The sequence below is a fragment of the Leptopilina boulardi genome, unplaced genomic scaffold, assembly GCF_019393585.1.
Source record: "Leptopilina boulardi isolate dan_hultmark-lab unplaced genomic scaffold, ZJU_Lbou_2.1 LbouV2_347, whole genome shotgun sequence".
NCBI classification, from domain to species: Eukaryota; Metazoa; Arthropoda; class Insecta; order Hymenoptera; family Figitidae; genus Leptopilina; species Leptopilina boulardi.
The window spans coordinates 533,688-677,866 of NW_026137915.1; the positions used below are offsets into that span (position 1 = coordinate 533,688).

General features: G+C 30.2%; 5 protein-coding genes across 6 annotated transcripts; 2 read left to right on the forward strand and 3 right to left on the reverse strand.

Moving 5' to 3' along the window:
* Positions 1-14,849: 14,849 nt before the first annotated feature.
* Positions 14,850-15,781, reverse strand: LOC127286098 (uncharacterized). Its single transcript, XM_051312393.1, has 4 exons — positions 15,679-15,781; positions 15,432-15,575; positions 15,227-15,340; positions 14,850-14,958 (listed from the first exon to the last, which is right to left on the reverse strand). Exons 1-4 carry the CDS (start codon positions 15,701-15,703, stop codon positions 14,921-14,923), a joined length of 321 nt encoding a protein of 106 aa, XP_051168350.1. The 5' UTR covers positions 15,704-15,781; the 3' UTR covers positions 14,850-14,920.
* A 9,680-nt stretch (positions 15,782-25,461) lies between these two features.
* On the forward strand, positions 25,462-104,306 carry LOC127286077 (uncharacterized). Of its 2 annotated transcripts, XM_051312368.1 has the most exons (7): positions 25,462-25,595; positions 28,249-28,397; positions 28,519-28,608; positions 28,712-28,810; positions 28,936-29,010; positions 29,095-29,207; positions 104,217-104,306. In XM_051312368.1, exons 2-6 carry the CDS (start codon positions 28,250-28,252, stop codon positions 29,205-29,207), a joined length of 525 nt encoding a protein of 174 aa, XP_051168325.1. In that variant the 5' UTR covers positions 25,462-25,595; position 28,249; the 3' UTR covers positions 104,217-104,306. The 2 variants fall into 2 exon arrangements, with proteins under 2 accessions (XP_051168325.1, XP_051168326.1); XM_051312369.1 differs by lacking the exon at positions 104,217-104,306 and having other exon boundaries at positions 29,095-29,712.
* LOC127286076 (uncharacterized) lies at positions 63,301-64,277 on the forward strand. Its single transcript, XM_051312367.1, has 2 exons — positions 63,301-64,055; positions 64,176-64,277. The coding sequence occupies exon 1, from the start codon at positions 63,347-63,349 to the stop codon at positions 63,965-63,967; it is 621 nt and encodes a 206-aa protein (XP_051168324.1). The 5' UTR covers positions 63,301-63,346; the 3' UTR covers positions 63,968-64,055; positions 64,176-64,277.
* LOC127286086 (uncharacterized) lies at positions 70,831-71,463 on the reverse strand. The gene is made up of 2 exons (XM_051312381.1): positions 71,391-71,463; positions 70,831-71,318 (listed from the first exon to the last, which is right to left on the reverse strand). Exons 1-2 carry the CDS (start codon positions 71,461-71,463, stop codon positions 70,831-70,833), a joined length of 561 nt encoding a protein of 186 aa, XP_051168338.1.
* Positions 93,187-98,472, reverse strand: LOC127286087 (uncharacterized). The gene is made up of 6 exons (XM_051312382.1): positions 98,200-98,472; positions 97,898-98,058; positions 95,900-96,018; positions 94,621-94,918; positions 93,900-94,541; positions 93,187-93,231 (listed from the first exon to the last, which is right to left on the reverse strand). The coding sequence occupies exons 1-6, from the start codon at positions 98,444-98,446 to the stop codon at positions 93,187-93,189; spliced, it is 1,512 nt and encodes a 503-aa protein (XP_051168339.1). The 5' UTR covers positions 98,447-98,472.
* Positions 104,307-144,179: the final 39,873 nt, after the last annotated feature.

Consider the following 144,179-nt stretch of genomic DNA (forward strand, 5'->3'; position numbering starts at 1 on the left):
AATCTATACTTTATATATATCAATCGATTCATCTTGACATAAAGAAGACGATTATATTATATATTACCTTAAATTTTTCGATTTAAAAATTTTTTCCATTAAAAAAAAAATTTTTGGAAAAAAGACGATAAAATTTTTTTTTGGGGTATTTTTAAAAATCCTCTCGTCATTTTTGAGAGATTAATGTGTTAAATAAACCTACCAAATTTTATCCAAATCTATTAAAACCTGTTAAAGATATCGTGTTCACAAAAACGATCCACACACACACACACACATACACACACACATACATACATCCGGACAATTGATCAGGATCTCATATAACATGTTTTTATATAGAGGAAAATTTGTTTTCACCATTTTTAAAAAGTTTATAAACGAAAGGACTACATAGCTTCCTCCACGAGGAAGCAAAAATAATTAAATGTAGTCGAAACTGAGTACAAAAATGTAAATCGAACAATTCACCTTGTCATAAAATGGTAAAACACAAAATGAAAATGCAAGAATGAAAACGAATAACAAAAAAAATCAGTTAATGAAATAATTTAATTTATCAGGAAACGAATAAAACAAAAGAAACGAAACATCAATTAATATTATTGAATCTGAGTACAATACTATGAAATAAATGATCCTCCTTATCAGGAAGCGACAAAGTCAAGAAAAAAACGGGTAATCTTTAATTTTTAAGTAATAAATCTCACCAACTCAAGAGTACAAGTAATTATCTTAAATAAATCACATCTAAAACTATACACTTTCATTTGACACACTGAGGGATCAATAAAAACATTTGAACATCATGAAAAAAATGACAATCGCTAAAACATATGGGCATATCTTTGAAACCTTTAACTTTTCAATAAGAAAAAATTTTTTTTTTTTTTTGAGCACAGTATTGAAACTCTGTCTACATAAACTTCAAGAACTAAGCTTTCCAATTATACAAGTGGACAGATAAAACAAGTTGTCTTCAAAAAGTTATAAATATTTAAAATTGAGAATTATTTTTAACCTGTAACAAAAAAATATTTAACAGGTGTTTGCTTTTTAGGATAAAAAACAGTTGAAGGGAATTTTCTAAGGGGTTATAATTTTAAAAAGCAATAAAATTCGTTTAATATTTTCAATATTTATATGAATAATAAAATACTGAAATAATGCACTAGGTAGAAAAGCATGTGTCAAAAATTAACTAGATATATAAATTTTTTATTTGAATATTTACATTACATTTTAAAATAGATTTTTATTATAGTGAATTGTTTTAAAAATGTAAAATTGTAATTTTTAAAATTTACCATACGATTTTCATAGACTTTTTTCTATTTAAATTTAATATTCGTAAACTTTCCAATTTCTTTTCTCTCGCATCTTATCTTTTTTCAGAATGGATTTTTTTGGATCCATTTTTGTGTCTCGAAATAAACATTAAAACTTAACCTACAGGTTTTAATAATTAATGACAGTTTCTATAAAAAAAATTATAATCGGCAACTTCGTACATAACAATTTCTTTCTAAAAAATTTCGGTCGATTACGGTCGATTGTAATTGATGAATATTTTTACATTATCTTTGTAATAAAGTATTTTTTCTCGAAGCACATTCACGGGATGTTAAATGGCACATGTGAAAATATATACAAGTACTTTTCGAATTCTTTTATATGATTTTCATGAAGTATCACTCGTATTACGGTTGTTTTCAAATTTTGTCCACGCGTGTTTTCGTTTATTTAACTTATAATAGTTTTTTGAAGACATGAAGCACATCAATTTATTATGTCTCAAAATAATTATAGTAACTTGATCTTTGATTTCCCAAAAGTTATTTTAACGTGCCGCTTGTCTTATAAAAGAAAAATCATAAATACGATGATTACGGTAGAAAAGGTTAAAAGTGAGGGACAACTTTAAAAAGCTTATAAATTTTTTCACAATTAATAAAATATTAATTTCCCTGCGAAAATGTGTTCACCGATTAATTAACATTGAAAAAACATATTTCAGAATTAGTAATTTTTATTAAATCTAAAACTATATCGTTTAAAGCATCAGAAAGTATGGTTAACGACAAGTAGACATTGTTAAAAATCGCGTATTAAAATTGAAATAATTATTTATGTATTTAATAAATTAAAGTGGAATCTTTTGCAAATGATTGATTGTATCAAGCATTAATATTTCCAACAAAAACCAACGAAAAATTTATTAAAATTACCAAAATATATGCGAGGGACATTAAAGTTAAAGATTCTAGAGATATGCCCATATGAAGATCACTAAAACATAAAACCACCGTTAGAACCTTTTGGAAGCCAATTCTATATAACTATTTTTACAGTTGATACACTGAAGGATTAATAAAAACAGTTGAACATCGTGAAAAAAATGACAATCGCTAAAACATATCTTACGAAGTCTGAATCAGCTCTTTTATATTTTACATATCGTCCATGTTTTTACGATGCTCAAATGTTGTTACTACTTACATGAACATTCATGAAAATAAATTATTATTACAGCCGCATTTAAGAAGATACTAAAACTCAGTTAATCAGTTAATAATGAAATGTACTGAATCAGCCACATTTTTGATTATTCCTTTTCTTCCTTTCGATTTATACAGTTTCTTTTTACTCGCAACAAGGTGATTAATTTTATCTACAAATATTGTACCTAATTTCCTTCTAAATCATAGCAGAGAGTAAAGAAAAATTAAGGAAAAGTTGTGTTTGAAAAAGACCTCAGGCATCTCAGAACGCTAGGAGTTCAGATTCATAATCAGCGACCTCCAAAACCCCCGAGTAAAAAGTTTCAAGCAAATTCAATGAATTTTTAAAAATTCGTCCGCCATATTGGATCCACCATTTTGAATTTTGAAAAAATGACTTCAGATTCGTAATCAGCGACCCCAAAAACATTAAAATATGTGGTGACCTAAAATTTTTGCATAATTTTCTAAAAGAAATTAATAAATATATTTACTTATTTCTGAAGTTAGCCGCTTCCACTTGACGTAGTAAGGACGCCATTTTGAATTTTCAATTCTGCCACTTTGCCATTGAAAGGGAATGAGTTTACGAGTATTTTCATCTATTACATGTTTATTTTTATTGCATAGAATTTTGGACATAGCTTTGGGCCGGTTGACGTGAAACGTCCCATATATATATATATATATATATATATTTGAATAAACGCAACAATTTTAATTTATTAATCTGGAAAATTTTGAGAAAAGAAAATAAAATACTAAATTAAAGAAATCAATACATAAAAGGGAAAAGAGAGTAAACAAGTGAAAATTGATGCGTAAGTTAAGTCGTTAAATAAAGGTTATCTAAGTAAAAAATGAAGTAAAACTAATTTTAGATCATAAATTTAAAAAAAAAGCAATTTTAAATGCGTATTTTGTGCAGGTGTTCCACTTAAAAAAATTATGACAGTTACGAACGGTTGTAACGGTCTTCTAAAAACCAGACCAATCAATTAGCGAGGGCGGGATTGAACAACTTAAAAATAGGAATATGATTGGGAAAATTTCTGATAGAAAAGGAAAAGGAACCAAGATTGAGAGTGGAAAACTGACTATATAAATATAATTTTATAAGGAAGGACCGCAGATTTTGGCGAGCAAATTAACGCGAGTTTTGCAAAAGAATAAACTCGTAAAGTTCAATTTAAAACTTAATTTATAATTAATATTTGTCGAAAAGGATTATAAATTAAGAATATTTAAACTAAGTACAAATAAAGCGTATTTAAACAAGACTCAATTGAGCTGCCGGATCAAAGAAGGGCACATAACTAATGTAATTCAAATGGATTATGTGCCCTTCTTTGATCCGACCGCTCAATTCAATTCAATTGAATAAAATTTTTGATTTTCTATATCAAAATCAGTGTCTTATTTATTTAATAAAATAAACCTACCTAACTAGAGCAAGTAGATCCTTTTAAGGATCTAAATAATGAAAGAAACTTACGGTTGATAATTTTGAAGGAACAAAATTCAAATTTTATAAAGTTAACAATTTTTGGACAAACATTGTACATTTTGAACTTCGCTTTACTTTCTGTTTGACAATTACAATTGTCGTAAAAAGAAGAAAATTTAAAATACGAACATATGAAGTTGTGCATTTGGGAGAAGGAAGAAAAATCATCCTTAGAAAAGTAAGAATAAATCAATAATCTAAAAGAGACAGAACAAGAAGGCAGCAGATAACGACGGAGTTCAGAGCGGGAATTTCCAAGTTTGATGGTCACAATATGTAAGTAAATAAGTTTATAAAAAATTGTCGATTTGCTGAAGACTCGGTTAATCCCAGTGATCGTTATCATTTATTTCAAATGATTAGATCAAGAATAGTGGGAGATGCCGAATCCTCTTTAGAAAATTAAAAAATAAATAACTTAGAGGATCTCTTAAAATATTTAAAATTAACCTTTGGTGAATATAAACAAATAGGATAATTAAATTCAATGCTAGCCAGAGTAGCACAAAAAATTGAGGAAACAGTTCATGATTATGGAAGTAAAGTGGGAGAAATTTTAAATCAAATAATTGATCTAATTAAAGAAAAAAATGACACTGAAGTGGCCGTCGGCATGGTAAAGTCAGCTCGAGATGCTGCTACGAAAATTTTATGATGGGGTTAAGAAAAGAGTTAGCGTTACGCGTAAGACTAGAAAAACCGAAAAATCTGATAGAAGCAATTAATATAGCTGAAAAGGCCGAGTGGGAGGAAAATTTTGAAGAAACCTTATCAAGAGAGGTAAAAGATAAAATAAATGAATCAAAGCCTGAAATTTTCAAGTCATATTTAAATCAAAAATATCGATCCTATCGCGAAAACCCAAGAATTCGAATTATGTCAAAAAGAAAATTTAATCGGGAAAGAGAATTTCAAAAAGAAAACGAGGAATTAAAAAGTGTTAAATAGAATTTTTTCATAAATTATGAAAATAAACAACACATTACTGATATAAATAAAGAAGGGATAGATACAATTGGGGAACTTCAAATAGATTCAGATGGAGATATCCAGTCTTATCAGATTGTATTAGATGATTTCCCAATTCAACAAGACGAAATTTTGGAAATGACATTCCTTAAAAATTCAACTATAAATTTAAAGGAAAAGGTATTAATTCATAAATTGGGAAGATTTCCGCTTGTTTTGGAAAATAAGGGAAAAATTTTTTAAATAAAAGCACGAACAAAGAAATTGGTGGAATTGTCAGTTATTAATAATAAAAATTTGGGAACTGGACATTTACCATTGATACCAACAGGAGCTGGGGTTTATTTAGGAGAAGCATTGGTTGAAATTGAAAATGATATGATAAAAACCTTTTGTATTAATACAACTTGTAATGATGTGGAATTATTAGTCCCACCAACTGAAATTTTTGACTATGAAGAATTAAAAACAAAAACAAAGAGTAAAAATCAACAAAGATGCTGTAAAGTTGCAATAGAAGAAAATAAACAATGAATTAAAAATTTGAAAGAAATTTTAAAACTTGATCATTTAAATGAAATAGAAAGACAAGAATTGTCACCTTCATTAGAAAAATATCATTCTCAATTTCATCTCCCTAACGATAATTTAGGTTTTACAAACGTAGTCAAACATACCATTGAAACAACAGACAATAGCCCTGTAAACAGTAAATTTCCCAGATATCCAGAGATACATAAAGAAGAATTCAAAAAACAAACAGTTGATCTTCTAAAAAATAAGTCAATAATCCCTTCAAAATCATCTTATAATTCACCCGTATGGATAGTCCTCAAAAAGGAATCTTCTGACGGCACAAAAAAATGGCGAATGGTTATAGATTATAGAAAATTGAATGAAAAAACAATTAGTGATGTTTACCCACTCCCCCATATCTCTGAAATTCTTGACCAAATTGGCCAAGCAAAATACTTTTCCATATTAGATTTAGCCCAAGGGTTTTACCAGGTAGAGGTTGAGCCAAAAGATCGCCATAAAACCGCGTTTTCTACACCCTACGGACAAAATGAGTTTACCCGAATGCATTTTGGATTAAAGAACAGCCCTTCGATCTTCCAGAGAATGGTGGATAGAGTTTTATCAGGTGTTACGTCCGACAACGCATCATAGTTCATAAATTTTAATTTATTTTTGAGTCTAGACGCATTGTCCACAACTCGGGAAACTTTCAAATTGGTTCGTTTTATTTGAAGGAGAATTTAAAAGGATTGAAAAGATAATGATGCACTGAATACACCAAAATCTTTTCGGAAGGTGTTTAATAAAAAAATAACGATCAAATCTTTTAAGGAATGAAGGGACTAAAATGCGCAACTTAATCGCACCACGTCCTTCGGAATTAGAAGTATGACAAAAAAAATAGATATGAGGAGAAAAGTAATTTATTATGCAATAAAAGTACTTACTTTTTTTTGTTTTATTTATAATTGCTGAAGCTCGATGAAAATTCGTTTAAATTTGAATTTTGAGTCTTGGCCTCGTGATTAAGAATTAAGAATTGAATTAATTGAACTTAGAACTTTGACTTGTTGCACTGAGAATTGAGATATTTGACTTGTTGCACTGAGAATTAAGAAATTGAACTTGAGAAATTTGACTTTAGAATTTTGACTGCCTTTTTAATTCAAATCTTCAGTTTCTATATTTTATAGAGTGGGAAGTTAAAAAGATCAGTGATTGGATTTTTTTATGAAAAACTTATCTAAAAGAAAGATGTCATTGGATCTTTCAGGCCCAGCCTTGCAAGGGATGACTTTGCGTGGGCGTATCTTTAAGATTAGGGTGTTTCGAAAAAGTGGGGAATTATAGTTTACACTATTTTTAAAAGATGGAGCCAAAATTCACTTTTTAAACGAATTTTCAAAAGTACAAAAATTGGGTCGGTATCATATTGACACAAAATTTTTTGTGAAAATTGTTATATTGTACAAATGAAGATTATGTTATTTTGTACAACTTGTAAAACGAAAAATGTTATTTTGTATAACATTGAATCACAAATTTGTTATATTGTATAAACTTAACTTTTTTTTGGTAATTGTTATATTGTACAACAAAAATTATGATCTTAAAAAAAACGAGAAATAGTTTTTTCTTCGCATAATGTTTGAAAATTTTACATGTTTTCACAACACACAAAATACAAGTTAGTGTTTTAAAAATTTTAATTATAGCTTGAAGTTTGTTACTTCGGACGCAAATTGAAGTTAATGATTACTATTCTTTCAACACATTTCTAAAATTTTAAATGGCACATTATTGGAACTTTTATTTAAAAAGTAAACTCAGTTGATAAAATTGTGAAATTATAATTATTGTAAACTAATTAAAATTTTTGTTTAATTTAAAAGTTTTAAATTTATAAAACTATAAGTACAAAAAATAAATTTTTAAAGTAATTGGTATAACTAAGAATTTATTAACTATTTCTAACGTGATATGTAAAAGTTATAATTTTTAGGCTTGTATACAAATATATACATGTTACAGTTCATGATGCAAAATTAACACGTACAAGCACTAAATTCGCCGTTGATTAATAGATTCTACAATACCTTTAATACATTGGGATAGGAGAAAGAAGGAAATAAAAAAATGAAAAGATGAAATCCGTGAAAACGGAATGGGAAATCCTCACGAGAAAAAAGGATTAATTAATGATTAATAAGATTAATTAATTATTAATCCGTTCATTCTCGAGACTAAAAACCCAAATTCATTTATTAATTAAATACAAATACAGTGCCGCTCAGCAGATTTTGCCCACCTTTGAGAATTTTACGCTTGGCGAAAAGTTTTATATTTCGGTTGCTAATAAAGATATAATAATGAGTGAGGACTTTTTTGAAAGCTTATATCTTCTACTTTTATGATATCTAAAACAGACATTAAAAAAATTTTTTTTATTGTTTAATTGCTCAAAATAAAAATCCAAAATTTCCGGTTTTTTTTGTAATTTTAAAATCGCTGTAGTTTTTAAACCAGTCATCACATTTTAATCGTTGATAAGCCATTTGAAAGCTAATTTTATCACCTTTAAAATGATTCCTTGTAAACTTTAATACGATAATTTGTAACAAAGATATGGACAATTGTTTAAAAAAACTGCACTTTTTTTCAACTAGTCATAACTCAAGAACGATTGATTTTTGAAAAAAATTGTTGGGAAGAAAAATGTGCCTTTTTATGTATAGAATTAGAAAAAAATATTTAGACATAAAAAAAAAATTTTTTTTTTTTTACATATTTTGATTTTTTTGAAAATCAGCACTTTTTGTAATTAGTAATAAGTCGAAAACGGTTAGCTTTAGAAAAAAATTTTCAAGATTACAAATTTTTTATTCGTAATATTTTCTTCTCAATTCTAAACATAAAAATACACATTTTTTATATTAAGAATTTTTTTCAAAAGCTAACCGTTCTCGACTTATTAGTAATTTAAAAAATTTTGTTTTTCAAAAAAACTTAAAATATGTAAAAAAAAATTTTTTTTTTTTAATTCGAAATATTTTTTTTCTACTTCTATACATAAAAATAGGCATTTTTTATCTTGAAAATCTTTTTCTAAAGCTAACCGTTCTCGACTTATTACTAATTACAAAAAGTGCTGATTTTCAAAAAAATCAAAATATGTAAAAAAAAAAAATTTTTTTTTTTATGTCTAAATATTTTTTTTCTAATTCTATACATAAAAAGGCACATTTTTCTTCCCAACAATTTTTTTCAAAAATCAATCGTTCTTGAGTTATGACTAGTTGAAAAAAAGTGCAGTTTTTTTAAACAATTGTCCATATCTTTGTTACAAATTATCGTATTAAAGTTTACAAGGAATCATTTTAAAGGTGATAAAATTAGCTTTCAAATGGCTTATCAACGATTAAAATGTGATGACTGGTTTAAAAACTACAGCGATTTTAAAATTACAAAAAAAACCGGAAATTTTGGATTTTTATTTTGAGCAATTAAACAATAAAAAAAAATTTTTTTAATGTCTGTTTTAGATATCATAAAAGTAGAAGATATAAGCTTTCAAAAAAGTCCTCACTCATTATTATATCTTTATTAGCAACCGAAATATAAAACTTTTCGCCAAGCGTAAAATTCTCAAAGGTGGGCAAAATCTGCTGAGCGGCACTGTACATAACTGCAATTAAAAAAGCAGTGCTTATTACTTGTCACACAATATAATACAGTTAAAGATATATAAATTTTATAATGTTGAGACGAGAAAATTAATTATAATACTAAGATAAGTTACAAAATAAATATTGATTTACATGCATTTGACTACCATAAAAAGCATTTTCATCAATAGAAAAAATATAGAAAAACATGTGAAACTATGCGACGAAAATGATTTTACAAAAAAAATATATTCAACAAGGATAACCTGTAAATGAAAAAACCCTAAAACATTTATAATAATTAAACGAAAGCGCCAAAAAAAATTTACCAAGTTTTTAAAATAATTAAGTCGTTAATTAAAAATCTCGTCAAACTGAAAACTCAACCCTCTTTGTAAGACAATACATTTTTCATCTTACTAGTGATAAAGCGGACCCGAAAAATTATATATTATTCGACCTTTATGCTAAAATGCTGAAAACCAGAAAAAAGTTTACATACTCATTAATAAGTTTTTCACTCTTATAGTGTGACATGGTGTATCCAAAATAATACATAACATTAAGGTATTAGTCGCGCGCCGGTTCTAACCAAAAGTTTGTCTTGAGTCTGACTCAGTCTGTGCTTAGCAAGAGGTATAGTTCTGAGTCAAACTTTTTAAAGGGTACAGGTAAGTTTCACTCAGAGCGCCGCGTTCTCGCACGTGTAGAACTAAAGTTTTGATCGCGGCAACGTCGCAATCTGAATGTACCAGTGCTACTGAATGTTGGAGTCACAAAAAGTGTTTAGCTTCTTTAAAAGCTATTTTTGAATTATTTTTGATTAATAATTATGTATATAAATGCTTAAACTTTTTAAAAGTATGAAAACTAATTTTTAATTATTTATAATTAATATTTACATCAATAATGTATTATAAATTGGTTTATAAAGTAAAAAATAAATATTTTATCAAAAAATGTTTTTATTTCTTAACTGTTGAAATATAACCAACCAATTTAACGTTTCTCATTCTTATTTTTCTTAAAATATATGATTTAATTTAAAAAATTGAGAATTATTTAATACTAATCTATGTTGTGAAATTTTAAATATATTATTTTTTTATTTTACTCTATGAGATATTCCTACTTTCTAACTGTGTACTTTGCATGATTTTGAATTTTGTATGCATTCGCGCGCTACAGCGTTGCCAAGTGTACTGCATTCCAGCAGTGGAACTTCATATAATTTAAAATTTTGTTAACTTTCTCCTAATATATTTATAGTTTGGTACGGTCAAAAAATTTCAGTTTTTTTGTATGCATTCGTTTCTAATGAAAGTATTATGTGGTAGTTTTATTTTAAAATATGACGACTGGTTTTTATTTAAATAATTATAAAGCAAATTCCTTACATGCATTAGGTGCTCCGTCCATGTAAAAATTATCAACTTTAAAATGATATTTTAAAGCTTAGGAACGGTCAAAATCGATGGGAATGGTCTTATTTTGTAGATAATTATGTCAGAAACACTCATGCAAAATTTAAAAAATATCTGACGAAAATGATTTTACGCGACTAATACCTTAAATCTTTACAATTTGTAAAAGCTGAAAACCCGAATAATATAAAAATAATAATATGTTTTTCATTTATGTAGTATTAGACATAACAAAAAATGTAGTAATTTTAATTTCTTTGATGATCCAGTGCCAATATTAGGTGTCCATTTTGATTACGTAAACAACTGAAAATATATATATTTCTTAAAAAATATATATTTCGTCGGGTTAGTAAAAAAACATACCATTTCAGGAAATCGTTTTAAAACATACCAACTCGTGAAATCGTATGAAACATACCATTTCGGATGACATTTATAAAACGTAACATTTTAAAAAAGTTATTTTTCTGCTTCGATTTTAAGTTCGTAATACTAACTGGAAATAAGTAAACTGCCTTTTTTAAAAGAGATATTTATATAATCTAATGCAATAATATTAATATATCCTTTAAAAATGCATTTTATTTATTTCCAGCTAGTATTACCAACTTCAAATAGAAGCAAAACAAACTTTTATGAAATAATAAGTTTTATAAATGTCATTCGAAATAATACGTTTTATATGGCTTTCACGAGTTGGTATGTTTTAAAAAGATTTTCCAAAATGGTATGTTTTTCCACTAACCCGACGATTTGACCTTTATAACTTAAGGATGAATCAGATAATAATTGGAATTATTATTTGCGTGAACAATTCAAACGGAAGCTCCTTACAAAAAGAGAAAATACAACTATCGATTACTATAGAAAGCATTCTCCTGAACCGAAAGAATAGAAAGAATAAATTGCAACTGTGAGATGAAAAATGGCATCTACAATAATTCGACTGCTATCTTACCATTTTGAATTGCATAAACAATTGGAAGTGGAAAGCTTCTCACGAAGAGAGAAAATACAGCTGTCGATTACTACAGAAAGCATTCTTCTGATTCTAGAAAAACAAAAAGAATAAATTGAAACTCTAAGATAAAAATGATATCTGCAATAATTCGACTGCTAGCTTTCCATTTTCAATTGCATGAACAATTGAAAGTGGAAAGCTTCTCACGAAGAGAGAAAATACAGCAGTCGATTACTATAGAAAGCATTCTTCTGATTCTACAAATATAAAAAGAATAAATTGCAACTGTAAGATAAAGAATGATATATGCAATAATTCGACTGCTAGCTTTCCATTTTCAATTGTATGAACAATGGAAAGTTGAATGCTTCTCACGAAGAGAGAAAATACAGCAGTCGATTACTATAGAAAGCATTCTCCTGAACCGAAAAAATAGAAAGAATAAATTGCAACTGAAAGATAAAGAATGATATCTGCAATAATTCGACTGCTAGCTTTCCATTTTCAGTTGCATGAACAATTGAAAGTGGAAAGCTTCACACGAAGAGAGAAAATACAGCAGTCGATTACTATAGAAAGCATTCTCCTGAACCGAAAGAATAGAAAGAATTAAATGCATCTGTAAGATAAAGAATGATATCTGCAATAATTCGACTGCTAGCTTTTCATTTTCAGTTGCATGAACAATTGAAAGTGGAAAGCTTCTCACGAAGAGAGAAAATACAGCAGTCGATTACTATAGAAAGCATTCTCCTTAACCGAAAGAATAGAAACAATAAATTGCAACTGTAAGATAAAAAATGATATCTACAATAATTCGACTGCTAGCTTTCCATTTTTAATTGCATGAACAATGGAAAGTTGAAAGCTTCTCACGAAGAGAGAAAATACAGCAGTCGATTACTATAGAAAGCATTCTCCTGAACCGAAAGAATAGAAAGAATAAAATGCATCTGTAAGATAAAAAATGATATCTACAATAATTCGACAGCTAGCTTACCATTTTCAATTGCATAAACAATTGGAAGTGGAAAGTTCTCACGAAGAGAGAAAATACAGCTGTCGATTACTACAGAAAGCATTCTTCTGATTCTACAAAAATAAAAAGAATAAATTGCAACTGTAAGATAAAGAATGATATCTGCAATAATTCGACTGCTAGCTTTCCATTTTCAATTGCATGAACAATTGAAAGTGGAAAGCTTCTCACGAAGAGAGAAAATACAGCAGTCGATTACTATAAAAAGCATTCTCCTGAACCGAAAAAATAGAAAGAATAAAATGCATCTGTGAGATAAATAATGATATCTACAATAATTCGATTGCTGGCTTACCATTTTGCATTGCATAAACAATTGTGAGTGGGAAGCTTCTCATGAAGAGAGAGAGGGAGAAAGAGAGAGAGAGAGTACATATTCGATTATTATCATAATAAGCATTTTGCTTCAATCCAGAAAATACTAAAAAATAATATTTGAATAGTAAAATAAAATAAATCGAGTGTATGATGACGATTTTCAATTATTTAGAACATGGAAAATTTATATCTTGTAATCAAGAGATAAATTGCAGCGCTACGTTTCTTTTAATAACGTAAGTAATAATATTATAATGTAAACAATTGCTATACGTTTTTAGAATTATATTATATGCTTTGCGTATATAATGTCTTCCTAAAAAAGAACAGCATATGTGAGCCCCGACCAACGCTCACATTAGTGAGACCCAACTACCAGAAATTGGTCTCTCTTTTTTAATCACAATTTTAAAAAATTATATTATTTCAATTTTGTCAATTTATTTGAAGAATATAAAATATATAACTTTTTTACTTATTTTAATTTAGTCGGTTTTTTTTATATTTTATAGTACGCTCCGTTGGCTTCCTTTTTCTTTTTTGATGTTGTTCTGAAAACATAATAATCATTTATGTTTAACGATTCTTTTAATTGTTTAACATGAAGAAGAAAGTAATTGTATGGAGAATATATTAATAAATAACACTGTAAAAACATTTTTAGTGTGATACCATTTAGTCTAGTACTTTTTTTCAAAGGAAATTTTTTGGCAAAGATATTTTAGTAACAAAATAAAAACATGAAAATGAGATATCTTACCGAGGGTTTCTTCATTGCTTTTTGTGGATTTTATATTTTCGGATTTGTTTTCCGCCTGAGATGGAATATTTCCTTCTGTAATAAAAAATTTGTTTTTGAATTGTCTAAAAATTGTAAAAAATAAAACAATTTTCTAGGAAATCGTTTTTATCAATAAAAATAAATATCTTACGACTGCTTTCGGCTTCGTTTGGCGAGTCAACTTTTCGAAGTGTCATTACTTCTTGGGTCGTACGTTGAAACGTGTAACTTTCCAAAAATGATTTAAAAGCTGAAACAAAAATTAGAATTTCACTTTTATTTAGTGTAGTTAGAAACTAAACAGTAGAAGATATTTTCTGAAATATGCAGAAAACTTACCATTGTGTAACAGTCTTTGAAATTCAGGATTATCTGTAATTATAACCATTTAATAAATTGTTAGTAAATTTTTAAGTTTAGACATTTTAGTAGAAACTTAACACAATTTTCTAAAAACAAAATTATTTTGTTTACTTATCTCTGTTTTCTGAAATAGCACAATAAATATTATAATATAAAAATTTTACCAAAAAGTTCATTAACATCAATTTTTAATATGTTTTCTGTTGATGTTGCCTTTTCTTTATAAGTTACATAGTCTTTAATGGTTTGTGTGATGCCTGCGATAAAAATTTATTATTTCATTAAAAAATATTAACCCAATTAATAGAAAACATATTACCGTAAAATGGGGTAATGTCAGCGATTTTTGATGTTTTTGCTTAAAAAACTATGAGAAAAACATAAAATTCAACTTTAATACTGTTAATATATAAAGTTTCGTTTTTTGTGTTTTACTGTGGCCGAATTTTCCTCCAAATTTAATTTAACTGATGCCAGAGATGTTTGAAGTACTTTTTTAATCGGATTTGTCAAAAAAAAATTTAAGAGAGCTCTAGAATCATGTTTTCAAAAATATTTAGTGAAAATGTAAAATGAACATTCGTATAAAAACACATATTTGACTAAAATTATTCACTCAATATATATAAAACAAATGTCAAAATAATGTTTGACGTCTATACAAACAAAAGTAATCGTAATTAAAGGATTTTTTCTTAGAAAGGTTACCAAGAAATTTTTAAAACTAATTTGTAATAATCGCCGACTTTACCCCATTTTACGGTATATAATTTTACTGTTCATAAACAAAAGGTATTTACATTCATCATCTGCTACTTTAATTAATTTGTTGTTATCAGATAAAATTTTTATTGATGTAATAATAGGTTTTTATTTTGTTTCGTCTATTTCATTTATAGTTGATTTATCTGCAATAAAATATATAGTTTACTATTGATATACGAAATATGTTAAGAAAGGACTCCAATATGAGAAAATAATAATGTATTGTTTAGTTTTTATAAAATTATTGAACCTTTTTAGAAACCTTCTCATATAAGAGCCATATCTTATATTCTCTACAAAATCTTTAAAAAGTTATATAGGAAAGATAGCATTTTAAATTAAAATTACGCATATTATTATATCTTAATTTAAAGTAAAACTTTAGTAAAAATTTAATGTTTATAAAATTACCAGTGTCGTTTCTTTTTTGTTCCATTTTAATCTCATCTTCAGGATTTGTTCTATTTATAATTTTTTTCGCTTCTTCTAAACCAGCATTTTTTTTACCATCATCATCACTGTTCACTGAAATCATGTTACAAAAAAATTTGATTAAAAAATAGAAATATCATTTATAAATTTGAAACTTTATAGAATGGGATGTTTATAAAATTACCAATATCATTTCCGTTTTCGTCCATTTTTATCTCATCAGTTTCTTTTATTTCCAATGAATTGCTAATTGGCTGATATATTTTCTTTGGAAATTTAACTGCTTCCATATATGCATTTTGTTTTTTAATTGTATTGTTTCTTTGATCTGAAATTTTTAAAATTAAAATTACGCATATTATATATTCAAAAATTATATTTTCTTAATTTAAAGTAAAACTTTAGTAAAAATGAAATGTTTATGAAATTACCAATATCGTATCTTTTTTGGTCCATTTTGATCTCATCTTCAGGATTTGTTTTATGTATAATTTTTTTAGCTTCTTCTAAACCAGCCTTTTTTTTACCATCATCATCACTGTTGACTGAAATCATGTTACAAAAAATTCGATTAGAAAATAGAAATATATTGAAATTTATGGTAATTATTAATAACCTATTAAATACTTACGTAAATTCAGTATATTTGTCATTTTATTCAGGTATGCTAAAATAAAATAAAATAACTTTAATTAAATTGTTATTATATAGACAATGAATAATTTATGATTTTTTGTTCAAAAGTCTGCATATATGAAGATTTTAATAATCCAGTTTAAAGTAACTTCAATGGAATTCCGGTTATTATGAATGTTTGGGGCAGGTCATCAATAATACGAAAAACTCAGCTTGCCGGTAATGCGTGTGACAAAACTATTAACAACCCCTTCCCGGTTCATTTCTTTTCAAAACCTACAGTTCTCAATAAAGCAATTTTCCGATAATCGGTGTTCCAGTGTATAATTATAATAAATAACATATTACCATAATCAATATTGTCAGAAATTTTAAATTTCTGAACCTCTTTTTTATTCCCTGATTGGTTGGCTTTTGTTTTTTTATCCCAAGAATCACCATCTGATGATGTATCATCGATTTCAATTCTCTTGAATCCTATCGAGTAAAATAATATTAGAAAAAAAATATTGTAATAAATTCTTAAATATATGGTTTAGTTTCAATTTTTTTAGAAAAAAATTATTTAACCTATTTTTAATTCATTAAATGAAATTATTCAGGCAACACACCTCTATTATGTTTTTTGAGCTTTATATCTGATGCAGAATTGTCATCGGATATAACAACGGTTTCTGTTGTTATTGGACCAGCTATGGGATTCCGTTTAGCAACGGCGCTAAGTAGTGCTACGCTACGCTACGCTTCGCTTAGCTACTCTACGGATTCTTCTAATTAAAAAACAACTTAAAAACAGGGTAGTACAACACAACACAACACAGTACAGTACAGTACAGTACAGTACAGTACTTATATTACAATTTAAAAAAAAACGAACAATCATCTCCATGCTTAACATAAACATTTATTTTAAACCACCTCCATAACAACGGTTGCTATGGTAACTGTTTCCATAGCAACCGTTGCTAGGGTAATCAACAACACTAGTAGATCCCAACAGGTGGTTGTTGGGTGTCGACGAGTCTCATGTCTCAATTTAGAGAAGTCTCAAGCCTCAATTGCGACAAGTCTCATGTCTCAATTAAGACGAGTTTTAAGTCTCAATTGTGACTTAAAACTCGTCAATTGAGACAAATCTCAAGTCTCATTTGAGAAATAATAATTTGCCTTTTCAACAGGCAAGGGGTTAACCACTTTATTTTAACCCTTTTATAACCCTTGGATACATTGTAAACAATTTTTACCGACATCTTAAATAATTATGGTAACGAAAACTAAAAAAAATTTGATTTTTTGAAAAAAACTCAGTGTATTCTCCTCTTAAGTGAATTTGAATTTGTGTTATAGCTAGTGACTTTGCGCTACGCTCCGAAGCGATTACACCGTAGCGATTTGGAACAAAATCTTGACCAATTCGCTAACTCGTAGCGCCGATAGACTTTGTTTTTTATCTTACACGCCACTAATTAATTTTTTTGACAAAATTCAAACGGGAGTTGATCTTGATTATCATATACAATAAGTCTGTAAAAAAAAATTAATTTTTTAGTGCTAATTAATGCAATGCGCTACTTAGCGCCGTTGCTAAAAGGAATCCCATAGCAGGTTCCTTCTCCGATTTTAAGATTTTTCTACCTGCAGCTTAAAATTTAAATAATTTACTAATGTAATTTATAAGGAATTATAAATATTACAGTTATTAATAAATAATTTATTATTAAATACCCTTTAATAGATACTTACAATATATTTTACTTTTAATATGAACATTTTCAGTTTTTTTTGGCCTTTGTGTTTTTTGTTGCTGTTGTTTTAAGTCAGTTGCAAGTGAAGTTTCTTCTAAAGCATAAATAAATAATAAATTATCAGTATCATGTAAATAAATAAATTAAAAGTTTAAAATGTTAATATATTAATGCATATAAAAGAAACATACGTGTTTTTATTTCGTCTGTACACATGTTTTTTAAAACATTAATGTTCAAACAATGGCGCTTGTATGTCATGATCGCAGGTGCTGAAAGAAATTTTTTTTTAAAGTAATGTTTACAATAGAAATTGTAATATTATCAGCTTATGAACATTAAAAATATAAACATTGAAACTTACGTTTTAAGTTTTTCAAGAAATGTTCACATTCTTTCATGAAAATTGTCATGGCTTCCTTAGTTTCTAATCTGTAATTTATTATTTCTAGAATTGTTATGTGAACTGTTGACTACATAAAATTGATTTTCATGCTATAAAATTTACTTACTTTTTTGGGCTATATTGGAATTTATGCCAGACGTCTTGAATTTCTTTTGTGATTTCAGACCTTACATTTTTTTTAAAAACTTCCAAGGAATGTAGGTTTCGTAAAAGCTCTGCAATAACAACGTTCATAATAAAAATATATGTAAAACTTACTCTATAAGTTTTATCATATTTGATGATTAAAAATTCATGTATTAATATTTTATCATAACTTATGAATTTTACCAATTATTTCGCCGGGAAGTCTTACTTTAAAAATCTTCATCATTTGAAGGTGACAAATATCCATGGTGGAATTTGTTCTTAATTCTTCGGCTTCATTTAATGTAATTTGTTGTGATAAATCAACAATTATAGCTGACATTTCTTGTAAAAATGCATTATGCTTTTTAGTTAAATTTTTGCATTCGGAAAGACTTCATTTATTGCCGTCATTACCTCCGAGTCATATGGACCAAAGATTTTTTCAGTGTCAACAAAGGCTTCCACTTGATCAATTGCATTCATTGTTTTTTCTTTTGTGTCGTAGTTAAAATTTGCAGAAAAAATAGTGAAAGCAACATACGCCTTGAAAAAAAATTGTTATTATTAAAACATTTTAAGCTAATCATCAATATTTATACACGGAAAAACTATAAATAACTTTCAATACTAACCAAGTAAATCTTGAACTGTCGCATTTGTGGCAATTTTTTCAATCGTTTGGAATAATGTAAAATTTACTTTTGACGTAATAAAATTTGCCAAAAATACCAAACACTGTAGATTTTACTTTGTCAATAGCAAAAATTACTTGATAGTTTTTTCTGTTTAAAAACCAGCAAATTGACAAATAATTCGTTTTCTAAACTTTTAAAATTTTTATTAGATACTATTACTTACTTTTTTTTTCCAATACAATTATATTAATAACTGTTACACTAAACTTTTCGAACGTCATCTGCAAAGTAAAATATATTATTTGGTTATATAAAACTTACTTTAATATATGTATTAAAAGTTGAATTAGAAAATATATTATTAAAACCTGTATAGATGAGTCGTAGTAGAAATATTTAATAACTCCTTTTATTTTTCCTACTTTTAAAATTATTGTGCCTTTATCCACTTCTTTCCAAAAGGTTTCCAATTTTTGGAGTTCGCGAAAGAAACCGACACCTGTCTTAATATTAATAATCGCATTCATCTTTGCTACTCTCATTCGTGGTCTCAATCCCTGATACGAGAGATTAACTTTGTATCTGAAAAGAATAGATATTAATAATTATCAGGCATTGTGCTTAAAAAAACATTAAATGCTTCTATCAAACAATAAATTGCTATCTGTCTCTGACTATTTTCCACGATTATTGACTTTATAAGCAAGCTATTTACAAATTCCAATATAAAACCACAAATTAAGTACCGTTGAATAACTTCTTTGAAAATTGCATTTTGATTGGCATTATAATTTTCTCGACACAAGCTCAAAATTTCGTCTGTGGCTTTTTTCTCATTTTCTAAATTTCGCGTTTTATTCAAAGTGTGATTTTCATGACTACCAAACATTTCCCATTTTCCGTCTTTGGATTTCTTAATATTTGCCTTACATTTAACGCGCCAATACGCGCAATGCGCGACATTGTCACTTTTGTGGTACTTATAAAATTTTATACCTTCAAAAACAATATATTCAGAATTTTTGAATTTTCCCGGAATTACGCTCATTTTTAATTACTGAAAGAAATTAATTATAATTATTTTATCAAGTGATAAATTTATTACTCAACAAAAATTTAAATCGTTAAAATATTTAAATTAAAAACAATATATAAAAGTCATCACTCAGTCAAATTTTAAATTAGACAGTTGAATAAGAAGATACTATCATAAGAGGACATTTCCATTTCTTGACATTTTAATTTTCAAATTCATATTGTGGAGACTAAATGTATCTCATAAATATCATTGTATGTTTGATTTGATAAATGTTAATAAAAATGGTTTTAAAATGAGAAATCTGAAAGAAAAGTTAATTAAAATAAGGTGCATTATATTTTATGAACCGTAGTTATTAAAATGAAAATTCTGTTTCTACAAAAACAAATAATATGATAACTTACAAATTAAAGTTAATACTGTATAATTTAGACTTGAACACATGTTTCCAAAAAAATTTTTAAGTGCCTGAAAAATTAATATGAATATTTTTAGTATATAGGTAAGCAATTAGGTGTGAAAATTTTAAGTTTTTGAATTATCGAAATTGTGTATACAAAGTACCGTAAAATGGGGTAAAGTCGGCGTTTGCGGGTAAAGTCGGCCGGCGCTTTAAACACTTAAATATTGTATTTCATTTATTAATTTACATTAATTCTAACTACATTTTTAATAAAACTCGGATTTCTTCTGGAAAAAAGTAATAGTTAAACTTTAAAATGATTTAAAGCGCCGGCCGACTTTACCCTCAAACGCCGACTTTACCCCCTTTTACGGTATTGCCAACATTTAACCACTTAACAGTCAGCGATACATACGTTGTGTCGTGAAAAAATAGGGGCTCAAACTGTCAGCGACATATACGTTGTGTCATCACCATCTTAACACAAAATAAATAAAAAATTTCTATTTAAATTGTAAAATAATTTCTTTAATATCATTATTCGTACACTACGGGTATCAATGATGTTTGGTTAATAATAATTAAATAATTATTTATTATTTTGAACTCATAAACAATTAAAAAACAATAAAAATCACGAAAATTTTTTTTTTAATTCAGAGACCCCAAAAACTCACAAAATAGTAAGTTTCATAATAATTTGTCGACTAGAATTTGTTGAACTGTTAAAGACGGATGTTGATTAACAAAAAAATAAAATAAAGTAAAATAAATTTTGAAGAAAAATAATAAGATTAGAAACAACACTAATTTTTATTATTAACAACCCGCTTATTCGGTAAGCGTAATTGCTCTTCGCTACACAAGATAGAAAAAGGGTAGTGGACTGTTGCTTAGAGTGTTATCTATTCAACACCCCCGGGTAGACGGTATTTCGTTGAAAATGTTCACAAAGAAAGAAATGAGATAACACAAATAAAGGTGATTAAATAAATTGAGAATTGAATTGACATAAAATAAGGTAACATTTATTAATACAACCCCCAATAGAAAATACATTCAAAACCCCAATTGATCTTTAATATAAAAAAAGATTACAATGGAAAATACTGCTACGTTAAGCTACTTGAATTGATAATAATTCAAGTCTCACAAAAATCATATATTATGAACACAAACAAGAGATCAATAATGAGTGTAGGATTTTAATAACAACAGCAAAAAATTAATTCGTGTAATTGAAACAAGTGTAATAGTGTTGGTTTTATGAGATTCTGTAATTTTCAAAATATGAATATAAATTCAAGACAACTCACCCAAATAATAATAATTAAAATGATACCGAAAAGTATCAAATTACTTTCTCACTCTCAGAAGTAAAATTGTTATCTGTCATATGATTCTGCAGTATGCGGAAGTTATCTTTCTACCTTCGTTTATTTTATATATTTTCTTTTATCAAACTTGTTTTTGTTAATTGTCTTCGGACAATTATTTCAATATTTCAATTTCTGTTTATTCAAAATTCAGAGTATTGGGTCACAAAATCTGAATTTTCTGAACAGTAAACTTGAAATATAAACAATTGCGAATATATAATAAATACTTTTAGACAAGAAATGGATTCTTCACTTTAACAATTAGAACACTTTATACTTTTCAGATAATCTTCTTGATTTTAATGAACTTTTATGTACTCGTCGACTTCACAGATTGTGGAATAAACACTTATATTTTTAATAAATAAAACTCGATGAACTTCAACCCTTACTATGGGGAATAAATGATCCTCTCTACCACTCTTAGTGGGAGTTAAACTTTAATATTCATCCGCTCCTTGGCGGGAAACACATCCGCTCTGCGGGAAAAACAAATTAAGACTCCTCGAATAATAATTTGGTGGCAACGATCACACCCATTTGGTATATAATTTTAGGTGGTGGGAGGGTTGATTTTGCAATCAACACCTCGTTGTTTCCATGCAAGTTTTAGCAAAACTTGCATTTTAATCGTGGCGTGATCGGTTCAACCACCTTTATTATCGGTATACTTTATATGTTTCCTCATTTTCCCAGAATAATGTGGCAACTTTTTGCAGTGTAAGTCCCACAACTTGCGAAATCGACTGTTAATTTAGTTTGAATTATTTCGCAATATGAAGTTCAATGATCTGAATTCATTTGCGAAATAACTTTGATTTGGAAATTAAATAAAACAATAAAAAAAATGAAATTATAAATATTAATTGAATTATTTAGGAGTATTATTTAAATATTCTAGTTCCCGAAAATTAATAGGTGAATGTGTTTGTGTTGTTCATGTTGTAGGTGTATAAGTATTATAATATAATAACAATATAATATAAAAATATAAACATAAATATTATTTCTAATGAATAATATTTAGCAAAAAAAAAATTAAAAAATTACGGAAATCCGTCCGTAACAAATACCCCCCTTTGTTCTGGCTGACGTCCCTTGGCAGCCTGTGTAGGTGTGATGTCATCTATTTATAATTTTTTTTACAAAGAGTCCTTTAGTGGTTTTACATTTTTTAAATGTTTACAAATTGTCCAAGAATGCAAAATGTTGTATGTTGTAGAATAGCTGAAAAAAGGAATCTAACGAGAACTGATTTTCCTTTTATAAATATAAATAGTCGTTTCCTCTTTTTTTTTGTTTTAGGAAGATTTTTAGGGAAAGGTCAAATAAGTTCTCGTCCTTAAAGGAAAAAAAAATGTTGTTTGTACGAGAAAAAAAAATGATAGAAAAAAAAACTGATATTTTTTTTTTTTTTTTTTATAAAAAAAAATGAAATATAAAGAATAAAATCAAAACCAGTAAATTATTAAATTTCATTATTTTAATTATAATATAAATTGGTATTTATGAAAAAAAATATTAGAAAAAATTTTTTTTTGTTAAGTTTGGTTAATTTAAAATTATTATATAATTATCAATTTTAATAGTTTACTAATTTTGCTCAAGTTAAAAAAAATAACACATAAATTCAAGTGTATGGAATGTATTTTAAAATAATTAAAAAGAAAAAATGAAATATTGACTCTTGATTTCTTTTACAAAAAAAAAATGTGTCATATATTTCAATATGTATCCATACATTTTGTTGATGAATGCCCCAAAAAAAATGAAAACAATTGATAGTTGTTTTGTTTCGGAATATCAAAAAAAACTAAAATAACAAAACAATTTCTTATTAATAGCCATATGCAAGTGTATAAACAAAAAAAAAAAATAATAACACAAAAACATGTTGGAGATAAAGTATTTAAAAAAAAATGTTCTCCAACCCATAAGCCTCTCTCTTTTCTTGCTGTCGTCCCTTGACAGCCTTTTTTTTGTGTCCTTCAAAACTATTTTCCTTTTATGAATGAAGGTAAGAAAAAGGTTAGTAGAAATGAATTTGATTTACGTTATATATTATTGATCCTAATAATGTGTCGCATTTTTGTATCATATTTTATGTAAAAATTGCTGAACCTCTTTTATTTTTGTTAGTTTGCAGAAAGTGTTTCCTTTAAGTGTTCGTTTATATTACGTGATCAGTCTTTCTATAGTCTTTCTCGAGTTCTAAGCTTTATTACAAAATTTTGTTTCATCTGTTATTTTGTTCGAAGTTTCTTTGTGTAATTATTTAACATCTTATGTCTTCCAAATCTCTTTCTTTTGACTCTTATATGATGGCCCTTGAGTTGGCTAGGAGTGGCGTGACGGATGCGGCGAGTTTTTTAGTGTGGAAAAGATTTGAGTTGGAAAAAATGCAGTCAGATAAGGTGTTGAGTGGCTGTCGTGGGTATGTATTCTGTTTAATTACTTTCTTTCCTTTTTTTTATAATAACTATAAAATGTTTTACGTTTATTTAATTGTGTTTTACTTAGAACAAAAATTTTGTTTTAGGGTTCAAATTTTGATACCTGAGTGGGTAGATGCTTTAGTTAGAATCCCTTCTTTCTCTAATTGGCCTTTGGATTTGGTGGATATGAGGAAAGCAGTTAAAAGCGATGTGGGGGAGGTTATTTGGCACCAGGAGTACCGTTGGAGTTGGGTTGAAAAGAAATACCAATACCGTGGTTACTGGGCGCCTGCATCCTTTCAACACCCCACCTTGTGTACAGTTCCTGATACCTTAGAAATTGAGGAGATTCAGGGCTGTTTGGGCGTTAATATCTCCAATTAGTGAGTATTTTAAATTTATGCATTTGAAATTTTGCGTGAGTTAATATACCTAAAAAAATAAAATTTTAATTCTTAACGTAAATATCTTCCCCCTTTTTTTTACAGTCCCTATTCCCATTTACCCGCTTTTCCGAGGACTTATGGGCCACGTCTTACTAATCTGGCCTTAGAATTAATCTTTTGACAGAGATACAGAGAAGAGTGGGAAGACCTTGTTTTAGTGGGCAGTAAGTGGGAGACGGTAAGTTCTTTTTTTTTTTGTTTTATAAAATTTTGTTTAAATAAAAAAAAAATGTTTTTCTCTTTTTTTTCAGAGATGGGCTCTACGCATGCCGGTTATTTGGCATGAGTGCTAGTTGTTGTTATTTGTTTTATTGTTATTGTGTTATTTATATTTTCTAAAAGAAATGTTTACAAACCAAATATTCTTCCACATTTTTGGGATTGGATACAGAATGAATTAATAAAAAAAATTGAGATGTGCTGATTTGTGTTTATATATATAAAAAAAGATAAAATAAAAAAAAATAATGAAAAATAAAAAAAATAATAAAATAATAAGATAATAAAAATGTTGATCTCTTTTATTTTTTTTTTGCCTTTCCAAGAAAAAAAAATGTCCTTCAATATTAGTTCCCAAAAAAAAATCTAAAACCAAAAATAGTTTTTTTTTTTTTTTTATTTTATAAAAAAAAAATGCAAAAAAAATAAACTCTTCATTTAATGACTGTGGTATCCTTGTTGCCCTCTTTTATTTCCCGTGCTACCTGTAGTGCCTGCTTGCTCATGGTAAGCCACTGGGCTTTATTTCGTTTAATAGTTAATTCTCGCGATGGCAGCATCTTGCGGCCCGTCGCGATTTCCTTCCCCCGTCGTCTCTCTTTCCTCTTGATCCCCATTTCTTTATCCCATTGTTTCGCTTTCGCGCGGTTATAGCGGCACGTATCGTATGTATTTTACTCCGCCTTTTGTTTTTTGTTCTTTTTTTTGTGACTTGTTTTTCTGTGACTGGTGTTTGTGTGACTGGTGTTTGTTCTCCCCCTTTTGTTTTTTTTGTTTTTAACCTGTTTATTGTTTAAGTGTAGTTTTCAGAGTGTTTGTTAGGAATAATTGTTTGTGGTGTCTTTCGTTGGATTAGTTCCAGTTTTTCAATCAACGGTAAGTTTTATTGAGTCATTCTTATCATTTATTAATTTAAATTTTATATTTAAAGTATAAGGTATTTCTTCTTTGTCTTTCTTGTTTGTTTCTTAATATATATATCTTTTTTTTGATTTTATTATAGCTTGTTCTTGTAGTTTACTGCTGAGTATCGTTCTTTTTGATAAGTCGTCTCTCGCGTGTCAAATTTCCCGCGGTATTTGCGAGGTTGCCGTGTTCAACCTTTTTGTAATTTAAATTTTGTCTTTACCACATAAAAAAATTCTTTTGTTTTGGTATATTTAATAAAATATTAATAACATTGTTACTTAGAACATTGGTAAATTAGCATCGATATTAACTTTATTAATATATCGACATTGATTGATCATTAGGGTGGATCGAAAAATAAAGAATTCAAAAAATTCAATTTGGGTAGTAAAAAAGTTATATATTGACATTGAAAACTTTAGAATATTTTTGGGGGATGACAGAGATTACGATCTTCAGCTCCGGCAATGTAAATGAAGTTTTAAATTTTGTAGAAAATTTGTTTTCAAGATTGATATCAAAAAAGTTTCATTTCAATTGAAGTTCGGGTTGTTTCTAAAATGTTATTTTATTCATCTTGTTGTGAAATTTTTTTTAACGGATATTAAAAGTCGATTTCTTCAGCTCCGGCAAAAGCTCGGAAGTTGCAGAAATTGTTTATCATCTTATTTAATATACATAAAGTAAATTAATTACAGTTGAATTCTACAAATTTGACTCTTCTGATATGTTGCTCTTCCCCTATTCTAGTTGCCTCTCCTTATATAAAAATTATGAAGTGAAGAAATCTCATACTTGCATTGCGCATGCGTCACACACACACATATACGTACATCCAATATGATCCTAATTATTTTCGCGCATCGGCTTCTCCTTAAGGCGCATTCAGACCTTCGACTGCCTGCACAGGCAGCCTCCCACCACCCTGAAAACGTACAAGAGTAAGAGAGACAGAGAATCAGTAGATTCAAATTTGAATTTTCTGTCTCTCTTACTCTTGTACGTTTTCAGCGTGGTGGGAGGCTGCCTGTGCAGGCAGTCGAAGGTCTGAATGCGCCTTAAGGAGAAGCCGATGCGCGAATAAAATTAGGATCATATTGGATGTACGTATATGTGTGTGTGTGACGCATGCGCAATGCAAGTATGAGATTTCTTCACTTTATAATTTTTATATAAGGAGAGGCAACTAGAATAGGGGAAGAGCAACATATCAGAAGAGTCAAATTTGTAGAATTCAACTGTAATTAATTTACTTTATGTATATTAAATAAGATGATAAACAATTTCTGCAACTTCCGAGCTTTTGCCGGAGCTGAAGAAATCGACTTTTAATATCCGTTAAAAAAAATTTTACAACAAGATGAATAAAATAACATTTTAGAAACTACCCGAACTTCAATTGAAATGAAACTTTTTTGATATCAATCTTGAAAACAAATTTTCTACAAAATTTAAAACTTCATTTACATTGCCGGAGCTGAAGATCGTAATCTCTGTCATCCCCCAAAAATTTTCTAAAGTTTTCAATGTCAATATATAACTTTTTTACTACCCAAATTGAATTTTTTGAATTCTTTATTTTTCGATCCACCCTATTGATCATGACTAAAAAAAAATTTTAATTTACACAATTTCAAAAAAAAAAATAACAAAAATTCTTCAAATACAATTGTTTACAAGAATTTCCCACGGTGTATTTGTTCCAGAATAAAAAAAAATCTCTCTTTCTTTTTTTGTTTTTTTTTTATTATTCATTATTTTTTTAAATTAAAATGATTATTCCATTGAAAATAATTAAATTTATTATTATTGTAACGCAGTTTTTAATCAAGGAATATTTTAAGCAATATTCCATAATAAAAAAAAATTTTAAATACCTAAAAATGTGTTTATCCTTTGAAATTAATTATTTATACAATATTATAATACTTTAAATATATAACTACGTTCTACTATCCTAGGGAAATTATCTTGTTAATTTTTTTCTACTTTATAACCGTAAAAAAAATTTTTATTACTATTGTTGATAATAAACTTGATAAACTTGATAATATTCATAACTCTTTTAAATATTTTATGAATTGGGTTCCCAAAAAAAATAAAACATATATCCCCTAAAATAAAGAAAAATTAATAATGATATTTCATATAAGGCATTGTTTCTATACTGCTGGAGAGGGTCCTCGCTGAACGCGTTGAGTGTAAGCTCCCCGCGCGTCCCTTGACATTGTGCGAGAGAGAAAGAACTACGCACTGCAATTCCCCGTTCTCTCTCTCTCTCTCTCTGATACACTTTACTCGCGACCTTGTATGTTCTCTGTTTTCTCATTTGACTTTCTCAGTTACTCTTATGCCTGTTGTATGTATGACTTTGTGTTATTTCTTTTACATTTCTTAACATCGTTTAAGAGTGATTATAGTACATTTCCTTTTTGTTAACTTTAATAGAGTTTTGAATGTCATTTATTAACTAATACATCTAAATAATTAATTAATCCCTCTATATAAAAAAAATGAATTACCCCTATGGAAAATTATTTAATAATTAAAAGAATACCCATTTTATGTTAAACTTATAAATTCCTATTTCCCAAAAAAAAAATTTTTTTTTTATTTTTAGTATGATGAGTTCCCCTACTACGTGCTCTAGCGATTTAGAGTTCGTTTCCCTCACCCGTCGTGAGGACATTGTTTGGCCCGAAGTGGCCCTTAATTCTTCTGACAGCGAAGTCAGTGATGCCTCTACTTTGCCACTAAACGATATCACCCGTAAGTGCTTTAAACTACCCTTAATACTATAAAAAAAATGTTTTGCATACCCCTTTTTTTTATTATATTTTATTTATTTTATTTCATTTTTTTTAATAATAAAAAAAAATTTTCTTTCTAGTCGCCCAAAGTGACATACCGGACACTCCTGCTTGCCCTGATCCTGTGTTTGAGGCGTATTTTGACGCCCATGCTCGACCTTACAGCCCAGGTTAGTAGCCTCCCCCAAAAAAAATACATTTTGATAAACCTATATTTTACCCCGTCCTTAATTTCTATTGTCTAAAAAAAAATTTTTTCTTTTATTTCCCTAGCCCCCCACTCTACTGGTGTTGGATCCGTTGAATCTTGCTCGAAACGAGACAGCTCCGCCCAGACTAACTCTTATTTTCCGGAGGGTTTTCCTTTAGAAGGTATTAGGTTATTTTTTTTTTTTTATTATTCCTATTGATTTTACCCCATTTGAACCAATCATTTATTAGTGTAAGTATGTACAAGTTGTAATTTCTTTACTTTCCCTTCTCTCTTTTTTTTATAGGCAACTTTTATAATATACCAGCCCATAGTTCTGCCACTCATTTGCTGAACAGCGATCTCCCCCTTCGTCCCTATGGTCAGTATATAATTAAAGTATATTTATAATAAAGCAGTTTTTTTTTTTTTTTTTATGAAGTATTAATTTTTTTTTTTTTTTTAGTACCTCCGGCGGCTGACGAACAAGTGGTCCTGCAGCTGATCGCTCGGCGTAGACTTTTAGCAGACGGTTCCATCCGAATGGAATATCGGTGGGCTGGTCCCAATTTTTATTAAGTAAGTTTACCCTTATCTATTTCTAATTCTCCCTGTTTTTTTTTTTTTTTTTTTTATTTTAAAGTAAGTATATATTACAACCGTAATGTTTTCTTATGAATGTAATTCTAATAATGTGCTGATTTTATTATTGTATATATGCTAAAATTGCTACTGTGGTGACCGTGCCCCAAATTCCTATCATTGTTGGGGAATATGTCTCATTGAGTTTTTGGTTCGACACACGTTGGCTTTGTTCTTCGAATTCTTTCTCTAATAATTTCAGTTTTTCGTCCGAATCCGACTTTTTCCATGAGAAGAATTTGTTGTCGTTTTCTACTACTACGACCTTTCGACCTACATCTTTCAGTATCAACGATACATTTTCTAACTTTAATTCGAGTTTGGGTTTATAAAGATATCTATACGGATTCTCTTTAATTTGAAGACTCGGCAATTCTATAGTATCTAACTTAAGAATACATTCTCTCGCCACATGTACAATCCCTATACCTGCCAAAGTGTAAGCTTCGGCTTCTCTCTGTGGGCAATTTAAATACACTATTTCCGAATGGATAAGAGAGTATAACCAACTACCTGTTGTAATCAGTGGTTCCCAAAGTGGTTGTTGATTTTTAGTGAATCTGATGTCACAAATTTTTAGGGTTTCGTTGTTTGGATTTCTTCTAAGTTCTGCCTCACAACCAGGTACCGACAGAATATCGTAAACTCCGTGCATGTGATAACATATGTATTTATTTTCTATCTGCTTGCAGTTTTTAAGTTGTTCCTCATTTAGATAAAAATAATACCTTTCATCCCCTGTAATTGCTAGATATTTTGCGTATGCTGATATATAAGCCCTGGTTCCATTTTCTCCTGATTCTTGTAAAACCGGCACTTCATGCATCTTATATAATGTGTAAATTCTTTCCTCCACTAGCGGAATATCTAGAGTTATAATTAAATTTTTCTCGTTAGTATGTATGTTGGTTTGTGAGATCTTATCCACATTTGAAAATGTTATGTCATCTATCGGTACCGGGAAGTCTACCCCCTTTAAACATTTCTTTGCTTCTGTTGCTATGACTACTAGTTGTTCGTCGGTTAACAATTTGGGTGACAATTTCCCTTCTTTAGCCTTATACAATATATCGAGTGTTTCACTAAGACCGTGTTCATAAATCCCTATTTCGCGGTTCCAATTCTCCATGGTGTTTCTAATATTGTTCAAATACATTTCGTGATTCAATTCATTTTTAAACTGTAATATCTCATCCTCAAACGCCTTTAAAATTTCTTTGACTTCTTGAGATTGATTGCGTTGTTTTTCAGCTATGTCATACATTTTGTGTAGTTCCGCCCTGACTACATGCGTCTGCTCACCCATTAAGTGAGAGAGATTCCTTTGAGCTTCATTAAGTTCTAACATAACCGCTTTATAGTTTTCTCCTTCTTCGTTGGTTAAGACTCCAATCGTGGGTCCTATTAGTTTTCCTAGTATCCCCATTAATGGTGCACGTCTTTTGTTAATTCTGTTACTTAGAAATTCTTGTTTTGTTGACTCCGACTGTTTTAGGGCTTTGATAACCCTTTGTACTTCTTTCCAGTGCAATTTAGCTATCTCCAACCTATTTTTCAAGCCTTCCGTGTCCGCGAAGTGATGACAATTACTGCCCAATATTTTCCTACATGGCTCGTTAGATCCTATTACGTGTTTTTCGAAAATTGGTAGTTGGTTTAAAAAGTCTTCCATGTCTAAAACAATGGCTGTTCTCCAAAACCCGGTGGTTCTTAGTACTGTGGATATTCTTTCATAGTAAATGCCTGAACTTTTGTTCATTGATATTATAGTGATGCCTGAATTTTGTCCTCTGACTGCTAATAAGATCCCTGTTAGAAATAGCGCTATCCCCTTCATTTTCGGCTGTGATTCTGCAACCAAAATTTTAAACTAACTTTAAGTTAAATTTGCTAATCTATTGGGTTTGGGCAACAACCGTCTTTCTATTCTATAGCTAGTTTAGCTAAACTATCGGCTTCTTCGTTGCCTTTAATTCCACTATGCCCTGGTTCATAAATTAGTTCTACTTTAATCCCGGTTATATTGTCGCTTAGTTTGCTAAATATTTCTTTACTAACTACAGTTTTCCTTCTATTAGTTTTCCACCCATTTTTCTGCCATTTTGGTAACCAACTCAGGTAACCATCTATCACAAATTTAGAGTCGGTGTGTATCCTGACTTTGCGTAACCCTTTTTTCTTTAATATGCTAATTGTTTTCACGATAGCTTCTATTTCTGCTCCATTATTGGTCTGTTTTATCTTCGCTTTTTCACTGACATTAAGAGGATGTTGTTTATTGAACCATATTCCTATACCCGCTCTTGCTGATTCTTTGCCGTTAGCTTTACAAGCCCCGTCGGTAAAAACATGTATGAAACCTTCCCTATCTTCTAGAAATCCTGCTTCGTTTTCTAGTCATAAGTACGCCTTTTTGACTTGGTCTTTGTGTTTTCTAAACCTTTTTCCTTCAGCATCGCATAGAATTAAATTGCTATTCTCAGTGATGGAAATAACTTCGTAGGGTCCATGATAATAAGGTTCAAATTTTCCTGCTCTGACCTCTTCTTTTACATCTACTACATCACCTACTTTTATATCCAACGGTCTAGCTTGTTGGTCATAAACCTCCTTTGATTTGATTTTAGCGTCTATTATATTTTTTGCCGCTATCCTCCTGATTTCAATAAGCCGCGTAACCAATTCTTGCAAATAGGATTCGTACGTTGCTAACTTCTCTTCTGTGGGAAAAGATGTGGGAATCCTTGCCTTTTTCCCAAATACTACCTCATAAGCTGTGAATTTAGTCGCATTATGTACTGAGGTATTGTATGCTAACATTGCAAAGGGTAATAAGCGATCCCAATCGTCGTTTGAATTAGCGTAATGCCTAATGTATTCTGCTAATACGGCATGGCTTCTCTCTAGGGCACCATTCGTTTGTGGATGATAAGCAGTAGTGGTTATTTGTGACACTTTAAAAAGTTTGGCTAATCTTCTCATTAAATTGCTAGTGAACATTCTACCCCTATCTGTTAGGATGGTTTTAGGTGCTCCATAAATTGAAAATAAATGCGTTGCTAGAGCGTGAGCTATTGTCGTCGCACTTATGTCTGGGACGGGTACAAATATGCAATATTTGCTTAACTGGTCTTGCATAGTCAATACGTGACAGTTTCCATCCGCCGTAGTGGGTAATTTTCCTACCGTATCTAGGCACACTTTGTCGAACGCTTCTAGGGGTGTATCAGTTATGAGCATTGGTTCTCTATTTTTTGTTCGTATTATCTTTCTTTGCGCGCAACTTCTACATTTTCGGATATATTCAGTAATATCTTGTTTTAATCCTGGCCATGTAAATTTTTCTCTGATTCGCTGGTAAGTTTTATTTACCCCTTTATGACCTGCTATTAAACTGTCATGGTATTCTGATATTATTTTCTCGCGATATTCCTTTGTGGGAACGTTTATTTTTCCGTAACATAACTTGATTTCGATTTCACTGCTGAGAAATGTTGTTACTAACTTTTCTATACCTTTTTCACCCCATTCATCCAATAAGTCACCATAGCGCGACACCCTGAATCGTTTTATTCCCTCTTTGATTAAAATGCCTTTAAGATTGTGCAAAGCGAAATCTAAATCCTCTTCGTTTATTTTTTGATCGCATTTTTCTGTTATAATTACGGTGAAAGTCCTATATTTCCCTTTTGGCGTAATTACAACCTGTCCTATTCTCGGTTTGTTACTTTTTATTTCCTGCAAATCTATTCTTCCTGTCGCTATCAATAACTTAATCGTTGGTGTAGATGGCTCTGCATCTGCTGACATAAAATGAACATAATTGTCCCTATTATTCGTTAATGGTCCTCTATCATAGGTTAGAACATTCAGCCTATCTAGTTTAATTTCCTTTTCATCTTGTTTCGTATTTTGAAAAGGAGGTTTACGAACGTCAATGTAGGGCATCGCTAAGTTTATCCCAGGTTTGCACCTTATCTCATTTTTATCAGGCACCCTTTTTTCTTCGTTCGTTATTATTTTACGTGGAACTACCCCTTTTTGCCTAGGCTCTATTTCTAAATCGTCTAACTCTAATTCTTCCCGAATCGGGTTAGGTACATAGGGGGTTGATTGAGCATTAGGTCTCGCCCTTGGGATGGGGGTGTCGAAAGTGACTGTTTTCTTACTACTTATAGCGTCTTTTACCGAATCTCTAGTTTCTTTTTCTGAATTTCTATTCTCCGTTATGCTTTTGTCTGGTTGATTTATTTGTTCTGAGATTTCCTGTAAGTCCGCTATAATCTCATCTATTGATCTAATTTCGTCCTGATCTATTTCTTCTTCATTTTCTATTTCTTCTTCATTTTCTATTTCTTTCGCCTGTTCCTCCACGAATTCATCATCCCAAAAATATGATTGATGACCGGCCATTGATAAATCGAAACGCTTGATTGATTCTCTAATACTATCTGCTATTTCTTGGTTGGGCCTTGGTGTATTATTCACTGTTTCGCACATCGTTATATCCTCTTCATTTTCTTCTTCTGATGTATCTACGGGTGGACTTAAATATACCTCGATTTCGTCGCTCCTGATAGGTTGTATAACTCTATTAGTGTTATCGCTATCGCTTGATTCGTCATCAGTATCCTCTGCATTCGTGTCATTTAAAGACGGTAACATACTATGGCTTTTCGCAAAATCGGTACGTCTTCTGCCTCTACTCTAGTTTCTGATTCCGTATATGATTCACTACTTTCTGAGACGAGTGTGTCATAAATAGTTTTTGAGTTTTTTTTCGTAACGACTACCGGCTCGGTTTTAGTTCTCGGCCTTAATCTTGACGCGATGGGTGTAAAATTCACAGGCTGCAATGCTTCTTTAGTTTTGGTTTTTCCCGGTGGTCTACCCCTTTTAGGTTTATTCTCTGTTACTGTGCCTTGCTCCATATCTACATTTGTGTCAGATTTAGCCCTATTTCTAAAATAATTTGGTGCTCCTTTTTCTGTCTGTCCTTTACCCGTTTTTCCCGTCGAAGGACCCGCTTTATTTTTCTCTAGCAAATTGTTTAAAACTTCACTAGCTTGCTTTTTATTACAATTAGCTGCACTACTAACACCGTCCGACAAAATTCAAATTTTTTTTTCACACACAAAAAAATCAATAATTTTCAGAAACTAGGACCAAAAAAAAGATACCCGTGTCTGGCCGTTTTGCTAGATCAGGTCATTTTTTGCTTTTAGGGGTAAAAACAACCCTTAAATGAAAGGTGATAGGAAATCTTGTACAAAAAAATAATTTTTTATGAAACCTGGTATCTCGGGGTTTTCCGGGTCGCTGATTACGAATCTGATGTCAGATTTTCAAAATTCAAAATGGCGGATTCAATATAGCGGTCGAAATTTATAAAAGTTCATCGAATTCACTTGAAACTTGTTACTTGAAGGTTTTTGGGGTCGCTGATAACGAATATGATGTCAGATTTTAATAATTCAAAACGTCGGATCCAATATGGCGGTCGAAATTTATAAATGTTATTATGTTATTATTATTATCTTATTATCAGCGACCCCAAAAACCCCTAGACATCAAGTTTTATAAAAAATAATTAATATTTATAAATTTCGACCGCCATATTGGATGCGCCATTTTGAATTATTAAAATCTGACATCATATTCGATATCAGCGACCCCAAAAACCTTCAAGTAACAAGTTTCAAGTGAATTCGATGAACTTTTATAAATTTTGACCGCTATATTGAATCCACCATTTTGAATTTTGAAAATCTGACATCAAATTCGTAATCAGCTACCCCAAAAACCCATAAGTAACAACTTTCAAATGAATTGGTGGATTTTTATAAATTTCGACCGCCATATTGGATCCGCCATTTTGAATTTTGAAAATCTGACATCAGATTCGTAATCAGCGACCCGGAAAACCCTGAGATACCAGGTTTCATAAAAAATTTTTTTTTTGTACAAGATTTCCTATCACCTTTCATTTAAGGGTTGTTTTTACCCCTTAAAGCAAAAAATGACCTGATCTAGCAAAACGGCCAGACACGGGTATCTTTTTTTTGGTCCTAGTTTCTGAAAATCATTGATTTTTTTGTGTGTGAAAATCGTGTCGGACGGTGTAATAGGTAACACATGAATAGTTTCCGAATTTTCTTCTATTTCGTCACTTGAATTATCGCTAGACACCACGCTATCGCTAATTTCCTGAACGCTGGTCGTAGATTCTTCTTCTTGTGAATCTGACTTTTCTTCTTTTGGATTCTCCGATAATCCTCTTAACCAACGGTTTATTTTTCCCGGTTTACATTCGAAATCATAATGGTAATCCTGCAATCGCAATAACCATTTTGTCATGCGCGATGTCGGTTTCCTAGCCTCGTTTATGATTTTTAACGGCTCGTGATCACACGCTAGTATGAATTTCCTTCCATATAAATAGGGCCTAAAATTTTCCAACGCGTAAATTACAGCTAAACATTCTTTTTCCGTTGGATCATAATTTTTTTCCGCCCCCAATAAAGTCCTAGAAAAAAATGCAATTGGCAAATCCATGCCATCTTTTTCCTGTGTGATTACTGCACTAATAGCATGTTCACATGCGTCCGTAGTAACTTTAAAAATTTTTGAGAAGTCCGGGTGTTGCAAAATTGGATTTCTACACAACTCCTTTTTTAACGCACGTAGACTTTTCCTTTCTTCTGAGTCCCATTTAAAAATTTTGTCCTTTTTCAATAATTCATACAGAGGTTTCGCGATTTTAGCGTAGTTAGCTATAAATTTCCGATAGTAACCGGTGATACCTAAAAACTCACGTATCATTTTTTGAGTTTTTGGTGCTGGAAAATCCTTTATGGCTTCTATTTTCTTTGGGTCAGCTTTTATTCCGTCCTCCCCTACTAAATGTCCTAAGTAAGCTACTTCTTTGCGCAGAAACTCGCATTTCTCCGGTTGTAGGGCTAATTTAGCATTTCTTAATCTCTCTAATAAACGTATAATGGTTTTATCATGCTTCTCTAACGTGGCCGAGAATACTATGATGTCATCCAAGTAAACAAACAATTCTGGTCCTTGTAAACCCGTCAAGACGTTATCCATTAGTCTTTCAAAAGTGGGAGCCGCATTTTTGATACCCATGGGCATTCTTTTGTATTGGTAGTGTACCCTGCCCGATGAAAACGCTGTCTTGTGTTGATCTTCTTCTGCCGTACCTATTTGATGATACCCCATAGCTAAGTCGAAAACGGAGAAGTATTTAGCGCCCCCTAGCCTCTCTAAGATTGTACAAATCAGGGGCATTGGATAGCTGTCTCCCTCCATTTTATCGTTTAGCGCGCGAAAATCGATAACTAATCTATATTTTTTATTTCCCTCTTTGTCTGCCCTTTTTGGTACTATTAAGACGGGTGAATTGTAACTTGAATTTGAGTTTACGATCAAATCATCTCCGTACATTTTTGCTAGAAGTTTGGCTCCGGCCTCCTCATATTCAGGGGGTTGTCTATACTGCCTACATTTTATTGGTTTATCGTCTGACAGTGGAATGTAATGTTTCACTAAAGGCGTGACTGGCAATTTGTCGCCAGGTACTAGAAACCTATCTTGTCCTAAATCTATCCATTTTTTTACATAACTCAATTCTTCTTCATTCAAACCCTCCAAATTCATTTTGTCAAGAATTGCCTTAACCCTTTGTTCCTTAACTTCTTGTTGGTCATCTTGTTGATTGCTAAAAATTTCTTCTTCATCTACATAATCAAACGGATAAAGCTGTTGAGGGAGTATAGCTACTTCGATTTATTTTTCCGTAGTATTAATTGCCATAATTTTGCATTTTCCTTTTTTTTGTTTTACCAAAGCTTCGCCTAACATTAACCCGGCTGGGGCTTCTATTCTCGGTAAATATCCCTCTTTAAGATCTTGATTGGTTACTGGAATGTCTATTATTTGCCTAGTTCTAGCCTTGATTCTAAACAGACGCGGTACTGGTTTAACCTCTTTCCTCAAACTATGTCTAGCTTCATGTGATTCCTGATCTATGAATGGAATGGGTTGTACCGGTCTCGATGCAGTTATTAGTGAATTATAAAAAAAGTTAATATTGGCCCTTTCTTCTCTTAAATATGGCCTTCCTATAATGCCGTCTGTTCTGACCCCAAAATTTGGTTTTACTACATGAAAAGTGTATTGTTTGTCAAATATGGTAATATCAACCGTACCTAAAGTATAAACCCTTGTTTTTGACACTCCTGTCATGTATGACGCTTCGGAGGTTTTGACCGGTGCATCCGGGCTTAAAGCATCTGATTTTATAATATTTATGTCCGCCCCCGAGTCTACAAAGAAACTAGCTTTTCCTCCTACCAAATAATTTCCCGGTAATTTTACTGCGGGCGATTCTGTTACCGTTTCGCTTATTTTGAAAATGACGGGTTTTCCTGGAAACGTACCGCTGTTGGACGCATTGCGTTGTTCGAGCTCGTCGTTGCGTCTTCCCGACGAGCTAGCTCCCAGTTTAAAGGACGGTTAGTGTTATCCCTTTCTACTGAAATTGCTCTACTATTTTGATACATGTTTCTTTCTCCATTTCTATAATCGGTTGGGTATCTATTTTCCCAGCTTTCCCTAGTTCTGATGTTGCTATAACGATTGTCTTGTGAATATCTGCTAGGACTTTGGTGCCTATTTCCCCAATTATTGCTATTCGCGTTAGGGTTATAAAGTCTAGGGTCGTCATAGTCATTGCTGCGTCCCGTATTGTCTACATGGGATTCTCCATAAATATTTTTCCCATAGTTCCTATCGTAACTTCTATCGTTTCTTGTCTCGATTATCTCTCGCACCATTTTGCCTTCCCCTAGGCTGGGGCCCTCCCCCCTGATTTTCGTTGTTATAATTAGTGATGTATGACACATAACCCCCGTTAATAGGTTTCATTTTTCTATCCTGCGCAGACTTCGCACATCTATAAGCTTCTTCTAAATTCCTAGGGGCGCGTGCGTCAACCGCATTGATGATTTCATCAGGCAAGGCCCCAACAAATGTTTTTAACGCCGTTTGCTTTACTACATTCATGGTTGCTGTCTCTATATTAGCGTCGAAACTAGCGCGTAAGGCTGCACTTGCCCCGCTAAGTAGTCTCAACAACCTGTCATAAAGGTCGGCTAGGTTCTCGTTCCTATACATTTTTAAATTCATGATTTCCCCATAATATACTTCAAACGGTTGCCCGGGCGCGAATCTTTCTTTCAATAAATCTATTATATCCGTAAGTCTGGCAAATTGTTTATTGTCGGTGCAGTCCCTTGCTGCTCCTGACAATTTTCCTAGCACCGAGGCGATTAAAGTTCCTTCATATTCAGGAGGGAAAGTTAAAGCTGCCATTACTATATCCTGTATAAAATCTTTAACCGACATGTTCCTTCCATCGAAAACCCTTATCTGTTGTAGGGCAGTTTGTATATTTAAAGTATCCGCAATAGATCGGGCAGCGGCAAAGCCAGCATCTTCTTCGCCGTTTGCGATAAATGGTCGCTGAAGAGGTAACCCAGAATGGAAACCTAAATCTGTCCTATCTCTATACAGTTCTGCTACACTTGATGCATTTAAATATTCACGTCTATTGTCCGCGAAAGGGTTATCAGCGTGTCCATGGTTGTCGCCACCATTACCGGATTGACGGCGTTCCCCGTTTCGTTCCTGGTCCGTCATGGTTTTTTTTCTTGTTTAGGACGCAGGGATCAAAAACAAATAAAATAAATTCGTTATTTTTTTTTTTTTTAAATTATTCAGTCGATATTCCGAAGCTTTGGTAATAGGCACTAATTAACGGGTGAGACAACCAACCTACACTGCCCGCTTGTTTCCAACCTATCACTGCTACTTCAATGTTCTCTGTAGTAGGGTAGATTGGCTCAATGACCTCGAAGTATGTTTCGTAACCTTCTACCTCTACGATAATTCCACCTAACACTCTAAATTGTTCCTCAAATAAATTTACAACAGTAACGTCCGAAGGCCAATATTGAGTGGATAAAAGTTCCGCGGAAATAAAATTTTCTTTTGTCTCTGAAGTAATAATAATTTCTGCTGATCCACTAACTATGTCTTCACTGTGTAATACTCTGCTATACGATTCATGCACGTAAGACGGTACCAATTCATTGAACAATAAGAACGCCATTAAAAAAAAACTTTACTGGTTGAATTTATTAAAAAAAAAGAATAAAAACAAAACTCCTCATAGTTACACAAAAAAAAATGTAATATATATTTTTATTTTCTCTAAATACTCATATGACTATATAACACGACACGGTTTCTTCTTTCATATTCTTTATACTCTTTACCGCAATTGAAAGGGAAAGTCGCCTTCACACGTCTACTGCTGTTCGATTAATACAGCAATTATATGTCATCTCTTCTAATTCTCAAATCTAATCGCTCAATAAAATTTAATAATTCGCTTCTATTAACGCAAATAAAATTCTTTTATAGACTCATTGTAACTTGTATCTTTTTCCTTTATTATTATCTTAATTCTTTCACCTATATATTCTGCCGATTCAGCACTCTGGCCGCGACTCGGTTCTCTTAGTGTTTCGTAATATGACGAACACACTAACCCCGTAAACCACCTAGCTACTGTAGGTCATTGAATTCGCAACAAATAAATAACTCGATTTAATTACTCCGACACGTTCAACTTTCGCAACGATTGCGCTAATGAACTATAACTATTTTCTGAACGCGTATCTTTGATTTTTTCTTTTTCCACGAATAATTGTCTTTTTACCGCATCGAATTTTTTTGGACTAATATTTCTTCTCGATAAGATTTGTTCTTGAATTTTACTCTGTTTTTCGGATTTACTCTCGTGCTCGTATTTCGAAAAATTAAACATTTAGATTTTTTTTTTAATTCAACAACAAAAATTTAAATTCGCGTTTTGTACTTTTCGTACTTTAATCCTCTCACTTGCCCTAGTGGCTACACACTTCCGGCAAGGTTAAGTCGAGGAATTTTTCCCGAATTTTTGGAGAAACCAGAGCTTGCCGAATGCAAGGGTAGTTACTGTGTCTCGGTTCGACGTTAGCGAACCAAACAAAAATAAACAAAAATTCTACTCGCGCACTTGACAAAAATCCAAAAAAAAAATATTTCTCTCTGAAAATTAAAACATCAAAACATAGACACAATAAATAAATTTTTCATTTCAATAATTGTTCATAGTGTATAAATTCAATTTCATCATTTTTTTATCATTTAAATTCTCAGTGTTTAATGTGTATTTGTAATTGTGTTTTTAAAACATCTACATTTTTAGAAGGAAAATTTATTTTTTCACTCTTTACTGATTTCTCAATTTTTTCTCTTTTTCAAACCATTTTCTCAAAAATATGAGCGACAAATCCCACCGCTGCCACCATTTTGTTAAAGACGGATGTTGATTAACAAAAAAATAAAATAAAGTAAAATAAATTTTGAAGAAAAATAATAAGATTAGAAACAACACTAACTTTTATTATTAACAACCCGCTTATTCGGTAAGCGTAATTGCTCTTCGCTACACAAGATAGAAAAAGGGTAGTGGACTGTTGCTTAGAGTGTTATCTATTCAACACCCCCGGGTAGACGGTATTTCGTTGAAAATGTTCACAAAGAAAGAAATGAGATAACACAAATAAAGGTGATTAAATAAATTGAGAATTGAATTGACATAAAATAAGGTAACATTTATTCATACAACCCCCAATAGAAAATACATTCAAAACCCCAATTGATCTTTAATATAAAAAAAGATTACAATGGAAAATACTGCTACGTTAAGCTACTTGAATTGATAATAATTCAAGTCTCACAAAAATCATATATTATGAACACAAACAAGAGATCAATAATGAGTGTAGGATTTTAATAACAACAGCAAAAAATTAATTCGTGTAATTGAAACAAGTGTAATAGTGTTGGTTTTATGAGATTCTGTAATTTTCAAAATATGAATATAAATTCAAGACAACTCACCCAAATAATAATAATTAAAATGATACCGAAAAGTATCAAATTACTTTCTCACTCTCAGAAGTTAAATTGTTATCTGTCATATGATTCTGCAGTATGCGGAAGTTATCTTTCTACCTTCGTTTATTTTATATATTTTCTTTTATCAAACTTGTTTTTGTTAATTGTCTTCGGACAATTATTTCAATATTTCAATTTCTGTTTATTCAAAATTCAGAGTATTGGGTCACAAAATCTGAATTTTCTGAACAGTAAACTTGAAATATAAACAATTGCGAATATATAATAAATACTTTTAGACAAGAAATGGATTCTTCACTTTAACAATTAGAACACTTTATACTTTTCAGATAATCTTCTTGATTTTAATGAACTTTTATGTACTCGTCGACTTCACAGATTGTGGAATAAACACTTATATTTTTAATAAATAAAACTCGATGAACTTCAACCCTTACTATGGGGAATAAATGATCCTCTCTACCACTCTTAGTGGGAGTTAAACTTTAATATTCATCCGCTCCTTGGCGGGAAACACATCCGCTCTGCGGGAAAAACAAATTAAGACTCCTCGAATAATAATTTGGTGGCAACGATCACACCCATTTGGTATATAATTTTAGGTGGTGGGAGGGTTGATTTTGCAATCAACACCTCGTTGTTTCCATGCAAGTTTTAGCAAAACTTGCATTTTAATCGTGGCGTGATCGGTTCAACCACCTTTATTATCGGTATACTTTATATGTTTCCTCATTTTCCCAGAATAATGTGGCAACTTTTTGCAGTGTAAGTCCCACAACTTGCGAAATCGACTGTTAATTTAGTTTGAATTATTTCGCAATATGAAGTTCAATGATCTGAATTCATTTGCGAAATAACTTTGATTTGGAAATTAAATAAAACAATAAAAAAAATGAAATTATAAATATTAATTGAATTATTTAGGAGTATTATTTAAATATTCTAGTTCCCGAAAATTAATAGGTGAATGTGTTTGTGTTGTTCATGTTGTAGGTGTATAAGTATTATAATATAATAACAATATAATATAAAAATATAAACATAAATATTATTTCTAATGAATAATATTTAGCAAAAAAAAAATTAAAAAATTACGGAAATCCGTCCGTAACAAATACCCCCCTTTGTTCTGGCTGACGTCCCTTGGCAGCCTGTGTAGGTGTGATGTCATCTATTTATAATTTTTTTTACAAAGAGTCCTTTAGTGGTTTTACATTTTTTAAATGTTTACAAATTGTCCAAGAATGCAAAATGTTGTATGTTGTAGAATAGCTGAAAAAAGGAATCTAACGAGAACTGATTTTCCTTTTATAAATATAAATAGTCGTTTCCTCTTTTTTTTGTTTTAGGAAGATTTTTAGGGAAAGGTCAAATAAGTTCTCGTCCTTAAAGGAAAAAAAATGTTGTTTGTACGAGAAAAAAAAATGATAGAAAAAAAAACTGATATTTTTTTTTTTTTTTTTTATAAAAAAAAATGAAATATAAAAAATAAAATCAAAACCAATAAATTATTAAATTTCATTATTTTAATTATAATATAAATTGGTATTTATGAAAAAAAATATTAGAAAAAATTTTTTTTTGTTAAGTTTGGTTAATTTAAAATTATTATATAATTATCAATTTTAATAGTTTACTAATTTTGCTCAAGTTAAAAAAAATAACACATAAATTCAAGTGTATGGAATGTATTTTAAAATAATTAAAAAGAAAAAATGAAATATTGACTCTTGATTTCTTTTACAAAAAAAAATGTGTCATATATTTCAATATGTATCCATACATTTTGTTGATGAATGCCCCAAAAAAAATGAAAACAATTGATAGTTGTTTTGTTTCGGAATATCTAAAAAAACTAAAATAACAAAAAAATTTCTTATTAATAGCCATATGCAAGTGTATAAACAAAAAAAAAATAATAACACAAAAACATGTTGGAGATAAAGTATTTAAAACAAAAATGTTCTCCAACCCATAAGCCTCTCTCTTTTCTTGCTGTCGTCCCTTGACAGCCTTTTTTTTGTGTCCTTCAAAACTATTTTCCTTTTATGAATGAAGGTAAGAAAAAGGTTAGTAGAAATGAATTTGATTTACGTTATATATTATTCATCCTAATAATGTGTCGCATTTTTGTATCATATTTTATGTAAAAATTGCTGAACCTCTTTTATTTTTGTTAGTTTGCAGAAAGTGTTTCCTTTAAGTGTTCGTTTATATTACGTGATCAGTCTTTCTATAGTCTTTCTCGAGTTCTAAGCTTTATTACAAAATTTTGTTTCATCTGTTATTTTGTTCGAAGTTTCTTTGTGTAATTATTTAACATCTTATGTCTTCCAAATCTCTTTCTTTTGACTCTTATATGATGGCCCTTGAGTTGGCTAGGAGTGGCGTGACGGATGCGGCGAGTTTTTTAGTGTGGAAAAGATTTGAGTTGGAAAAAATGCAGTCAGATAAGGTGTTGAGTGGCTGTCGTGGGTATGTATTCTGTTTAATTACTTTCTTTCCTTTTTTTTATAATAACTATAAAATGTTTTACGTTTATTTAATTGTGTTTTACTTAGAACAAAAATTTTGTTTTAGGGTTCAAATTTTGATACCTGAGTGGGTAGATGCTTTAGTTAGAATCCCTTCTTTCTCTAATTGGCCTTTGGATTTGGTGGATATGAGGAAAGCAGTTAAAAGCGATGTGGGGGAGGTTATTTGGCACCAGGAGTACCGTTGGAGTTGGGTTGAAAAGAAATACCAATACCGTGGTTACTGGGCGCCTGCATCCTTTCAACACCCCACCTTGTGTACAGTTCCTGATACCTTAGAAATTGAGGAGATTCAGGGCTGTTTGGGCGTTAATATCTCCAATAAGTGAGTATTTTAAATTTATGCATTTGAAATTTTGCGTGAGTTAATATACCTAAAAAAATAAAATTTTAATTCTTAACGTAAATATCTTCCCCCTTTTTTTTACAGTCCCTATTCCCATTTACCCGCTTTTCCGAGGACTTATGGGCCACGTCATACTAATCTGGCCTTAGAATTAATCTTTTGACAGAGATACAGAGAAGAGTGGGAAGACCTTGTTTTAGTGGGCAGTAAGTGGGAGACGGTAAGTTCTTTTTTTTTGTTTTATAAAATTTTGTTTAAATAAAAAAAAATGTTTTTCTCTTTTTTTTCAGAGATGGGCTCTACGCATGCCGGTTATTTGGCATGAGTGCTAGTTGTTGTTATTTGTTTTATTGTTATTGTGTTATTTATATTTTCTAAAAGAAATGTTTACAAACCAAATATTCTTCCACATTTTTGGGATTGGATACAGAATGAATTAATAAAAAAAATTGAGATGTGCTGATTTGTGTTTATATATATAAAAAAAGATAAAATAAAAAAAAATAATAAAATAATAAGATAATAAAAATGTTGATCTCTTTTATTTTTTTTGCCTTTCCAAGAAAAAAAAATGTCCTTCAATATTAGTTCCCAAAAAAAAATCTAAAACCAAAAATAGTTTTTTTTTTTTTTATTTTATAAAAAAAAATGCAAAAAAAATAAACTCTTCATTTAATGACTGTGGTATCCTTGTTGCCCTCTTTTATTTCCCGTGCTACCTGTAGTGCCTGCTTGCTCATGGTAAGCCACTGGGCTTTATTTCGTTTAATAGTTAATTCTCGCGATGGCAGCATCTTGCGGCCCGTCGCGATTTCCTTCCCCCGTCGTCTCTCTTTCCTCTTGATCCCCATTTCTTTATCCCATTGTTTCGCTTTCGCGCGGTTATAGCGGCACGTATCGTATGTATTTTACTCCGCCTTTTGTTTTTTGTTCTTTTTTTTTGTGACTTGTTTTTCTTTTTTTTTGTGACTGGTGTTTGTTCTCCCCCTTTTGTTTTTTTTGTTTTTAACCTGTTTATTGTTTAAGTGTAGTTTTCAGAGTGTTTGTTAGGAATAATTGTTTGTGGTGTCTTTCGTTGGATTAGTTCCAGTTTTTCAATCAACGGTAAGTTTTATTGAGTCACTCTTATCATTTATTAATTTAAATTTTATATTTAAAGTATAAGGTATTTCTTCTTTGTCTTTCTTGTTTGTTTCTTAATATATATATCTTTTTTTTGATTTTATTATAGCTTGTTCTTGTAGTTTACTGCTGAGTATCGTTCTTTTTGATAAGTCGTCTCTCGCGTGTCAAATTTCCCGCGGTATTTGCGATGTTGCCGTGTTCAACCTTTTTGTAATTTAAATTTTATCTTTACCACATAAAAAAAATTCTTTTGTTTTGGTATATTTAATAAAATATTAATAACATTGTTACTTAGAACATTGATAAATTAGCATCGATATTAACTTTATTAATATATCGACATTGATTGATCATTAGGGTGGATCGAAAAATAAAGAATTCAAAAAATTCAATTTGGGTAGTAAAAAAGTTATATATTGACATTGAAAACTTTAGAATATTTTTGGGGGATGACAGAGATTACGATCTTCAGCTCCGGCAATGTAAATGAAGTTTTAAATTTTGTAGAAAATTTGTTTTCAAGATTGATATCAAAAAAGTTTCATTTCAATTGAAGTTCGGGTAGTTTCTAAAATGTTATTTTATTCATCTTGTTGTGAAATTTTTTTTAACGGATATTAAAAGTCGATTTCTTCAGCTCCGGCAAAAACTCGGAAGTTGCAGAAATTGTTTATCATCTTATTTAATATACATAAAGTAAATTAATTACAGTTCAATTCTACAAATTTGACTCTTCTGATATGTTGCTCTTCCCCTATTCTAGTTGCCTCTCCTTATATAAAAATTATGAAGTGAAGAAATCTCATACTTGCATTGCGCATGCGTCACACACACACATATACGTACATCCAATATGATCCTAATTTTTTTCGCGCATCGGCTTCTCCTTAAGGCGCATTCAGACCTTCGACTGCCTGCACAGGCAGCCTCCCACCACCCTGAAAACGTACAAGAGTAAGAGAGACAGAGAATCAGTAGATTCAAATTTGAATTTTTAGTTATAGAAACTGGTAATGCTATTTTATTTTGGACACCATTTAGAACAAATTTTACTAAAAATATGTAAGTTTTTACCTCTAAATAGTGAAAAGCGCTACATAGCAACTAGCGCTATTCGTAATCCCACTGCAGCAGTCAACAGCTGGAAGGATGCACTTTAGAGTTTCTAAAAGATTTAATAGCTATATTCTTATCTATATTGAATTTTCCAAATTTCAAAGTGCATCCCACGAGTGTAGACAAAACATTAAAAGGAAAAAGATATAAAATAATGCAGGACGTTACACAGGTTTACAAAGAATAGAATTATTTGTTTATATAGATGACATAGTAATTTTTGCAAATTCATTAAAAGATCATAAAGAAAAACTCGAAAAACTCTTAGCTGAATTAAAATCAGCCGGATTAGTTTTGCAACCTGACAAATATAAATTTTTGAGCAAAGAAATTGTTTATCTAGGACATGTAATAACTGAAAACGGAGTAAAACCAGATCCAAAGAAGGTCGAAGCTGTTTAAAACTTTCCACAACCCAAAAACTGTAAAAATATTAAACAATTCTTGGGGTTAGTAGGTTATTATCGGCGGTTCGTCCCTGATTTTGCTAAAATAGCAAAACCAATGACACAATTATTAAAAAAGAATGTAAAATTTAATTGGAGTTTGGAGGTAGAATCAGCTTTTAATAAATTAAAAGAAAAACTGTGTACGCAACCCTTATTACAGTATCCTAATTTTCATAAACCTTTTATTGTGACGACCGATGCCTCTGATTTTGCAATAGGTGCAATATTAAGTCAAGGGGAAATCGGGAAAGATTTGCCAATTGCTTATGCTTCTAAAACTTTAGCTAGAGCAGAGTTAAATTATAGTACAACAGAGAAAGAATTGTGGGCAATAGTTTATGCAATAAAACAATTTCGGCCTTATTTATTTGGTAATAAATTCACAATCGTGACTGATCACAAGGCATTAGTTGGGCTAAATCAATTAAAAGATCCAACAATAAATTTTAGATTGCCTAGGTGAAAGATCAAATTACAAGATTATGATTACGAAATTGTGCACAGACCAGGGAGGGTAAATGCCAACGCCGATGCTCTTTCTCGAAATCATATATCTAATGGGAAAATATTAAGGTTAAAGGAACATTTAATTGAAAATTTAGAAAAACAAGAATTTGAGCTCAATAGAAAATTAAATGAAAATTTCATTGAAAGGGTTTTTGTTAAATATGTAAGTAGGGAAATGGAAGAAAATAAAATTGAAAGAATGAAAAGGGAAGAAATGAGCATGAGAACTGAAATTGAAAAAGATAAAATAAAAGAGGGTGAATGTAAGAAAATAGACGAAAAGAAAGAAAATCTCGATACGATTACAATTTACAAAAGGACAGAGATTTCAAAGGGATATAATGTTATTTATAAGAATCAAATTAATCAAAGTATTTCTATTGATAGCGGAGAGGACATAGATCCATCCTCGCCGAGTTCTTGGAATACTAGAAATAAAATTAATTCAAAATCAAAACAAAATCTTCACATCAAAACTTCAAAATCTAATGTCAAAAATTTAAAGAAAAAATACCTCTTTGAAAAGGCAGACACAATCAAAAGAAAATGGAATTTCGGTTGTGTAAGTGAAAAGGAAGGTCAAGGTTACTTTAAAAGGTGAAGTGTTAAATGTAAATCATCACCGGTTCTGATTGGGCGGTTAAATCGCTTAGATATGGGTGAAAAGGATAGGATGTCTCCTTGTTGCTAACGGTAATAAAATCGGTAACACTTAGAAAGTCAGGTGCTGGTTCGGTTCAGCCTGGGGCGTCTTCCCGGCCTATAGAGAGAGATGAGAATTTCCCTTTTCAGAAGCCGGAGTTTGATAAGATTGTGTTAGGGGAGGATGCCAAGGAAAATGAATATGGCATGTCCTCCGGAACACCAGAAATGACAAATATACATGGCCATAGACAGGACATGACAAATAAGACAGAAGAAAGAATGAAAAAATGGAGTAAATGTGGTTCAAATGATTCTGATGATAGTTTAGAAAATAGGGATGAAATTGAAGGAATATTTAAATTTTCAAAAGGAATTAAAGAGAAAGATGTACAAATATTGTCAATTCCCGATGAATTATTTCAAATGTCAAAAGAAAAATTATGGATAAGAAACGATAACTTAATAAACTTTATGTCTTGTGATTATGTTATTTCCACACCACAAAATATTGAATTGCAAGAAGCAGGATTATTGGATTTACAAAAAATATTGGTAAAAGTTAGTGATATTCTCAGTTCAGGTAAAAAGGATAATAGAGTTTTTAATTTGTTTATAAAAGAAACATTTGACAGTAAATTTTATTTGCAAAATCTAGAGGCCGCAGTCGAAACATTGAAGGAAGCATTAAAAAGTGAAGGAGAACGAAAGACATTTAGCTTGTCAAGAGAAGGTAATGGATTTGATAAAATTCCATGGAGTTTAATAGAAAGAATTTTTAGAACAGCTTTTGAGGGAGAAAATTTAAAAATTACAATCTGTACTGGAGAAGTTGAAATACAGCGAGAAGAAATTATACGAACAATAATTGAAGAATGCCATGATAGCGTAATTGGAGGACATAAAGGAGAAATGAAGACGTTAGAAAGAATAAAAGAAAGATATTTTTGGGTAAATATGAGAAGGGACGTTCAAAATTATATTAGGACGTGTGAGTCCTGTCAAAGAAAAAAATTAGTTAGAGTAAAAACAAGACAACCTATGAAGATTACTGATACACCAAAAAGAGTTTTCGAGAAAATTCAAATGGACATTGTAGGACCTTTGCCAGAAACTACAGAGGGAAATAAATATATTCTTACATGGCAGGATTGCCTTAGTAAATATTCAGGGGCAATTCCGTTATCAACAATTAACGCTAATACAATAGCAGTAGCATTTGTTGATGGTTTTATTTGTCTGTTTGGCTGCCCCGAAGCAATTCACCCAGACCAAGGATCACAATTTATGAGTGAAAATATGAGATCCATAGCTAAACTTTTTAAAATTAAGTAATTTAAATCAACCGCCTACCACTCACAATCTTTAGGAGCTTTAGAAAGAAGTCACTATACTTTTATTGAATATTTACGACATTATTGCGAAAAATCCGATTGGGATTGCTGGTTACAATCAGCAATATTCTCTTTTAATACATCTGTTCATGAATCAACAAAAGTAACCCCACATGAAATGATATATGGAAAAAGAGCACGAATCCCATCAGAATTTGCTGAAAAACAAATACCATTGACTTACAATTTTTATGTGAACGAATTATTAAATAAAATAACCGAAACAGAATCAATGGTAGTAACTAAATTGTTAGCTGCCAAACAAAGATGTAAAAAATATTATGATGCTAAATTAAATGAAAAAGATTTTAAGAAAGGGGAATATGTTTATTTAACGAATGAAAATAGAACTAGTAAATTCGATGATCACTATACCGGCCCATTTAAAATAATTAAAGTTTTAGATAAATATAATTTGGAAATACAAACTAAACCGGGTGAAAGCAAAATTGTACATTTAAATCGCGCAAAATCCGCATTTCTAAGATTGTAGAAAAGAAAAGACACAAAAAAAGGGAGAGAAAGAGTGAGGAGGCGGAAATAAAAAAAAACCTCAAATGTTTAGACGGTCCCTTTTGAGACGGTCGATTTTTGAGACGCTCTTTGTAAGAGGGTCTTTTATAAAAATCCTTGATAGATGGTGATCCCTCGGAGGTTGAAATTTAGAAAATCCTTAATTTTCAAATTTTCAGTAAAATAGATCCTAGCAGCATGTTCTTGAGATTCCGTAGATTTTTCCCTCTGAAAATAAAAGAAAAATGATATTTTAATAATTGTTAAAATTAAATATTAATTAAACTAAAATACAAATTAATTAATTTTGTTTTTGATACTTCAACCATTTTCTAGTGAATCCCTTGAACTCTTGATTGGTTGCAAAAAAAGGGGAAGATAGAGGAATATATAAATGCATTTGAATTCGTACTCCTTCACATACCTAAAAAAAATAAAAAATATGTATATTTTTTTTAATAAAAAAAAAGAAGGAAGGAAACTTTTTATTATTTGTATTATTCGTTTATTATAAAGGATATTAAAAAATATAATATATATATTATTATTATAATAAAATGATTAATATAAATAAAGGAAATAAATTTAAATATTCTTTTTTAAATAAAAAAGGAAAAATTTTTGAATTTAAATCAGGGGTGCGAAAATTTTAAAAAGGGGAAATGACTGCGCGATCGGCCAATTTGAATCCGATTTTGACGCGTAGATCTCAATAATGGGGTGAATTTAAAAATAGAACATATCGATAATCAGACATTTTTCCAAATGAAAAAAAACAGAGAAAGGCAAAATTCGCTAATTAAATAAAATTTGTGTCATTTTTAAGTGAAGATGGAGAATAGGATTAGGACGATCAGTCTAATACAGGTAAAAAAAGATAAGAGATAAATATATATATATGGGACGTTCTTTGTCAACCGGACCACCCCATCTCTCCATAATTGGTTAAATTTAAAAAAAATTTAGCATATTGGAAAAATTAGCTTGGAATGTCTACTTTTTATTCCCGTTGGGCGCTTTTGAAATTCAAAATGGCGACTTAAATATGATGCCTAAACGACATAAAAAACACAAAAAATCAACTAATATGATCTATATTATTGTTTAAAGCTTCACATATGACGATAAAAATAACGACAACATATTTGACTTACAAACTGATAACGTATCTGCTTTCAAAATTCAAAAATTCAAAATGGCGGATTAAATATGGCGGATAAAATTAAAAATTGAGCTAGGCTCTTGAAAATTACAACTCGGGGGTTTTCGAGGTTGCTGGTTACAAATTTGATGTCAGTTTTTAAAAATTATAAATGGCGGATTCAAAATGGAGGACAAAAAATTTAAAAAATTGAGCTAATTTCGTAAAAATGTCTACATAGGGGTTTTTTTGGTCGCTGATTACAAATCCGATGTCAGTTTTAAAAAAAATTTAAATGGTTGATGACAAATCTCTATTTAAAATTCAAAATGGCGGATAGAATTAAAAAATTAAGCTAGTCTTTTGATTATTAATTAAATAATCCTCACGTAATTTCCATAAAAAGTTATCTGGCGTTGTATTTGATAAGTTATAATGGCACTTTTTTACGTTCAATATAAAAAAGTTAGATCAATTTTTTATATTTTGGTCCACCATTTTGATTTTTTAAAAAGTAACGATGAATTCGTAAAGATTGTCCTGAAAAACCCTTAGGTAGACATTTTAACGAGTTTAGCTCAATTTTTTGGATTTTTGGTCAGCCATTTAGAATATTTAAAAAGTAACCGCAGACTCGTAATCAGTGACCCCGAAAACCCCGGAGTAAACAATTTCACGTATTTAACTGAATTATTTAAATTTTGGGCTACTAATTTGAGTCCTCCATTTTAAATTTTCAAAAAATAATAACGGACTTGTAATCAGCGACCCCAAAAACGCCCGAGTAACAAGCTTCAGGCGAATCTAAACGATTTTTCAATTTTTGTCCACCATATTGGATCCGCCATTTTGAATTTTTGAAAACTAACACCGGACTTGTAATCAGCGACCCCAGAAACCCCCGAGTAACAAGTTTCAGTCGAATCTAAACGTATTTCAATTTTTGTCAGCCATATTGGATTCGCCATTTTGGATTTTTGAAAACTAACACCGGATTCGTAATCAGCGACCCCAAAATCACTCGAGTAGCCACTTTTGTAAATTTACATTAACTTTTTCAATTTTTCTCATTTTAAATTTACCCGCCTTTTACTTTGTAGTTTTCTTTTTCTCCGCTAGGTGGTGACATCTAAGTTCACTCACTAGCGAGACGCATAGGGAAATATATAAGTGTAGGATAGATTTAGGTTAAAATATTACGAATTTTTCGTAGACTTTCGCAGGTGAGTAGTGCTTTTGTGTTCTATACGATTAAATTATTTCTTTTCAGAGCTATTCTGTTTCTTTCTTTCTTTTTAGGGTTTCGTGGCTCATGGCCGAAAGCCTTATAGTTTCACTTTGGCGTCCGTCTGTCAGTAGTATATTTTGAGGCACCACAGCTCTCAAAATCAAATTTTAGTTCACAGATCCCAAATTAAAATTTTGGGCACCACAGATCCCAAATTCGAATTTTGGGGGCCCACAGATCCCAAATTCAAATTTTGGGGCCCCACAGATCCCAAATTAAACTTTTGGGGCACCACAGATCCCAAATTCGAATTTTGGGGGCACCAGAGATCCCAAATTCGAATTTTGTGGCACCATAGCTCCCAAATTCGAATTTTTGGGCCCCACAGATCCCAAATTCGAATTTTGGGCAAACATAGCTTCCAAATTCGAATTTTGGGGCACCACAGATCCTAAATTCAAATTTTGGGGCACCATAGCTCCCAAATTACATGACATTACATGAATGGACATTACATGTCCCATTAGTTAACATGCCCCTATAATTGACATGTCCCAGTAGTTGACCTGTCTCAGTAATTGACATGTCCCAATAGTTGACATGTCCCAATAGTAGACATGTCCATATAGTTGACATGTCCCTATAGTTGACATGTCCCAGTAGTTGACATGTCCCAATAGTTGACATGTCTCTATAGTTGACATGTCCAAGAGTTGACATGTCTTAATAGTGGACATTATCGAATGGACATTTTACCTAATGTTTTTGTTTGTGAATCAAAAAAGATAAATGATAGAAGAAAGACCTCCACTCCACAGCCACTCTTTCTTTTTTCTTTCATTTACCTTTTTGAATTTTGATTTTGCCAATTTTTGATTTTCTTCGAATGCCATTTTTTAAAAATTTTTTTGTAATTAAAATTTAAAGCGCCACGAAACCCTAGATGTAGGCGCAATTGCGCCTAGTTCTTTTCCTATTTTTTTTTCTCTTTTTAGGGTTCCGTACTCGGTTCGGAACCCTATTAATATCGGTTTTTTTGAAATCGTGTACCCCCCCCCTAGCGGCCACACAAATTTATCTGGAGGGCTGAAAATTAGTACACATATGTATTTTCGCGTGTAGATTACAGGAAAAATATAGCGAACTTGATTCAGATCAATTCACATAGCGTTGTCAAGGAAAAATCAAAAATTTCGAAAAAAAATGATTTATTCTCCCTAGCGCACACAATATTCTACCCAGACAGTTCATATTTAGTATACAAATGTATTTTTACGGGAAAAATACAGGGAAAAAAAGCGGTCACGATTAGAGTTGATGATTCACTTTTTATCAAGTTTTTCAAGAAAAAATGACAATTTTAGGAAAAAAATGTATTTTTCCACCAAAAACGAACAAAATTTTATTTAAAGGAAATTAAATTTACATATTTTAACGTATTTTTACGTGTAGATTACAAAAAAAATATAGCGAGCATGATTGGAGTTGATCAATTTTTATTAAATTTTTGAAGAAAAATGATAAATTTAATAAAAAAATGTATTTTTCCGCAAAAAACGAAAAAAATCGGACAAGTGCGAGTTACACTCGCACTGAAATCGAGGGTTCCGTACTCGAAGCGAACTTATTTGGTATAAAAACAAATGTTTAAAAAATATGTGTTGTGTATTAAATAATATATGTGATACAAAAATGAACAATTTAAAAAAAAAAATTTAAGAAAATTGTTCCTCCTTTGGTATAAAAACAAAAAAAAATTTAAATTTGTTTTGTATTTCAAATAATATAAGTGATACAAAAAGGAACAATTTTGTAAAATTTAAGAAAATTGTTCCTCTTCGTATCACTTATATTATTTGAAATACAAAACAAATTAAAATTTTTTTTTTGTTTTTATACCAAAGGAGGAACAATTTTCTTAAATTTTTTTTTTTAAATTGTTCATTTTTGTATCACATATATTATTTAATACACAACACATATTTTTTAAACATTTGTTTTTATACCAAATAAGTTCGCTTCGAGTACGGAACCCTCGATTTCAGTGCGAGTGTAACTCGCTCCGATTTTTTATTTTCTTTCTTTTTTTCTTGTTTTTTAAATCTTAAATTTTTTTTTGCTTTTTTCTTTTCTGTTTTTTTTCTTTTTTGAGATTTTTTCAAAGACATTTTTGGGAAAAAATAATTTTTGTCGAAAGATTACACAGGACCACAAAGGGAAATTGAGGTGGACATGTTCCAAGCGTAGGTGACCTTTATGTTTTTGGGGTCGCTGATTACGATGCCGGTGTCCGTATGACCCCATCACGTAAGCATCAAGGTCAACTGAAGGTCAAACACCCTAATTTCGAATATTTAATTTTTTTGACCCCGGAATCAGAAAGAGCGGAAAATTTTACGTCCAGATAAGTTTTGAACTTTTTTTTAAACTAACATTTCAAGGTCATTTAGAGGTCATATTCTTCTTTTAAGGGGTTATGCCACTCTAGAGACCGAAAAAATAGGTGTTTTATGTGAATTTTTTTTAGAAAAACCATAAAGTCAATTAAAAATATAATATAAGAAGTTTATTATACATCTTTTTAGGTGTAAAAAAATAATTTCTTATAAATATGTCTTGAAGAATGGTGGCGCTGTAGCGGTCGTCCTTCGACTCCTCTATGGTTCAAGGGGTACGTGGCCGAACTAACTGCTCCTGTAAATTTTGAAATATCTTGAGTATCTAAATTTTTTTTTATTATATATTACAATAGCTAAAGTAACACGTAGAATTTTTTCGATATATTGATTCATGATCAAATGGCGCACTTCTAAAGTTAAACTTTCTAATTTCGACTAAAAAACCATCAGTTAATAGTTAATAACAAATGAACTATATAGAATAAAAAAAAATCCTACGTGATACCTTAAAAAATGTATTTTTAAAGATGTGTGTCAAATTTGAACCTAATCGGTTGGAAATTGTACGAGTTGTTGGTTCGGCCAACTCGAAAAATGTAGTTTGGAGATAAACGCGTTTAAAGTTTTAAGTTGTAAAAAACTTAAATAATTTCACAATACCTTTAATCTGCAATGCCTGCACCATATAATTGACCACTATAGTCTAGCATGTAACTAGCGCCTTTGAAAACATCTGCCGTATACCTGCTGTAGATCCTTCAAAGATCACCCCCCGTAGAACTGACAAAATGAGCTCGCCGCGTACCGTGCAGCCTTGCAAGGAACTTCAAAAATAAATTATTTAGAGATTTTTCCGAGCCATAATCCTGCAATATGTTATTTCTGAGACCCTAAGGAACTATTTAAAGCAAAAAAAAAAAAAGCGATTTTTTGAAAATCCTAGAGTGGCATAACCCCTTTCTCTCGGCCGGAATTTTAGCATGGATTTGGTCCTAGAACAGTTGCATTTTATGTTTTTAGGGTCGCTGATTACGATGCCGGTGTCCGTGTGATGTCATCAGGTTAGCATGGAGGTCAAACACCTTAATTTCAAATATTTAATTGGATTGTTAGGTGTGTCGTGTTCTTTTGTTTGCAAAAGATCTTTTGAGAGATTTTCTTTTGTGTACATTTGATGTATCTCTTTTTAAAGACCAGCAATAGTCTGACAACATGTTGACATCCCAAACACCTTGATATCTTCTTTCGAATTCTTTCAAATCTTGGTGAAATCTCTCAACCTGCTCTTCGCTAAAGTCGCCTAGATTTTCAGGGAAGTAATCAACGCGGGAATGAAGAAAATGAAGCTTTAAATTCATTAAACATCCCATCTTTTGGTAGTTGTTCAACAGTCTTTCAACAACATTTTTGTAGTCGGGGTCTTTGTTATTTCCCAGAAATTTCTTTTGAATTTCTTTAAAACTACTCCAAGCGGCTTTCTCATCACTGGTCATTCTCATTTCAAATTCTTCATCTTTCATGAGTTTCTTTAATTGAGGGCCATCGACAACTCCTTCATTTATTTTTGCTTCAGAAATTTTGGGAAATTTCTCAAATAAATACATAAATGCATCGCTCTCCGACACTCTCATTGCTTTGATAAGCTGTTTACCTAAACCAAGTTTGATGTGTAAGGATGGAAGGATAACTTTCTTTGTAGGAATGAGACTCTCGAGAACAATGTTTTTACATCCTGGAGTTAATTTTTGTCTGAGTGGCCAGTCCTTTTTAATATAATGTTGATCTCGAGCACGACTATCCCACTCACAAATAAAACATGGAAACTTTGTGTTTCCTTTTTGTTGACCTAATAGAATGGTTGTTATTTTCAAATCTCCAACTAATTGTCACTTGTGAGTTTCATACTTTAATTTTTCGAGTAGAAAATCTAGGTTAAAGTATTCCTCTTTCAAGATGACTGAATGGCCAACAGGTTTCGAAGCATATACATTTCCATTGTGAAGTAAGACAGCTTTTAAACTCCTTACTGATGAGTCAATAAATAGGCGCCAGTCACTAGCAACATATTTAACACTTTTATACTCATTTATTAGACCTTCGACATCGTTGCAATAAACCAACCCTTTTGCTTTAGAAAAGAATTTCCGAAAAGGTCGATCTCGATCACGATAGAAAGCCACTCGAGTACCTGAAGCTAAACAATTCTTTTCTTGCAACCTAGACGCTATGAGTTCAGAAATTTCTTTTGAAAGTCCTGCATCTCGAACCAAGTCACTTAACTCGTCTTGAGTAAAACCATTGGAATTTCCGAGTTGATCATTTTCTGATTCTTGTGATTCATTCAGCTCGTTATATTGCTGATCTTCAAATTCTTCACATGACATACTTTCATTAACATCAGTAGTTTCTTCTTCAAAAGATTTGTTTAAAGTGGAAGCCCAATGTTCACTTTCAACCTGCTCAATGCTGATTAAAGTAGCATTAGTTACAGATTGAACTGATGCATACGCTATTGTCGAGATATTTTTTTTATTGTATCCGGACGTATTCGTCAAGCAGAAATAGCAATCAGTGTCATGATCTTTCGGCTCTCGCCAGATCATGGGAGAAGCAAATATCTGCTTCTTTTTTCCCGAGATTCGCAAAGAGCATGTAACGCATATTACTTTTGGAATCCAAGATTTGTCCATTCCACTGATTTCTACATTAAAACATTTTTCGTAATGTTCCGTAAAATGGGGTAAAGTCGGCGTTTGAGGGTAAAGTCGGCCGGCGCTTTAAATCATTTTAAAGTTTAACTATTACTTTTTTCCAGAAGAAATCCGAGTTTTATTAAAAATGTAGTTAGAATTAATGTAAATTAATAAATGAAATACAATATTTAAGTGTTTAAAGCGCCGGCCGACTTTACCCGCAAACGCCGACTTTACCCCATTTTACGGTTCTTTAAACTTATCAGTAAATTCCCTGCCTTGATTTATTAGGACATATTTCCCACAAACAACGCAAAAGTTGTTTAACAGCTTAGAACATGGGGTTGCTCTAAAACTTGAAGCATTAGACTCTAAAAAGGCCAAGTTCGTAATCAGCGACCCCAAAAACATAAAAAGCAACTGTTTTAGGACCAAATCCAGGCTAAAATTGCGGCCGAAAGATTAAAAGAAGAATTTGACCTCTAGATGACCTTGAAATGTTAGTTTAAAAAAAGGTCAAAACGTATTTGGACGTAAAATATTCCGCTCTTTCTGAATCCGGGGTCAAAAAAATTAAATATTCGAAATTAAGGTGTTTGACCTTAAGTTGACCTAGAAATGACCTTGAAATGTTAGTTTAAAAAAAGTTCAAAACTTATCTGGACGTAAAATTTTCCGCTCTTTCTGATTCCGGGGTCAAAAAAATTAAATATTCGAAATTAGGGTGTTTGACCTTCAGTTGACCTTGATGCTGACGTGATGGGGTCATACGGACAACGGCATCGTAATCAGCGACCCTAAAATCATAAAAAGCAACTATTCTAGGACCAAATCCATGCTAAAATTCTGGCCGAGAGATTAAAAGAAGAATTTGACCTCTAAATGACCTTGAAATGACCTTGAAATGACCTTGAAATGTTAGTTTAAAAAAATGGTCAAAACGTATCTGGACGTAAAATTTTCCGCTCTTTCTGATTCCGGGGTCAAAAAAATTAAATATTCGAAATTAAGGTGTTTGACCTTGAGTTGACCTTGATGCTTACGTGATGGGGTCATACGGACACCGGCATCGTAATCAGCGACCCCAAAAACATAAAGGTCACCTACGCTTGGAACATGTCCACCTCAATTTCCCTTTGTGGTCCTGTGTTATCTTTTCCGTGAACATTATTCTGATATATACTGTTTATTGCTTCCTTACTTTTTAAGTATTTAAATACTTAAAAACTATTTTTGTTGTTCATTGTAGAATTTAGATATTCTTTTAGTTTTTGATATTTCAATATGTCAAAAACTAGGGAGCATTTAGAAAGGTGTTTCAATCCATTAGAAATACCAAATCATCGTGGAAAAGGTTTACGTCCAATTTCAAAAAAAATTCGTGAAAGGTTTCCTGATGCTCATGTCAATTCGAAGATATGTGCTAATTGTAGGCTTCAACTTGGAAAGCAAAATAATGCCTTTCATTCGAAACAATTTGATCCTAACAATAGCAACTCACATAAAACCGTTGATACTGATATAATCAATGACAGTATCAGTGATTCAGAAACAGATGATATTCCATTTGTTAAATCTTTTAGACTTGAAGAGTTAGAAGATTTATTTTGTGGTTTGAAGGACAAATTCTTAAGCTTGCCTGCAAATGATCCTATAAGATTCACGATTCTTACCGTAGCTCCATTATCATGGAGCATTCGCAAAATAGCTACAGAATTTGGAACCTCACGACGAATAGCTAAAAAAGCCAGAACTTTAAGATAAAATAGTAAAGTTTTAGCTTCAACCACTTCTAAGGCTGGAAAGAGGTTACCTGAAGATACTGTGAATAAAGTAAGTTTTAGTGCATTTTCTAAGCTTCGGACAAAACATTGCGTTTTCGCTGGAGGTTCCGGTACACATTCTGTATGTGTATGCGTAATTCACGAAAATTGTAAATTAATGCTTGATGCGCTAAACATTAAGGAGATTACAAAAACAATGAATCAACCAATTGAAAATTATAAAGATTGTCTGCGACTCATTACATGTAAGGATCCAACTGCATTATGTCTTTTAGCTAACTACAAAGACTGCCCTAGCATTGAAGACTTCTCAAAAATGATGATAAATATTTTAAACGAAGCATGCATCGAGAGTGTTTTATGCAGTTTATGGACATCAACTGACAGATCAAATTTAATAACGAGCAAATTATCGAACATTGAATTTGTTGATGAACTTTGCCAAAAACTAATTAAACTGAAACCACATTCATTCATATCTAAGAAGCAATCAATGTACCTTGAAGATAGGAAGCAAAATTTGAAAGAAGCAGAAGTATTAGTACTGTATGATTTTTCCGAGAACTATGCCTACATTGAGAGAAGAAAAGCACAGAATCCGTAATGTGACGAACGCCGGCTGTGTAAAATGGGTGTCAGTATCGGTTCTTTAGTTTTGTTCAGTTGGTGTCGTTCAGAATTCAGATAATAAGCTCTAGCAACGCGGCAGCGGTGTGAACTAAGTTATACGGAATCTGTCTCATAGCGACCGACAGATACTGTACTTCTGAACAGTTCATATCTGTGTACAGTATCTATACTCAAGCCAATTACAACATTCATTTTACATTTTAGTATGGCATCTATCACACAGTGACGCAGCTGCTGCTCTCAACTTGGTGTACAGATGCTGAACTTCTCCTTTTCAGATTCCGTGCTTTTCTTCTCTCAGTGTACGTAATACAAAATGCTTCTCAAGCATTTCATTATAATAATGATCAATGCACTTTAATGCCAGTTGTTTATTACTATAATGATGGTAAAGAAATAAAACATAAAAGTCTTGTGTTTTTGTCTGACTGTTTAAAACATGATACAACAGTTGTTTATGTTGTTCAAGGACAATTGTTAAAAGAAATAAAAAAGAATACGAAAGTGAGTCGTGTTATTTATTACTGAGATGGTGCAAAACAGCATATTAAAATTCGGTACCAAGTGTCTAATTTATTAAAGTATGAAGATGATTTTGGAATTCCAGCAGACTGGTATTTTCATGCAACGGCACATGGCAAAAATTCTTACGGTGGCATAGGGGCCATTTGAAAACGCGAAGCTACCGGAGCAAGCTTACAAGCATCTGGTACTCAGTCAATTACAAATTCGACAAGTCTTTTTAATTGGGCAAAACAACATTTCTCTCAACTTGAGGTTATATATTTTAGTAAGGAAATGCATAGAAAAGCAGAAATGCACCTCAAAAAACGCTTTTCTGATGCCAAAGCAGTTCCAAGCATTTCGACGCAACATGCTTTTATCGCACTTCTATCGAAAAAATTACTATTAAAAACACACTCTTTTGCTGAAGATGGTATAATTTTTTCATAAACTTAAAATATGAAACAAGTAATTTTATTTCAATTTTTAGCTTTTTAAAGTCATCCTTTAAAACTAATAATTAAAATTTATAAGCTAAAAATTTAGGCCAAATTAGATCTGCCATTATAAATTTTAAAAAACTGATATTAAATTCGTAACCAGCGACTTCGAAAACCACCGAGTAGTCATTATTACAAGACTAGCTTAATTTTTTAATTCTATCCGCCATTTTGAATTTTAAATAGAGATTTGTCATCAACCATTTAAAAATTTTTTAAAACTGACATCGGATTTGTAATCAGCGACCAAAAAAACCCCTATGTAGACATTTTTACGAAATTAGCTCAATTTTTAAAAGTTTTTGTCCTCCATTTTGAATCCGCCATTTATAATTTTTAAAAACTGACATAAAATTTGTAAGCAGCAACCTCGAAAACCCCCGAGTTGTAATTTTCACGAGCCTAGCTCAATTTTTAATTTTATCCGCCATATTTTATTCGACATTTTGAATTTTTGAATTTTGAAAGGAGATACGTTATCAGTTTGTAAGTAAACTATGTTGTCGTTATTTTTATCGTCATATGTGAAGCTTTAAATAATAATATAGATCACATTAGTGGATTTTTTGTGTTTTTTATGTCGTTTAGGCGCCATATTTAAGTCGACATTTTGAATTTCAAAAAGCGCCCAACGGGATTAAAAAGTAGACATTCCAAGCTAATTTTTCCAATATGCTAAATTTTTTTTAAATTAAACCAATTATGGAGAGATGGGGTGGTACGGTTGACAAAGAACGTCCCTAATATATTTATAATAAGTTCCAAGTTTACGTATTTAAGAAAGAATTCGACATTTTCATTCTAATTTTATATTTCTATATACGTAGTATAATAAAATTCTTTTTAGTGTATTTACAATGTTTATAGTGTGTTCAATCAAATGATTAAAAATTGTTTCTGAAATAAATATTAATTTAGTTATAAAATAATAACAGCAATTTGTATGGATAATTTAATAATTTTATAATTGTGTTATATGAACCCGTCTTTCGATTCTTATCATTATTTTTATAAATTCAAATTTAATACATCTATTTTTATTGAAACTGAACCATAAAAGGAGTAACTAGGGTGTCTAGACACACCATAAATATTCAAATTTCGACAAATTTTTCTTTTTTTGTTTTCGTTTTTTCAACTTTTTAGCAATTTTTTTTTAATTCGTCGAAAAATCAATAAAAATATTGTTTTACATACTAAACAAGTAGTAAATTCAGATGTTCATTACATGAACATTTTGCTTCCTCTTTACGATCAGCAAAAAAATTTACTTCCTCGTGGAGAAAGCAAAATTTTATTGACAAAATGTGAATTTTTGATTTTTTAACTTTCATTAATTCTTTAAATTTACCTCAAATGTATACTTTATATATAGCGATCGATTCGTCTTGACGTAAGGAATACAGTTTTATTATATATAACATTAAATTTTTCTATTTAAAAATTTTTTCGATTAAAAGAAAATTTTTGGAAAAAGAAAATAAAATTTTTTTGTGGGGTATTTTTCAAAGTCCTTTGGTCAGATTTTTTTGAGATATTAATATGATAAATGAGCCTGCCAAATTTTATCTAAATCCATTAAAACCTGTTAAAGTTATCTTCTAAACAAAAAAGGGATCCACACACACATACACACACATACATACATCCGGACAATTGATCAGGATCTCATATAACATGTTTCTATAAAGAAAAAAATTTGTTTTCGCCACTTTGAAAAGTTTTATAAAAGAAAGGACTACAAAGCTTCCACCGCGAGGAAGCAAAAACAAATAAAAATCACTATATATAATTAATTTTCTGTCAAATCTACACCTTTATACACAAGTTTCAAGTTGGGGTGTAAGATCTTTATTGATTAGTGTATGAAATATAAAATATTTTACAAACAATTAATATTATTTTAATTCAAAAGTTAGACGACATACTTCGATAAAAATGTTGGTTTCCATTATGGTGATGATTGAACGTTCCTGAAATAATTAATAAAGATAATCTTTTGATTGTTATTATTATTTATATAAATTCAAAACTTAACACATACATTTTACTAAAAACTAAATGAAATGTTTGTCTTTTTTTAAAAAATGAATTAGTCTATTTTTTATCTCATAAAATATAGCTATGTTTAATAACACAGCCCCACAAAAAAAAAAAGTGTCGTGCGCGGCAGAACAGACTAGTCATTTCCCATGTATTTTGACGCGCTGAACACGAATCCGAAGTCCGTTTTGCTCCATCACGTCAGGATTTTTTTCTAACCTCCAAAAACCTGTCGGATTTTGAGAGGTAGGCTATTTTTTTTAAAAATTGATGGATTTACTTCAAAATTGGTATCTAGGGGTCTTTTGGGTCGCTGATGACGAATTTGAAGTTAGATTTTCAAAATTCAAAATGTCGGCTCCAATATGGCGGACGAATTTTGTAAAAATTGATGGATTTACTTCAAACTTGGTATCTAGGGGTTTTTTGGGTCGCTGATTACGAATCTAAAGTTAGATTTTCAAAATTTAAAATGGCGGCTCCAATATGGCGGACGATATCGACCCTTCAAAGGTGATAATTCCGCCCTTACACACGAAACTAGGAGCAATTAAACAGTTTGTCAAAGCCTTAGATAAAAAAGGAAACTGTTTCAAATACCTGGAACAAAAGTTTCCAGAAATCTCTGATGCGAAACTAAAAGAAGGGGTTTTCGATGGACCACGTATTCGCAAATTGTTAAAAGATGAGCAATTTATCACCAAGATGAATAAAAAGGAGAAAGCCGCATGGCTTAGTTTTAAAGCAGTTGTCGAAAATTTTCTGGGTAATCACAAGAGTGAAAATTGGGAGCAAATAGTTAGTGATATGATTAAAACCTTTGGTAAGTTAGGATGCTTAATGAGCATAAAGTTGCATTACTTAGACTCGCATCGGGATCAATTCCCTGAAAATTTGGGAGATTACAGTGAAGAACAAGGAGAACGATTCCATCAAGATCTGAAAGAATTTGAGCGTCGTTATCAAGGAAGATGGGATGTAAATATGATGGCCGACTACTCTTGGATGCTGAAAAGGGATATTGTACCTGGAGGCACCAATTTGAAAAGAAAACCATTACACAAATCCTTTGAGGACAAAAGAGTGCGCTACCATAAAAAGACGTGAATACCTTACTTATGTATATAAGAATTTTCATTTCTAGTTTTGAAAATCTAACTTCAGATTCGTAATCAGCGACCCAAAAAACCCCTAGGTACCAAGTTTGAAGTAAATCCATCAATTTTTACAAAATTCGTCCGCCATATTGGAGCCGCCATTTTAAATTTTGAAAATCTAACTTTAGATTCGTAATCAGCGACCCAAAAACCCCTAGATACCAAGTTTGAAGTAAATCCATCAATTTTTACAAAATTCGTCCGCCATATTGGAGCCGCCATTTTGAATTTTGAAAATCTAACTTCAAATTCGTCATCAGCGACCCAAAAAACCCCTAGATACCAATTTTGAAGTAAATCCATCAATTTAAAAAAAAAATAGCCTACCTCTCAAAATCCGACAGGTTTTTGGAGGTTAGAAAAAAATCCTGACGTGATGGAGCAAAACGGACTTCGGATTCGTGTTCAGCGCGTCAAAATACATGGGAAATGACTAGTCTGGTCTGCCGCGCACGACACTTTTTTTTTGTGGGGCTGTGTAATTGTATGAGGCAAATCAAAGACAAATTTTTTTTCTAAGAAAAAAACTTAATATGGTGCAAAATAAAAATTATTAAACAAACAATTACTGTTATTTTAATTCAAAACTTAGAGGACATACTTAAATTATATAATGCAACAGTCTTTTAAGTATAAATGACGTCATTTTTTATCAGATATGATTTATACTAAAATATTATTTATTACTTTTGAAAAATATAAATAAATTTTCGATTATTTTGAAAACAATTTATGGCAATATTCGAAGGAATAGAAAAAATTTAATGAATTATAATTATTTATTGTTATTAATATTTTCATTCTTATTAAAGACTTTTATTTTAAACAGATTCGATGTTTACATTAAATTTAGAAAATGTAATATAAAAGTTATTTTTATGAAAAAGTTTCTATTTTCAAAATCAAAAAAAGATGTCGTTAATTGAAGACCAAAAGACGTCTGCAAAAAGACATCATTAGGGCGTCTTTGGAATCGATGTGCCCACTGGGCATGCAGAAAAATTTAAATATTTACCTTGACTTGATGCACCAGCTTCACTGCGATAAGTTGTGTTATTATAATCTCGTGAATTATGTCTTGAATAATTTTTGCTTCGTGATTCTTTTTGCACATCTAAATATTACAATTCAAAATAAACATATATATTGTACATAAATTTTAATATCATTGCCTTGATTTTTCTAAAAAATAAATTTGATTTTTTCGAAGTAAAAGTCCATTTTTTGAAATCTAAAGATGTGGTTTTTTTCTACCAAAGTATAAAGTTAAAAATAAAAAAAGGGTTATCAATTATTTTATGTTTAAATTTAAATTTTCGATCTTTTATCTTTTATTTATTTTTTAAATTAAACTAAAAAAATACTTTATTCATGACAATTGATTCGATTCAATACAATGAATTTAATTATTTTATGTTCAAACTTGTATTTAAACAAACACAAAATTTTTTAACTAACCTATCAATTTTTAGTTATGTACTCTGCTCAACTTTCATTTGAAAGTATTTTTTCGATTAAAAAAAATTCGTAATTTCCTTTTTTTACATATGTAACGCGATCTGAAGAAAAGGACCTTAGAAGCAAAAAATTATAGGTTACGTTTAGAAATTTTAAAGTGAAAATACACAAAGACGTTCAACTCGTAATGCAAACTAATGATATTTAGGTCTTCATTGCATTCAAAATATTCAATAAAAACTGATTTTAGTTTTACAAAAACAAAAATAAACTTTTAGTTCAAGTAAAACTATTGTAAACATAACCAATAATTCATTTGCTTCTAAGGTCCCTTTCTTCAGATCGCGTCACATATGCGAATAAAAAATTTTTTAAAAATTATTATTAAAGATTTTATATAGTACTTAAAATGATTTATTATTAATAAAATTAGATTAAAAAAGTTAACATTGATTATTTAAAAAAATTTAATAATGATAAAATTAATTTTTTACCTGTATTAGTTGCAACATTTGTAAAAGCATTTTCTTCTTTTTAAAATGACTTCTCTCATCTAATTAAAACATTAATTATAATTAATATTGAACATAAAAAATGTTTTAAATATTTATGAAATATTTAACACAACTACAATTTTAATTGATTCATATTAGCTAAATTAGATTACCTTTAAATTATGATGAATAATTAAGATTACCTTTATTAGGTTGCTCAATTCTCTTAACAATTCCATTTAAAGCATTGACAGTTACGTTGTTAGAATGTTCTCCTAATTTAAAAAAAATACCTTTAAAATTGTCATATAATATATTTTCATAAAATTATTAACCCTTAGAAAAATTTCATTTTTAATTAAGATAATAACTCCCATGCTTAGACAAGTGAAAATATCTTCCCATTTAATGCATAAAAGGGGGCCGTAGAACAAATACTGACTTTTGACTTCAAAATTTAAAAAAGTTAATTGGTTTAAAAAAATTGTTATAAACAAATTTCAAAAATTCCAAAAAGAAGATGGTTACTGTAAAAACTAAAATTTAAATTACTGTAAACATAATTTATTTGATTCAAGTAATCGTTTACTTGAATATTACCAAATAAATTTTTCAAATAAATTAATTGATGTAAAATTACAATAAATCAAAAAAAAATTAATTTAATGCAAATAAAAAAAATTTTCCAATTACATTTCCTATCATTACATAATATAAATAATTTAAATGTTACTTAAATAATAAAATTATTAACCCTCTAACAAACAAATGTGCTACTTTTAGACTTTTATTTCAATTTCGTTAAATTAGAAAAACAACATAAATATAGGAAACCAGAAAAACATACATATAACAAGTTTTATTTGCTAATTTAATTTTTAAATTAAATTAATAATAACATTTACTTACCGATTTTACAATTTGTGTGTCACATAATTAATTTATATCCAATATTAAAAAACTTAATAAAATTAAACTGAACTATTTCAAACTAAATTGTTCACTTCACTATATATGTTAACACTGAAATAGGAGAACACAGTCAACTGATGTTTTTGATATTTTGTATTTATACCTTTTTAGTTTCCTTATATTATAAGCCTAATTAATATACAAAATACCGTAATCAATAAAAAAATATTTACCCTATTTTTAATTTTTTTTCGATTTTACAAAAAAGAAAATTCTTTATTATTTTTGTTTAAAATAAATTCAATTATTGAAATAAATTATATATGAATGTGTATAAATTTATATTATTGTATGGAATAAAAAAACAATAATTAAAAATTTAAATTATAATAATAATAATAAATATTAAACATTAATTTTATTATGGACAATACAATTAAAACTTACTTGAAATGAATAAATAAAATTAACTTAATAGCTAAAAATCTTCTCTTTTTCAATACTAGAATGAAATACTTGTCCCTTCTCTGAAAAACAACAGATGATAATCATACAACTCTATTGGAAATAGTATATGTTTTGATAATTTTTAATAAGTTTTTTTGAATATAAAAAAAATTAATCAAACCGTTACACACAATCATATGATTTACAATAGAGGGAAAGATATCATTATTCTGACTCATGCATTGTTTTCAAATATTGTTGACATACAAATAATTTATACTGCTCTCTATTTATCTAAAAACATTATATTCAAATTAAGATTTTTAAAGGAGAATAAAAAATTAAATAACTCATAACTAGTAAATTTATAAAGTTTAAAATTTTTATTAATAATTATCATGAATTTAAATAAATTATTATTTACATTATTATTAATTTTAATATTATTATTATTTAAACTGTAGTAATATACAGCACTTAAAATTTTCAGGTTAACATTATATTATTAATCAATAATAACACAGGCACACAAAAAAAAGTTGTCTGTTTCTTGAACTAGACATATATTTCCTGTAGTATTTTGGCCCGCTAAAACCGAATCTGAGCTCAGAATTGCTTCATCACCCTCAGTTTTTTTTAAAATCGACCAAAACCACCCTTAACCCCTTCACTGTTACTGACCTCTATAGAGGCAAAAATAAGTCGTGCCACCAGTGTGCATGACCGCTATAGCAGCATCTTAAAAATAAAATAGTTTTACTTAATATAATATTAATGTTAATAAAAACATACAATATGATAATATAAGATTTAAAAAAAAAAATTTTTTTTTGCACACTGGTGGCACGGAAACACGATTTTTGCTTCACAGCGAAGGGGTTAAACGGACAAATTTACACTTCGGAGATAAAAATTAAATCAACTTATTTTTTTAAAAAACTGAATTTTACATCTACAAAACTTTGCTCCACTAACTCAAAAACAAAGCCAGAAATGCTCCCTCACCCTCTAAATTTTTTTTAAATCGAAAAATCCACCCTAAAATAGAAAAATTTAAATTTAATGAGTAAAAAATATTATATTACCGGTTTTTTTAAAAACAGAACCTTAAATGTATGTAGTTTTTCTCTTCTAACTCAATAAAATAAAGCCAGCATTGATCCATCACCCTCTGAATTTTTTTAAATCGAAAAAACTACCCCTAATCTGAAGAATCAAATTCAGGAGGTAAAACAATAAAATAACTGATTAAAAAATTTTATAACCATGTATTTTTACTCCAGCAAGGCAGAAACAAAGCCAGAAATGCTCCCTCACCCTCTAAATTTTTTTTAAATCGAAAAAACCACCCTTAAATAGAAAAATTCAAGTTTAATAAGTAAAAAATATTACATTACCGGTTTTTCTAAAAACAGAACCTTACATGTATGTAGTTTTGCTCTTCTAACTCAAAAAAATAAAGCCAGCATTGTTCCATCACCCTCTGAATTTTTTTAATCGAAAAAACTACCCTTAATCTGAAGAATCAATATTAGGAGGTAATACAATATAATTATATTGTCTTACCTCCTAAGTTTGATTCTTTGGTGGTTTTTTCGATTTAAAAAAATTTTCGAGAATGAGGGAGCATTTCTGGCTTTGCTTCCGCATTGCTGGAGTAAAAATACATGGTTATAAACTTTTTTAATCAGTTATTTTATTGTTTTACCTCCTAAGTTTGATTCTTCAGATTAAGGGTAGTTCTTTTGATTAAAAAAATTCAGAGGGTGATAAATCAATGCTGGCTTTATTTTATTGAGTTAGAAGATCAAAACTACATACATGTAAGGTTCTGTTTTAAAAAAAACCGGTAATATAATATTTTTTACTCATTAAATTTGAATTTTTCTATTTTAGGGTGGATTTTTCGATTTAAAAAAAATTTAGAGGGTGCTGGATCAATGCTGGCTTTGTTTTTGAGTTAGTGGAGCAAAGTTTCATAGATGTAAAATTCAGTTTTTTAAAAAATAAGTTGATTTAATTTTTATCTCCGAAGTGTGAATTTGTCCGTTTAAGGGTGGTTTTGGTCGATTTAAAAGAAATCTGAGGTTGATGGATCAATTCTGAGCTCAGATTCGGTTTCAGCGGGCCAAAATACTATAGGAAATATATGTCTAGTTCAAGAAACAGACAACTTTTTTTTTGTGTGCCTGTGTAATTTTATGAATTGCTGCATAACAATTAAATTAGATAAAAAATACATCAAAACTACTATAAAAAGTTTTAAGATTCAAGTAATGGTCTCTCAAGTAAAAATTTTTTGGTCAAAGAAAATGTATATTTTTATAATAATATTCAAGTAACCTATTATTTGTGTCAATTAAATTTTTTCAATATATTAACAGATATAAATATACTATGTCCAAAAGAAATGTTATTCAAAGCAACAAAAAAATATTTTTATGCAAAGAATATTTTATGTATGTATTACTATATATTTTTTTAAAATGAAAATGTTTTTCGTACTTTGAAATATTTGTAGTATAACGAAATTATTAAATTAATTAAATGTTGTTAATTAATAACCCCTTTTTAAAGTTAGAAAAAGATACCCAACGTGAAAATTGTTAGACGCCAGCCAATTTTTGAATGGAATTGGCAAACCAGAAAAATCACAAATTTCACGAAATAACCCCAAAACGACACAACAAAATTGGACTTACCCACGACGACAAAATCAGCACACAGCTTCCTCTCGGCAGGTCCTCGTGGTCGGAGAAAACAAACCGCAGTCGGGAAAATGGGCTTATTAAAAAAAAAGGCACACTTTCACACTTTTCCTTTTCTTTATTTCAAATGAGTCGAACTCTGTTCGACTCCTTCTCTACACACGCTACTCTCTACACACTGTGTCACAAGACACTTTTCTTAAACAAAAACAAAACTACTAAATCTCTCGACACACGCTCTAAGACTCTACACGCTCTCTCTGTATTCTCGCATTGATTTTTTACTTCGATCGCCTTCGTCTCTGTCTCGTTCCATAAGTGGCCGCCGCGATGGCGCCACCTCCCGGACTCCTGCGTTATCTCTGCTCCAAATTCCAAACGCGCGAAACTCAACCCGAGTTTCCCTTGTCGACTACATGGAGGACCAATTTTTGTCCAAGGTCCTTGAAGCCTTTGTCGTTGATCTCGTTCCCTTTGTCTCATATTACCCTTGTAGAAATTCCTCCTCGAATCTTAAATTATATTATCATTAGTAAAATTTACTGAGTTCGTAGGGGGAGATATCGTTTAAGGTCTGAGACATGGATTTTAGGAACACGACAACTCTCGTTATCGCGTAAGACAAAAACTGTAGGTGATAATTTCTCTACGATCTCGAAGGGGCCTTCATATTTCGGTGCGAGTTTTGTCGCGAAATTCCGTGTACCACTCGACAATTTGTGTGATTTACGGAGTACTAGATCACCCACATTAAACAACCCCTCACGTCGATTACGGTTATAGTACTCGGTCTGTCAATCACGTTCTTTGTCGATAAATTTCGCTACCAAGTCTCGCAACGCATCCAACCTCTTTACCCTGTCTACCCAATCTACTGGCGCAATTCTCTTAACCTGATCTCGTTGTTCTACCTCCCGTCGCAAACTTTTAACCGGTCCAGGATGTCTTCCGTAATTTAAAAATGCGGGAGACGTTTTAGTCGCCACCTGTGTCGCAGTGTTCATAGCATGGCGAAACTCGTGAACATGAAGATCGCAGTCGCGATGATCATTCCCTATGAAAGTCGCAATCATGGTCTTCAATGTGCGCTTACTCCTCTCCACAGGATTAGCTTGCAAGTGGTAGGGTGGTGTGGTGATGTGTTTGACACCATATTCCTGAAGCGTTTCCTTCAGGAACTTGTTGTCGAACTCCTTCCCATTGTCTGTTAATGAAATGTCAGGGGTTTCCCAGCGAAAGAGGACCAATTCTTCAAATGCTGTGGCAACCGACTTTCCATCAGCTGATCGCAACGGTTTCACCTTAACTCACCTCGAGAAAAGATCTTGGAACACGACAAGATATTTACACCTACTCTTGCTTGGTGGAAACTCCATCATGTCCGCTGCCACTACAGCCCAAGGTCGCTCAACTATCCTCTGTCCCATTAGTCCTGCCGGTCCTGCTTGTGATGCCTTGTGAAGCTGGCACTGGGGACATCGAGTGACATACTGGTGGACATCATTCCAGATTCCTTGCCAGTAATATTCTCTCGCCACTCAATTGTACGTTTTCTCCACCCCCAAATGACCTGCCGACGCCAATCCATGGCCGTCGTAGAGAACTCTCTCTCTGTACTCCTCAGGTACCACCAGTTTCCAACCATCCTCGTCGCCAACAATCGGAAGGAGTAACGGGTCACTCCTATGTCGATAAAGATGATCGGTCTCGATTTTCCATCCAGGAAAACGCTCCGGGAATTGTCGAACTAAATCTCGTCGCTTAAGGTACCATTGGTCCATAATGGTATCAAAGGCATCGATCATCTCTTCGTCATCCTCACTCATTCTGGACAATGCATCTGGGACTTGGTTCAATGCACCTCTCCTGTGAATGATTTCAAAATCCCACACCTGCATTACCAGGGCCCATCTCGCTAGTCGACCACTCGGGTCTTTCAAGTTTCTAAGCCACCTTAGGGCACTATGATCTGTGATCACCTTAAACTTGTATCCCTCGATATACGGTCGCAACTTCCTAATCGCCCACAGCAACGCTAAACACTCCTTCTCCGTGACGCTATAATTCCGTTCTGCCCCTGTCAGAACACGGCTGATATACATCACCGGATGTTCACCGTCGTCAAACTCCTGAGTCAACACAGCTCCAATAGCAAAACTACTCGCATCACATTGGATAAATCTCGAATATCACCCACCATGCCCAAAAATCTCCGGAGTTGTTTGACGTTCTTTGGCGCCGGATAGTTTCTCACTGGCTCGGTTTTTTCGGGGTCTGGTCGCAATCCTTCATTGTCGAGAAGATACCCCAAGTAAGTAACCCTAGAGCAACCAAACTCACATTTCTCTGGGTTAACCACAAATCCCGCGTCTGCCAACTTTTTCAAAACTATCTCCAGCCATTTCACGTGTTCGTCGAAAGTATCTGTCACAATTATTATTGCCACAGTCCTGAGCCGGGGATGGCAAAGACCGTGTACTTTCTGCTCTCTTCTGCCATTGGAATTTGGTGATATGACAATTTCAAATCAATCTTTGACAAGTATCGCGCCTTCCTCAACTTGTCAAGTATGGAGTCTATCGTCGGAATTAAATAGGCGTCCTTGACGGTAACCTTGTTGACATCCCTATAGTCCATACACATTCGAAAATCTCCATTCCCTTTTCTGGCAATCACCGGCGCACTCCTCCAGTCGCTACTTGATGGTTCGATCACGCCTTGCCCATGTAGTTGAATCATATGTCCTTGAGCCCACTTGATCATAATAGGTGACATGCGTCTCTGGCGTTGCTGTACTGGTGTCTCGTCTGTAACCCTTATATAATGTTCTGTCAGATTTGTCACCCACAGTACGTCAGATTCTGGAAGAACCAATCTGTTCACCATTTCTTAAATGATCTCTCATTGTTTGTCCGTCAACGCAGAGATTCCAGCGCATTCAGCGTAGATCGACTCATCACTCTTAATCCCATCCTTGACGCCAAAAACATGCCAGTCGCCATTGAGAACTCTCCATAACCCCAGTCCCAATTGTACCTCCATATTCCAGGCTTTACAGAAGTCCACACCCAAAATTATGTCTTGTACTACCGAACTAAGGACCTTGACGCTAAACGGTTGAGAATGGCCATCCACCTCGATGTTCAAATTCAACAATCCAGATGTCTCAATTACTCCTCCAATGGCGCTTCTTATCGATGTATTGCAATGCTGGATGCAGTTCTTATAAGGCTCAGCCACTCTGTCGCTAATCACCGAGATCATCGCTCCAGGGTCGAAAAGTGCCTCATAAGATTTGTCGCCAATGGTCATTCGAAAGAAATACGATTTTCCATACGACTGCCGTCTACATTCTTGTCGAATAAGGGTTCTGGGTCAGCTGTGCCCGTCACAGCCTTTCCCCTCCCCTGGACTATTGGTACTGACTCCATTTCAGTATCTTTAGTCCCATCTGTCACTAACACGTTTTTGAGTGAATGCTCTCCACTCATTTGGCTTTTTGGTACCTGTGTCACAAATTTAAATGAATTCTATTCATTTAATTCGTCACTACCAACTCTCTCATCACTGCGTTTGAGTGGTCCCTTCCCACTCTGTTGCCCACTACAGGATGCAACCTCATTGATGGGGAAAAATTTTAACCCTCTTAGTTTACTCTTCTTTTCCCCTGATCCTTTTCCAACCCTGGTCGCTACCCCGTCGTTAAGAATCGGTTTTAATGATTCTTCAGTGGGTTGGAGGGGGGTACAGACCCGCTCTGTGCCCCCCATTGTCCGTTTCCCAAAGGGGCCCTCACTTGGGCGCAATTCGGACAATTAAGGAAATTCACGTCTGGTGATCGACAAACAAGGCATGATTCAACCTGGACTCTAGCTGGGCACTATGCCGCGAAATGACCACGCTGTTGACAAACAAAGCATGTCCTCATGGGGCATTCCGAAACTTTGTGTCCGACCATCTGACCTGTGAAACATGCCCCCACAAATGGCTTCGACCCGCCCGTCGCAATTTGTGTTGTATGTCCAGTGTTTCCAGCTCCTTGTTTTGGTGGAAATTGGCGCTTGTCTTTCCCAGCGGCCACTGTCGCAAAAGTAGGAGTAGGGTTAGAAGCCCGTATCGGAGTCGCGGATGGCTGAGGACTTGATTGCTTAATTGCATTCACCTCTATAATCCCCTTCTCAGAATCAGTCTTCTTTGTCATCTTCGACTTTTTCCCCTTACTCTTCTTTTCGACCACCTACTCTACCTCGCTACCCGTCGCTGACTCGTCTTCTAATGCCGCTATCTTCTTGGTCTCTTTTGAGGAAGATGGCCTTTTCTCATCCTTCTTCGTACCCTTATAAGCCGCGGCGGGAAAACGCATTTTCTCTTCAGGGGGAGGGGGAACGTATCTGTCGTCGAGATCTTGAACCTTTTCGAACTGTCGCAAATTTCTCTCTAATTTCGAGAGTGATTCTAACCCCGATGAATCAACTTGTTTCCGATAAGTGGGGGTGAGTCCCTTATACGCGATTTTAACCTGTTCCCTGGTCGACAATGGTTTCCTAAGATGCCCCATTATAAGTCGCAAACTGGTTATGTAGGAGGATATTTTCTCCCCTTTCGCTTGAGTCCTACTCCTCATCTCGTCTATCACTTCGTCGTCATCAATGGTCGTTAAATACTCTCGTCGAAAAGCTTTTTTAAATGACCTCCACTAACTAATTTCTTTACGAATTGTGCGGAACCACCTACTCGCATTACCCTTAAAAATGCTGGGAAGTGTTTGGAGGAGATCTTCGTCGCTTATCATGGCGCAATCTCGGCAGTCTTCAATTCTCTCCAAGAATTCTTCGGGATCTTCTCGCTCTTCACCCGAGAACTTAATATCCCAATCTTTTAGAGTCCTATTGACTTTATTTCGTCGAGAAGCTTTACGAAAATCTCTTCGTATCTAAGTTCGGTCACTTACGTCCGTTTCGTTATTTGTGGGGATCGACGCTGTGGACATCACCGGTGGTGATTGTGGAAAGGGCGGTGGAGGGGACGGAAAGTCATCGGTGGTCGGACTTGGTCTGCTGTGCGATGATTTATCTCCCAACCTTTTTCTTATGGCCCCTTTATTTTGTTGATCTCCCAAAAATCTCAAGTCACGAATCGACCGTGAATTTTTCTCTTCGTCGCTGCTCGAATAAAACTCGCTTCCTCTTTAAAAGATTTACTTTAGGCAATAAATTTTCTTCTGTGAATGCCTCAAACTGAAAAACTTTGACTGAGTTCCCTTTATCGTACTCGTCGCAAAAGGGTACGTCAATTTGTGAGGGAAGAGCGAGTTTCAGTTCTGCCCGAAACAGTCGTTCTCGCAAAACTTGTAACGAGCCACTAATACATAATTGATTAGTCAACAGGCTCGTTACCACTTGTCCTACAGGCATTCCTAAAATCATTTGCCACAATTCCTTCGCCTGTGGGATTGTGATCAAGTGACGCATCCTTTCTTTATAGAAATGCATTCGTTCAATAGCCTCTGCCATCTTGAACGCTCAAAAAATTTAATTGTCGAAAAACACACAAAAAAAAAATTTTTAAGGGGTGCTCGTTCCCTACTAGACACGGCACTGGTCAATAAAAAAAGAAATTCCGTAAAATAATCGAGTCGCCACAAAGAAAATTTTTTTCTCTTAAAAATTTTCACGCAAAATTGTAAATTAATTTTTTGAAGGGCCCGTCGATCAATAATTGACACGGCCCTGGTCAATAATTTTTATACACTTGCTTGACTAGTCGCAAAGGAAAATTTTACTCCCTAAAATTTTTCACTTATTTTGGAATTCTAGAAATAGAGGGTGCCAATTTTATAGGTACGGCCCTGACAATTAAATTCAAATTAACACCACTTGACTTTTCGCAAAAATAAATTAACGCAAAAATTAACCTGTCACAAAAATTAAATTTGGTAAAAATTATAATTTTTAGGGCCCGCTCACTATTAGTTACGGCACTGGTCACTCGTAAAAACTCAATTTTATAACCGGGTCGTCATTAACAGAATTTTTCCCATTAAAAATTCTCAGGTAAAATGTCAATTAATTTTTAATAGGGCCCGTCGGTCCGTTGACACGGCCCTGGTAAACAAAAAGAAAATTCAACAATTACTTGACTTGTCGTTAAGGAAATGTTACCCACTAAAATTTCCAATTATAATTAAAGAAATTTTTAAAGATGACCGTCGCGATAATAATACGGTCCTGGATTAATTTTTGTTTATTTAACAAATTTTTTTTTTAAAAGTCACACTAATCGACTCTCAATTCTATTCCACACGTTTCATTTAAAATTTTCAATTTCTCGACTCATTGAAAATTTTACAAGTCGCAAGATTCCCTACTGCACAAGTCATAAGTGTTTAAAATTTCTATCTTCTTCCAAGTCGAGAAGCATGGGTCTCAAATTCAAACACCGAGATATCACGTAACACGCATGCGCGACGAATCACATGGTATGGTATAATTAATACGCCGGCCACGTGGGAAGCAATTATTATTAATAAATAATTTTTTCAAAATATAATCACGCACAAAAATCCAGAAAAATTCACTGATTCCGAGAAAAATCGATTCGTCAAAATCGGTCGAGAAATGTCTCTGAAATTAATTCTTGAAAATTTCTACACGTGACTATAGCGGACGCTATGCATATTAAATTTACCAGGGAACACTCGCGAAATTGTCTCACTTTATTCGCCCGAACACAACTCCTCAACCATGCCGCAAATTATAAATTTCAGGACAGGAACAATAAACTTCATTACATGAGAAATTACAATTAGCAACAAAATATTTTCTGTCGAAAATATCAGGTCGAGAAAGTTACAAAAATTTTGTCGTGTCTCAAAGATTCTCAACGAGGCCCCACGTTGGGCGCCAATTTTTATAACGAAATTATTAAATTAATTAAATGTTGTTAATTAATAACCCCTTTTTAAAGTTACAAAAAGATACCCAACGTGAAAATTGTTAGACGCCAGCCAATTTTTGAATGGAATTGGCAAACCAGAAAAATCACAAATTTCACGAAATAACCCCAAAACTCAAATTAATCAAATTAAATCTCAGAGGAGATTCTGTTGAAAACGAAAGTCGCAAAAAGGGACACGACCCTTGAGACACGACACAACAAAATTGGACTTACCCACGACGACAAAATCAGCATACAGCTTCCTCTCGGCAGGTCCTCGTGGTCGGAGAAAACACGCCGGAGTCGGGAAAATGGGCTGATTAAAAAAAAGGCACACTTTTCCTTTTCTTTATTTCAAATGAGTCGAACTCTGTTCGACTCCTTCTCTACACACGCTACTCTCTACACACTGTGTCCCACGACACTTTTCTTAAACAAAAACAAAACTACTAAATCTCTCGACACACGCTCTAAGACTCTACACGCTCTCTCTGTATTCTCGCATTGATTTTTTACTTCGATCGCCTTCGTCTCTGTCTCGTTCCATAAGTGGCCGCCGCGATGGCGCCACCTCCTGGACACCTGCGTTTTCTCTGCTCCAAATTCCAAACGCGCGAAACTCAACCCGAGTCGAAAATTGCCTAGTGACGAATTACTTCGTCACAGTATAAATAAATTTTAAGTTATGTACACATTTGTAAAAATTAAAAACTTAAATAGAAATTTGTAAAAATTAAAAAATTAAATAGAAATTTAACAAAAAAAGATGTAAAAATTTATTTTTCTTTTATTAATAAATGCTATAACAAAGCTGAGCTGAGCCTGAAACTCAACAGAGGCGATTTCTCACGCACAGCGGCCTTTTTGTTTACACTGATATTTAAAAAAAAAAAACTAATTGAGAAATCGCTCTCCAATGTTGCATTAAACAACAACAATTTGTATATAAGTAAACAAACGTCTCAATGGAAGTTCATTTAATTATAAACTTCCGCGCAGACTTTTTATCGGTAAAGACAAGAAAACGTGGTAATGGACATGTTTCTATTTATATTTAAAAATTATTGAAGAATAAATTATTTAAAAAATTTTCATTATATTATCGCCTTCTATGGACCTAAATGCATGTATATACAAAATTCCAAAACAATTCCTTCATTATTGTCGAAGATACGACAATTGAGCACCTGGAAATAAGAACTCGTCAAGCGCTGGGCTGCACGTTACATAGCTACAAAGCAAGCTACAAACTATGAATCAAATCAACTATGATTCTATTCACTTGCCTACTCGTTGGCGCGCCACACGCGCAATCTTAAAAATTCAATATTTTTTAAACTATTGAATTAATCTACTTGAAACTTTACAGAAAACTTCATTATATCCTAATACACAAATGTCTCACTGGAAGTTCTTTCAACTATGAAATTCCCCGCAGAATTTTTGTCGGCGAAGATAACTGAGTATGATTACCGACAGGTATTTGTTTATAATTAAAAATTGGTCAACAATTGAAAAAATTTCAACATTTTTTTAGACTGTCGTCATCTATGGACCCAAACGCGGAATTATGCGAAATCTCATTGGAATTGATTAATATTTGTCGAAGATACGATGATTTATGTTTAAAAATTGAATGAAATTTGGAAATAAAAATTTATTAGTTTTTTACATTTATTAATTAAACTATTCATTTGACGAGAAAAATCCAGAGGAAAAAAAGATGCGCCTTTTCATTTCCTACAAGATAGCATTTTTCAAAAATCAAAAATTTCGAATTTTATTTTTCATCATTTTTGTATGTTTGACTGGCTTTGTAGCGTGCAGCCGAGCGCTTGGCGAGTTCTAATTTCCAGGTGCTCACTTTATGTTTTAAAATTCAATGAAATTGGAAAATATAAATTTGGCATTATTTGCTTTCATTACTTAAAGTATTAGTTTTATAAAAACATTGTAATAGGAAAAAATGCGCCTTTTTATTTCTTATCGAGTATTAAAAAATATAAAATATAATACATTATATAATTATAAAACTTAAATAAATAAAAAACTAATTTTATGAATGAATTTAAAATTAATAAATATTAAATACATTTTTAATACAGTTTTTAATATTAGATATTAACTTTTGCCAAAAACTATAAATATTATGATTTTGCAATAAAAAATGATTAAATTGTTGCAAAAATATCCATTTTTTAAAGAATAGTTATATTTTTCCCTGTTACCGTCACATATACAAACTTTTAAATACATTAATAAATTTTTCATCAAAATAAAAGTCCACTGTCTCAACTATTATCAAGAAATATTTATATAATGAAGTTGTTCGTCATTAATTCTTAATTAAAATTTTCACACTGTCAGTTATATAAAAGATTTGGAAGAGAAAGCAGCAATTAAAATGAGTGAAAAAAGAAAAATCGAAATTAGTTTCACTGAAAGTGAACAAAAAAAATTTTAAAAAAACGAAACTGCATTAAATGAAAATAAAATAAATAATGACGAATTAAAAATTATAAGTTTTCAAGACATGGAAAATATTGTCAAAACGTATGCAATATTTTCAATTTTTCATTTACTATCACGAATATCACATTATTCTTTATATTTATTTTTTTTAAACATTATATTATGAAATATTAAATTAACTCGTAAGAAATAAATATCTAATATTTATTAGATTTATTTTACTATTTGCTTTAAACAAATACTTCAATTAAGTTATTAATTATAATTATAAGTAATTATATTTATTACTACCATAAATTACTATTAATTTTAATTTTATTTCATGTTTCATAAGATTATATTTTTTAGAGTATTTATTTCATCAATGAATTAATTTTGGATATATTTTAATTTTATAAGTTGATTTACTATATATTTATTTTGTTTTTGTATCGCATTGAAAAATAAATTATTCATATTAATACATTCAGTTTATTCATAATGAAGCGATTCACTTCATATTGTTACTGGATATTTACTTTTCTTACTGGAAAATTTAATAATAAAAAATAGGAGATTCACGACTTTGTTTTATAAACTTAATTTTCTTACTTTTAAAAGGCATTATTATTTTAAAAGAGTTTTTAATATTAGATATTAACTTTTGCCAAAAACTATAAATATTATGATTTTGCAATAAAAAATGATTAAATTGTTGCAAAAATATCCATTTTTTAAAGAATAGTTATATTTGACATTTTTTAAACAAATTTTCTAATTCTTAGAAAATAAATTTATTTTCGGTGCTCCAAAAAATTTAAGTTTATAAAGATATTTAAATAGTAATATGAATTAATATTATTAAACATTTAAGAAGGTATTTTGCTCATTTTCAAAAAATAAGTTTTTTAAAATAACTACTTCAAAGGTTAAAGCACTGACCCTTATTTATTAATTTGTTTTTATATACACTTAGAAGCAAACTCCTTTATATAAAAAGATTGAAGCTCGATTGAATTACAATTCATGAGTATTTAATCAGTTCTTAACTAAAATTAAGTAAAATTAGTTCTTAACTTAATTAAAATTATTGATATTTCATTAAATAAGAAATAATCAACTTTAATAATATTACAAAAACTTAATCTTATTAATGAACGTAAGAAATAATAATTTTTTTATTTCATAAGATATTTAAAATAATATTTTTGAAAATTATTATTTTTGAATCATAATTATCTATAAATTTAGATTAGGTTATAATTTTATATTACCTGAGAAATCTTGAAGATATCAAAACTTATGAAGTACAAAAAAAATTTTTTAATTTATTTAAATAATTTATTTTAAAAATAATTAATTATTATTTTATTTTATTTTGGAAAAAAAACTTTATTTGCTATATAAATGAAAAAAAATTTAAAAAGAGATTGTTTTAAATTAAAATCACTGGATATCCCTAGATATTGAAAAAACATCACGTGAATATGCAAGAGATGTCCAACAGATATTCAACGGATAATATTTGGATAACCTATAGACAGGCGTTTTGGATATCTTGGTGACATCTTAAGGATATATAAGGATATCCATAAGGTATCCTCTGGAGATTCAAAAAATATTCTAGGTATATTTCTAGAATATCTTAGAGATATCTCCAGAATATCGTTGCATTCATTTTCAAATATTCTTAGGATATGATCATAATATACATAAACTGACTGTAAAAATTAAAATGCTATTATAAATTGAATAAGTTAATAAAACATCTCTAGATAATTTATAATATGATTAAAATATAAATAAAAAAATATTATTATGTTTGAGTCAGATTTTCTTTGAAATGTCTCTATTACTTTAGGATGTCATTTTTTTGACTTTATACGTATATTCTCAGGACATTTTAGAGTCCTCTGTATATTCCGAGGAAATCATAGAGATATCGTCAAGATATCCCAGAGATAACATTAGGATAACCCAGAGTTATCCTGAGGATATTCTACGGACGTCCGACGGATATTCTAAAAATATCCTACGAAGCGGCGGTTTAGATATCCTGTGAACAACCTCTGGATATCCTAGGATAACCTGTTGACTTGTTTTGGATAACATACACCTGTTTAGTATATCTTGAGGATATCCTTTTGTTATGATAGTTAATGTTTTAAATAATATTTATTAATTGTCAATGAATAATGTGTACATTAATTTTTTTAAAATAAATATTTACTAATTAAAATTTTGAAATATTTAATTCATTTAAAAAATTTACAGTTTATTATAAACTTAAATGATAAACTATTCACATGTTGGCAATGTAATTACATAAAAATTTGAAATTGGCTTCATACTTTGATAAATTATTGTCCAATGTGAAAGTAAATAAATCTCATAATATAAAGTTAATTTTTGAAGATTATTAAAAAGGAATTTTTCAGTTCTTAACCCGACTTAACCACGTAAATAAAGTATTAGATTATTTTAATTTTTTAATTTTCTTGACATGTCGATAGTTGGAATTTTAAAGCCATGGTCACAAATAAAACTGAAATAAAACATTATGCCAATGGCAAATTATTTAGTATGGATTTACTTGGTGTTTCTGGGGAAATAAAGTGTACAGTTTTTAATAACTGTGTTGATAAATTTTTCGAAGCAGTAAAGGTATAATTTATATTTAAAAAAATATTCTTTATATTTATAAAACATTCTCTGAAAAAAGCGGTCTAATAAAAAAAATTTGAAATTGGCTTCATACTTTGATAAATTATTGTCCTATGTGAAAGTAACTAAATCTCATAATATAAAGTTAATTTTTAAAGATTATTAAAAAGGAATTTTTCAGTTCTTAGATAACACTATTATATTCAAATCCATATAACTACTACAAAAAATTATTATTTTTAATTTGTGAATAGGTTTTTATTAAATTATACGTGTTTTTTTTAATGTAACTGTTGTGTACGGAAGTTCAATTTTTAATGAGATATAATCTTTGATACACGACGAGACATTTGTCGTATCCCTGCATAAAGTATCCGTAAAATTTGCAATTTTATACGGTGACAAAATTAACCTATATTAATTTATCGATATTTTTATGACGAAAAGAAAGCTAAATGATTACGAAATAAACAACTTGTTTATACTTATATATGTGACCGGGTCTGAGAAAACGGTGTTATCAACCAAAAAATCATTATTTTATGATGGTTTTTAATAGTTTAAGGTCCTAAAAATACAATGCAACTAGTCTCGAAGGTTAAAAAATTTATTTAATTAAAATTAGTAAGTCAAATAAGTAATTATAAGATAAAAATCACTATTAATATTTTTGTTTAAAATGAAAAACAAAAATATATAAATTTTTCAAAATTAACAAAAAATTCGAGCTAAATCCCCGAAGATGATATTCAGGTATACCTGTTATCGCCGACCTGGTTGTCTAAGTGTTAAGGATATTTTGTCAAACCTCAAATATGAATGCCAAAACCATTAAAAAAATTGAGCTAAATTCTCGGCGATAATCCTAAAGTATACCCATCATCGTCAGCCTGGTTCTGTAGGTAAAAAATAACCATAGATTATTGTGCGGTTGTCAGTTCTGAATGTGCATTAAAAATGTCAGTTTAAATTAAAATTTAAAATTTCATATTTTGACTTTTGCCAAACAAATTGTTAATAACAATAACACTGATGTTCAAAAAATTATTTAACCATAAAAATCATGTTCAGCATAAAAAATGAACACTTATCTAGTCCTTTGAAATATAAAATGTTTCAAGAAATCTATTTTAATTAGTAGCAAAACTTTAAACGCGTTATTCTCGAAAAGTTGATTTTGGTCGATAGGACCGTTTTCTCAGACACGGTCACATATAGTTTTTCTTTAAAAAATCTCAACATTTAAAAAAAAGAAAGTAAAAAACCATTAACTTATGATATAAAATTAAAAATAAAAATAAATGTTAATTTTGATTCAAATAAAGTTACAATTAAAAAATTAATTTTTTCATTAATAAAAAGTATGCGAAAAGCAAACTTAAAAACCTTTTTCACAAAGTTTAAATAAAATCTTTGAATTTATTTTAGGATTGACTTATTTTCAGTGAATGACATTTTTATGACACTTAAATAATTTTTTTTTATTCTTATTATAAAGATAGGAAAGCAATATATATTTTCGAATGTTTCGTTTGCCACATCAAATAAAAAATATTCAAATTTTTCGAATAATTTCGAAATTCAGTTAAATGAAAATTCAACAATTAAAGAAGACAAAATAACGCTACCATTTAATAAATTCAATTTTGTGGGAATTAAAAACATTGATTTATGCGCTCCTAATAATATAATAGGTAAAATTAAAATTTAAAAATTACCCTTATTAAGTATTATTAAAATCAATAATTTCAAATATGATTAAAATATTCAATATTCAATAAATTTTTCTAGATACATTTGGATTAATTAAAAGAATTGCAGAAATTGAAACAATAAACACAAAATATGATAAAGAATTAAAAAAAAAGAAATGTCACAATATGTGACGCAGAAGAAAATAGTGTAAGTTAATGTAAAATATAAATTTCCTTACAAATGGGTGATCACCCATATACATCCTTATTCTTCACCTTTCAATATATTATTGATGTTGACAATTTTGATTTGTTAATTTTCATCTTGCAATAATCTTCAAAAATAGTTTTAAGATTTTTAATAATTTTTATAGCTGTTTATTGTTTACATTATTAAAAACGAACTTCTACTTAAAATATCAATTCAATATTATTAATTATTTTTTAAATTATCAGATTGATTTAGTATTATGGGGAAATAATGCTGAATCTTTCAAAGAAGAAATAAATTTAATAATAATTATAAAAGGAGGAAAAATAAATGAATATAATAAAATTATATCTGTATCTATAATTCAAAATTCAACGATAATAATTAATAATTTCGAAATAGAAGAAATAAAAAAGTAAGTTAACATTGTTAACCCTTTAAGAACGAGATGTACAAATTTTTGTATATTTTACCTATAAAACCCCCGAGTAACAATTTTCAAGCGAATCCAGTCTTTCTTCAATTTTCATGTTTGCCATATAAAATCCGACATTTAGAATTTGTGTAACTTAAGGCGTTTTAAAATCTAATTTTGTTAATAGACCTATCTTACAGCCTAAACATATTTAACGTGTTATATATAACATTTATAAGTATTATGAAGCATTTAGTTATGAAAAATTTTTTAAAAATGAAAAAAAATTTCAAAAAACATTATTTTTAAGAAGAAAAAGAAAAAGAAAGCCACTTGCTGAGGAACTTAACTTTCAAAACCAATTTGAATTTCGAAAAAAAATTTTACTACCGAATTTACATATTAAAAAGTAAAAAAGGGTCTTTTTTACCTCACTCTACCCTATAAATTAATTTTTTAGAACACGCCATTTGATAAAGCAATTTTTCATACATAAGTGATTTGTAATGACGAATTTTTTACATGACGTTTAAATGATAATAAATGACCTTAAACTTTATGCAAAAATTTTGTACATTTCGTCCTTAAATGATTAAAACATTAGTAAATAGTAAAGTGACTATATTTTATTTTATACTTTTATTATAATTTAATATTATTTTTAAATAAACATTAATATAAATAATCATTTTTAAAAATATTTTTATGTACATAATTGTTTTTAGGTTTCAAGAAATATTAAATAAAAAAAAAGGAGAAGAAAAATAAAATAATAAAAATGGTCATCATAACCGAATTAATTATTACCTAGGATGGAAAGTCGTTTTTGTGTATGTTAGTTGTTCATAATTTATGTTATGTTAATTGTTTATAATTTAAGTTTATTGTTTGATTTATGTTATTTGTATGAATTGTGTGATTAATTTATTGTGTTTCATTTATTTATTAAAAATGTACGGACAAGTTCCATTTCTACAAAATTAGGGCAGACAATTCTGTAATAAAAGTTTTGAAGCAAATTTTTCTCGTATTTTTAATAATATACCTATAAAATTACTCTTCTTTGGAAAAGTTACTCAAAAACAATTTTTTTAAAAAATTTTTTAATATTTTTTTATCAATTTTTTAAGGATTTTTTTTTATTTCTTATTGTATTGAAAATTTTTGGTAAGAAACATATAAAATTGTATCTAATATTAAACGTTATTGAAATCAACTGTTTTTCATTTTAATATTTTATTATTTTTTAGACTTTTCATAGAATTGAAATTCTTCTCAAAACATAAATAGACACCTGCATCCTGTTTCACATAGCACAATTATCGCTTTTACATTGACTACAATCATCTGTCATATTGTAATTGTGCCAAAAAAATAAAAATCTAAAAATTCTTTTAAATATTGTTGCAAATTATGTAGAAATTTTTTTAGAAAACTGTTGGGGAGTATTTAGTTTAATTTTGTAGGTGTAGATGACGTCTTCCAAAAGGAACCTTTTTTCGTGCACTTAATTCCGAACAACTAGTAATATATGTAAAATCAAACAAGAATCTCTTTATGAAGGTTTACTATGGATAATAAAAATAAAAACCGATATTTTAAAAAGTATTTCGATTTATTACGAACATTTTTCTCAAAAATTTGCAAAATCTACATGTGTTTGTTGGACAATTTACAGCAATATAATATAATATAATATAATTTAAGATAAAAAAATATATTATAATATAATATAATTAATATTGTTGTCATAATTATAATAAAAAAAACATCTAATATTTAACAATTGTCATTTCATCTTTCAATGAAACTGATCAAAATTAAGATAAATTTTATACAATATTAATAAGATATTAATTTAAAACATAAATTATATATATGTATATAATATACATAAACTACAATAAGTAAACAACAATACGTACAATTATTATAACCGAGCGAGCGTTAGCGAGCGAGGAATACATCGCTAGTTTAAATAAAAATGAAAAATATTTGACTTTTCTGACAGAAAGAATTTATGTGACATACTTAACGATCAACTTAATCTTTACATAGTATTAGATTATTAATTATAATAAATTAGTTATTTATAAATAATATTTTGAATTAATATAATTTAAGCGTAAGGGTAGTTATGAATTATTATTATTTTATAATGTATGAAAAAAGAAACTTCACAGCAGGGTCAGAAATAACTGACATTTTTAATGGATAAACTGCAGATCAAAGTAAAATGTTTTAAAAATATAAAAGCTATGATTTATTTATTGACCATTTCGCTCTACATATAATTGTATTTTTTATAAACTTCTGGAATCACTCTTTGGTCTTAAATTAAAATGTTTTTAAAATTAAATGACAAACGTTAGTTAATAAAATTTAATAATAATTAAAACGATTTAAATTATTCTTTAATATTCCCCAGCGACGGATTTTAATTTTAATTTATGCCAATCGAAATTTTATTTAATCGAGCGCGTAACAATGCTAAATTTTCTCAGTTAAAATAAGGTTATTCAGATAAGCGATGAGGAAATAACAGCGCGACATACAATAGTTTGCAAAAACAAAAAGTAATAATTTTTGTACACAAGGTTCCTCACTCGCGTTCTATATCAAAATACAAAAACTTCGGCGATTCCTTTTTTAACAGCGCTCTAACGATAATAATACTTTTTAAAAACTTCCTTAATCACATTTTGCTATTCTTAAACTGTAGCTTGAGCGTTGGATTTTAATTTTAATTTATGCTGTAAATCGCGCAAGAATTTTGAAATTTTATTTGATTTGGCGTTCGTCAATCCTAAAATTTCGTAGTCCAAATATTGTAGGGTGTTCAGATACGCAGTGGGGAATTGGCAGTACCACACGTAATACGCCGCAAAAAGACAAAGCAATGATTTTTGCGCTTTGGGTTCCGGGATCTTTACTCGCCCATCACTACACACGACAAAAGCTTCGGCGATCCTCTTTTCTGCAGTGTAGATAACTAATCTTGGAGACGAACCGTCAGCTGTCAACAAAGCTGACGTACTTTTCCCTGCTTCTTCAACTGTGATCAACGGTTCACCGATTTTTCGAAATTTCGCCAAAGTCAAATTTTCGTGCAACATGGTCAAAATGTTCATTTTTTGTTCCTCGTCTTGGCAATCGACATCAAAGTAGGTTACACATTTTTCAATCATCTTGTCAACCAATTCGAAAAATTGCTCGACAGTTTTTTCGCGCATAATTGAAAATTCCAGGATAATCTTAACCCATTTCGTCCGAGAAGTCCGTTTTTTTTCCTCCTCATTTGCTCTCGCCATTCTCAAAATTCCTGAACTAAAAAAAATTGGCAATAGGTATTTCTTATGTATTTTTTAGTCCTCTTTCGGAATCTGCAAGAAAATTTAACTTTTGACTTAAGGATAAAAAGTTATGATTATTTAAACAAAAAAAAGACGGATTTCTTGGGTTTTTTTTCATTAAAACTATATTTTTGATTTGAAATCGCGTCAGAAAAAATTTGGAATGACAAAATATCGCGTCCAAAATGTCTGCACTTTCATTTGGTGATTATAAGAAATTTTTATTTTCTCAAAATTCAAAATGGCGCCTCCAAAATGGCCGCCAAAATGTATGAAATTAAATCTTTCAGTCCCACTATTAAAAAACTAAACAAATATCTACGAAACTTGTTACTCGGGGGTTTTCGGGGTTGCTGATACCGAATTTGAGGTCAGATTATCAAAATTCAAAATGGCGGATCCAATATGGCGGAAGACATTTTGAAAATCGAACGCAATCGGCTTGACACTTGTTACTCGGGGGTTGCTGATTCCGAATTTGAAGTCAGATTTTCAAAATTCAAAATGGCGGATCCAATATGGCGGAAGACATTTTGAAAATCGAACGCAATCGGCTTGACACTTGTTACTCGGGGGTCGCTGATTCCGAATTTGAAGTCAGATTTTCAAAATTCAAAATGGCGGATCCAATATGGCGGACGACATTTTGAAAATCGAACGCAATCGGCTTGACAGTTGTTACTCGGGGGTTTTCGGGGTCGCTGATTCCGAATTTGAAGTCAGATTTTCAAAATTCAAAATGGCGGATCCAATATGGCGGACGACATTTTGAAAATCGAACGCAATCGGCTTGACACTTGTTACTCGGGGGTTTTTGGGGTCGCTGATTCTGAATTTAAAGTCAGATTTTTCGAATCCTCAAAATTCAAAGTGGCGGATCCAATATTGCGGTCGAAAAAATAATACGGCCGTCAAAATGACTGAAATTTAAAAAAGATTTTAAAAGAAATTGTTGGCTGTCTGATAAATTTATTTTTAATGTGTTTAAAACGTTTATTAGCCGCCGAAGATGTCGCCGTTGCCCGATTCTTACCACTAGGAGGTTAACGTTTGTCAAGAATCTTATTTTTTTTAATTTTTATTTTTTTTTTTAATTTTTATATTTTTTTTGAATTTTTATATTTATTAATTTTTCTACTTTTATTAACCTTTTAGCTGCGGGAAAATTTTAGTACAAATTGACCTGTCATAAAATCCAAAATTTATACATAAATTAACTGGATATATCAGGTAGAGTCCCCGACCTGATTGCTGGTCGATATATCGACCACCCCCGCAATCAAAAAAATGTGCAATAAAAAAAACCGAATCCGGCTAAAAATTGGTACTCGGGGGTTTTCGGGGTCGCTGATTACGAATCTGATGTTAGTTTTTCAAAATTCAAAATTGAATTTTGTCTAGAAACATTAAATATGTTGTGTTTCTTGAGTGGTCGATATATCGACCAATCCCGCAGCTTAAAGGTTAAAACTAAGTGTTGAACACGAATTAAATCCTGGAAGACAGCGAATACTATTTTTTCTTTGCTGCTTATTTATGCAAGTTTAGAAAGCATTCTTTGCAGAAGTATTTTTTGCAATCATTGCAAAATTTATTTGTGCGAGTAGCACAGATTTGATTTTCACAGCTCCTTTTTAAAGCTTGGACTGACGATTTGTGGAATACTTTCGAAGTTGTTTTAATTTCTTGTAAATATACCTTGCTTACAGCTAAAGCCATGTCTTTTGCGCTTACCCTCTTTCCACTTTCTGCAAATGCAACATTCCGTAGCACAGTGGCATTTGCGAGCGATGTTTGGATAAATCGCTTAAATATTGTCCACGTCCATCTTTTTGCTTTAATAGGAGGCATCAGTTGGCTACAATAGGCATCATGTAGGTCAACTCCCCCCATGAATTTGTTATAATACAAAAAACATCGAGGAAAGTCAATTTCTGCTTTTTTCTTTCTGTTTTTAAATACCGTTCAACTTTGCCAATAGGCGTTACTCCAGACATAGTAGATAATATGGACACCGGTTTGGAATCCATAACTGTTACAAAATTTAATCCACTATTCTTGTCATGTTTGGCGACAAAAGTACCTCTTTGACTCTTATTACTGATGTCGTTTTTAGTACCAACACGATTATTTCTTACGGTACCAGTTGCTCGTAAGCCAAGGTTTTTTAAGTGTACCAACAGATCGGGACTGGTAAAATAATTATCAAAATATAAATGATATTGATTCAATTTCCTTGGTGTAGTGAACAAGAGTAATTTGTTTACTATCTGTAATACGACGCGACTTCCCAAAGCACATTTACTTATTATTGCTAAATTGCCGCAATAAATATCACAATCAAATAAAAAACCTTCTACACTACAAATACCTCACATTTTTATTCCAAAACGTACAGGCCTTCCTTTTATAAATTGCTTCAATACCGTTCTACCGAAAAACTTAACCATCATTTCGTCGACAGACAAGGCAGTTAAAAAAAATCCAAATTGTAGCAGGTTTTTTCTGAAGATTTCTAATGCAGCACGTACGCGCCAAGCTTTGTCGTGCGAATTTTTATCACAAGACTTGGACAAATTTATTTTGTTCTTTATGCTTTCAAATCTGTCACGCGTCATAGCCTTGGATATAGGTTCGCAATTAAGCATTTTATCAGTAGACCAATAATCTCTATATGCAGTCCTTTGGTTAAATATCGTCAGAATCATAATTCCTAAACATGTGTTTAATTCTTGAAGTGTCATAATCAAACCGTTTTCCTGAGCAGCTTCAATTATGAACATCTTCAACTCATGAGAAAAAAAATATTCAAATAGTTCCGTCTCGGAATTCTTACTAAATTTTTCTTTTTGACTTTCAATGAGTAAGCAATCATTTTTAGCGTCAAAATCGTATTTCCTTTCATTATTCACCAAGGTATATTTATGTTGAGACTCCAATTTTGTTTGACTTGCAACATAGCTTTTTGATACTTTAGAAAAAGATGTCGGAAAGTCACAATCATCATCGTCAGTTGATGATGATGATGATGATAATAATAATTTTCCGATAGTATCATCATCATCATCAGTAAAGCTATCTGACTCATTGGAATCAAATTTATCTAAATTAACTAAAACGTCAGCATAATTGTCACTCTGCAGAATTTCATGCTCAGAGTAGGACGATTTTTTTGATCTTTTTTTTCTCCACATCTGAAATAAGAATAAAAAATAAAAAAAAGATATACTTACTTCCAATTTAAAAATCGCTTCTAAAATAATTAATTATACAGCGTTCGAAGACTACCTATCGTAGAATTTAAATGGAAGTGGGAATAGAAATCGGCTCCCCACTACAATCCCGCGCAAGCGCGATATGATGCCCTTCCTTTCAGTCAGTTTAATGCTTTTAGATGATATTACTCATTACTCAGCATAAATTGTTATTAATTTTTAACTTGTTTATAGTATTGTTTATAATGTTGTTAAATAATATTGTTAAAGATTTTTTATCTACAAAATTCGTTGCAACTATAAAAACAAGGATAAGAAAAAAATTATTGTTTTCCAATTATGAAAGTCTTTCAAATCACTATTTGTTTATAAAATTGTTTATAAATATTGTTAAATATTATCTAGTGATAAAATTTTATTAAAAATGTTAATTTTATAATGAGTTCAGTCATTTCCAATAGAAAATGCGTTTAGTATTTATTTTATCTGTCACTTTATCAGCCGTACTATTTTTTCGTCCGCCATATTGGATCCGCCATTTTGAATTTTGAAAATCTGACTTCAAATTCGGAATCAGCGACCCCGAAAACCCCCGAGTAACAAGTGTCAAGCCGATTGCGTTCGATTTTCAAAATGTCTTCCGCCATATTGGATCCGCCATTTTGAATTTTGATAATCTGACCTCAAATTCGGTATCAGCAACCCCGAAAACCCCCGAGTAACAAGTTTCGTAGATATTTGTTTAGTTTTTTAATAGTGGGACTGAAAGATTTAATTTCATACATTTTGGCGGCCATTTTGGAGGCGCCATTTTGAATTTTGAGAAAATAAAAATTTCTTATAATCACCAAATGAAAGGGCAGACATTTTGGACGCGATATTTTGTCATTCCAAATTTTTTCTGACGCGATTTCAAATCAAAAATATAGTTTTAATGAAAAAAAACCCAAGAAATCCGTCTTTTTTTTTGTTTAAATAATCATAACTTTTTATCCTTAAGTCAAAAGTTAAATTTTCTTGCAGATTCCGAAAGAGGACTAAAAAATACATAAGAAATACCTATTGCCAATTTTTTTTAGTCCAGGAATTTTGAGAATGGCGAGAGCAAATGAGGAGGAAAAAAAACGGACTTCTCGGACGAAATGGGTTAAGATTATCCTGGAATTTTCAATTATGCGCGAAAAAACTGTCGAGCAATTTTTCGAATTGGTTGACAAGATGATTGAAAAATGTGTAACCTACTTTGATGTCGATTGCCAAGACGAGGAACAAAAAATGAACATTTTGACCATGTTGCACGAAAATTTGACTTTGGCGAAATTTCGAAAAATCGGTGAACCGTTGATCACAGTTGAAGAAGCAGGGAAAAGTACGTCAGCTTTGTTGACAGCTGACGGTTCGTCTCCAAGATTAGTTATCTACACTGCAGAAAAGAGGATCGCCGAAGCTTTTGTCGTGTGTAGTGATGGGCGAGTAAAGATCCCGGAACCCAAAGCGCAAAAATCATTGCTTTGTCTTTTTGCGGCGTATTACGTGTGGTACTGCCAATTCCCCACTGCGTATCTGAACACCCTGCAATATTTGGACTACGAAATTTTAGGATTGACGAACGCCAAATCAAATAAAATTTCAAAATTCTTGCGCGATTTACAGCATAAATTAAAATTAAAATCCAACGCTCAAGCTACAGTTTAAGAATAGCAAAATGTGATTAAGGAAGTTTTTAAAAAGTATTATTATCGTTAAAGCGCTGTTAAAAAAGGAATCGCCGAAGTTTTTGTATTTTGATATAGAACGCGAGTGAGGAACCTTGTGTACAAAAATTATTACTTTTTGTTTTTGCAAACTATTGTATGTCGCGCTGTTATTTCCTCATCGCTTATCTGAATAACCTTATTTTAACTAAGAAAATTCAGCATTGTTACGCGCTCGATTAAATAAAATTTCGATTGGCATAAATTAAAATTAAAATCCGTCGCTGGGGAATATTAAAGAATAATTTAAATCGTTTTACTTATTATTAAATTTTATTAACTAACGTTTGTTATTTAGTTTTAAAAACATTTTAATTTAAGACTAAAGAGTGATTCTAGAAGTTTATAAAAAATACAATTATATGTAGAGCGAAATGGTCAATAAATAAATAATAGCTTTTATATTATTCGAACATTTCATTTTAATCTTCAATTAGAAGAATATAAATATTCCAATTTATCGTTTATTGAATTCAGCCTCAAAATTCTGCGCTTTCGTGATCTATGAAAATTACATTTTATTTTAATCTGTAATGAGAATATTCCAATTTATCGTTTATTGAATTTAGCCGTAAAATTCTGCGCGTTCGTGATCTATTACAATTATATTTTATTTTAATCTATAATTAGAAGAATATAAATATTCCTATTAGAAGTGCGTCCTCATTACATTCTAACAGAATAATCGGCTGTGGTTTGGATTGAGTTCCGTGGGCTGTTACATGGTTACATCGAAGAAGAATTGTTGTTTCTCTTTCCTCGTTGGGAACGAAATTGAGAAATAAATTCTCGTGAGGAAAATTTCTCAACAATACTTGTTAACCAATTACAATTTCGTGACCTTGGTACAAGAATTTTTTCGATTCATTTCCCGGATAAGTAACAAATAACAAAGCAAGCCTTGCTTGATGGCGATAACATAAAGACAAACCCAAATTTTTTAAATTTTCTATGATTGCGACCAACAGTTTGAAATACCCATGCTTTCGCTCAAACCCGAAACACCACTACTGACGAGCAGGGCCAAACATTCTTCTGTAACGAGGTATGTGAGCAATGAAATGAAATTTTGGGCCCATCTATCCAGGATACAATTCTTTCTAAGACGTATGTTTTGCCAACATAAATTTCGTATGCAAAACATACGTTTACAATTTGCAGCATACGTACATGACACAACAACGGTTGCAAAACGGTTTCCTCGTCAGTAATCCATTCGCTGATGAGAAATGGCAGAGTATGTGCGAGAGCCATCATTTGTGATGCAGTTTGTTTTAAACTGGAGTCTCTTTCTAGTTGATCACGATGAATCAATCCAGGCTTGTTGTTTTTGTAGTGACCAAAATCAAAACCCTGAATTTTCTCATTATGTTGATTAACAGAAAAAAGACCCTCATCAACAATATAATGATGGAGAAGAGCTCTCGTACAGACTTCTAATGCACCATCCGGAAATAAATGCATTCCATCTTGAGGCAGACATTTGGTGACGTCCATGATGTCTGACAAAGGAGACTCTCCATTCACTCCATACTCCCTTTTCCAAAACGTAGTCGTTGCTTTCGTCACATTTGGTTCGGCTATAACTGCCACGTGCTGCTGATGCATTTCTGCATTTCGAAAAACAAAATCACTATCTTTAAAAAACGATCTCCATTGGTCTGCTGTTATCAAACAAGTTCGGCAAAGCAGTTTTGCAGAAACGGATTCTTTAAAACACCCTAAGCCAGCACAGGCAGGAGTATCTCCAGCGCCGAAAAGAACCAAACCTTTATAGATGATTTCTCGACCATCGATTGTAATTTTTGAGTCCTCTCGTTCGAAGTATTTTTATTTCGTCAATGAATGGTTTTAAAATTTTTTTAAGACCATATTTTTTTAACAAGTTTACTTTTATAACTGCTAACAGTTGTATAGCATTTTGCGTTGAACGTAATTCAGGACGTAAATTTCCCAAAGTCCAGTAGAACATTCCAAGCTTGTGTTTCTTGGCATAGGAACCAAGGGGATTTGCAACTCCAATGTCATCATAAGAAAAAATTAAAGCGAGAGGATTTTCAAGTTGTTGAAAAACTTCATTTTCCTTGAAGTACGTTCCGTCTAAAACCGTACGAAGTACGCCATCGTTTCGGACGTTCCCTTCATTAATATTGTCGCGAATTTCTTTATTTTGTAGTAATTGTTTCAGACTTCGTAAAAATGGGACATAATGTGTAACGAAGTGTTTCGTTAGAAGCAAGAATCCCCTGAAAATTAAAACGAATTTCTGAGTCGGTGTCTAGCGAGAGATAAGGTTGTCTTTCCTTCTTTTCGTATAGGTTTGTCTCGTTTCTCCTTTTTCGTCTTTCTTTTCGTTCAACGTTCGGAAGGTGTGACTCTTGTCATGTCTTATTAGAAATGATTACGCGCATGATTAATCGACGCTTAGAGTCACGTGGTCTGCGTCCCTTCCAGTTTTCCCTTTAGGTGCCGACCGGTTGGGGGTGACGAGGATGGACGTATGCAGATTCTCGAATTACCAAGAAGGATGCACTAAATTTTAGGAAAAGCGGGCCTGTTTCTGAGAATTGGGAATTTGGAACCTAACTTGTCTGGCTAGCACCAAATCGATTAGTTATTTCGAGCGAGATATATTCTTTGAGTCGGGGTTAATTAAATTATCTAATTTAATTATAATTAATTTATTTGTTTATTTAATTCATTTAATAAAGTTGGAGTTTTTTGTATGTGGTAAAAGTGTGCGTTTTCTTTATTTGAATTGCTTATTCGTTGGAATAATTTCGTTGGTGATTCCTCCTCGTTTGCGGCATCATCGGACATCGTTGGCGCCAAGCAGTCTCGCGAAGGTTAGTTATCTCAACGGAAAAATAAGGCGTTGTTTCGAACGGGTTTCATATCGCCCTATCCTTGGCAGGATTTCCCCTTTGATTTTGGTGTATTTTAAGATTTGTGGAGAGTATTTAATTTTGGGGAAAGACGTGTGATTGTTTTCTAATTTTTTAAAAATATTATTAACGATTAATAATTCCCCATTACAAATGGGCCTCATCTTCGACTTCCATCAAATGAGGTATATCTTCATTTTTTTTACCCATTTCAAAGATGTGCCAAGTTTTAATGGCACTGCTGAAAACATCTGGAGTTTTTCAATCAAAAATCTGTCCAAGTACCACTTCGATTTAACTTCATTAAACAGTACATCGGGATCATAATTTTCTTTTGACAATCTCTCGATGTAACTGATATCGACGAAGTTTGTGTTTGATAGCCTCAGATTCCTTACTTCATTCTATAAATAAATGTAAAAAAATTAAATTTTAAATTTTTCGACTTTTTTTTAAAGAAATTTATTAAAATTTACTTTTTCTGCCATTTTAATATTATTTAAAACTAGATGAATTTCTGAGTTTAATGGTCATTATATTATCCTGTGAATTTTATTATATTAAAAATTATTATTAATTCAAAATATGAGGTTCAACTATCAAATATTACATATTATTATTTGAAGGAAACATAAATCAATTTATTTTACATCTAAAATGATAGAATTAATATATAATTATTTTATTTTAAGATATTTATTCGATTTTGAAAATTTGATGAGTAAAAAAATTTCACAATTTTTCGAAGCTTGTATTTTTTTCTGGATGCTTCAAAAAATTTTGGGTTCAGCACAATTTTTAATATTGATATAATTTACCTGCTATGAAAATTTGGTTAGGGTATATTGCTCTTTTTTAGAAATAATAAAGTTGCAAAATTTTTACTTAAACAGGTTAATTCTACGACTTCAAAGTTTTACTTCTCTTTCTATTTTCATAAAAAGAGAGAGAGGTGTGATATTTTTTGTTAACTTTAAGTCCTAGAAATAACCCTTTTAATTGACAAATTTTCAAATTTATTAATTTCTAAACGAAGCAAAATACCCTCACAAAATTTTCACAGAAGGTTAATTTTATCAAAATTAAAATATGTGCGTAACCCCAAATATTTTGAAGCATCCAGAAAAAAGTTACAAGCTTTGAAAACTTAAGAAATTTTTTTACTCAACAAATTTTCCAAATCGCATAAATATCTTAAAGTAAAATAATTACATTTTAATTCGATTATTTTTTGATGTAAAATAAATTGATTTATGTTTCCTGCAAATAATAATATGTAATTTGTTGGTTGATTTATAATATAATATTATAATATATTATATATAATATAATATATATTTTTAATATAAATTTTAATTTATTTTATTTATTTTAATTTATTTTAATATAATATATATAAATAAATAAATATATATATATATAATATAATAACATAATAAATATAATAATACATGATATATAATTACAATAATATGTAATATTTGATAGTTTTTAAATAATAACGTTTTTATAAACAATGCAACATTTATGGTTACGGCGAAATCACGTCGTGAACCTCATATTTTGAATTGATAATAATTTTTAATGAAATAAAATTCACACGATAATATTATGACCATTAAACTCAGAAATTCATCTAGTTTTACAAAATATTAAAACTAGACTTTTTTAAAATATGTCAGCAACCACTCCGATGATTTTCAGTGTTTTGACCCAATAAAAAACTTTTTTCCTGATATTTGTTTTTACGACTTTTTCCTCCTTCCCAGACAGAGTATTGATTTCTATTCTAATTCTGATGACAAAATAAATAAAACTTTTATTAATTTAAATTTAGAATTTTCATAAATTAATGTTATGATTTAAAAAATGTAAAATTAATAAAAATTTAACAAAACAGGTGATGTAGGTGATAAGATTTAGAAAAAATGCGAATTTTAATAAAATGGTGATAATCTGGGATCCCTGCAATGTATTTGATTAAATTTCCTATGGCTTTTCCCATATTTCACTAACCCGCGGTAACCTTTAAACAATTTTAATATGTATTATAGTTTTTATTTATTGTTTAAATGAAATAATTTTTATAAAAAACGTTTATCTTGATCGGAGATTTAGAATATCCTAGAAATTCCTGATTAATGATTGCATTTCCAGTTATTTATTATTATTATTATTTCTTGGTTTCACGATCAAGAATGTAATTTAAATGCATTTTTCTGGAAGGGTGTCTAAATAATAAAATGTGAACTCGAAATTTAAATGAATTTGTGTAATACTCACTAAGAAGTTAGCATTGTAGAGTTTCATTAAGTCGGTTACTCTATCAACAGTCATTTCGGTTGCGACGGGAGATAATTTACAATTCTCACGTATATCAAGAATAAATTTAGCTGTATTCCAACTCATCTCCTCTATTGGTATATCAATCGGATACTCAATGTCTGTAAACAAAAGTATTAGTAAAACATTATTTAGACAGTAGCAGTTAAACCATTTCCATATTTTAATTTATTTAAACAAACAATTTGTTTTTAAGAACAAAAAAATGGTATAAATAAAAAATATTTTTTAATTTTACTTACTTTGTACCACAGGAATATTAATTTGATTATTTGGAGCAACATTGTTTTCCGGTAAGTTCTGTGTGGAGTGACACCTTCGAACATGTTGTTTATACGATTTGTATTTAACAAATGTTGCTCCACATTGGGAGTGCGTACAAGACACTTTAAACAAAGGATCACCTCGATGGAACCGACGAATGTGCTTTTCTAAGTGACTCGTTGAAACACCATTAAAATAGCACATTAAACATTTAAAACGCTCCATTTTATGTCTTGTTGTTGCAACGTTTGCACATCTGACAGTTTGCTTACCTAACCTAACCCCAACTTTTTCGTCAGAGAAAAAAACTTCAGTAGAGGGGGTAGGCTTAGGTGGGTCGCGTTTTGACTAAATTGCTGTTTTTAAAATTGGCCACTAGTAATCGTAGCGATCAATAGGTATATATTTTATGATCATGCTTTACGTATCTTGTATTTTAGTAACTTGCAGTTTATACGTATCTTAAAGTTACAAGTAACTTAACCCTCAAATATCTTAGACATTTCTAAACATCTTACAATACGATATTTTATGTGACTCAACTAAATATCTTATTTTTTGAAACAGAAAATATATCTTATTCCTATTGAAGATATAAAAAGTGTCTAGATTTTTGTAAGATATTTTGGAAAACATCTTACTTTAAGATGCAAGACAGAGTAAGATGGCATTTTTCCGACTTGTATCTTAGAATAAGATACCAAGTAAGTTACCTCTTTTTGCAGTGTAGTTTTGCTTGCTAAACAAGTAAAAAAATCAATTTTTTACGAAAGGGGAAATCATTACAGCGTTTTATTCACATAGTGCTCACAGAAGGTTAAATAATATTTGGCGGATCGATGTTTGCTCAAAAACATCCTTATAAATTGACCAAAAATTGACATAACCCACACAGCACAACATCTTGGCGTAAGTTTCCCTTGAGTTTAAACATAAGATTCGTTAACTAACAGCGTAAACTTCAAGTGAGGTTAAGGTGAGTTACCATTTTCCGCTGTACCCTAAGCTACAGTATAGCACCGAATTTTGCAAGAAGTTAACAGAAAGTTAACGACCTTAAGTTCGGAAGTTTTAAATGTTCTCAAGAGTTTAAGTTAACACAGTTCACTTGCTAGAATTTATAAAGCTAAATTTGCCGAAAGTTTTTTTTAGTAAGTTTACATAAATACAAGAAGGTTTTTCTGATAAATTCAGAATTAAAAAAATATTTTTTTTTCAAGATATATGTTTTTTAGTACATTCATAGCTTGTCTATAGGGAAATGTAATTTAAAAGTATTGCGCTGCCCTAGCTGCCATAGAAAACATCTGTGCATAAAAATAGATATTTTAGTTTACCATAAAAATTTTGGTTGTGTAAAATTACAAGGGAAAACTTTCAGCAAATTTACTTTTCTAACTATCAACAAGTTAACAGTGTTAACTTAAACTCTGAGGACATTTAAAATTTCTATCGCCGTTAACTTCATATTAACTTCCTGTAAAGTTCGGTGCTATCTGGGAAAGAAGTTTACATGAGGCTTACAGTAATTTTACATTGAACCTCACATTAAGACTACACGAAGCTTACAGTAAGTTTACGGGATGCTTATAGTAAGGTTATAGTAAGCTTAACTGTTCGCTGACTACAATCTTACACTGTAGCTTACGGTAGAGCGGACATTTGTAACTCTCCTGAAGTTTTCGCTGTAAGCTAACGAATCTTAGGCTTGAGCTCAAGGAAAGCTTACATCAAGATATTGTGCTGTGTGGGTTAATTTTATGTGGTATCAAGAAACAATGATTTTTTATTATTTTTACCATTTAATAATTTAAACCTTTTAAATTTAAAATTTAGAAATCCACTTATTTTCTAAAGTACACAGGAAAAAAAGTCTTACTCCGAGCATAGTCTAATTTTTAATTTTGATTTGAAATAGTAGTTAAAAGCAGGCAAAAGCAGCAGCAGTTAGTAGTTGATAACTACCCTGCTGGAAGTAAAGAGATAGGAATCTTATCACTTTTTATCTCCTTTTATATCTGAGATAGAAAGTGATAGAAAAATTATAAAACTTTTAATCTCCGGTTTATATACTTCTATCACTTTCTATTTCCTTTCTATTTATTGAGATTTCTTTCGCTTTTAATCACCTGTTTTAGATAACTTTTAATCTTCGTTCCATAATCTTCTATCTCTTTCTATCTCCTTTCTTATTATCCACATTTCTTTCGCTTTTAATCGACGTTTTTCTATAACTATTAATCTCCGTTCTATAACCTTCTATCTCTTTCTATCTCCTTTCTTATTATCCACATTTATTTCGCTTTTAATCGACGTTTTTCTATAACTATTAATCTCCGTTCTATAACCTTCTATCTCTTTCTATGTCCTTTCTGATTATCCACATTTCTTTCGCTTTTAATCGACGTTTTTCTATAACATTTAAAACTCCGTTCTATAACCTTTTATCTCTTTCTATCTCCTTTCTTATTATCCACATTTCTTTCGCTTTTAATCGACGTTTTTCTATAACATTTAAAACTCCGTTCTATAACCTTTTATCTCTTTCTATCTCCTTTCTTATTATCCAAATTTCTTTAGTTTTTAATCACCGTTTTTCTATAACTTTAAATCTTCGTTCTATAACCTTCTATCTTTTACTATATCATCTCTAATTATCCACATTTGTTTTGATTTTAATCGCCGTTTTTCTATACCTACACAGCACAAAATATTTCCTTAATATTTCCTGAATATTTCATTGAAAAGCTTAAAGTATTTCAATAAAAAGTTCATGAAATGTTGATGAAAACAAGAAAATGTCCGCCATTGAGTTCTATAACCTTCTTTCGCTTTCTATCTATAGCATAAAATTTTTAAAGATTGTTATAATAAAATAGAAAAAGATAAGAATTAATCTATCAAATATTTTAAATGTGTTCTTGAAATATTTTGTAATATTACTGTAATATTACCATGAGACAGACATTTTAATATTCCGTGCTACTTGGGTCTTGTTTCCCTATATTTTCAATTTCTGTTTTTTACCCTTTTCATCTCTTTATTATAATTAAAACAATGTTTTTATTTTATGATAATCTCTAGAAAATAAATGAGACGTTATTTTCAAGAATTAATATATTTAAGTACATTAAATATTTACAATTTTTAGTGTGTTTGAAATAATAGTCCAGTATAAAAGTTCTGAACATAATTAGTAATTATTAAACTAGTTACAATAATCTTATTAAACGGTATTATAATTGTACTCTCAATTAAAAGGCCGTATCGCAAAGTCATGTACATAAAATCCTTCTGTTCTGTATAAATGTATTTTACAATAATTCGGTTTCTAGCTTATTATAGTTATTACTGTATTTCTATTGTATTTGGCAATTTTGAAATATAAAAAGTATTATCCACTTTCATATACATTAATTTTTCCTGAATTAATTCTAATGGGACTTTTACGATTAATGTAGTTCGTTGAATTCTTTTTATATGAGAAACTGGTATCGCATTGTCAGAAATTTCGCTAAAAAAATTTAATAATATAAAGGTATTTCCATTTATAAGCTAAAACTCTGTAATTTCGTCAATTTCATTAGACATTAAAACGACAATTGTGTCATTTGTTTTAGTGGTTCTGTTGTACTTTGTACTATGGAACATTGTAGACTTGTATATGCAACGTTTAAACAGTTTTTCACTTTTTTCATTTTCTCCCAAAGTATCCAGAAGTACTATTTCATTACTTTGTTTGACAGCATTTTTACATTTAGAATGAGAGAAAATATTTTCACAAAAATTAAGACACTTTTCAGACGTTGCAAGTTTTTTGAGAGTATAATCAAAACTAAGTTTTGCTATCATTTTGCTATCTGATCGAAAACCCCTTTAGGTCCTGTAACTGCTTGTTTAAGGTAGAAAATTGCACCTTCGAAAGGAAAGGTTGATGTAGTCCATAAAGGTCCTGTTCTACGGATTGGGGGACACTTTTCCCAAAAACTGTTTCCCAAAAAAATTTTTTCCCAGTACTTTTATTCCCAGAAAAATTGTTTCCCAGTGCTGGTTTTCCCAAACAATAATTTTACCAAAAAATTGTCCCAAAAAAAATATTTCCCAGAGAAACGTATCCCAATGTTGTATTTTTACAAAATTTTTATTTTTTGCCAAATTATGTAAAAGTAAATAAAGAATGCTTAACAAAATTGTGTTTTAGTACTGGATCATTTCATATAATCACATTCGAACGTGATGGCCAAGTAATTTTAAATATGTAACGACATCATTGTTAGCGACGTATTCGTGATATTTCGAAACAATATTAAATAATCTTTTATCTGTTTGTATTCTCTTAGAATCTCTATTTTTTTCACTTGCTGCCCTGATTGCAATTGCCGCATCATGACCTCAGTGTCTGACTGTTCCTTTTGTAGTTCAGTTAGAAAGACGTAAAAACTAGGGTGATCTCTTCCTATAACGACCTGCAACTTGTTATGCCACCCCTCGGATATGTTATTTGTTCTTGCAGTTTGTTGAATGACTGCATCGTATTGAGTCCACAAATCCGGAACGTAACGAGGAGGTACGTGTCTACGTCGGCCTCTTGCAGGTTTTCCCCGAATATAAGTAGCGTCAAAGTACTCTGATATTTCACGCAACTCTTCTGGTAATTCATTTTGCAAGGACTCAAATTCTCGGGCAATGTTTTGAGGTGGCACGAAAGCCAGAGCACATATCATATGTGTTGCAACTTTTATAGTACGATCTTCAGGGTAACAGTACCTTCCTTGTATTGTACCTGAGTGTTTGTAGTACAAATATCCTTCGATGTGCAAGAGGAAAGATTTTTTGCTCTCAATCAATTCCGCCATTATGAGATTAACAGGTGATTTTTGTATACAAAATTTGAAAATATATATTGACCTTGACAAACTGTTAAATTTTTACGAGAAAATTGACTAATGTACGAAAATTTTGACACTTTAGATGCAGTTATGATTTGTTTGTATGAGTGAAGTTGCATACATTCAGTACCCCTCCTCTTTTATTTTTATATTTTTATTTTTCTTATTTTAAATATTATTTGGAAAAATAAATCGATTGGGAAAATTTCTTTTTGGGAATTACAATATTGGGAAAACATTTTTTTGGGAAAATTTTTTTTTGGAAAACAGTTTTTGGGAAAAGTGACCCCCCACCGTTCTACGTACAGATTTAACTAAATGTAGTAGGCTATGAATGTTGAAGGTCATAACGCTGTTGCCAAACATCTCCTGCAATTTAGCAACGAAAATGAGCAATTTTTCTTCACATATTCTTAATTCTTCTTCAGATATAGAATCCTTTAGTAGAATAAAGATACTTTCTACGAGTAACGCATAGTGATTTAAAACTTCCGCTGGAATTAGATCTTTCTAACATATACCAGAGTAAAATAACAAAAAGGATCGCCATTCCGAAGCTTTTCATTTTGCTTTCTCATTTATTGGTCTTGGTTGACGATGAATTTCTTGAGGAGGAGTCATTTGCAAAAGTTTTTCATTTCACTTCCTAAGGTTCCCTGTCGTTATAATATTTGCTTCAATCCAAATATTAAATATATATTTTATATATTTTTTTATTTATATATATATTTTAAATAGAAATAGAGAAAATTGTCCTATTACGAGAATGATGATCACTTAAGTGAGATTAGAAGATTAACAGAACAGATGTCTATATTGAAAAAAGTGGAAAAGCAGTATGAAGAAATAGAAGATTTGAAAAATACATTAAAAACAAAAGATGCAGAAATACATGATTTAAATCGCCGAAATGTTGGTCTTCAAAATAAACTACTTTGAAGATTAGATGAATTGGATAGTATGTATTTAATAGTATTTCATATTTAACAAACTTTACAAATTTTAAAATATTTAATAAAATATTATTTGAAAGTCATTATTTGTAGAATATAAAAAATATTTTGATTTCTTTTACTGAAGTTAATGCTTATTTTTATTATTTGCAGAAAATGTTGAGGATATTGAAATTGGTACTGCCGAAGCTTCTGGAAAGCGAACTTTTGAAAAAGTTGGAGCAATAAAAAAGAACAAGGTACTTAATATTTACGTCGTACTCGAAGAACTCTCTTTCACTTTATAACAAAAAATGTTTCAATTCAATAAAATTAAATTTTTTTACTTATTTTTTATTCCAGGTACATCTAGGCACCAATATTTGGATAGACCAAAGTAAATATGATGTAGTGGCACTTTCTTCAAAGTCACCAAAAATTTATATAAATAAATTAGCTGAAGCATGTTTCGGGTTCCAAACGCTTATAAACAGTAGCGTTAATGGAAAGGTGTTTAATAGAACTAGAAAAACTAATTCTATGGCACGTCCACGCCTCGATCCCCAAAAAATATGTGCTATACAAGGTAAGTTACAATATTTAGGTTAAAGTATGTCAAAGGAAAAAAAAAGTAAATTTTACTTAATATTTATATTTAACATGCCCTATTGAAAAAGTCGACGTAGTAAACGACGTAGTATACTACATCAAAAACTACGTAATGTTTTACGTAAGGAGTTACGTCGTATCGGACGTCGTACGCGACGTCGTACGCGACGTCGTATACGATGACGGAATTTTAGAGCGTATACGACGTCCTATACGACATCTTGTACGACGTAATGTAGAATTATTTAAAAATTAAAATAAATTGATACTTAATTTTAGAATTAAAAATTGAATTTGAAATAAATTGTAAGGTTTTTTGTTCATTGAAGTAAAGCATAAATATTCCTTTAATAAAAAATAAATTTATTTTGTCAAAAAATTCAAACATTTTTATTTCTTCAATAATAGTGCAAATTCGGAACACAACATAGATATTCACCATTATTTATGTTCATGTGAACGCACACTTTTTCAATCTCATTTGTCGGCACGGCAGTTCGTTCATTAATTTTCCTGAGCATATTATATACATTATTATAAGCTTCTTCAGTGTCAATTTTTTGAACAATTATATGCTCTGAAAATGATAATTTATCCACAATGAAATAAAAAATTTTGACGTAATCACCGTTTTTTAATTGAGCATAAGAGTTATTTGAACGATCGTTGTTATTGTTTGATGATACATATAAACAGCCATTTTTCACTATTTTTTTATATAACACTGTTTGTTTGGATAAATTTAATCTTTGTAACCATTCTTCACTAATTGACACTGAAGAGCCAAAGTACCTAATATTTTCAGTTTCAAGTTTTTTTTTTAAATTTGAATTCCAATTGTATCTCAATAATTTTCAACGGTGAATGAAGAGAAGTCATAAACATTATCTTTTAATGCCAAAAAACTATATTTCAAACTAATTCCTCTACATATTTGATGCTGTACTCCCCTAGCCGCGTTGATGACTTTTAATAAATATCCGTTACCTGACTCAAAAGAATAAGCATTGTGACACCAAAGTGGTCCCCAATGATGAACAATTTTCGCCAAATGTATAAGCAAATGAACGTTTGATGTCATCGCTACTTTCGAATAAAGTTTCTGTGTTTGTTTAACAAACTTTTGTAACAATTTATTGGCCAAATGAATTTCAGAAATCATAATTTCTTGTTTTGTTAATAGGTAACACGCTTCAACAAAAAGAGCCTAATGCATTAAAAGATCAGGTGGCAAAATATTTTCAAGAACAACCATATTATAAAACAGTGTCCAGTTTTCCCATTCACGGGCTTTCCAAAACTCTTTTTCTGAAAAAGCCCGTGTCAATCTAACCACTTGATGAGGTGCTTTAATTTTCGTAATCATTTCATCAATTGATTCAATTTTTGATCTCGGAATTAACCCTGTTTTCTTAGAATTACCAAACCAGATTGTAGAAAACTGCTTCGCAATCCCATTCAAACAGTGCATGATTCAACTACGAAACCATCAATTATATCGAATCTATTTAAATTTATTAATTGGGATGGGCACTTTTCTCCGAAAATAGGTTTATTTGCATTAACGGATTTTTTCATATGGTCTATAGTTGTTTTAGCATTTCTCTGTTCTGGTACTGGTTTCATTAGTGGGTACTTAATATTTCCTAATTTTTTGTTATTAGGATTATTGCGAATCCACACACTAGGGTGAAGGCATTTAAAACAACCAAAACAACCTTTATATTGAGTAAATCCTTGCACCGGAGCACGCGCAACTTAATCAACCGAAGATATCAAAGAAAAAAATTTTATCCATTTTTCCACCCCATTAATAATGCATTGAACTTCTTTTGTTGATAAATTGTTCATTTGATCAACAAATGGCTCGAGAAATACATTCATATTCGGCTTGTTTTTACCGAACCAAAGACCGGCTAAGATTAATTCCTTACTTCTTACTTTAAATGGCATTTCATTCACCATTAAAAAAATTGTCCAAATAGAATAAGAGGAATTTTTAAATAATGGAGCTCCATCTGTATTAAAAACACAAGTAGCATAACTATGTCGTTCTGATTCGCTTAAATTTGAAACAAATTCCCTATATTTTTTTCATCATAAATATCTCGCAATTTATCATCAAAAACTCTTTCGTTCATTACATAATTATAATAATTAGCATTTGATTCAATTCACTTTGAAATTGGATAACCGACATCTATCATAACAAAAAAGTCTTTATAAGACTTATCTTTAACATTAACTTTTTTTTTACATATCTTACATTTTAAAAATCGATCTTTTTTATTAATTTAATTTAAGTAAGAACCACAATTGGTACACATTCCGTACATTTTCATTCTATTTTTTTGATAAAATAATTTGTCAATAAGGTATCTTGTATTTGGCAAGAAAGATTCGGAGAATATACAATTAATCATTATAAACAAATCAGTCATTGCAGTGAATGAAAGAGTATGCACAAGTACAAACTTTAAAAGTATTAAAATAACTTCTCCTACCGTTTTGTTAGCACACACTTTTATGGGTTGTCGTCTTCATAATCCATATTGTCATCGTCAAAATGATCACATGATATTTCATTATCTTCCTGTAACATAACTAAATAATAGTTTAACAATATTATTTTCAGACGTACACTACCGTCCGAAATTGTGCGAACTCTGCTTTTTCAACAACAATAAAACTGTTCAAATCTTCCAAAATATTAAAACTAAAATTTTTTCCTCTTTATTTTATTAAAGTTAATAAAATTCTGAAAGAAATGACACCTTGACAAAGAGAATATGTTAATTTTTCAATTAGATATCTAAGAAAAACCCAATTTTCAATGTTTTTACTATTTCTTAGTAAGAAGATTACCCTACAATCGAAACTGAAAAACTTGTCCTTAACATCCGACAAGACGCCGATGCAGAGAGGGGAAATTCGGGATGCTCAGGAGCAGCTAATGATACGTCGACAGGAGGGAGAGACGAATATTACAATGGCTTATCGTCGTGGAGTCCCCACTATCATCAAGATCCCCCCCCCCCGGAGACGTACGACCACTGTCACTTTGCAAGTGGGCGGGTCGACTTCCAGTCTTACATGACTCCTCCCAACTGTGTCACAAGTGCGTCCCCTTCTTTCAAGTCTCATTCATTCATGGAAATCTATTACCAGAATGTCAGGGGCGTACGAACTAAAACTCACCAGCTCCGTGAATGTATCTCTCTTAATAGTTATAGTGTATATATTCTTACAGAAACTTGGTTAAATACAAATATAAATACTCAAGAATTAGGTTTTAAAAATTATGATGTTTATCGCTTTGACAGTAATAATAATTCTAGTGTAAAATCAAGAGGTGGTGGTGTACTTATAGCTGCTCGCAGAAATTTGCGTAGTTCAGTTATTGAAACAAATGTCTTTTCTATTGAACATGTGTTCATAAAATTCAGGAAAAATAATGTTTTGTATATAATAGGATGTTTTTACATACCACCAAATTCCCCATTCAGTATTTTTTCTGAAGTGTGTAATATCATTGAAGATATACATGATAGATATAATAGTGCAGTTCTCTTAATTGTTGGTGACTTTAATTTGCCGTTTTTAACACAGTTTTTTGTTGGATCAGTCTCACAATTAGAATTAAATGCATCTTTAACTAATCAACAAGAACAAATTGCTTCCCTACTTTTGGACACAACAAACTTTGCAGGTTTATCACAAATAAATAAAATAGTTAATACTTATGGTTCAATTTTGGATTTAATTTTTTGTAATAGTGTAAATTTTGCTGTTGAGGTGCTTAATGACTCTATATTACCGCTGGATAACTATCATCCATGTTTATTGATAAATGTTTTTTCTAATGTTCATGAAAATATTTGTTGTAATAGTGCGCAGAACCTTAATGCAGCTTATGATTTCAGGAAAGCTAATATAGCTGGTATTGTTACCTTATTAAACTCAACTAATTGGAACTTGTTACTGAGTGATGATAATGTTGATAACGTTGTGACTATTTTTTATGAACATTTATATAATATTTTTGATATTCATATACCAATGAAATATATTGCCACTTCGAATTTTCCACCTTGGTTTTTAAATGAATTAAAAAACTTGGTTTATGATAAGAAGACTGCTCATTTAAGTTATACTAGAAATAAATGTAACACAAATTATTTAAAATTTTCCAAATTAATGTCAAAATGTAAAAAACTTTCTAAAATTTGTTACAATAATTATATATCAAATGTTGAAAAATCTATTTTGGATAATCCAAAACAATTCTGGACCTATGTTAATTCTAATCGTCAAGATCACAACATTCCTACACATATGTTTTACAAGGATGAATCTGGTGATACATATTTAGAAATTTCTAATCTTTTTGCGAAACACTTTAAGTCAGTGTACACATTACCTTCTGCTAATGTCCCAGATTTAACCTTCAATCATAAATTTGATGTTAATCTAAACTCCATAACAATTAATAGAAATGATATTTTCAAAAAAATTAAAGACTTAGATGTCAGTAAGGGGCCAAGTCCCGATAGAATTTCTCCATTCATTGTAAAGTCATATGGATATTCGTTAATTGAACCTTTGTTTATAATTTTTAATAAATCGCTAAAATATTGTGTTTTTCCATATGAATGGAAGAAGGGAAGGATAACTCCAGTTTATAAGTCTGATAATAAAAATAATACCCAGAACTATAGACCTATAACAATTTTAAGTGTTTTTGCAAAAATATTTGAGAGTATAATTTATGATAATTTTTATACTTCGGTCTCTGAAGCTATAATCGATGAACAGCATGGTTTCGTCAGGGGTAGATCCACTGTAACAAATTTGGGTATTTTTACAACCTTTTTAACAGAAAAATTAGAAAAGGGATTGCAAGTCGATGTTATCTATGCTGATATATCGAAGGCGTTTGATAAGGTGGACCATAATATACTTATAAATAAACTGAAATCACTAGGCATTTCTGACAATATTGTTCTTTTTTTCAAAAATTATCTTTCTGACAGGTATCAGGTGGTAAGGGTTGGTGGTGAATTTAGCGATCCTTTTCTAGCAACCTCTGGGGTATCACAGGGATCACGCCTAGGCCCCTTAATGTTCATTTTATATATGAATGATATAAAGCAAATATTCAGGCACTCCTCGTTCTTACTTTATGCTGACGACCTCAAGTGTTATAAAGTGATTCATCCGTCTACCTTTCGAAAAGATATTTTGAAGTTACAAAAAGATTTAAAAAGACTCCAAAAATGGTGTGTTAAAAATCATTTAAGTATAAACATTAAAAAGAGTTTTGTTGTAACCTTTTCGAAAGGTAGTGTAAATTTATATTTAAACAACTACACTATTGATGGTCATATTTTGGAGAGAGTAGAGAGGGTGCGTGATTTGGGTGTTGTATTTAATAGTAATTTAGTATTTAATGATCATATTACTGAGACTGTTTCAAAAGCCTCTAAAGTCTTGGGTTTTATAATGAGATGTGCCTCAGTTTTTCATAATATGTTAACCATCAGGACTTTGTACCTGACGCTTGTCAGAACAATTATAGAATATGCATGTATCATTTGGGCACCTTTCTACGTCTTCCATATAATCAGAATTGAACGTGTTCAGAACAAATTTCTTAGATTTGCCGCAAGATTACTCAATATCCCCTTTGACTTGCATACACATGATTACAGGGAACTTAGATCGGTATTAAATATACCATTGTTAAATTCACGGTTCTACTTTGCAGATATGACTTTTTTGTATAGACTTATGAATGGAGCTATCTTTTATCCTTCACTTCTCTCTATGATAAATTTATCAGTGCCCAGAATGTTTTCTAGGCGATATACATTGTTTTCGGTGGCATTTCACAGAACTAATTATGGTAATAATTCATTGATTGCTAGACTCAGCAGAGAGGCAAACATGATTTCAAACGACATCAATTTCTTTGATAATAATGTCACACGATTCACATCATCATTACGTAATATCTTACTAAACGAAAACTAAAATATCATTTCTTAAGTGGCTACCTAGATTTAGTAAAATATAGTATTGTAATTTTTAGATTTAGGAGTACTTTTGTACGAAAGGGCATGTCCCGTTATATTCCAAATAAATAAATAAATAAATTTCTCTGGCAAAAATAATATTTTTAACGTTCTTAGGCTCATTGAAATCGTATTTTGTTATGCAATTCAAATTATATAAAACAATTCATGTACACATTCTTCCCTAGCGTATGCAAACCGTGAAAGTTGGCTCATAAAATGTCAAAAAATTGTGATTAATATTTATATGACAAAAAATGATCAGTAAAATGTATAAATCTTAAATTTACTTACATAAATCAGAGAAGTTTAGAATGATATATTTACTTCATTTTTAAACATTATATTTTATTGTAGAATTAAATTTAAATTTTTTGACATTTTATGAGCCAACTTTCACGGTTTGCATACGCTAGGGAAGAATGTGTACATGAATTGTTTTATATAATTTGAATTGCATAACAAAATACGATTTCAATGAGCCTAAGAACGTTTAAAAATATTAATTTTTGCCAGAGAAATAAAAAAATAGTAAAAACATTGAAAATTGGGTTTTTCTTAGATATCTAATTGAAAAATTAACATATTCTCTTTGTCAAGGTGTCATTTCTTTCAGAATTTTATTAACTTTAATAAAATAAAGAGGAAAAAATTTTAGTTTTAATATTTTGGAAGATTTGAACAGTTTTATTGTTGTTGAAAAAGCAGAGTTCGCACAATTTCGGACGGTAGTTTAAATATATTTATTTAAAAATAAGGTTATAAAGGGAGGAATATATACTATTAATATTTTTGTAATTCTTAAGAAATTTTTTTATTATACATATCATTAACTAAAAAATATTTTGAGCTAATATTTGTGGTAAAAATTAATTTTACTATTTACTAAAAAATTCAAAAATATCATTGGAATCGGTCAAAATATTTTTAAACAAAATTTTTTAATGTAATCTAATGAAATGAATTACAATTTCAAATTATTTCAGAAATTTTAATAAAGACTTAATTACTCGTAAAATTATTTTTAAAAATATTTAACGTATTATTATTAAATGTATTAATATTTAACGTATTATTTATTAAATAAAAATTATCAGGAACGATACGACTTTTCAAGCTTTTACAGACATGGTCAAATAATTTAATAAATTAAAATAAAACTTAAACTTACCCAATTTAAGTTGTTAGTTTCATTTTCAAGACAATGCAGATTGTTTGAAATTAATTGAACAATATTGAAAACTTCATTATTTATATTTTCAATATTGTCCAAGTTTTCAGCAAGAGTTTTGAAAGTGTCGAATACGTCGTTTGTTTCGTTCAAATTTTCCATAATTTCGTCATATTTACTAACATAGGAAATTTCTTGAATTTCAGTTTCCTGAACTATTGAAAACTTTTTAGGATTTTTGAATTCTTCCTGTATCGATGAATAATAATAATAATAATATAATTTAAATTGCTCATAAATATTACAAAAAAAAATTAAATAATTTAATAAATTACATTTTCGTCTCGAATCCTTTTCCTATGCATATATAAAGTGCTTTGTGGAATCGGCTCATTTGCATTTAGTTCTAAATATTGCTTGTATTTGTTTTTCCTATTCATTTCAATATTAAAGTCAATTTAAACTTTAAAAAATCGAATTGTAGGATATCAAATTGAAAAAAAATACATTAAACAATAAAATTTTACACCTTTTTCTTGCATAATGTTTATAAAAAGAATATAATAGTGAAATATAACTTAATATTTTTCTAAATTATTAGTAGAAAAACTTGATTACATGCAAAATGTTTTTTTTGAGAATCACCCGCGTATATATTGATATACCTAACCTAAAAAATTTGTAATTACTTTTAGTTACCTTTTAGAATGTTGTCTTCAAATGAATCACAATTATAATAAATATAATTGGAAATAATAAATCCACTCACTGATTTTTATATAAAACTCCGATTTAAGAAATAAATTTCTGACAAAAGTCTTCAACCGGCGTTCCAATCAAGCACTAACACTAACACTAGGTCTACTATTTACCGTACATGAGTTTTTACCGCGTAATCTCCACATAGGTGCCACGTGGCAACGTTGAGAGTGAAGGAGAGTTTACAACAAAAATGAAATTTATTATTTTTATAAAGTTTTTACAAAATGACATTATTCTTCCAAAAAGAATGTTTAGTTAATCAATTCTTATATTCATTTTATATAGTTAATCCAAAATTTAAAAAAGAAATCAAATTTAATTTACAAGTTACCAAGAAATATCAATTGTAACACACCGCGAAACTTCCAAACGGAAGGTAAAACGAAGTTCAAAATGCACAATGTTTGTCCAAAAATTTTAACTTTATAAAATTTAAATTTTGTTCCTCCAAATTATCAACAGTAGGTTTCTTTCATCATTTAGATCCTTGAAAGGATTTACTTGCTTGAGTTAGGTAGGTTTATTTTATTAAATAAATAAGATACTGATTTTGATATTGGCGATTCAAACAGCTACACTAGCGCCACAGTTAAACTAATTTAGGCGTGACTCGCTCTAAAGCAGTCTCTGTTTTGACATTTTATTTCAAATTATTTAATTATTCTGATATTTTTATTGCGTTTGTAAAATTATTTTTAAGCGTTAAATAAAAAAAAATAATTTAAAACACATGGAGTGCTACAGAGCGAGTCACACCTAAATTAGTTCAACTGTGGCGCTAGTGTAGCTGTTTGAATCGCCAATAGAAAATCAAAATTTTTATTCAATTGAATTGAATTGAGTCTTGTTTAAATACGCTTTATTTATACTTAGTTTAAATATTCTTAACTTATAATCCTTTTCGACGAATATTATAAATTAAGTTTATTTTTTATTGAACTTTACGAGTTTATTCTTTTGCAAAATTCACGTTAATTTGCTCGCCAAAATCTGTGGTCCTTCCTTATAAAATTATGTTTTTATAGTCAGTTTTCCACTCTTAATTTTGGTTCCTTTTCCCTTTCCATCAGAAATTTTCCCAATCATATTCCTATTTTCTAGTTGTTCAATCCCGCCCTCGCTAATTGATTGGTCTATTTTTTAGAAGACCGTTGCAACCGTTCGTAACTGTCATAATTTTTTTTATGTGGAACACCTGCACAAAATACGCATTTAAAATTGTGTGTTTTGCTAATTTTATGATCTAAAATTAGTTTTACTTCATTTTTTACTTAGATAACTGTCATTTAACGACTTAACTTACGCATCAATTTTAACTTGTTTACACTCTTTTCTCTTTTATGTATTGATTTCTTTAATTTAGTATTTTATTTTCTTTTCTCAAAATTTTCCAGATTTATAAATTAAAATTGTTGCGTTCATTCAAATATATACATAAATATATACATATATACGGGGCATTCTTCGTGTGCGGGAGACCCCCATCCCCCCAAAATTGGTTTGAACCTAGAGAGTTCCAAAACGGCTTAAAATTTAGCTCTGAATGTCTAGTTTTTAATGGTGAGTGGCAAAAAGCACGATTCAAAATGGCGGATTTACTATGGCTGGAAATGTAAACAAAGTCACTTAAATTAAAAAATTTTTTTTTTGCCATTAGAACATATTTTGTCCTAGAGAGTTCTAATAAGGCTTAAAGTGTAGTTATTCATGGGTACTTTCAAATGCAATATGGACAAAATTAAAAATCCAAGATGGCGGATCTAATATAGTGGATGATTTTTCAAAAATGCTTAAATTCGCCTGAAAATCGTTACTCGGGGGTTTTCGGGGTCGCTGATTACGAATATGATGTCTATTTTTCAAAATTCAAAATGGCGGATCCAATATGGCGGACGACTATTTTAAAAATCGATCCAATCTGCCTGAAAATCGTTACTCGGGGGTTTTCGGGTGCTTTATGTAAAAATGTTAAACATCGGATATTGACCATTGAAATGAAAGCAGTTTAAAGAAATCAATTTATTAATATTGTAATTTAACTGTCACTGTCATAAAGTCTTTCGCGCTTTGGTTTTTAGAGACTTATTAAAGAACACCAATTTTATATAAAAATATTTGCTTGATGGATGGTAAAAATCTCGTTTGTATTTCTCAATCGCTATATATGGTCATATGACCATATATGTCTAACAGCAGTTACACATGGAGCACTCGTTACGACTATCATACCCCCACTATCCCATATAACCAATGCTTTCCCCTCCGCGACGTCGTGGAGGGGAAAGCATTGGTTAGATGAGAGAGTGAGGGTATGACAGTCACAACGAGTGCTTTCTGTAGAACCGCTGTATGCGCGTGACTAAGTCGAGCCAATCAGCGCGTTGGTACGACCCACTACTCAGCATTCCCCCACTATTTCACTATACAAACGAGGCTGGCCGTTCGTTCGTTCATTCTATTTCTGATAATGTACCAGAACAGTTAAACTCTTTCAGTTGCTGCAATCCAAAACAATCAAATTGTTTTTATTTCTTTTAGAATTTAATTTTATTTAAATTTTAAATATCTTTTATTTATTATTAAAAAAATGTCAAATAATCTCATCTTTCATAGCGACAGATGTTGCAATCCATTCGAAGCCCTTGGTGTTTCGAAACACAAAGGTAAGGATTTGCGAAAAATTTCAGCGAGTATGAAAAGAAAATTTCCTGAGCTTCCTGCTACTGTTAAAGTTTGTTGGGAATGTAGACGCAAAAATCATGAGTCCATAATCCATGAAAGTCACACTGTAGAAGCAGTGCACGAATTAAATGAAATGGAAGTGAGTACTGATATGGACAACAGTGCAGTCAATTCATTAATTGTTCGTTCCGAAAGGGAAATCGAATTGGAAGATATGGTAAATGATTTAAAAGAAAAATTTTCTAATTTGACAATTTATGATTCATTGAAGTTGCGTATTCTCACTATACTCCCAAAAACATGGAGTGCTAAGAAAATTTCGGAAGAATTTGGCTGCAGTTGGCAGTTTGCTAAGAAAGCTAAAGATCTTAGAAATGCTAATGGAATTTTGGCAGAGACTACAGCGAAAGCAGGTAAAAAATTACCTACATCTACTGTAGAAAATGTAGTGAAATTTTACACTAGTGATGAAAATAGCAGGGTAATGGCTGGTAAAAAAGAAGTAGTCTCTGTAAAAGACAAAGACGGACGTTCTTTAAAGCAGAAACGTCTCCTACTTTTGGATTTAAGAGGACTTTTTATTTTGTACAAAGAAATCTACTCAATGTTTCCTTTGAGTTTCAGTAAATTTTGCCAAATTCGTCCGAAAGAATGCGTTCTAGCTGGAGGCAGTGGAACTCATTCCGTCTGTGTGTGCATAGTTCATCAAAATTGTAAATTGATGTTGGATGCGATTGATATTAAAATACTTACTGAACATTATCAAAGTCCGATTAGAGATTACAAGGATTGTTTAAAGCAAATCACTTGCGAAAATCCCAGTGAGAATTGTTTTCTTGGTACTTGTGCAAGCATTGCAAATTTTTCAAATTTCTTACAGCAATTATTAGACGAAAAGCATATTCACCACGTACAATTCAGTGCATGGACTGCCACAGACAGGTCAACACTAGAAACGCGAATCGTCGTTGCAAACGAATTTGTAGAAGAATTAAGTTCTAGGCTTCTTCTTTTAAAACCTCACTCATTTTTGTCAAAGCAACAGTCACAGTTTTTCAGTAATAAAAAGGACAATTTAGATGATGGCGAAGTTCTACTTATTTTGGACTTTTCTGAAAATTACAAATACATTGCTCAAGATGCCTCTCAAGCCTTCCATTTTAATAACACACAATGCACTGTCCTTCCTGTCGTGTTTTATTACAAAGAAGGTACCGAAATAAAACACCAAAGTCTTATATATCTATCAGAAAGTACTAAGCACGATACAGCGGCTGTTTACACAATGCAGAAAATGTTAATTCCTTATTTAACAGCAAATCTTGATGTAAAAAAGTAATTTATTTTAGCGATGGGGCTAAACAACATTTCAAAAACAAATTTCAGATGGCAAACTTGATTCGGCATGAAGAAGACTTTGGAGTCAAAGCTGATTGGCATTTTCATACGACTGCGCACGGAAAAGCTGCCTCAGATGGTATTGGGGCGACGTTCAAGAGAGAATATATTAGACTATATTAAAAAAAACTATATTAAAATTAAAAGAAACAATTTACTTTCCGATTGCCATCAATTAGAATCCATAAATCCCACAAATGAGGTCTGTGAAGCTTGTGTGTATGGAAAACAAGCTCGTCTACCTTTTTCAAAAAATAGGGATAGGACCCATGTTAATAGACCACTATTTGTAATCCATACAGATGTTTGTGGTCCTATTACTCCCCCTACTATAAACGATAAAATTTATTTCGTGACATTCCTCGATGAGTTTACTCATTATACAGTCGTTTATTTACTTTCTTACAAATCAGAGGTTTTTACAGTTTTTCAAGATTTTGTTGCTAAATCTGAGACACATTTTAATTTAAAAATTGCTCATTTATATTGCGATAATGGGAGGGAATATTTATCAAATGAGTTTAAATCGTTCTGCGTCAATAAGGGTATACAGTATCATTTAACTGTACCACATACTCCACAGCAGAATTCTGTTGCGGAGCGCCTAAATAGGTCATTGACCGAAAAAGCCCGTGCAATGATACACGGAGCAGATTTAGGTAAAGAACTGTGGGGTGAAGCAATACTAACAGCGGCGTATCTGCTTAACCTAACTCCCACAAAAGCCATAACTGACAATAAAACACCTTATGAACTTTGGCACAATAAATTGCCAAAATTAAATCATTTAAAAGTTTTTGGATATACTGTCTATGTTCATAATAAAACGATGAAAACCAAGTTTGATAAAAAATAATTCAAAGGTATCCTCGTTGGTTATGAACAAAGTGGCTATAAAGTTCTAAATGTGGAAAATAACAAATTTATCACTGCTCGTGATGTGATTTTCGATGAAGTTAATTATAAAACTTCACGACCACCCCTATACAACAAAGAGATTAATTCCGAAAATCTCGACGCAAAAAGAACGAAAACTGATAACACACTTGAAATCAGTAATAAACAAGAGAGTGAAATTAACAAATCTATTATTGAAACTGATAAAGTTAATGAGTGTCAAAACCGTAACGTAAACTCTCAAGTCGACTCAAACACAAACAAACCGCGACGAAGTGCACGAATTAGGGATTTAGCTCCTATTTCGTACGAAGAAAACGATCATATTACAGAAAGCGTTTACACGTGCGCTCAGTCCGTCGTTTGTGACACTCCCAAATCGTATAACGAGATAAAAGACCGTGATGACAGACTCAAGTGGGAAATGGCAATGAGGGAAGAAATTGATTCACTTTTACTAAATAATACTTGGACTCTAGTACCTTGTCCAGATGGTAAAAATATAGTTGACTGTAGGTGGACATACGTTTTAAAACATGACGGTCACGGTAAACCATCAAAATATAAAGCAAGGGTAGTCGCGAAAGATTTCAGTCAACAATATTTATTAGATTATGATGAGACTTTCGCACCAGTCGCGAGAATAACAACCTTCAGAGTTTTAATTGCCATTGCAAATCAATATAACTTATTAATCCATCAAATGGATGTTAAAACTGCTTTTCTTAACGGTTCATTGAAAGAGGAAATTTACATGCGCGTTCCTGAGAGGGTAAAAACAAATAGCAACAACGTATGTAAATTAAACAAAGCAATATACAGTTTAAAATAATCCGCGAGATGCTGGTTTGAACGTTTTGATAAAGTTTTAAAAGAACACGGTTTTAAAAATTCCCCCGTCGATCGTTGTTTATACATTCTCGATGAAGGCGACATTAATAGAGATATTTATGTGGTTTTATATGTTGACGATCTTATAATCATCACTTTCGATAAGAAAACCATGACTAGTTTCAAACAATATTTAATGAAACATTTTTCGATGGTGGATTTAGATGAGGTACAATTTTTCTTAGGAATTAAAAGTGAACGGAAAGAAAATACAATCACTTTAGATCAAAGTGCATATTTGCAAAATGTTTTACAAAAATTTAATATGAAAGATTGTAATGATATTAGTACTCCGTTACCGCCAAAATTAAATTACAAAGATTTAAATTCAGATGATCACTACGATGCACCATGTAGAAATGTTATCGGTTGTCTAATGTACGCGATGTTATGCACGCGTCCTGACTTGTGTGTTGCTATTAATTTTCTAAGCCGTTATCAGAATAAAATCAATAAAGAACTTTGGCAATGTTTAAAAAGAGTTCTAAGATATATTAAGGGGACATTAAACCTTAGATTAACTTACAAGAAAAGCGATTTTAAAGAAATATTGATTGGCTTTGTTGACTCTGATTGGGCAAGCAATGAGAATGACCGAAAAAGTACCACAGGTTATATTTTTAAAATGTTTGACCAAAATACTATTTGTTGGAATAGTAAGCGACGAAACTCAGTAGCTACGGCATCGACTGAAGCTGAGTACATGGCTCTTTATGAAGGAGTAAAAGTGGCTTGTTGGTTAAAAACACTTTTAAAAAGTGCAAAAATGCAAATTTCACAACCAATCACTATATTCGAAGATAATAATGGTTGTATTGCTTTAGCCAACAATCCCACTAATCATAAAAGATCTAAACACATTGACGTTAAATATCATTTTTCTAGAGAAAAAGTAGAACAAAAGGAAGTAACGTTAAAATATATCTCAACAGGTAACCAACTGGCTGATACGTTCACGAAGTCGCTTCCCGCTGTCCAATTCCAATCGATTCGTGAAAAAATTGGCCTGGTGGATGACTAAACAGCTGTGACGGAACTCAACTTCAATATGCAGCCTTGCCAGATTTATTAGCATTAACTGACTTTTCAAGAAAAATCAATGTTTGAGGATAATATAAATTTAACATTTTTTTTTACTAGCCTGATTGGGTTTTCTCTGAGGTTTTCCCAATCCATCGCAACAAATGTTGGGCTAATTGTAATACACCTCAGTGTCAAAATGTAAAATTATTTCAATTTCACAATTATTTTGAGCGGGAGTATTCAAATGTACAAAATAATTCCTTTCTTATATTATAATATATAAAAGTAATGTACATGTATCTGCCACGTGCAGTTCTTTGACTTTGTTTATACTACATCGATAAGGCCCGACTTGTGGAGTCGCTTTGACTATGGTGAATTCGACACCATAGCTCGTTAGTCCCTTGACTGCTCTTGTCTTGTAAAGACGTTTTTCTTAAATACATTTTGACTCTAAATTCTACACGATATTTGCCTTCACTTTATTTGTCCTAAACTGCTTCCTTTTTTATTTAAAATCCAATATATAGTTAATCCAAAATTTAAAGAAGAAGTCAAATTTAATTTACAAGTTACCAAGAAATATCAATTGTAACACACCGCAAAACTTCCAAACGGAAAGTAAAACGAAGTTCAAAATGCACAATGTTTGTCCAAAAATTTTAACTTTATAAAATTTAAATTTTGTTCCTCCAAATTATCAACAGTAGGTTTCTTTCATCATTTAGATCCTTGAAAGGATTTACTTGCTTGAGTTAGGTAGGTTTATTTTATTAAATAAATAAGATACTGATTTTGATATAGAAAATCAAAATTTTTATTCAATTGAATTGAATTGAGTCTTGTTTAAATACGCTTTATTTATACTTAGTTTAAATATTCTTAACTTATAATCCTTTTCGACGAATATTATAAATTAAGTTTATTTTTTATTGAACTTTACGAGTTTATTCTTTTGCAAAATTCACGTTAATTTGCTCGCCAAAATCTGTGGTCCTTCCTTATAAAATTATGTTTTTATAGTCAGTTTTCCACTCTTAATTTTGGTTCCTTTTCCCTTTCCATCAGAAATTTTCCCAATCATATTGATAATTGATTGGTCTATTTTTTAGAAGACCGTTGCAACCGTTCGTAACTGTCATAATTTTTTTTATGTGGAACACCTGCACAAAATACGCATTTAAAATTGTGTGTTTTGCTAATTTTATGATCTAAAATTAGTTTTACTTCATTTTTTACTTAGATAACTGTCATTTAACGACTTAACTTACGCATCAATTTTAACTTGTTTACTCTCTTTTCTCTTTTATGTATTGATTTCTTTAATTTAGTATTTTATTTTCTTTTCTCAAAATTTTCCAGATTTATAAATTAAAATTGTTGCGTTCATTCAAATATATACATAAATATATACATATATATATAAATATGTATATGTACATTTTAATTATTTATATTAATTTTTCTTAATTTTCAAAGAACCTAAATTTAAGTTTAAATTTATCGCTTTTATTTTTAATTAATTAACTTTCAATCAACACTCAATTTTCTGCAGCAATAATTATTAGTACTCGTATTCACCTAGAACAATTTTCTAGCAAAAAGGGGAAACTGCAGAAAAACCCTTTCTGGAGTACTTTCTAAGTTACTTAATTATTAACTTTAGTTAATTGTATATTTGTTTTGATTAAAAAATAAAATCTTCTTATCAAAACAATCAAATAATTGTTTCTTTAATTTAATTTTTTAATCAATTTACATTTATTCTTCCATTCCTTTCTTTTTAGGGTTCCGTACTCGGTTCGGAACCCTATTAATATCGGTTTTTTTGAAATCGTGTACCCCCCCCCCTAGTGGCCACACAAATTTATCTGGAGGGCTGAAAATTAGTACACATATGTATTTTCCCGTGTAGATTACAGGAAAAATATAGCGAACTTGATTGGAATTGATTAACATAGCGTTTTCAAGGAAAAACCATGAATTTTTACGAAAAATGCCTAAAAATGACTATGTACCCCCCCCCCCCTAGCGGCCACATCTTTTGACATAAAGAGCTCAAATTTGGTACACTTACGTATTTTTACGTGAAAATTACAGGAAAAATATAGCGAACTTGATTCCGATCATTTTACATAGCGTTGTCAAGGAAAAATAAAAAATTTCGAAAAAAAATGATTTATTCTCCCTAGCGCACACAATATTCTACCCAGACAGTTCATATTTAGTATACAAATGTATTTTTACGGGAAAAATACAGGGGAAAAAAGCGGTCACGATTAGAGTTGATGATTAACTTTTTATCAAGTTTTTCAAGAAAAAATGACAATTTTAGGAAAAAAATGTATTTTTCCACCAAAAACGAACAAAATTTTATTTAAAGGAAATTAAATTTACATATTTTAACGTATTTTTACGTGTAGATTACAAAAAAAATATAGCGAGCATGATTGGAGTTGATTATCATAGCGTTGTCAAGGAAAAACCATGAATTTTTACGAAAAATACCTAAAAATGACTATGTACCCCCCCCCCTAGCAGCCACATCTTTTGACATAAAGAGCTCAAATTTGGTACACTTACGTATTTTTACGTGAAAATTACAGGAAAAATATAGCGAACTTGATTCCGATCAATTTACATAGCGTTGTCAACGATAAATCAAAAATTTCGAAAAAAATGATTTATTCTCCCTAGCGCACACAATATTCAACCCAAATTGTTCACATTTGCTGTAAAACTGTATTTTTGCGTGAAAAATACAGGGAAAAAATGTAAGCGCGATTGGAGTTGATGATCAATTTTTATCAAATTTTTGAAGAAAAATGATAAATTTAATAAAAAAATGTATTTTTCCGCAAAAAACGAAAAAAATCGGACAAGTGCGAGTTACACTCGCACTGAAATCGAGGGTTCCGTACTCGAAGCGAACTTATTTGGTATAAAAACAAATGTTTAAAAAATATGTGTTGTGTATTAAATAATATATGTGATACAAACATGAACAATTTTTTTAAAAAAATTTAAGAAAATTGTTCCTCCTTTGGTATAAAAACAAAAAAAAAATTTTAATTTGTTTTGTATTTCAAATAATATAAGTGATACAAAAAGGAACAATTTTGTAAAATTTAAGAAAATTGTTCCTTTTTGTATCACTTATATTATTTGAAATACAAAACAAATTTAAATTTTTTTTTGTTTTTATACCAAAGGAGGAACAATTTTCTTAAATTTTTTTTTTAAAATTGTTCATTTTTGTATCACATATATTATTTAATACACAACACATATTTTTTAAACATTTGTTTTTATACCAAATAAGTTCGCTTCGAGTACGGAACCCTAGATTTCAGTGCGAGTGTAACTCGCACATGTCCGATTTTTTTTTATTATTTAAATAGTCGACCAATTCTCCATCAACTTCTTGCAATTAATTTAAATTTAAATTTCTTATTTAGAGCGCAAACTCATCAGTCATTACAGCACTGAGTAACAGTGATCGGGGCGACTTTGCCAAAAACCTCGGGCCTGAACGTCAATGATCCGTCACTGTTACACAATTATCTACGTAAATGCGCCTTTATGTATGTCAAATGTGATCAAGACGAAATTTCTGCGCATGCTTAATTACATATCAGACATAACCAAACCTAGTCATTTGCAAAAGCATGAAAAACAGTGTGCTCCACAGTTTACTTGAGTTTCGTATTGGGAATGTTTATTATAGTGGTGTATTGAATTTATAGAAATATATAGTGCAAAGTGCTGTGTTTTGTAAATTGTTATAAAGTGATTTCGAAAAGTGGTTTGAAAGTAATGAAAATGTCGATTACTCATGCCTATGTGTGTTACACAAATGGAATAAAAAAAATTATTTCCACAAGACATATAGATGCGTTTTATCGAAATAATAAAAATGATTTTAAAAAAACCAAAAAGTATAAAGCTTGGTTACCCTGGCGGAATAAAATCACTTAACGTCCACTTTGTAAAGTAGACATTGAGTGGACATTGGGTAGAAACTTAGTAATTCGCAAAAATAAATGTTAAAATGACAAAATATGAAAAAATTTGAGTTGCAAAAGGTAAATAAATATCCAGAGACTCAATTCTAGTAATAATTGCGTTAAATAAAGCATTAGATATTAAAGAATTAATATAAATTGTGCAAAGTAACTTGTCGCATGGTTACATTCTATTGGTTTTTTTAATATTTCCAATAAATTAATGTAAAATGACGTAGAACTTTAAACATAATTTTAAAAAATGGTTAAATTCATCAAATTGATGTATTTTTGAGGTTAATTAATTAATAATAATAAAAATTATATTAAATCTCAATAGTGTTGTGAAATACTATAGAAATTGTATTACCGACCACATGTGATAATAAAAAGTTCGATTTCACGGTAAGTAAAGTTATAGTTATGCATAAATACTTAGATGTCACTATAGTCACCTTGAATATGCTTCTGCTGGAATATAGATTTTGAATAGAGTATGACATGATGATCGTTGTTTTAAGTTGATGCCAGGACGCGACTATATATTATAAATGGGGTAAAATTCCTGTAGCGAACTAAGTGAAAAAAAGTTGATCGGATCGGGCTGTAATTTCCACATAGTTTAGCCCTAGGAATGAGTAATTTAACCACGTATTTATGCGCATAACTACAACTTTATTTACCGTGAAAGGGAAATTTTTATTATCACAAGTGGTCGGTAATTCAGTTTCTATGGTATTTCACAACACTATTGAAATTAAATATAATTTTTATTATTATTAATTAATTAACCTAAAAAATACATCAATTTGATGAATTTAACAATTTTTTTAAATTAGGTGTAAAGTTATACGTCATTTTACATTAATTTATTGAAAATATTTTAAAAAAAACCAATTTAATGTAAGCATGACAAGTTACTTTGCACAATTTATATTAATTTTTTAATATTTAATGCTTTATTTAACGCAATTATTACTAGAATTGAGTCTCTGGATATTTATTTACCTTTTGCAACTCAAATTTTTTCATATTTTGTCATTTTAACATTTATTTTTGCGAATTACCAAGTTTCTACCCAATGTCCACTCAATGTCTACTTTACAAAGTGGACGTTGAGTGATTTTATTCCGCCAGCGTAACAAATGACATAGAAGAGAAGGAGTATCTTTTAAATGCCTACATTCTTCTTTTAGGTTGTAAAAATATTTTCTAGAAACATAAATATATATAGGTATATACTTTTCATTAATTAAAATTAAACAGTCATTGTTCTGAAATTGCTACAACGTAATAAAGTCAATACAAGTCGTGTACGTTTGTAATTATCACAAAAATTTAAGTTTCAAAAGACCTTCATTTATCGATGAAATAGCCAATGTCAACAAATAATATACGTTATTCCCTTTTATTGTAATAAACCTATTTTGAAAAAAAAATAAAGAAAGTATTGATTTATAATTATTCAAGTTTTAATTTTAATACAAAATATTTTATTGTATGTTATAAAAGTAATATTGATAACCTAATAAATGTTTATTTTAATTTTATACCAATTTTTAGAAATATACAAAAGGAAAAAAATTGTTCATTTGAACGTTCAAAATTTCAGTTTAATTTTAAGTATAAACTATACCAAATACAAATTAAAATAATTTTTGCTTTTGATAAATTAGAATTTATGTTATAAATTTCAGATAGCAAATCAGAAGTACGCGAAGACATGGCTAAGAAGAGAGATAAGTTTCCAAATACGCGTTTTATGAGTTTTAATTCAAATGATTTAGTTGTTAGCAAAAGTCAGAAATTGAAGGTAAAATGTTGAATAAAAATTAATTACTACTTTATTTTAAATGTAACTTTCAGAATTATATTAAATTTTTTTTAGACATCGAAAAATAGAGTCATTTCTCAAGCAAAAAATCAAGCAAAAATTGACCAAAAAATAAGTATATTAGAAAAATTTAAAGTTCGAAATACTGTTGAAAACGATGATGAAACTATGATTCTTTTAAGTGATGATGAAAAGCTTGATGAAAACTTCAATTCATCGAAAGAATTACAAAGTTTAATGGGTAAATAATAATAATTTATTTACTGCATTCTTCCTTAGATCATCATTTGAAATTTATTTTTGATTAAAATAATTTCTTTCATAATCTATATGAAAAATAAAGAAATACTCGTTTTTATATTTTCGAAATATTTTTTAATATTTATATAATTCAAATTGTTATAATTTATTATATGTAAAAAATTTTTCTGTTAAGGAATGTTATGGAAATGTTACTTAAATTAGAAAATCAGATTTTGTGGCAACCCTGAATTTGTGTCAACTCTTGGATCGTTACCGACTCATCTTTAGGACGCGTTAGGACAATTTGCTTATTATTTAATTTTCTTCAATCTTATCCAAAGAAAGGAGAATCGTAGACATATTTCAAGGACCGAAGTAGAAGAGACACATAATGTGATGTGACACTTTTGGTTCGGTCGTCAAGATGTATCACAGATTTTCCTTTATTTGGAGAAATTGAGAGAAAATTTAAATATTGGATTTTTACCTTATTGCGTCCTGAAAATGGTTCAGTACATACCCAAAATGTTGAGACAAATTATGTTATGACCAAAAAATTTTTTTAAAATGATATTAAATAATATTTCAATGAATTATCTATATAATTTAAATTTTAATATCTTCAGAGTCGAGTAGGATTGAGTTAAATACTTCTGGTCGAAGAATTACACATTCAGACCGCGATAGAGGAATTTCAGAATCCAGTGTGATAAATAATTCTGGTCAAAGAACTCTATTTTTAGACCGTGATAGAAAAATTTCAGAATCTAGTGTGATAAATACTTCTGGTCAAAGAAGTCCACCTTTAGACCGTGATAGAAGAATTTCAAAATCCAATGTGATAAATACTTCTGGTCAAAGAAGTCCACCTTCAGACCCTGATAGAAGAATCTCAGAATCCAGTGTGTTCAATAATTCTAGTCAAAGAAGTCCATCCTTAGACCTTCATGATAAAAGACATTCCCTTTCGCGTGAAAATGGAAATAGTATTATTGAAATTACTCTCATTATGTCTTTAAATTTATTATTCTATTTAATTTAATATTATTTCTTAATTTAATAAATATTTTTAATGTATGACGATTATTTATTTACATTATTTATTTTAAAATAATAATACTAATCAGGTTATTTACAAACTGGGAATATCTAAAAACATTTAAGACAAAAAAATTTTTGAAACATCTAATAAAATATATGCTTTATAAAAAAAATTTGGTTCAAAAGTAGAACTCCATTTATTAAATTGTAGGTTACAATGATAATGATCATTTCCAACAACCTTTGCCTGTTAGGCACGAATTTTTCGAATATAATCAGAGGATTGAAAGAAAAAGTAGGCATGAGAAAATGGTATTTAATTTTTAAAATATAAATAATTTTTTAGAATTAATAAAACTGTTAAAAATCATACATAATGTTTATTTTCTTTTATTCAGGTATATCTTGATGAAAATACGCGGATTCCTTATGACACGTATGAAATTTTAAAATCATATCCAGACAGTAGATTCATCAAAGCCATTATTCAGATTATGTGTGGCATCGATAAATTGAAAAAAAGATGTTTAGATCCTGCCAGAGCAAATAAGAACAACATGTCCGAAGAGGAGAAACCAATACCTTTAACTCCCAAAAAATTAGAGATTGTAAAAGGTTGGTTAATACCATATTTAAATTTTAATTCTTCTATAATAAATTCTACATTACGTCGTACTACGTCGACTTTTTCAATAGGGTGTTGAACTTAATTTTTCAGAATCTTTCGAAGATTGGGCTAAACAATGCACACCGCCATACGATAAGGTGTCGATACAAGTTTTTAAAAATGATGTTCCGACTACTATTAGCCAGTATATTACGAAGTTGAGACAACGGCACTGCAAAAGATTAACTAGTGAGTTTTAATTATACATGTATTTACTATGTATTAATATACAGTAAAAACTTAAAGTCCAGTTTGTTTAACAGAAATCTTTAACTTTTCAAATTTAAATAATTAACACATTTTAATGAAAAGATAAATATATTTTATAGAAGTTCTGACTTCTGCGGATGAGGACTCTGTAATCAATGACGATCCATTACATATTGAGAACCTTGTAGAGATTGAGGACCAACAAAGCTGTGAGGAAAATGAAGGAGCACCTCATGAATTGGATGACAATTTACTGTTAAAATGTTTTATATTTATATTATGTATAGAGTGAATTAATATATAGTAAAAGATAATAAACATATTATTTTTGTTTATATGTTTTTTCATAAATTTTTAAGTAATGATAATTTTTTTAATTCAACAAATAAATTTTTAAGAATATTTCAGTATTTTTCACTATATGAAATTGATTTTAAGTTCTCTTATTTATTTTTTCATTTTGTGCAGATTAATAATGTTGCAGTAATGAGGGAAAGACCACAAATTTTGTCTATTCAGGAAAAAGAGCTGCAGTTTAATGAAATTTAATTCTAAAAAATAATTTTTATATTAAGATTTATGTACAAATTATTTAATAATAAACTAGAATTGTAAACAATCAAGTAACCTAACTGCATTTAATCTAACTTATTTTATTAAATCATTATTAATACTTTTATTTACATACCTCAAATAATTTTGCACAATTTTTAATTAAGTCAATTTTTTCAATAAATTTTTTTTTCATTTTTTTTAATTTGCATTTTATCCAAAAAATTTTTAAAAAAGTTTTAAAGCTTTTTCTTTTTTTTTTAACCAAGCCTCAAGTGAGTTTGTTTTGACATTTCAACTTCTTTCATGTGAAACTTGGTTCAATGAGAAGTTTGCCTCAGGAGAAGATTTCATAAATTTCTTTATCATTTATTTGTCAATCGTCAACACGTTCGCCCGCAAAATGGAAGCTCTCTGATTCGCTGAAATTATCAATTTTTTAATTTCGTCTCATTTAAAATCTATAAGATATTTTGAGATTAGACAAAAAAGACATTCTTAAAATTTTATCTAGATTACTCACAACAATTTTGTACTATATATTCTGAATCACCCGTATTTGAAAAAAAAAATTTGGCTTTAAAGAAAAGTTTCTTACAAAATGTTGCTATAATTTAAAAAAAATTGTGAAGAAAAAAATAAAATTTACTCCAAGGCAAATGAAAGATACGTAGTTTTATTTTTCTCGAAGCTCTCGAGTTTCGCCACATCGTTTTGCTAAGCTGTTGATAGATAGATCTTGCTTTTCTTAATTCATTGTCTTTTGTGTCAATTTTGTCGGGCATATTGTTTAAAAGTTCGGCCAATGATTTCAGAGTTTTAAATTGCGACGACTTGATATATTTTGAAATTTGTCGATACTGCATATCGGAAATTCGATCCAATGTGACTTGAGAAAACATTGCTGAAAATAATAAATGTGATTGATAATTAATAACTATTGGTAATAATTATACATAAATGTAAAAAAAGAATTTATAAAAATTTTATTGTGAAATTTGTTATGAAAGGAATAAATATTTTTTTTTAACTACCGAAAGCTTGCACTTAATAATGGATGAGATCTGTCGTCATATGTATGCGTAAAACCCGCAATGAACTGCTCCGCGAAGCAGGGTGCGCGGGTTTTGCTATTATTGATGTATTATTTTTATTTTATTTTGTAAATTTTTAATAATTTGAAAAATATAAAACAGTTAATAAAAATTCATTCACGCTTCATGGACTCGATTCCGCAAGAAAGTTCAATATCGTGCATGAGTAAAGTCTTGTCTCACTGCACAGTGGCCGATTTCTCGAAAAACCTGGCCAAAAATCGAAAAATGATATGATTTCAACCAAAATTGGTATACCCATGTTTTTTGGGCTTCTGAATTCAAATTTTACATTGATTGTGTCAAATTCAAAATGGCGGATCCAAAATGGCCGGTTAGATTTTAAAAAACTTTGCTGAAAATCGAAAAATGATACGATTTCAACCAAAATTGGTATACCCATGTTTTTTGGGCTTCTGAATTCAAATTTTACATTGGTTGTGTCAAATTCAAAATGGCGGATCCAAAATGGCCGTTTAGATTTTAAAAAACTTTGCTGAAAATCGAAAAATGATACGATTTCAATCAAAATTGGTATATCCACGTTTTTTGGGTTTCTGAATTCAAATTTTACATTGGTTGTGTCAAATTCAAAATGGCGGATCCAAAATGGCCGTTTAGATTTTAAAAAACGTTGCTGAAAATCGAAAAATGATACGATTTCAATCAAAATTGGTATATCCATGTTTTTTGGGCTTCTGAATTCAAATTTTACATTGGTTGTGTCAAATTCAAAATGGGGGATACAAAATGGCCGTTTAGATTTTAAAAAACTTTGCTGAAAATCGAAAAATGATACGATTTCAATCAAAATTGGTATATCCACGTTTTTTGGGTTTCTGAATTCAAATTTTACATTGGTTGTGTCAAATTCAAAATGGCGGATCCAAAATGGCCGTTTAGATTTTAAAAAACTTTGCTGAAAATCGAAAAATGATACGATTTCAACCAAATTGGTATACCCATGTTTTTTAGGCTTCTGAATTCAAATTTTACATTGGTTGTGTCAAATTCAAAATGGCGGATCCAAAATGGCCGTTTAGATTTTAAAAAACTTTGCTAAAAATTAAAAAATGGTACGATTTTAACCAAACTTAGTATACTTACGTTTACTGGGTTTCTGAAATCAAATTTTACATTTGTTTTATCAAATTCAATATGGCGGATCCAAAATATTTGCTGGTATTATAAAATTGCGTAAATGTGTTAGAGCTTATTTTTTTTAAATTACAGACAGTGCTTAAATTTTAGTTTAAAGCGAATGCGAATGAAGAAAAAGTCAGTCTTTCACGTTCAGTTGCACCGCCGGCCGGTGCAACGCGCTGTCGGTAAACCGCGCTTAGTGAAATAAAAAGTGATACCAAAACTGCAGGGGCAGCTTGGGGCAACTGATTTCAATTAAAATGAATTAAAAATATATTCTAGTTTATGATAATACCAGGTAGAGCGCGGATATCGGTGGATTTCACAACTATTTTCATGATTTACGTTGATAAAACAATACAAAAATCGTCGCCATGAATAGCGATGTTTAATGTCATTTTTTAAAAACTGTACGTTTTAAATGTGATTATAAATACATTCAACATATTTCATACACCTTTGTTAATAATTCCCAAAAAAAGATATTCAAAAATCTGCTGTATATTAGTATATTTTCACTATTTTAACTCTGACGAGAATTTATAGTTATGAAACGTTCTGAGTAAATCTCTGGCAAAGATCACTTTTACTTGTTCACATAATAAATTGGTGATAAAAAAAGTGTAATTTTTTTTCGCAAAATTATGCAGTGAACCCTCCTTTATAATATTCAACAATAAAAAGTATAAATTTCTAAAAAAAATGTTTTGACTTTTGGCCAGGTTTTTCGCGAAATCGGCCACTGTGCACTGCTTTAAATCCATATAGTGTCGTATTCGCGCTGCTTAGCCGATTGTAGGTTATATCACAAAACAATACTCTTTCAATCACAACTCCATGTCACGATAAGATACAACTTTTTGACACATTTAAACATTTTTGTTCTTTTCTTGCATTGTGCTTTGAATTTATTTAACACTTCCTGATAATAACATTCCTCAAAATGAATAATGGACGAAGTTCTGCAAACTCTTTTGAACTATGGGCAAAGTAAAAATATAATTTTTACACAACAAAACTCTAAAAAAAATTTTTAAAATATAAATTATAGACAAACTATGGTGATCTCTCTTGAACTATGGGCTAAATATAAATCAAATTTTTTAGGGATTAAATTGCTTGTTTTTCTTTAAAATTTTTATAAAAATTGCCGAAACACTGTCAACAATGTCTATAAAAAAGGAAATTAATTTAATTTTGATACGCAATAAATTTTTTTATTTATGTTTCATTTACTGACTAATCCTTTGAAAAATGTTTGTTTTTAATTTACATATAATTTAAAAATGAAAAGAAAAATTACCGAAAATTTGGTTAGTTTATGTATGAAATATTTTATTTCTATCAAATATTAAATAATAAAAATCTTTACAAACTTAAATTATCGACCTTTTTATTCCATTGCTAAAATTACAGTTGTTTTTAAAAATCTAATTTTTGGTTATGATTGTTTTGCATTCTAAATAAGCATCTTTTTTTAAGTTTGAAAATATTTTATTTTTACAAAATTAAGAAAAATAAAAACAATTATAAAACTACTGAATTTATTTTCCAAATATAAAAATAACACTTATGTTATTGTTTACATGTTTTTAACCTATACATGTTGCTTAAAAGTGTAACTTACCTGCAATTGATTGCATAATCCTTTTTCCAACCACTTCAACATTTAATTGACGAACACATTTAATCATTTTAATACTCGGAATTATTTCGAAAACATTCAATAATTTACAAAAGCCGTCAACGAAAAAACCAATCGATCAAAACAAACTTTTCTAGTGATGACCATTGATGATCCCTTTTCATTTGACAGCTACAGCGACATAGAGTACGAAAATACAAGACAAACCGCAAATATTCATTTTCCAGCAGCAACTTCAAGTGGAAGGCATTTGTACGTTCTACTGTACAATAGGGCCTTTGTTAATAGCAATAAACTTTGAGAACTCAGGTAATGATTTCTTTCTCCTTCTAGCCCAAAGTGATATAAGAATGTCTTTTTCTGAAAATCTTACTCTCTTTGGTTTTTTGGCATATAAACAACCGATTTAACGCTAGCCTTTTCTCCCTCTATCAAGGAAGAATAACATAAGAACTTCTTCCTTTAAAATTGTCTATCTTTTCCTACACAATTACAACTGCCATAAGAATATCTTCGTCTAAAAATCTTACTGTTCCTTACTTTGTCTTCCCATAAAACTTACATAGCATTATCTCTCTTCAAATTCAAACCATGCATTTCTTCTTCATTCCAAAACAAGTTAACATAAGAATGTCTTCTTCTACCTAATTTGCATATCTACTCGTTTCATAATAAGGATAAGTGCAAAAAGTAAATCAATTATGTTTTTCTACAACCTAACATGCAACAGATTTTTCAATTATTTTAATAAATTATTATTTAATAAATTTAAATTTAAAAGATAAGACATAAAAAAAGGAGATGAAAAGATATTGAAATCTTCTATCGTTTTTAAGTATCCATTCTGTATCTACAAAACAAAATACCTTTTTATCTCTTTATATCACCTTTTTCTGTATCTTTCTATCGTTGGATATTCATTTAAAGAGATAAGAAAAGAGATAGAAAAATATAGAAAAAAGAAGAAAACGGAATATAAAAAGAGATATAGAAAGAGATAGAAAAAAGGATATAAAAAGAGATATAGAAAGAGATAGAAAATAGGATATAAAAGGAGATATAGAAAGAGATAAAAAAAGGATATAAAAATAGATATTAAAAGAGATAGAAAAAAGGATATAGAAAGAGATAAAAAAAGATATAGAAGGATATAGAAAGAGATAGAAACAAGTTGTAAATTTAGATGTTCATTACATGAACATTTTGCTTCCTCTTTACGATCAGCAAAAAAATTTGCTTCCTCGTGGAGAAAGCAAAATTTTATTGTCAAAATGTGAATTTTTGATTTTTTAACTTTCATTAATTCTTTAAATTTACCTCAAATGTATACTTTATATATATCGATCGATTCGTCTTGACGTAAGGAATACAATTTTATTATATATAACCTTAAATTTTTCTATTTAAAAATTTTTTCGATTAAAAAAAAATTTTTGGAAAAAAGACGATAAAATTTTTTTTTTGGGTATTTTTTAAAATCCTTTGGTGAGATTTGAGATACTAATATGATAAATGAGCCTACCAAATTTTACCTAAATCCATTAAAACCTGTTAAAGTTATCTTCTAAACAAAAAAGGGATCCACACACACACACACATACATACATCCGGACAATTGATCAGGATCTCATATAACATGTTTCTATAAAGAAAAAAATTTGTTTCCGCCACTTTGAAAAGTTTTATAAACGAAAGGACTACAAAGCTTCCTCTACGAGGAAGCAAAAAGGATATAGAAAGATATAGAAATAAGGATATAGAAGGATACAGAAAGAGATAGAAAAAAGGATGTAGAAAGAGATATAGAAAGAGATATAAAACTTCTATCGCTTTTAAGTATCCATTCTGCATCTCCAAAACATTATTGCTTTTAATCTCTTCCTATTCCCTTTTTTCTATATCTTTCTATCGCTGTACCCGGTTGAAAAAACTTGTACAAGAAAATGTACAAGTTCTTGTACATGTTCATTAATGAACTTGTACATTTTCTTGTACATGTTCATTAATGAACTTGTACATTTTCTTGTACATGTTCAATTGAAGTAAGTTGATTTGTTTGCATTTTATATTTGTACTATACTATTAATATTTTGTACTATTATTTTTAAATAAAATAATTTTTTAGGCACACATTATAAGATATCTGATATATCTCAAATATATAATTTAAATATATTATTATATTTCGGTTTTTAAATTTAAATTTATTTTTTTAATACAAAATTTAGACTTCGATAACGATAGAACTAAGTAAAACCAGAGAACCATCGAACTATCGAATCGTACAGTGTGTTTTATCGTCACTCAAAAACAAGGAAACAGCGAAACCATCGAACGCGTTCCTCGGTTTCACAGCTAAAAATGTGACGCGAACAAGATAGTTCGCTGGTGACTCGTAGGCGCTTCCGTATTCCTCCCTACGTGAAAAAGTTCCCGGGAATCGACTCCCTGAAAATCCCAATCGGAAATTCCTTTGGAAATTCCTGCTGGAAATTTCTGTTGGAAATTCTCGTTGGAAATTCTCGTTAGAAGTTCTTGTTGGAAGTTCCAGCTGTCAAATTTTTATTTGGATCAATTATTTAATCATTTATCATCTATTTAATCTAATTTAGTTAAATAAAAATATGAACGAAAAAGATTATGTTTAATATACAAATATAATTATGTGAAAATTAGTTTTCAAGAAAATTTCGTGAAATAATTTTTAAGTTAAGTTTGTTGAAGTTTTGAGTTTATTTGGTTAAATTAAAATGTACTAAAATAGAAATAAGCTTTAATAAAAATTCAGTTAAACAACAATTCTGTTATAAATGAAAATTCTTTCTAATGAAAATTTCGTTAAATAGAAATTTCATGAAAAGGAAATTTGGTTTAATTCAAGTTTTGTTAAATTCTAATTAATATTAGATATTATTATTTAATTAATTCAACTTTTAAAACTGTAAATTTTAAACTAAAATTATAAAATTGTTTTACTTTTCCATGTTTTCTTTCACTGGAAAAATATTCTCTGACAATTCCAAGTTTTCCTTGACTTTAGCAACTCTGGATTTTATTTTGTTTCATGCAACTATTAAAATTTCCTGGAATTTTTATTTGAATCATGAAAATTCATTTTAGTTCAATTTCTTTCCATTATTTCAATTATATAATCGAATTTACTTTTGACGAAAATTTCACGTATGCAAAGTATTATTTGACTAAACATTTATTTAATCAATTTTCCATTTGACAAAATTCCCTTTTAACAAAATTTACGCTTAATTAGGAAAATAAAAATTTTTTTTACTCGAATTGCTATTTAACAAAACTTGCATCAAACCAAATTTCCTTTTCATGAAATTTCCATTTAACGAAATTTTCATTAGACAGAATTTTCATTTATAACAGAATTGTTGTTTAACTGAATTTTTATTAAAGCATATTTCTATTTTAGTGCATTTTAATTTAACCAAATAAACTCAAAACCACAACAAACTTAACCTAAAAATTATTTCACGAAATTTTCTTGAAAACTAATTTTCACATAATTATATTTGTATATTAAACATTATTTTTTTCGTTCATATTTTTATTTAACAGGAATTTCCGATTGGAATTTTCAGGGAGTGGATTCCGGGAACTTTTTCACGTGAGTCTATATTTTAGAGGAAAAAGGTTGTTATTAAAAAAGAAAGGTATAAAAAATACCTACAAAATGGTGGCTCAGAAGTTAAAATCGGATTATTTGTTTAAAAGTTATTGAATTTAAACCATTAAAAATGTCACTTTTTTAATTGTTGCTTCCTCAGGAGGAAGCTTTGCATTCATTTTATTTTTCGATTTTTTTAACCTCCAAAAAAACGGTTTTTTGTCTATATCATTGATTCAACTAAATATTTTTAAATTCTGTGAATTGATGATTTTAAGCTAGCTGTTTCTTTAATGAAAGAACCTTACTACACTTGATTTGGTTGAGCCGTTTTTGAGTGATGCGCGAACAAAGTTTTGCATACAGACAGACAAAATTGTTTTTAAAGAAATCAAATTCTGATGTCTCAAAACGAAAAAATATATGAAAATTTCTAAGTTTGGGCAATGTACAGACAGAAGTCTGACTTTATTAATATAGACATACATACATGCATACATTCTTAATTTTATCAATTTATAATTGAGTAGATAGGCTAGGGGAGTTCTGGATAGTAGGAATTTTTTACCGACATTACCGACACTTTTTTGGCGAAAAAATTAGGGTTGCGCAATTGAAAGGAATGCTTGGTATTTCCTGTTTGTCATTTTTGGAGGGTGCATTCTTTAACAATGACATATTTTAGGTTATTTATTTTTCAAGCATAAAAAAATTGTTTTTATATTAAGTAGATTAGTATTGTTATGAACAAGAGGCTGAAAAGTTTATAACATCCGGCAAGCTTTATCTGCTTTTGCGTTTTGCAGTAAAGGGTACATTCTTTAGAAATTACGTAATTTAATTTCTTAGTATATTATGCTCTTTTGTTTTTTGTGGGGGTATCAAATTTTTTTTATCTTAGAGCGATTAGAAATCTTTAAAAACAGAACGTTTTAATGTTTTTCACACGTTGACAGTTTTATTTCTTCCGGAGATCGCCGGTCTGAAATATGAGTACGGATTTTTATTATCACATCGGTTACACTCCAACTTTTCAGCTGAATGAATAGCGAGTATACTGTTACTGTACTTTGAGGAAAAGCTATAAAACAAAAAAAATGTTTTTGATTTTTCGATTGGAATCTGAGTAATAATAATAATAGGGCCTTTATCTCAGTTTGGTGAAAGTATAATTTGGAATGATATTTTTTTAATTAGAATATTAGTCATCATATGATTTCATTTTATCAGACCGTGAGAAAGGAAATGTTTATTTAATGTTTATTTAATGTATTTCCAGGGATTGTTTTTAACAATTTCATTTTTTAAATTATTTAACCTTGAAAATTGGTATAAAAGTAAGGGAACGTTTGTTAATAATTATTAGTTACATATAAACAAGTTGCTTGATAGGTTGTGCGTGTTTTCTGATCAGAAAAAAATTTATTTTTTAACTAACGAAAAGAACGGAAAAAAAGATGGATTCGATAGATTTTTATAAACTTATTGCAATCATGGAGAATGCTTATGACATAATAAAAAATATTAAAAGTAAAAAAAAATTATTATTTGAATCGGAAAAGTGGTTGAAATTAGCAATGACAAATATTAGTCTTTTAAATAAAATTTTGAAATCAAAAAAAGAATTGATTAATGTAAGTAAAAGAAAAAGAATTATAACAACTGTGGGGATTTTAAAAACTATTAGCGAAAAATTCAAAGAAGTTCAAAAAACTGGTAGAGGTATCATAGGAAAAGAAGATTAAAATGGGAAAATTTAGAGTCAGCTTTTGAGAATCGAATTAAAACAGGAATGGTTATTAATTTAAAACACAAAGATTTATTGGACTTTTTAGAAGAGTCGAAATCATTAATAAAATCTCGTTTAAAAAAGGCCTTTAGAGAAAATAGTAGCTTAAAAGTAAATTTTGTGTTAATGGGCAATTTTACAACTATTGAAAGCGGTGAAAATATACAAGAAAAAAAATCTTTTAATAAAAAATAAAATTATTTTTCCTTTCTCAGATTTGGATGCAATTCTTGATGAAATAAATAAATATTTACTTAAAGAAGTTGAAGAATTTAATGAAAATAAGTCAGGTTGGTCATTGAAGGAAATATTAAATTTAATGGTAAACATAAATAGACATGCGCCAATTCAAGTAGGTTGTTCGGAAAATTCGGAATTGTCAAAATTTATATTAGAAAAACATGGTGTTGTGAATATAAAAAATGCGGACGATTACTGTTTTCTTTGGTCAGTAATGTCAGCTTTGTTTCCAGTTAAAAATAACGCCAATCTGATTAGTTCTTATCCAGATTTTAGGAATGCACAGTGGCCGATTTCGCGAAAAACCTGGCCAAAAGTCAAAACATTTTTTTTAGAAATTTATACTTTTTATTGTTGAATATTATAAAGGAGGGTTCACTGCATAATTTTGCGAAAAAAAATTACACTTTTTTTATCACCAATTTATTATGTGAACAAGTAAAAGTGATCTTTGCCAGAGATTTACTCAGAACGTTTCATAACTATAAATTCTCGTCAGAGTTAAAATAGTGAAAATATACTAATATACAGCAGATTTTTGAATATCTTTTTTTGGGAATTATTAACAAAGGTGTATGAAATATGTTGAATGTATTTATAATCACATTTAAAACGTACAGTTTTTAAAAAATGACATTAAACATCGCTATTCATGGCGACGATTTTTGTATTGTTTTATCAACGTAAATCATGAAAATAGTTGTGAAATCCACCGATATCCGCGCTCTACCTGGTATTATCATAAACTAGAATATATTTTTAATTCATTTTAATTGAAATCAGTTGCCCCAAGCTGCCCCTGCAGTTTTGGTATCACTTTTTATTTCACTAAGCGCGGTTTACCGACAGCGCGTTGCACCGGCCGGCGGTGCAACTGAACGTGAAAGACTGACTTTTTCTTCATTCGCATTCGCTTTAAACTAAAATTTAAGCACTGTCTGTAATTTAAAAAAAATAAGCTCTAACACATTTACGCAATTTTATAATACCAGCAAATATTTTGGATCCGCCATATTGAATTTGATAAAACAAATGTAAAATTTGATTTCAGAAACCCAGTAAACGTAAGTATACTAAGTTTGGTTAAAATCGTACCATTTTTTAATTTTTAGCAAAGTTTTTTAAAATCTAAACGGCCATTTTGGATCCGCCATTTTGAATTTGACACAACCAATGTAAAATTTGAATTCAGAAGCCTAAAAAACATGGGTATACCAATTTGGTTGAAATCGTATCATTTTTCGATTTTCAGCAAAGTTTTTTAAAATCTAAACGGCCATTTTGGATCCGCCATTTTGAATTTGACACAACCAATGTAAAATTTGAATTCAGAAACCCAAAAAACGTGGATATACCAATTTTGATTGAAATCGTATCATTTTTCGATTTTCAGCAAAGTTTTTTAAAATCTAAACGGCCATTTTGTATCCCCCATTTTGAATTTGACACAACCAATGTAAAATTTGAATTCAGAAGCCCAAAAAACATGGATATACCAATTTTGATTGAAATCGTATCATTTTTCGATTTTCAGCAAAGTTTTTTAAAATCTAAACGGCCATTTTGGATCCGCCATTTTGAATTTGACACAACCAATGTAAAATTTGAATTCAGAAACCCAAAAAACGTGGATATACCAATTTTGATTGAAATCGTATCATTTTTCGATTTTCAGCAAAGTTTTTTAAAATCTAAACGGCCATTTTGGATCCGCCATTTTGAATTTGACACAACCAATGTAAAATTTGAATTCAGAAGCCCAAAAAACATGGGTATACCAATTTTGGTTGAAATCGTATCATTTTTCGATTTTCAGCAAAGTTTTTTAAAATCTAACCGGCCATTTTGGATCCGCCATTTTGAATTTGACACAATCAATGTAAAATTTGAATTCAGAAGCCCAAAAAACATGGGTATACCAATTTTGGTTGAAATCATATCATTTTTCGATTTTTGGCCAGGTTTTTCGAGAAATCGGCCACTGTGGAATGTTTTAAAATATGAGGGAATAAATTTTCCTATAAGTTTAAAAGATGTTTCTAAATTTGAAAAAATGAACAGTTTGAAAATAAATATTTATGGTTTGGAAAAAGTTGGTAAAAATAAAGAAGAGATTGTCCCTTTTTATTTAAGTGATAATTTCTCTAAAAAAGATACTATTCATCTATTAATGATAAAAAAAGGAGACAATTTTTCTGCAATAAATAAAAGTGAAAAAATAAACAATTTTACTAATAATGGTAATAATTATCATTTTGCGTGGATTCGCAATTTGTCGCGATTGGTAAAGTCGCAATTAACAAAACATAATGGTCGAACTTGGATATGTGATCGATATTTATGTTATTCTAATTTTGAAAATTCTTTTCTGAACCATAAAACAGACTGCATGAATTTAATTGAGTGTAAGGTTATTTTACCGACAGAAGAGGAGAATGTTTTAAAATTTAAAAATTTCAGATACAAAGAAAAGGTGCCATTTGTACTTTATGCCGATACTGCAAGTCTTTTAGAACCTTTTAATGTTAAAAGATGTAATATCTGGGGCTTATAGGAAACATATTCCGACGAGTGTTGCATATGATTTAAAATGTGATTTTGATGATTCATTATCAGTGTTTGAATCTTATAGAGGGCAGGATTGCATTTCATGCTTCATGAAAAAATTAATAATTATTGCTGATTTAGTTGATTTATATTTAAAAGAAATAGTACCAATGGAAACTTTAAGTTTTCAGCAAGAATTAGAATTTAGAACTGCAAAACTTTGTCATATTTGTGAAAATCCATTTGAAGATAATGATACTAAACATCGGGATCACTGTCATTTCACTGGAAAATATAGAGGAGCAGCTCATCAGGGTTGTAACATTAATTATAAAAATTCCCATTCGATTCCTGTAGTTTTTCACAATTTATCAGGGTACGATGCACATTTTTTTATTAAAGAATTGTGCACTAGCTTTGAAGGACATGTGAAACTTTTACCCATAAATAAAGAAAAATATATTTCGTTCACTAAATATGTAGATGGTAAAAGTGTATGTTTTAAATTTTTAGATTCGTTTAGATTTATGCCTAGTAGTTTAGATAAATTGGCGACTTTTTTAAACAATGACAAAAAAAATTACTGCAAAATATTGCAATAACATTGATGAATTTAATTTACTAGTCAGAAAAGGGGTTTTCCCGTATGAATATATTGATAGATGGTTAAAATTAGAGGAAAATAAATTGCCGCCCATAGAAGAATTTTTTTCAAAATTGAATAATTCAAGTATATCAAATGAAGATTATGAGCATGCTTGTCAAGTGTGGAATACATTTAATTTAAATAATTTGGGGGAACATTCTGATTTATATTTAAAAACAGATGTGTTACTTTTAGCTGACAACTTGCATTCGATGCTATGTTAAAATACACGAAAATAAAATTAGAGTTATTGCGAGATATTGAAATGTTACTTTTTATAGAAAAAGGTATTCGCGAAGGAATTTCTCAATGCTCAAATAGGTACGCGAAAGCAAAAAATCGATTCATGGGGTCAGAATTTAATTCAGAAATTGAAGAGTCTTATATAATGTACTTTGATATAAATAATTTGTATGGCACAGCAATTAGTAATTTTTTACCCTATTCGGATTTTCAATGGGAAACCAATTTATCAGGATTTGATGTGAATAAAATTGATGATGATTCTCCTTATGGATATATTTTAGAAGTAGACTTTACGTATCCTGGAGTGGGATTACAAATAGCGACAGCGCTACGAAGATTTCGCTACGTAGCGTTTCAAAGCTACATTCACTTTAAAAAATTTTCTAGCTATCGGGTGACTTAAAAAAATGGTATTATTTTGATAAATTTAGGTTGATACAATTGTTTTTCTGTGTATTTTTTTCTCATATTTGCTTTATTTTATAATTTAACAATTTTTTTTTAGAATCAAGAATGTATCAAATTCATAAGGATTTCCCACGATGAAGAAATGTAGCAATTATATTTATTATCTTTTTCATAGGATTAAAAGTTTCTATTAGACATTGTCTAAAATGGGAAAAAAATTTAATTAAAAAAATTTTGAAGATATAACCTCAGAAATAGAATTTTTGTTCTCACGCAAGGGTTCACTAAAAAAATGTATAGGGCATTTTTTGTGAGTTAAAGAGTTTTTCAAAAAATGAAACTTTAAATTAATTTAATTAAAAAAATTTATCAATTTTTAAATTTAGGCTGGTAAAGATTATCCTAATTTAAAATTTTTATTTATTAAATTAAATTAAAAAAATTTATTTCCCTTTATAAATTATTTTAACATTAAACTAGATAATTTATTTTTAAAGTTGTTATTTATTAAATTAATAGGTTATTTGCAATATTAAAGTATAATTTATTTCGTCACTAGTTAATTATTTTATTTGAAACTAACAGTTGGTAAACATGAAGTTAGAGAATTGATTTCACCTTCATGTTGTATTTGTTTGCTACGTAGATAAAATATTTTAGGAAATTGACATGAATTCTATGTCAATGTCCTTATTTAGAGGGGTTATGTTTATAGTTTCTTCTAAATTACCATCTTGCAGTTTAAGCTTTGAAGAAATTGTCAACGGTATTTTATTTTGGCCATGATTTGGAACAAATTTCACTAAAGTATGTAAGTTTTTAATTCTAAATAACAAAAAGCGCTACATAGCAACTAGCGCTATTAGTAATCCCACTGCTGAAGAATTGCACGATTTGCACAAGGATTTGCCTTTATGCCCAGAACATTTTATTCCCCCTGCTGCAGGGAGCAAATTACCTAAATTAATACCACATTTATTTTCCAGAACAAAATACGTAATTCATTATAAAAATTTAAAATATTATTTACAACTTGGAATGAAATTAACAAAAATTCATAGAATATTAAAATTTAAGCAATCTCAATGGCTAAAAAAGTATATTGACTTAAATACAGAATTCCGAAAAAACTCGACAAATATATTTGAAAAGAATTTTTACAAGTTAATGAATAACTCTGTTTTCGGGAAAACGATGGAGAATATAAGAAAGCATAATGATATTCGTATTATTACAAAATGGGAAGGTATAGATATGGGGCAAAAGCTCTTTTTAGTAAACCGAATTTCAACAGTTGTTATATTTTAGAAGAAAATTTAGTTATAATAGAGATGAATAAAGTTCAAATTACATTTAATAAACCGATTTATGTTGGATTTAGCATTCTTGATATATCAAAACTGTATCTTTACGATTTTCATTATAATTATATTAAAAAAACTTTTGCTGATAAATGTAAATTATTGTACACAGATACTGATAGTTTAATTTATCACATTAAAATTCCAAACATGTATGATTATATTAAACGAGATTCGCAATATTTAGATACTTCTGATTACCCAAAAAATAATTGCTATGGTATAGAATTAAAAAATAGAAAAGTGCTCGGTATAATGAAAGATGAATGCAATGGAAAAATTGTCACCGAGTTTATTGGATTAAGGTCAAAATTGTATTCATATAAAATATTAAACGAAAATCGTGAGAAGAAAAAAGCTAAAGGCGTCAGATCTTCAGCTTTGAAAGAAATTACATTTGACGACTATAAAAAAACCCTTTTTTCCAACAAAAATTTAGTTCAAAACCAATATTTAATTCGCAGTGAAAAACATCAAGTTTACACTGTACAACAAGAAAAAGAAGCTTTAAGTTGGTTTGACGACAAAAAAGTACTTTTACCTGAAAGTACAGATACGCTTCCTTGGGGGTACAAAAAAATAAGTTAAAATAATTAATGGGGAAAAAAATCAGTATTTCCAGTTAAGAAAAAAGAGAAAAAAAGAGTTTTTATGGGGGAAAAAATTAGTAATTTTAATTAAGAAAAAAAGAGAAAAAAGAGTTTTAATGGGGAAAAAATCAGTAATTTCAATTAAGAAAAAAGAGAAAAAAAGAGTTTTTATGGGGGGGGGGAATCAGTAATTTTAATTAAGAAAAAAAAGAAAAAAAAGAGTTTTAATGGGGGAAAAATCAGTAATTTCAATTAAGGAAAAAGAGAAAAAAGAGGTTTTTTTCTCTTTCTCTGTTTCTCTACCTCTATTCGTAATGAGATCTATCTTCATCTTATGAGATTTCGTGCTTTGTCTCGGCCCTTTTTTCAAGTGTGTGCGTTATCGCGATATTCTTTCTCCGTTCAATATACAGCATTTGTTTCTGTCACTCAATTTGTAAACTATGGGACAGCATATAAAAAGAGGCCTGTTCTATGGAAGATTCATAAAAAAAGTGTCCACCAGTCTACAAACTCCAAAAGGGAAATTTAACGTCCAGTGTAGTGATTGTTCTTTTCATAGAAAAAAGTGAGTGAAATAATTTAACGGTTTTAATTAGAAAATTTAAAATAATTTTTGTAAATTAAATTTAAATTATTTAAACTTTAAACTTTTTTTAAAGCTTTTTCATTTTCTTTAAATTTAATTACATTTTATTTAATTTTTAATTTAAATTTTCTTATTTATGTTTCACATATA

Coding starts and splice junctions, on each gene's coding strand:
- LOC127286098 (XM_051312393.1), bottom strand. CDS start 15,703: ATGGACCAAAAAAGATACGATATTG. Junction 15,576..15,678: donor CCAAAAAAGATACGATATTG/GTAATTTCATAA, acceptor TAAAAATTTCAG/ATCAAAGAAACAATACAATT. Junction 15,341..15,431: donor CGAAAACGGAAATGATATTG/GTAATTTTATAA, acceptor ACATGATTTCAG/TGAACAGTGATGATGATGGT.
- LOC127286077 (XM_051312368.1), top strand. CDS start 28,250: ATGATGAGTTCCCCTACTACGTGCTCTAGCGATTTAGAGTTCGTTTCC. Junction 28,811..28,935: donor GGAGGGTTTTCCTTTAGAAG/GTATTAGGTTAT, acceptor TTTTTTTTATAG/GCAACTTTTATAATATACCA. Junction 29,011..29,094: donor TCTCCCCCTTCGTCCCTATG/GTCAGTATATAA, acceptor TTTTTTTTTTAG/TACCTCCGGCGGCTGACGAA.
- LOC127286076 (XM_051312367.1), top strand. CDS start 63,347: ATGGCGGACGATATCGACCCTTCAAAGGTGATAATTCCGCCCTTACAC.
- LOC127286086 (XM_051312381.1), bottom strand. CDS start 71,463: ATGGGACAGAGGATAGTTGAGCGACCTTGGGCTGTAGTGGCAGCGGAC. Junction 71,319..71,390: donor GGAGTTTCCACCAAGCAAGA/GTAGGTGTAAAT, acceptor CGTTGCGATCAG/CTGATGGAAAGTCGGTTGCC.
- LOC127286087 (XM_051312382.1), bottom strand. CDS start 98,446: ATGGAGCGTTTTAAATGTTTAATGTGCTATTTTAATGGTGTTTCAACG. Junction 98,059..98,199: donor TAATATTCCTGTGGTACAAA/GTAAGTAAAATT, acceptor TTTTGTTTACAG/ACATTGAGTATCCGATTGAT. Junction 94,919..95,899: donor AATGAAGTTAAATCGAAGTG/GTACTTGGACAG, acceptor ATTTTTACGAAG/TCTGAAACAATTACTACAAA.